Raw genomic sequence first — 144179 nt, forward strand, 5'->3', positions numbered from 1 at the left:
CTTAATGACGCTCTGGTAGCAAGATGGAGCGGTCCGTTGCGAGAGCTGTTGAAATGGGGTTGTAGGTGAGGAGAAAGGGAGAATACAAAGAACGGGCGAAGATCGCAAAGAATATGAAGCACGAGACGGGTTAAAACGAAACAGCAGTGCAGTTCATGGGGTGAGCATACGAAGATATCGTATACTTAGAGAAGAAGGAGAGGGAAAAAAGAGTCATTAAATAATGCCATAGGATAGAGAGAAACGGTACTACTTTAATTCTGAGATGAGGGATGGGTAAGACAAAAGCATGGGCATGTATTAAAAATTTCATCCCATTACACCACTCGCAGTTTTACTTTATTAAAAGTTTATTTCTTGCCAACAGCATTCAGATGAAATAAACCCAAGAAAAATCACGAACATTTGTAAGGGGCTTAATCCCAGGAGAGATAAGTAAGTGAACATTTAAAGTATATATTTATTTATTTATTTATATAAAAATATATAATATGCTTAGTCTTTAGATATGAATATTATCACTTCCTTTCCAAACATTCCGCGAAATTTTAAAGTTTATTTTTCTACCTCTCATTCTGAAATTAACAGGGAATACGAGGAGTAGGCGAGAAACACGGAATCAGCGCCATTTATGTACGCTATGGTGGCAAGCGAGTCACCAGCTAATTATATTGCTGAGCAGCGAGACTGGCGGGTCGAAATGAAAAGTGCGAAGCAAAAGAGATTAGCTATATGGGCGCATGTGATTCTGTTCCGGTTACCACACCTTTGACGACACACTCCCTCCCACACCCCAGCATTCGCCCGGTAACGGCGGTGAGTCCGAGGGTAACGACAGATGTGAACGGAGGGAGAGGTCGAAGGGTGGCGAGGGTTGATATATATATTTAGCACGCGTGTCCCGAGGCCAAATAGACGAGAAGAGAATGGAAATAAGCACTTCTTGCCAGAATGACCTCAAGTGGCTGATGATTAAAATGAATCATTAATCTGGCAAGGGTAATTAAGCAGTTAAGACTGCGAAAGGGACAGATGACCAATTGCAACGAGTGGAAAGGGGCTATGTCATCTATGTACATCTACGTCAATCCCTGTGAAACTTCACGAGGGCGAGGGAAGTCTTTAATATAAATCACGTGCTCGAGTGGCACAGAAGTGCTGCTCATTTTCTCAAAGAGCTGGAACGAGTAACTGTAAATAGACTTGTTAGCATTTCCAAAATAAAGACATGACTTTCCAGTGCAAAAGATGAAATTAGCTTCCAAATATTTCAATGTAACATATAGACGTCAGTAGTCTCTAGAAGGGAACATGATACTATGTCTCCATGAAACAAAAATGCTTTATGCAGAGGAGTCAGACAAAAATAATAGAAGCCCTTGCATACTTCTATTTCATCAATTCATCAATAAAATATCGCAATACGTAATCAATGACAAAACGACCCTACAATAGACGAAATGGCCACTATTCCTGCTGAATGGGGCACATGAGTTCGAGAGAATATGCCATTTTGTACGCTTGAATACGTATATTTCATGACTAAATAAGGTGCCATAAATAATTAATCAGTTACATGAATGCATTCATCATAAATTCAATAAAAACAATGCCATTCATGATGACTGCTTTTGTTTACATTGAGGAGAATTTACCATATTAAGAATGTCTCCGTGCCTGTCGACACGATGCCATCCAGTCGGCTTCGCATCTTTAATCCGAACGATCATCAAGAGGTGATTAATGCACGCATGACGTAATGGGTTGAAAGGAGAAAGAGAGCTTGGAGAGTTGAAATGCCTTGGGGACGTGCGTATAAAGCGACACTTTGATCAGCACATTTTAAAGGTGTACGGCGACACACAGCAAGGCCAACTTGCATGACTGCGACGGGAATGGGAGAAAAGATTTTGAGGATGGATAAACGAGGCACTTCGCAGGGGGGAAAACACGGGACGGGAATCAAAAGAATAGTGTGACGAAGGGAAACGCTCAAGCCAACGCCACCGTTATTTTTCGGAAGAGGAAAGGAGGACAGAGGAAACTAAGTATTTTTCATTACTTACATAAAACTATGATGCTTTTAATCATGCCATTCTGCTCAAAAGAAGGAGAACTTCTGAGTCAAATGAAAAAGGTTTTCACTAAGAAAATTGACTGAATTTATCAAGAAAGAGAGAGGAAGGTATAACTCGAAAACTATTTGAATGACCAGAAATTTCGTACATGGAGTTCCACTTTACCTACGACCTTTGACCCAATCTCATAACTCTGTGTATCTTATGTACATTCTTGACGCATTGAGGTTGCACACACTCGTATTGTTACCGTAGATTTAATTTAAGGAGATTTATTTCAAACCCTTGAACCAAACATATTGGTGTTCATAAGTGAGAAATAGTACCCTGAATTCGCTCAAATAACAAATTAGCTAGTTGGCTGAAAGTCAAAATTAAAATTAGCTCAGTCCACCGCAGACAACAGAATTATGAGTTCTCGTAAAATGAATAGTACCATTAAGATTTTTATATCAATTGTTTGGGGAATTCCCTTTGAATTCCAACCGATTACGATTTGCATTTAGGGAAAATTAATATTTATATCTTTCAATACGGTGTGGTTCTTTTACCCATGCGATCTATTCTGGTGACGAAGTGCAGGCTCCTAATAATGTTCATAGTATAAAAATTAAACACGAGAGCCGTGGTCTTAATTGTTTTCTTAGTGTTCGAAAGAACTCGCATAATAGTTTATTTATAAAGTCCAGAATTCTTTAATTAATTTTTTTTCCAGTGTACCCTAAAAGGGATGGATATTATATGTACACTAAATGTTACAACCAGTGTCAAACATTACTTCTTCTTTATTAAAGTGGACCGACATTTTTCGTTGAAGATAATTTTTAGAGCCAAGTCCCTAAATGTTGGATTCGCGGGATCTGAAAAGATATAAAATTTATTGTGTGAATCCTAAATAGCATCTATACAACACAGGGCATTAAAAGGTAAAGTGCTGAAAACAAATATACTAGAGTTCTCGAATGACTCTCTGAAAAGGTACGAGTAAATAAAGAAAGTAACGAACAATATGAGTGGCGCACTCTGTCTCTTGTTCCACCCCTTCCCTTCTATATCGAAAAAAAAATCATCCATGCCCTCAATACGGCCATAAAATTTCCCACCTTCTCTCAACCTAGGCCATATAAATAATGCCTGTCTTTTTGGAATTTCCTTTTTCCAAAGAATGGAATAGAACCGGTTGTTGGAAGAATAAGTTTAGCAGAGATCACAAAGTTGTATTTCTCACTTAGTCGAAAAGCAGTTACATCATTTTTTTCTGAAAGTACCTCACATAATAAGTAACACAGTTAATAAATTTAATTCACATTTTTCAAATATTTATCACGAAAATTCAGAGGAATATCATCAAGAATTTTTAGAGAAGCTGCATATTAATGAAATATTAATTTTACATTTTGGGACTCCTTGGAAATATTCTTGAGTCTCAGGAAGGCGAACGCCGAAGAAGAGTGCCACGTTATCCAATACACAATTTTAACATATAATCCCATTCATGATAGCTGGGTGATTTTGTTTATGTGATTATTATTCAGTAGTTCAAAATATACCGGAATTGACCACCTATATGGTTGGCGGTCAGCGGTAGAGGTAATTTATATAATTACCATTTTCAACTTCTAATTATTTATCTGCATGATATTCCATACGCGATAGGTTATTTAGCGTCTGTAATTTTATTGAATTAATGGGTTTTATACTAATTTTTCTCCATTTAAAAAGACGGATTTTGATTTATTCCATTTTTAGAAGCCTCTTGGTTCTCATCAGAAAACGATGATTTCCCATGGACCATCCTCGCAAGTAGAATGCATGCTTGAGTTTTGATTCTCGCATGCCATTAGACCTATCAAGTCTCCACTTACTCGTAACACTGAGCCAAGCTAGAAACAGAAGTGATATGCCTCTTTCTACTTCTTTCCTTCCCTAGAGAACGCGACAATATTCCACCATTCCGCAGTTCCAGAAACAGATGTCGAGGGAAGAAGGAGAGGCGGGTGTGTGTCTGCATTATGAGGGGAGGGAGAAGGAGGGTATGAGCAGGAGCGAGGAGGGATAGAGAGTGAACGGAGAAGGGCATGGGGGAACCACAGCACCCATTCCACCGCCTCGCCCCTCAGGACGTCACACCGCCTTCGCCACGCCCAGGAAAACCGACTCGAATGCGAAATGCGTGCGCCCACCACTGTGTTTCTCCCATTCAGCTCCCAGATGCCCATTGTGTCTCCCCAGACGGGCGAGAAATAACCTCCCCGACCCCACCCCATTCTCACATCCCCCGATTCCCGCCCCCCTCGAAGCAACATCCCCCGAAATTACCCATAAAGCCCCCTCCAGTGAATCGAGGGGACCGGGTCGACACTGGGGCTGAGTGGATGACAAAACGGTGGGGGGGGGAGGGGTGGGAGTTTGAAGGGATTGCGGGAGGGGTGGGAAGGGAGATTTCGACAGGAAGGAGGGCGAGGTGCGAAAAAGAGGACGGGGCTGAACGGGGCGGAAGGTGGGCGGGGGTCGTTGGTTCGAAGGGATGAAGCGGGAAGGGCTCTAGGCGAAGGGCGGGGGAAATAAGGTCGAGAAAGGAAGAGACCCAAAGATTTAAAAGAGAGTGGGCGGCGCTGGAATAAAGGGTGTAATTGGAGGGTGAAGGGGGTGAGCACAATATCGCATGGTGTAGAGCGGAATTTACAGTTAAGGCGCATCGAGTGTAAAAGGCCGGGGGCGTGAGGACGGACCTGAAAAGGTAAACAGATGAAGGAAATAGGATAAGGAGGGGAATAAAGGGAAATAGGCGAGCAGGTAACATCATGCTTTCACTCGGTGGTGAAGATGATCCTTATCTAAGCATTCAGTAGCATTCCAATTGAATGGACTCCCTTCAATGCACGGGAATCCACGGGAGGATAGGAAATGACTTTCAAAACGCTTGTCATATCGCATCTGTAATCCGTATTACCTAAGACTTTTCGTGTACGGTCTACTTTCAGCAATGGCGGTGGAAAAATCTGTAATAATTCAAGTTTTTATTGCAACATTTTAAAGGAGAATGCACATTGATGATAGGCTGTGAAGATGAACGGATTCTTTAATACTTAGCAGACTTATTCAATCTAGAAATATAATGTTCCATGCATGTATCTCCATTACAATGCTACGCAGAATAATAATTCCGAATGTTTATGTAAATGTTACCTAATCTGCTCACGTCGCCAAGAGAAAAGGATGCCTGATTGTGAGTGGAGCCTGAATTTCCCCAGAGATGAGAGCGACATTGTTCACTAGCACACATCCAACACGCGAGTAAAGGAAAGTCACAAGTACAAGAAACAGCCTATTTAGCCTAGAGGGGCTTCGCCCTTCATAACTCCTTCAGCTCTCACTGCAGACACTATCTTCTATTCCGGCAAGGGCACATTATATCAAAATAAAAATGTCAATGCCTGTTACGGAGTTTGAATCCTCAGCCTGCTGATGTGAATGCATTATGCTTCGATGGTGCATGTTAAATAGACATTACTGTTCTCCTTAAATTCCCTGCAACACGCCCTCGTGTAGAGTTGATCGTAGCTGTACATTACGCCAACTACATTCCATGAAATAGTCTAACTCCAGACTGACCACAATTTCAACGTTTGAAAAAAACGACGATCCCACGACAGAAGATTTAATGCTCAACATATGGAAATGCAACCACTCATTTGAGTACGTAGTAGATTTTTTGCATTTTTTATGCCGAGTAAATGAGGAAAATGATCCTCACCACACGCCAAGCTTATGCCTTTACGAGACGCCTCACTGGGTTTATGACGCCGTTGAATTCGTCACTCGTGCCTTGCTCGGCGATTCGACGTAAAAAAAGACACATTATGAAAATAATTCTTCTGGGGTGGGCCCGATTGGATAACTGCGTGGTCGAATGACTCCAAAAATATTTTGGCATTAAATATTTTATCTATGGAATAAAGATGAAAAATATAATATATCAGAAACCATTGCCATTGAAAAAGAGTTCAAGTGTGACAATTGACACTATCCCACCTTTTTCAATTGTTTTTTTTTTTCATTTTTCAGATTGCCTTTTTAAATAGCAACGACGGATAACTGTTAGATAAGTTGTAGGCCCGGAAGGACAAAGCCAGTTAATATGCTCAAAATTGTAGAAATGCTAATAATGAGAGAAGCCTGTTGAAATGGATGCTCATTTTTTTGCACTAATTTCATCAATAAAACTACATCCTCCATACAGTACGATTTATAGTACTATTTATACCTAGCCAATTAACAGAGGCATTGTTAAGGGCCATTCATACCTCTTAGTTCAGTGGAACGTTACAAGAGACTAAAATGGGTGTCATTATCACGCTCATCATCGTAAAGGCTATGGGTGAGAACGAATCTACCCTGACGTTTAAGAGTTAATGTACTCCAGCTTGATGCAACATTCGACGGAGCGTCTCCGAAGCGTGAAACGCATTAGCAATGGTGCCTATTGGCTACGAAAAAGGAAACGGTTCGTTTGACATTTGAAAATCTTTTGACAAGGAGCGTGACGAAACTGGTGAAATGGTAAAAATCGGACGCTAGAATCGCGCACATGCGCGCTTTGAGGCAGGCTTTATAGGACGAGAGAAGGGCAGGAGTGGGAGGACGAGGGAAATGCGTGGGAAGAGCCAGAGAGGGATTGAGACGAGAGAGTGAAATATCTCACCGGATGGCGGTAAGGGAACAGCAGCCTCGTGTAGGGTTGAGTGGGGACCCGGGCGTCTGTTTGAGGGCTGTGGGGAGTGAAAAGGCGGCGTGTGATCTGGGTAAAAGAGATGAGAGAATGATTGTCCCATAGGGAGGTCAAAGGTTGTTGGTTGAGGAGGTAAAGACCGATGGTTGGGAACACCAGTGTGAATGAGGGAAGGGGGTAGAAAGAGGGGGCCGGTGAATATGGGAGGGGAGGAGGGAAGTTGAAAGCATTGTGGACCGTGGACGTGGAGACACATGGTTACGTGTTGGTGGGAGGGGCTTAGGGAGGTATATGAGGACGCCCTAGCTTGACGTGGGGTAGGAGTGTCAATGGGAGGCGGGAAAGAAAGGGAGCGTTACCATGCCGAGATTTTTCTGTAGCAGGGAGGAGGCAGAGGAGCGCTTGCTACCGTCAGAGGATGGAGGAAGAACCAAAGTATTAGAGTAGGCGAGTGCGACCCCCTGAAGTAACGTCATTATAAATCGCGAAAGGTGTTTCAGAAAGGAGAGAGAAATCGCGAAAGGGAATTAAGGAATTTCCGGTAGCCACATGGACGTACAGAACTGAACAAAAACAGAATGCTGAAGTCGAATATACAACTGACATTTGTGTCACGATGGAAGATGCGTTGAATTTAATACTATCTTTGGTACTTCCACAGAGCCTTGATTTAAAATTATTTTACTCATTTATGAGTGGCCAACAATGTTGAAAAAATTTGTATTTGATATTGCATGCATGGTATTGAATCGCCCTGCTACAAACCCTAGCGGTGGACTGCAGGGTAATATGTACATGAAGAATATTGTTCCAAGGAAGAACACTCATGGAAGTATGAAAGAGATAATGCACAAATGATACATTCAGATAATGGTTCCTTTTTTGTTCCTGCAATTGTTATTTCGTACAGCCTCGTGGAATGTCGAGATAAGTATTAAGTTTACCCAACTCTTTGTCATTTTTCATATTGGTACGCCAGAAGCCAAAAACGCTATCCAATAAAAAATAATGGGATCCAATGTATCGAACAATTGCACAACTCACAAATTTTCCCAAGAGATAAATTTTCCCTAAAAATGAATTAATATACATTCCAAAGTTCACTAAGAAAATTAGACATTATTAATTCTTCGCATACCTTTAGTCATCATAGATTTGAAAATCATCTCCACTATATTTCCTGGACCAAGAAAAATTTGTAAGTTCAATGAATAATATGGCCACCTATATAAGGGTGGAAAAATTCCGAGTCCCTCATCTTCGACCTGAAGACGCCGAATGCAACTTCAGCGAAACTGTTGTCTGAATCAAACAACGACGCGGTGAAACCCGACAATGCAGAATAGTTCAATGAATAAGCTTGCAATTGGTTGTGAACGGAAAGGTTTGAGAAACTTAAAATAGACAAGATAAAAGCCTTGAAAAGAAAGGTTTTCTTCTAAACAAGAAAGCCACTATCTTTATTCAATACCTATAAAATATACGTATTAATTTCACGTGAAATAGACACACTTGAAAGTTTAGGGAATAGCTTCCGTGAGTCGTCCAGGAGCCCTACATTTTCCTTATTTTTTGAAGTTGGAAAATGACTTCAAATTTTACTCATGCATCTCATTCACCTTGAATTTCCAACATGAACTGATTTATTTTAATCTGTCTGATATAACAGATTAAAAAGGGTAAGAAAGAACTAAATCCTAATGCTATTTTTGAGGTGAAAATAGGAGCGTAAAAGTGGAGGAAGACTTCAAATAAATGAGAATATTTTTCGTAATAGCTGGGCTCACGACTTTCAGTAAAAAACTATTGACTCCTAAGAAAAAATTCCTACTCAGTTCCTCGTTCCCTCCCTTACCCGTATCCCCCCGAAATAATCTACTTCCCTCGCCGCCCAATTTTCTCCCCTCTCACTCTCCATCCCACAGACCAGACCAAAAAAATGCCTCCGTACAGCTAATATATAACTGGAACACTTTTCGCCTTAACGGATCCCCCGGATCCATGCCCGAGGCATTGGCAAAGCGCACGCATGGATTCATCGCCAGAAGGGATCTTTCTAAACACACGCCCACGTACGCGTAGAGCGCGGACAGAAAAGACTTGGGCATTATATATACCAACCCCCAGGGGCACACGCGAGGATAAGGGGGCATTGAAGTGGGGGATGATGCTGAGAGTGTGCTGTCCGATTAGGGCGCTCCTTCCTTGATTCGCTCATCCACTCCTTCCCAACCACCACCCCCTCCACCAGGCCCTTTATACCGGTCGGGGGAAGGAGAGGGTCGCTTTGTCGCGGGCATTGTGGCCGCATTAAGACCGGCCAATCGACAAGGGTGGAACCGGCGACGGGTGGGGGGCGGTGAGTATCGGAAATTCGAACGGATTGAGGACGAGAGGACCTCGAGAGCCATCCGACCGAACGAGCAGATGAGAGAGGGCGAATGAAAAGTCATTTTTTTCCCCGGAGAGCGAGAGAAAAATCATTCCAAAATGGGAACGGACATGAATGCTTACAATAGGTTGGTATATGGGGGCAGTGTAAGGGGTATTTATTTTGTAAATTCCCGCTGCTGGGGTCACTTCACACGGAATATAATAGGAATTCAAATCTAGATCGTAGAATAGTAGGACTAGGTGCCAGACGCCAAATACGGAAGCGCACATAATGCTTCCATTTAGCACAAAAAGCTGTTGTTGATGGTGAATGCATTTTAATTTCTGCTGTACTTGTTATAACACTTTGAAATTAAAACAAGTTTCCATTTTACAAATAAAAATTACAAACCTCTAAGCGATTATTGGATTTTAATTTAATGGTTTGAATAAATTGGCATTATAAAATGGTTGGAATGTAAAACTATCTTTAGAATAAGTTGTACTCCACTAGGGTGAAAATAAACATATGAACATAGATGCTAGACGATAGGCTTAAAATTCTAAATACTACGATTTTAGAAAAATATTACTATGTATCATGCTTTAATTACCTCGAGATGGGTGATTATGAACAAAACTATAGACACATTAACGACGATAGAATTTCCGATATTTCGTCGGTTGGCGTGAAAAAACTCAGTATATCCTTAAAACTGGTTTTACAGACGAAGAGCTTCTAAAATAAAATGTTAACTCCAGCTATTTTAAAACGTAACAATGTTATTTAAAAAACTATCATTACTTTTGGGAAAATTGCGGTTGTCTCAGAAGGGCACATATGCTATAAGGAGATGTCAAATGCTTTACTAGGATATCGTACATGGAGTATCTGTTTACCTGTAAATACAACAAAAGTAATTGGTCTTTAATATACAGATAAACATGCTATGGCATACTTGAAGATCATTTACCATATTGCAGTGAACGTTGTTGCAATATGGGTGATTTCCAAATTGCCTGAGCTACCAAAAAATATCAAGTGACCAATGCAAGCTACTCCGAAAAGTTAATGGCATTAAATAATATTTAAATTACCTCTCGATTATCCCAACCTATGCATCATGTATTAATAGGATTGAATACTGCCAAGTGAGAAAAGAAAGCAAATTGTTCGATCGATGATAGGGATATGATTCATAACTATATATCATATCGATCATAACTAAATATCATTTCCTTGTAAACTGATACTTTATTTTCAATTAATAAAATCTGTACGAAATACTTTTCAATGCAGAAAGACATTTTCAATTTCATTTGAATGAGGCAGGGATGCATTTACTCCGACGTTATACCAAATTATCAATATTCTCGTCAATATAATGGTTCGGTGATTTAAAATACTGCCAGAAAATATTACTTTTACTTAACTACCTCAAGAAAAAGTGAATAAAATTAAGAAATATAAATATATATTTAAATATCTACCGGTTTCTAAGAGCATAGAAATATTTATAAATGGTGTACTTACTTTTTAGAAGGGGAAGGTCATTCATAAATCCCGCGCTATCCTCGACGTTGGTATTCTGAAATGGAAAAGACATTATTTAGCATGCTATCAAGCGTGGATTTGGAGGAAAGGAAGGAGAAGATAGAAAGAGAGTTGGAAGTATCATGTGATCTAACCGTTCATTTTTGAAAAGAATGACCTGGAAGCGTGTCATGACATTTCGGATAAGTAACCTTACCAGTATCCTAACAGTCCCGGTATTACAACGCACGACCATACATCAAAATGCTTCTCACCAATACGCGAACACAGTGAGAACGACAACTTCGAAACACTCTGAACGTGCCCTATTCAAATTTAATTCTCTTTTTTTTAAAAGAAACAGAATAACTATGTTACGCTTTCCCCCCTTTTGACCAGAGCCGATTCTCTGACAGCAGCCACATCCACCAAAATGGCCACGACGGTAACAACAAACGGTCTCCTCGCCTTCACCACGGCTCCCTCCCCCCACCCCAGCCCAGCAACGTCACCTGATGGATTTTTTCCCACAACAAAGGAAAAAGGGGGCCAAATTCCAGATTTGAGCACACATACACACTCGAAACACGCACACAGCAATACTACGCCATGGAAAAAATGGCAACCGCAAAAATTCTACGCTTAAAAAAATGTAGGCGATCTCTTTGAAAGCGGTGTCGTTTGAAAATGTGAATGTAGCCGGGGCCACAGAAATGAAAATGAAAAGAATAGAGAGTTGGGAGAAATATGAGAAAGGGACGGAAAGGGACAGCAAGGGAATAGGAATAAGCACGGGAAAGAGAGCGCAGTAAATGCAACGATTTGGCGGTTTCTTAGGCGAACATGAAGTTATCGTAAGGAAGAAATAAACGATTAGCTATGGTGAACAAATGGCAATCGAAATTGAAATGATAGGAGGATTCGAATAAAGGAATAGATATGCTGCGGTCGGTACAGAAATATTTTAAAAAAACAGAGGAAAACTAACGATAAGATAAAATAAAATATATTCTGGTCTGAATAATCTATTTGATTCGACGCGGTATGGAGGTGAAAAAAGAGAGACGGAAACAACAAAAGAGAACAATTTAAATTCACAAAATTCTTATTAGAATAATTAAAAATCTGGTTGAGGAATTATTTTCTCAAATTAATCTGCAATTTGAATGTTCCAATGAGAATGTTTCACAATGGAGAGCCTTTTAAAAGATGAATTAGACCTTCCTCATCTCAAAGAGGCTAAATACCTTAAATGAATCACTCGAGGTACATACCACTTCGAGGAAAGATGAGGATTTTGTCTCAACATCATCTCTCGATTATTGAGGTAGCGATAATTAATTAAATCTAAATTTTCAGAAAAATACGCATGCTAGTCGTTACAGATTGCCGAAAGAGTTGCAAAACCATCGGATTAAATTTAGATGACATGAAAATGAAGACCCAATGACTATTTTTTAGACTCATTGAAAATTATATCCACTGCCAATGATCTTACAAAGGAGGGTCTATAATACGTCGTGGGCACTTCAAATCAGGGTACTATTAATAAACACTCGCTTATGCGTTCCCAAAGTAAGCAACAAAAAACGTTTCTGACGATGGAAGGGTATGGAGCGAATGCTAAAGATGCGAGAGCGAGGCAAACTGGAATGGGAAGTGTGAGAGAAGCGGCTTGGTTCGGGGGGTTGGCGGGGGTGAAGAAATCCCGGCGGGAAAAGTTGCCTCCTGGTTCCTCGCCGGAAAAAAAACGTGCGACCTCCCTTCCTTCCCTATTTCTCTTTGGCTCAGAGTACAAAAAAGTTGTGAGAGACATGACTGCGGTTCGTTTTTGCCCGTTGCGCTTGCATAAATTGCGAATAAAAGTCTCACCAGTAGAGAGAACAAAGTGCTGACTGCCCCCTTGACGTATAATTCAAAGCGTCGGTTAGCATTATATTGAATCATCTTTTAAAGATTACATAAGAACTACCCGTTCTCAGTTAAACGCGTGACTGCATTCAGGTGTCCCGCTGAAGCTTCCGCGAAGTAAAAACAAGCTAGTTTTTGAGGCACGCGCGAAAATCTACTAATGAGCGAGAAGGCATTAATAGCAGGACACGGGTGGCATAAGACGGATGTAACGCAACGATTTCACGAAATATTTTAGAAGAAGGACATTTCTTTTTTCGCAATGGTTAGATGTCACTCGTACGTTTATTTAAATTGTTGATCATACTGGAGCTGACTTAAAAAATACTTGATAGCAGTACAATTAACGGCATTCACTCAATGTATGGAGAGATATAATTGTATTAATGTTACAAATTGTGCATTGTATGAAAATATAGTCATGTAACAAATAAAAATTAATAACAACATCTGTGGTAGTAGTCGTAGAAAACTATGGAAAACGCTATTCAAATACTATAATGCGCTTTCCCAAGAAATTAGAAAACAACTGACTGTGTAGCAATGGAAAAATTAGCTGGGGTCGTCCGTACCACTTCTAAAAAGGTAGAACATATGCGTACATTGGATCATGCCGCTTTGATATGGGCAGAAACATTTTTACGCGAAAAATATATATAGTTATTATTACGTTCATGTATCATTATCACAGGATTTATCACGGCATGATTTCAATGGAATATTCATTAATAAGTCAGTTTGATGTTAAACTGTGAAATCCTTATTCACTCAGGTCATATTTTCTAGATATGAGTAGTTAGTCTTTCGCCCACGTTGGCCAAGGGCTTCTGGCAACGCAAAGCTTTCTCAAATTACAAATTTTCATTTAGCTAAGAAACTCCTTTAAAAAGCTGGAAGAGTTAAATTCAAATTCATTCATTCATAGCATAACATTCTATTTTATCATATGAAGGTTTCCATAGAAAGTGTTGCCCACGCAGTTGCTAAAAAAACAGATCACTATTATGTAATATGTACGGTCTTGTAAGGCGAAGAAAATCCCTTGCGCGCAACAATATAATGGGCTTAAGGACACATAATTATGAGGCATAGAGCAAAGGTAAAATTTTCTTACGAACTTTAATTTTCCGAGGATAAGTCTCACTCGCACTTTCACATCGTGATTAATGATCACTGATTTGCATGCGAATGAATGCGAAAGAGACGCTGCAGCGAAGGAACAGGGGTGCATGTTTAGAAGCGCAGAGGATGGAAGGTCAATTTTTGAGAGGCTCGGCAGTCACACGGCCCAACAGTCCGCTTCTCCAGCCAACGACGGGACTATAATTCCTCGAATTCTTATTTAAGGACGAGAATACGTCGCATTGATGCTGGACAAGAACACCAACGCGACCCTTAACGCAAGGATTGCTAGGGATTGAGGATGGCAATTCGTTTGCGTCTCCGTGGGAGTAAGAACACGGCAAACTCCAGAAGACGCATTTCGATTCTTTTTTTTAATCCTGAATAAAAGCTGAATCGCATCGTCCAGCCTGGCATGTTCCTCTCCGGCGATTTCAAATCTCCCAGCGTAAAAAAATGAACATTTATTCCTCTGGACATGAATGGGAATATTCTTCAAGCCACGCATCATCTGCCTCTGTATATCAAAACGTCTTGCGAAGCGGCCAATGAGTAATCGAGAGTTGTAGTGAATGTGTGGCCACGATGAGGACATCAATTACCAAGAAAATGGCATCCCTGCAGCTTGTATTAATTAATAGCAACTCAGACCTTTGCGTAATCTGAAGACAATAATCTCAGAGTTTCAATATTTTTCAATATTTAAAAGATTTAATACGCAATGTAATTTCTAAAATACATGACGTGACTTTAGAACCCATTTAACGATGAGGTATTTTTATGTACCTACAAATATAGGGGGAAAAATTGAGATGTCTTAGTTAAGTTGCATAAGTGTTTCTTCAAATTAGAAGGTTCAAAGAGTTTTTATATTTTAATGAGAGGAATAACGTATTAAAGGTCAAGTTTCTAAGATATTATTTTCAAACTCAATAGGATATTACAAACAACTATAAAACGATTTTTAAGCCCAAATCTGAGGTGACCATATGGTTCTTAGTTTTCCAGTATAATTTGTATGCTGCATACTTCTCCAATTGTTCTCTGAGTCAGAATAACTCAGTATTCAGAATCATGCCGACAATGGACGTTTGGACATTGAAGCGTGGGCAGTGAAAACTCGGATCCGTAGGGAAACCCCACGAAAATGTTTTCCTTTTCATTCATCAGCGCGTTATTAAGAAAATTTTCTACCATCAAGTACCGAGTGAAATAGCGTTCATTGTTGTCTAACTCCACCATGAATATTGATCTACTCCTCGAGCCCAAGGCGCAACACCGCCATTTCACTCAAAACTTGCTGTGGTCGAGATGTTCTGAAACAGACGCCAAAAAAAGACGTCGAATTCTTCTAAATCAGTCGTCATAATAGCATCCACATATGAAATGCATTATCTTCAACTTTGAAAAAAATGTTACCATTATTTCAGGTCTCATTGTCAGGAGAGAAGTCTGCTGACCGACATTTCCGACTTCTAGTATAAGCCAGTACTTCCATCGGCCCCGCGGCATCCCATCTCCCTTTCGCCCCCGTCGCCCATTTAGAACATTTTAGAGCTCTTTTCTGAGCTTCCTGCATGGGGTTTCCTAGCCTCCAGGCTATCCGCAGCCTTTGGAAAAAGACTGCTACCTTCCTCGCTGTAGAACACCACTTAAGTTTCCACTGCGTCCCAACCCCCACTCCTCAAATGACTTTCCGCTTGCCCTTCTCGCGTTCCCACCCCCTCTTATGACTCACTAACTCACTCTCGCGATGAGCTAATCTCTCCACCCCACTCCAATTTCTACCAGTCCGAGGAATCGGTTCAATTGGAAGAAGGGGACCGCCTTTTCGCGACGTTTTTGTTGATGACAACCCGCGGAGAAAGGCAATTTGATGGAAAGCCCCGGAACATCCTTCGGCTGGAAGGCACACCCGTTTGGGAGGGTGAAAGACTAGGCGGGAGTGGGGCTCTCCGGATTGGAAGACCACTCCAATTCATGCGTAAATTCACATTCCTTTAATGTGAGTTCAAGAAATGTCTTAGAAAAATTGTAGGCGTGCATTACAAGATATTTGTAACAGAAGAATTGGGGTCAATCTGCTTCCATCGAAGTATACGGAAAAAATGGATGTGGTGATATATTGGCATATTAGTTTTTACGAAAGAAGCAATCGGGTGCTATTGCATGAAACAATCTAGATGCTAATGTTTTTCACCTCCTGAACAACTAGGAAATCTTTCAAACCGTTCCAATCCTATTACTCGATAATTAGTCATAATTGAGGAAGCGTAAAGAGAAAATCCAAATCAACATAAAAAAACCACAACTCCATATTAACGAACCCTTGAATGAACAGCAAAGCAATCCAGGAGCAACCTCTCAGCGCTCTCTCCGTATAATATTAACAACCCATATGACAATAAATTTGAGAATTACTGCATACGCCTTTATCTGGAACGTATACCGCACGATCTCGATTTTATTAATGTTCCATCAAAGCCTCCGCTTCGTTACGCAACGGAGAGAGAGATAAAAAAAGGTTATGTATGTGGATGGGTTCACGCCTGCACGCTGCACACTCTGGAGTACCGCGGCAGAGGCGGCGAAAATCTCCCGCCCCGCTACATGGCGACGACTAATTTGCTCAGCACGTGCAGGGCCACAAGCTCACACACACATACACACACATAAACACACGCGCGCGAGCGCACACAACAGACAGTGAGAGGCGTATGTGCTTCGCGAGAGCGCAACTCGCGGGGAGAGAAAGTGCGGCTAACCCTCCCCCATTCGGCTCGAATCCGATCTCATTACCAGAGCTGAAATTGGCGGTGTGTCGACGCACGGGGTTGTTTTTAAAGTAAGTGGCGGGGCGCGCGCTCGTGTGCACGGAAGCGCTGACCGCACACCGCACGAAGCCTACCCTTTTTTTTAATCGATTCGAATCGTCTCGTGCGACGAAAGGGGGTGGGCGGGATGTCTTCCGAGGCGAGTAGTAAGTACGAGCGGCGCGGCGGGATAGGGGGGAGGGGAACCCGGGAGGTGCAGCGGACCGCGCCGACATCCCCGTGTCTCCGGGCCTCCCAGATCAGAAGCGACATCGTTTTTGTGTGGGGGTGTTTTCACGCGCCATGAGATTTACCAACACCTTAATGGCGAGAAAATTGTTTTCATTCAGGAATGTACGGGGTGGGTTTTTTCTTTGGGTCAGACAACAGATTAGTTTTTGCCTCTGATTTACCTAAAAATGGAAGTCTTTTATGCCCCACAGAAAAGTAAATACCTTAAAGTTGACGTTGGAATGCTTTCATTACAACTGATCAGGAGATTGAAAGTAAAGTTAGCAGACTAACAAATGTCAATAGCTTAAGATGAAATAAAAAATTCCACTTCCTATAATAAAGAGATATTGCTCTTATTGCTATGTACATTTCTATCGTATCTGCGTATGGAAATGTATTAAATCCGAGTCTTTTAGTCGTTTGACCTGTCTTTTCAGTTCTTTACTTTGCCGCTGTTTTTTATTCTCCCGGTGTAATACAGTCAAACCCGTAAAATTTGATAAATAATTGGCGATTCAAAGCTTGGGTGTTTAAATTTTGATCACTCGAATATGGAAGAGTTTTCCTCAGATTTAGTTGCTTTGATTAAAAAAAAATGACGGACTGCAGCTAATTTTGTGGTGAGTTTTCACTTATTTTCGGAAAATTTAACTCAACAATGTATACACATTTTGTTTCAATGAGGCTTTCACGCTATTTATCGTGAATATTTAAAATTTGGCGATAGATCAAGTATTTGATTTTGGATCACACTGCAAATTTTCAAATGAGAAGGAAGAGCAGGAATGAAAATATCATTAACACAATCAAAGAGAGGAGAGAGAGTGAGAGAGGTAGAAGGACAAGTCGATCCCACGAAAGTGCTAGATTTAGATTTAAAGTGGTAATGGTCGAAGTAAACGTTACCCTGAAGCGCCGTAGGTTAGCACCTCATTGCCCTATCCCTGTGCCCGAGGCGAGATCAGGGAGGAAGCTGCGCACACGAACCCAGAGTATGGCCCGAGGCGAGACCGAAGGAGTCCCTCCCTCCTCTCGCCCTCCGCAGGCCACGGCCTCCCGCCCCGCACACCTTCAAATTTCGGGGCGGTGGAGTTTCTTGAACTCGGAGCAATTTCGAATCGAATGATACGTTGTGCGCGCACACACACAAACACACCCCGTACCCGTAGCACGAGACGGAGATCTGTCATTTATGGGTAAGAGAGGGAGGGAAGCGTGGATGGGACCTGCGTGAAGGAGGGCGTAATTATGGAAATCAGGTGAGGAGGAGGTCGGAAGGGGGAAAAGAACGGGGAAAGGCCGAGGAGAGAAAGAGATAGAGATTGGGAGAAGGGGGGGGATTGGACGAGGAAGAAATTTTGACAGTTTGCAAAAACAAACGGCGGAAATACGAGCGAATCGGTCAAGGAGGCATGAACACGCAATCAAAACGGAGAGGGTCGCGACCCCGAGGAAGTCTTTCATCATTTACACTTTAGAGAGGGCGTAATTTAAGCAAAGATTGGGTTCCTAAAGGATTTTATTTCTTTTTTTATGTTTGGAAGGCTTATTTATCTGAGCTTTCAACGGTTCGTATCGAACTTTCCAAATGTCAGATGATTCAATTCACATGGAGGTACAGTGTCTCATGACGTAAACTAAAGTACACCGAAGGGTAATCATCCATTCATTTAAAGCATATATAATAGATAAGAATTCAGATATAAGATATAATGAATCCATTTTAAGAGATAAAGTTGGGTGATAGCAACGTAAATAATGTTCTTATTCCAAGGGAATAAAACAATTTATCTTGGATGAAGAACTGTTCACAAACAAAAGGTTCTTTTCAGTTTTTAGGTAAATCACTTGGACCTAGCACCTATTGGGCCAAGCACTCAGTTTGAGCTCATTTGCAATATTCACCACTGGCATTAAGAATACCTGTTTTTTGGTATTGCCTTGGATGTAACAGTATATCACTGGCATTAGTAATAAATATGCTGTGAATAATTTCACCTAATTTTACAACAAAGGCATACTTTTCTAACTTTAACAGAATGTGACCATTCAATTAAAGTACTGAACTCAAATACTTAATTAGCACATATTTTCAAAGGATGATATGGTTTTTACTGAAGAGTGGTATTCGAAAATGAGAGTTCCCGAGCCTAAATGCAAGATATTGGTCTTGGCCGCTTATATAACGATATTAATTCTCCTAAGTTGTCCATTCTATCTTGAAGCAATGTATCATATGTCGTCTTTAAGTGGGAGTAACCATTTGCAGCGCCCTTTTTTGAGCTGAGTACCATGAGCAAAAGGAACGAAAACTGCTCCTATTCCTCTTTCCTAAATTCTACACGTAATTCATCCATCTCCTCGCCCACTTAGCCCCCACCCCCCGCCCGAGCAGAGAGAGAGGGGAAGAGGAGGGGTGTAGCCGAAATCCCGCGCGGCACGTAACTAACGGTAATCTCCAGTGTGCGTCACTCTGAGGGAATCTGGGAAACAGCGATCCATCGCAGGAAAAGGAAATCAAAGACCGAGGTGGTAGGAGATTCAGATGGCAATATCGGTGAGGAAGCAATAGAAAGAAGATATCGAAATGGAGCAAGGGAGGGAAATTATGAGCCCCCTTAACACGACGGCAACGGTTACCAACTGATTTTTAATTTCGCCCATATAGTCCTTAATGGGCGGACTACCTCGAACGCAGTAGAATATCTGTATTCTACTGCGTTCGAGGCTACTTCTGTGGTACATTCTAGAATTCACCAACCAGTATCTTTAGGTTGCTGAATTTGTTGGCGGTAATTCCGTTGAATTCTTTAGATTCGACGGAACTGTGCATAGTGATTTACTGATAAAGGGCCAACCGCTTCTTCATGTGATTTCAAATTTTGAACCAATTGGCTTTTGTCTAAGGGGTTTCGGGTTTCTTTAGTCATACAAATCCAACTATGTTTGGTTTTAATAAAAAGGTCAAGCGGTGTTGTCTGGTCACAGGGGTATTTGTTTGGCCACCAAAGGCTTAGTAATACGCAAGAACTTAATTCCAAATGGACCGAGTCTGAGGAGGGGAGCCACGAAGCAACTGCAGATCCTGAATGCCTCTTCGGTTACAGTTTTCTCGATTTTTGCCCTTGCTATCCTTCCTTGAACGTACAGATATTCTTTATCACTTCCTGAAATCACTTTCTATGACTCGGTGGCTATATAACATTAAATTTTTATAAATAAGACGAACAAATGTAAAGTAGGTGTTAAATTTAAAAAAAGGATATAGTTCAAGCTGTGAATAAAATATATCTACACGTGCGTTACTTGGCAAGGTTTGCAAGTGCCTCAATAAATTAGCATAATTCATTTTTAGGCAAGAGCATGAGTATTAACTCTCTTCCTGCACCCAGACGAGAAATTAAGTCCGCAGATATATTTCAGAAGAATCGGAATAAGAACATGAAATTAGCTTGAAAAGATGAAAAAAATATATTTATTATCTTTGAAGCAGGACGGGATAGGGGGAACGATTGTGCAAGTGTTTAATACTGATATCTGAATCTATCGTGGATTCGCGTCAGAACTTTAATAATGGGTTTGTTTCCTTTACTCTTAGCAATAAAAATATAATTCGGGGCGGAATCTGTTGAAAGTTGCAATTTATTTCCCCTTATCGATGCTTCTAAATTTTATTTTAACGAGAGTATCAGCAAGGAGAATTGCCGTTCCATTTTCAAGCTAACTGTACAAGTAAAAGCTACGATGGTATCAATTTCACCAAGATATACGAGAGGGCGAAGAAATAAAAGCCTCCATCAGTCGATTGCAGTGTTTGCGGTGCCGAAATGACTGGTCGATTTTTAACCTCGTCAAATATATTTTTAAAGGGATTACAAGATGAAAAAAACTCCTGACTCTTAACCAGCTTTATTAGAAAGGTATGTTCCGGTTCAGGCCAAGCACGAAGAGTATCATAGAGGGTTCATAGTAGATTAGCGAAGACGTAAAGAACCTTCTTTTTGCGAAAGAATTGGGTAAAGGAGGTCGAAGACGAGAATGAAATGGCCACGAAATGGATGAAAATGATAAGAAAAGGGAGGATGCGTCGCAGTGGGAAAGAGCAAATTTTTTGTAGGAGAGAAATTTTTTTTTCACAGTTACCATTAAGTAATCGAGGAACCACGCAATTCAAAGCAGGAGGCTTTTGTGAGCAAATAATAGAGTCTTGCTGTAAGGAACGGAGGGCATAAGAAAGGTTGGAGAATTGCTGAGGATTTCAGTCTCTTCCAGTCAGCCAAACTCCAAAGTCTCCGAAAATGGGGAGCGATTTTAATTAGTTTGAAAGCTTGCTACTTCCGCGCTCAGAGGATAGCATTTTGAAGTACTTGAAAAACTGGTACGTTGTGTGGCATGATCCCCAACACTGCCGCCAACAACTGCCGGTGAGAAGGCGTGCTGAAGCTACTTGTGGCCGAAATAATCAGGGTCTAGGAGACCGCAATGGGGAAAATGTGATGAGCCAAAAAAAAAACTCCCGAGGAGCATAATGGATGTGAAGGGCTTTCAGCTTTTCACGCGACTGAGATAATGCTTTTGCGAATTAAGTGGTTGAAAGGAGGGAAAGATTGAAATGATTCCGAGGAGACAATTTGAAACACGTTATTCGTAGAAAGTGAGCATAAGCCATTAGTGGGAGTAATCGCACGAAACGTGGAGCTACTGGGAACCAAGAATTATTTCAAAAAGCCGCCTGGCACTCAGAGAAACAGAGAAAGAACTAGAGAGACATTATTACAACACTCATCTTTAATCTATAAGTGAATTAAATCAGCACCTCCTTGCACTGCTTTCAGGTTTTGTTGAAAAAGTTTTCCATCAAAAGAAAGAGAGGAGTTTTTCTCACAAATCAGCCACATTTCGGATGTTGGCTGGCATTGAATGTAGGATTACAAGGGCTGTGGATGTTTGTGTGTGTGTACATTTTTAACATATATATATATATATATATATATATATATATATATATATATATATATATATATATATATATATATATATATATATATATATATATGTATATATGAGCTTTGCGATCCTGCGATGTATTTTTAAATTCAGCGAAGCATGGCGCGGGCATTGATATAAACCGTCATCCAAGGCAAGAGATGACGCTGCAGTTTATTGACAAGCGAAGATAAGGCGACTCACAGCCTGTGTTAAAATATTTTGAAGCAATTCAATTTCGATGAGTCACGCAATTGACTGCCGCGCATATTCAATTCACTGGATTTCGCTCAAATTCGCGCCTTAATTAAATGTACTCCCTTTCGCTGGAGGGAGGAGGCGGTAGAGGTAAAAGGCATTACATTACTGTACTGACGGTGAACGATTGAGCAAGCAATATCACTACACCGATTGGTGTCAGTAGAAACGTCATTTAGGTGAATGTCCTTCGTTCGAAAATGCTTCGCAAAGTCATCAACCATTACAATTATATCAGCCGTCCCTCAAATTGTGGGAATCAAGTGAGAAGAAACGGGATTACGATACGAATGGTTCATTTCTATTTGTCTCCTATACCCGGAAGCGAGATTTAATGGTTTCCGAATTAAGCTGCGCGGAAAGATACCACTAACTGCGGCAATCTGGTTTAAAATTCATTCACAGAGGAAATTCCCGATGTCGAAATAATAGATGAGAGCCTGATCAAAGAGAGCTCCACTTTTTAGTTTCTTTGCAGTGTGGCTGCATCAGAAAGGTCTCTACTGAACAGATAACCAATTTTAAACACATATATTTTTATTGCCTAATTAATAAAGAAGGCTTTGTGAATTGAACATATCTGGAAAGAACGTATTCAATTTCAAATTAGCTGATTATAATTTTACCCTTACCCGTAGATTTTAAAATAATTTATAAACTAAAGTAAACTTGAAACTATAAATATTTTATAAAAATTTTACTTCTGTATTAGTTTTAGTATGTTTGAGCAAAGTTTCTCGATAAAATGTCAGCAGTCTAAACAAATTAAATAAGCTATTTTAAGGCGATGCTACATAACACTTTGCATATCCTGAAAAGTACGAAAGACCCCTGACAAAACTAGCATTATCATTTGCAAGAAGTGGAATAAATCGTCATAAACTAGTCCTTAACCTTCTTACAAGTTTAATACATAAACATTTCTTCCTTAACTTCGATAAACATGTATCTTAAGCTGACATAGATCACCACTATTACGTGAAAGCATTTTAAAAGCAAAATCTTTTCAGGATAACTGATTTAAAGACAATATTAATGCAATTGGCATTTAGAGAGCACGTAAGTAAATTAAAATGGGATAAGATGCAACTTATGGGCATATTGATTTACATTATGAGTTTGAAATAAGTAAAATAAAATTAGGATTAGCCAACCTCTTATTTCTTTAGATTGCAACTACTAACCGAGAGAAAAATGACATGGGATGGATATAGTTGAGTTAATGTTGCCTTAAGCTTAAGCTAACAATCATATTTTTCGTAAGCAACGCTGCCCTAAAACTGTATATGAAAAGGCAAGAAAAATACAGGGAGAAGGGCGTATGAATTTGACCTTTATTTTCTCTCTTACCACTTCTCCGTGGCTATTTTTTTCTTTTTGGCCTTTAACACATTCGTGGGCGAGTATATTGATGGCTTTCAAGGGTCGAAATGGTCAAAAAAACTGTTAGGTGAAGGAAAGAACAAGTTTGAATGCTGCATAGCCCGAGAATGATAAATCCATGAATGCAGGACCAAACATTTTGGGGGAAGGGCAGGGATAGAGGATGAAACTCGAAGAAGGAATGAAGTTTGGGTCAAGGGAGAGGGGATGAAAGAAGGTGAAATGGCAGAGAGGAGTGGAGTGAGAAGTGACATGAGAGGATGATGTCAGAATGGATGAGAGTAAAGAAGGTGATGAACAGACTGACAGGACACAAAGTGAAGGGTACGCATGGGAGGACGGCAAAGGAACCAAAGACGAGAGACGACGGCTGGTGGAGCCAAATAGCTAGAAAAGCAGCAGAGGCGCACGGCAGAGGGGTGAATTGGCATTGGAATAGATGTACATTGCTTAGTTTATCGATTTAAGCAACGCTCCGCAACGCAAAGTCCTGAGCGTTCCATAAATGTTTATAAACCCCTAAGACTTTTCAAGATGAAATATGGCAGGCAAGTATTTCTGCCGAATACACCATGACTAAGTAGCTACTGGGAGAAACTGTAATCTTAAGTGAATTCTTATTTGCAGGCATTTAGATTAGCTTTAAATTAGGTTAAATTTTTGTTAGTAATAATTTGGACGAATCGCCTATTCGTAATACAGCATTTTTTAAATTTTATTGGTGATAATATGGTTATCTTAAGTCACGATATATAGCGTTTCATATGACCTCAGTCCTGGTTCTCCTTTAGGTTTCTCGTTGAATTTATCTTTGGTATTGTCCTTTGCAAGTTATCAAAGCAAAACAACAAAATCCTAATTTACATTCGGGGGTAGGAGAGAAAAATATGAAGGAACCCTAATTAATAAATACTCAATGGTCATAATGTACACTGTAGGAGATGTATGACTTTTGTTTTGAAAGATAAGAGCTATGAGTTTTCAATACAAAATGAAAATTAATATTCAGACAAAAAACGAGATAAGAAATAAAATTCACATAAATGAAGACTGACCGCGAGTAAATGATTAATGAATATCAGATAATACCTGAGAGTCATTGAAAGGAGCCAGAATACCGCCTGTAAATAGGGAAAAATTCCATGGTTTCCGAAGGAAACCATAGAATCGATATATTGGAATCAGTTGATATCGGAAATAAAATAATAGTAACTTTATAATAGCAGGACGTTACGGAATAAATTTTCTGTGGAATCACGAATTTTCTATTTTTTCATTTCTAAGGGAAAATAGATTCAACGAATATACATTTATAATTACGGTTAATAGTACTGATTGAAAGCATGCCATTTTTGGTTTTACTTGTTAGTACAAGGTATATCTCCTTACCTATTATATCAGTGGGAGAAAGAATATGGGCGGGTCAATTCACTTCCTATTTATTTCAAGGTTTCGTCCAAGAGATTACAAGTTTATATTCAAAGTGGAAGAAGAGCCATGTACAGGGGATGTCAATCTTTAACTGTTTTCGCATAATATTCCCATTTTAGGTCCTGGATCAGAAAAGTCTATAAAATATCACTCCCCTGCTAAAGGACTCAGTGGTCAGCAGGCCTTTCACAACTAAAAAGCTATAGAACATATTTATAAACTAAAAATCACATTTGTAGTTTATTAACAATGCTAATGCAAAGCCTATGGCAGTAAGTGATAAAATTAATGTCACTCCACAATTCTGCTAGAGTTTCACTCCGCGATCCCAACATTCTTCTAAAGCTTCTTTTGAAATAGTTCTCAGTGATAATATAAATAACTCTTTCTCAACATGCGACCGAATCGCGGTGGTCGAGAGAAAATGTTTGTGGGAAAACAATCGCAAATTGAACTATTTTCTAAATTAGGAATTTTAAATGGAAATCATCAGACAAGAATTTAGGTACCTATATTTGGAACAATAAAGCGACCTCCTGTAAAACAATGTCGTCACAATCCATGGTATATCCAGTCTTTGTGTACAGAGAAAGTATCATTAGGAATAATATTTTGAGGAAATTGATCAATACGACCCCCTTGCACTCACATTCGAAAACAGAACTCTTGCAGAGGAGGTAGATATGTCTACTTCAATAATTCTGGAAATACTCTGCTTAGAAGGACAAAATACACAGTTATTACCCTGCAGCATAAACAACGAGTCCATTGTAACTAAAGCAATACATATTCTGTGGTATTGTACCCGTGAAATTCCTATTAAGATATACGAGTAAAAATCAGTCACATATGTATGTTGTATTTTAACAGACTTCGCGAGGTGAAATGCGCTGATATACGTATTTAGAAAGCAAGTTCTCCGCTGAATGGTTACTTGAGATGACAACTCCGCTACGTATGAAACATAAACATCGACAAGAGCTCCGTCCTTCTATGGATGTAGGATACGAAATATAATTAACTATTAGTCTACCTTTGGGTAAATTAATTTTTAAAGGCATTACCTGAGACAAACTTACTCTTTAGCTTTCATCAATATTTAGGCTATAGCAAAATGCAAAACCTCAATTATACTAGGGAAACCACATTCACACTAATCTTATAACTTTTTCCTACATCTCTTTCATCAGGAATTTGTAATGACATACTAGATTAAACGCCCTTTATCATTTCTGTTACCAACTATTTTCCCTCACATCCGTTCCCAACAAATATCCAAGGTAGCCATTACTCATGCCGTCCATTTATTATTCATGGAATTGTGGTATCCCGGAATGAATAACATTTGTAGTGCCTCTAAATTTGCAAACAGGTGTATAAGGATTTCTCAGCTCTAAAATATAGTCCATTTATCAGGTAGGAAGGTGTATGTAAAACAGATTGATTCTCATTGAGACGGACCGAAAGCTTTTTCAACACATTGCATTCCAGTCGGTGTGGGAATGTGTGGTTTTTAGAGAGGGTTGAACATAGATGAGGAGGACGTTAGGGGGGAAAGGGGAACGTTCAACCTCTGCTCCTCCACGGGTGCAGTAAAAATCCGACGCATTTACATCACATCACCGTGGTTTCGGGAACTTTTTTTTAAGGGAAGGAAAAAAAAACTGGCTGCATTCTAGAAGGGGATCTTTTTAAAGCGAACAGATTTACGACCAGGGTGGGCGCGAGGAATTCCCCTCCCCTCGCCTGACCCCTCCCACGTAACCTCCTCAACCTCCTCTCCTCCATTTGCCCTCCCTCCCCCTAAGCCAGTCAAAAAACTCCTTCCAACTGCTCAACCCCCGCCTCCCGCCCGTCACCCTCGCTTCTCACTTCTTATCATCCTCCCCCCTCTTCGCTCTTCATCCCTCCTCTCTGGAATCATTCCCCCATCTATCTCACCCCAAAGAGCCACCCCCGCAAACCTCATCTTTCATCGATAGCAATCGCTAACTCGCGAATCTTTTTTTTCTCAAATTACGTTCCATTCACCTTCGTCTCGCTATCTCCGTCCGCCCTCCTACACATTGCCCTCACGCTCTCCATCATCCCTGATAACGTACAGTGTAATGAATTATCCCATGACACTCAAATTTGCGAGAGTAATTAAAAATTACGGATATTCTTACAATATTTTCATAGGTAGCCAAACGATTTGAGATAGGCTTTGAATTATCACTGAAAACAATTATGCATCGTTTTGGGTTTCTTAAATAAAACATCCAACAACTGTATTGCGTTAAAAATATAATTTTTACGCAAATATACAATATGAGGATAATCACTCATCAAATCTTCCTCATGCGCATTCATTTGTTCATCTTTTCCTATACTTATTGTTTTTGAACGACTTATAATTATTTTCTAAGCTTATTCACCTCTCAAGTTCCTTAATCATTGAATCCAAGTACCATACTGCAGTTCAGGGCTTTCAAAGGGTAGTCACCTTCATATTTTAGCAAGGAATTTAATGGAGCGCCGCTAATTCAAATCATATTTTTAAGTTATATGTGCATACAAATTAAGGGCAGAGTTTTCATAAGAGATGACGTGGTGGGATTTAATTTAGTGCGGTGTATTGGGTAGACTCAAAACGGTTGAAAAGCTATTTCATATCCTTTTGGGTACAAGTTAATGCGTCAAGTGGGACAACTCGATTAATCCGTTGGATGACGCATTTTCCATAAAATCCGAAAAACGTGAGTTCGAATTCCGCCACGGGCACGGATGCAGTGCCAAAATGAAAGAGGATTTCGTTATACTAAAGAAACAAATTATACTAGATTACTAACAAAATTGTAAAACAAAAGGTTGTTAATCCTACTGGGAACTCGATTCTCTTGCACAATCCCCTCCTTTTCAACGAAACATTAAGAAACGTTAAGTATCTCTTCGAACAAAGCTGAAAGATTCGGCTGGCCATAACTACTCCGTAGGCCAATTATCCAATGCAATTCCCTTCCCATCATTTCAGAAGATACTCTTCTATCGTCCCTTTTCACACCTTAGGATTTATACTGATGATGTCAACTACCGTTTGACTTGTCGCCGAATTAAAATATTTAATGTCCTGCGGAATTCTCTGTCTGGTGACGTGAAGGACCTTAGAAACTGAAAATACCACCAACGATGCTCCCTTGTATCTTTCTCCCCTACGTGTCTAATGAGCCACAATTAGCTAAGACTTCACAGTAATTAAAGCTTACCTATCAGGCGACAAATTTCATCAAGAAATTGCAACACACAGCTCACTTAAACAGAGTATGCATCATACTCATAACGGGTGTCATAATCAAATTTGATGTGCATTATTTCGACACGAAAGGGAAACAGGTTTGATTTGAGATGGATCAAAAAGCGTACAAACAGAAAAAATTCTGACATAAGGGAAGGATCATCATAAATGTATATAGGCTCATAAACTCCCGACTTAGCATGCTGACAGAGAGGTTCTCTCTCTTTATCTTGCTCTCTTAGTAGATTTTAGACAAATGTCTCACAATTAATACCCGCAAACACTTTCTTAACTGTTATATTGCGAGGTAAACTATGAAAAAATAATTGTAAGCTCGCTGGCCTCACCCTCTACATGAATGGATCAAAAATGTATGGTTTTTACATGCATTTCGCTCCGTAACCAAATCTTCTGGAAATATCCTCAACATTTTCTATAGGAAACCGCGAGACAAATCGGATATTTTATGAAAGCACGGGTCACTGGACCAGGCCCTCTGTGGAACCAATCACATCACTTTCCCTACCCCGAGCAGACCTCCACGAATCATCTCCGACTCGAATTCACAGAAGATTGGTAGCGAGGCGGGATGGGAGGAACCAAGGTAGAGATTGCCGAAATAAATAAAAAGCAAATAAATGAACGCCGTTACAAATAAATTATGCGAAGGCATGAGCTACCGAAGAATGTAACCACGGTCCACCTTCCCTTCACCCGTCTCCTTCTCTCCCACCCCTACCCATAATTTTTTTGTGACCCCCCCCTCACACCTATTCCCCTCATCCTCCTCTTCTCTTCCCTACGCTTCTTCTCCCCCTCTTCCGCTCCATAGAAGTATATTTTTTTCCCTTTATCTACCCAACCCAAATGCCGCCCTACCCCTTCCTATCATCTTGAGACGGGGAAGCGAGGGCACGAAAACAAAAGCAGAAGGAAAATGGGGAGTAAAAATTGAAAAAAGGACGAGCGGAGATTATGTAGGAAGCTGGTTATTTCCCGCTGACCAATTAGAGCCGGAATATTCTGATGCACCCTTTTTTCCCGAGGTGACTCTTTTAATGGCAGAATCACCTCTCCCTCCGCGGCCATCAAACCTTCCCTCACCCTCTACCTCCCGAACCATCTCCTCCCGAAAGGAACCACCACTACGACCAATCTCATCGTCTTAACCCTCTCCCGCCCTCCCCTTCCCCCTCCGCTCATCCCTTCTTTCCTTCCCCATTCCACCATACCGATCCCCTCTCACCCTTCCTGCCCGCTACAACCTCATATTTTGGTCAGACCACGCACCCGAAATTCTTCTCACGGCGAAAATTAAAAGATGAGATAGGAAGAGGGGTGGGATGGGGAGATGAGATTGGGAAAAAAAACCTCACGGAAAATGTTTAGAAAAAACGCGCAATGAAATTCAAATGGACCGTATTTAAGCTGCTGCTTCCTTTTGATGGGTGAACGGCGCTCGACGGGAGGGGAGAAGGAAGGGAGGGGTATGGGAAGGGGAAAGGAGAAAAGACTCGGGATAAAAGCGGGAAAGGAGTAAGATGGATTTATTCCATGCTCTCGACCTTTAGTCCATTATCTTTTACGGTCACCGATGTCCCTTAAGTTGCTTGCTGAACCATATGCAAACGACCTGATATCGCCTGTATTATCAACGATGGAGACAATGCGCTGACCAAAATTGCTTAGTGTTTTGATTTCCACAGACGTAAAACAGCTTTGTTTTTACCTGCTCTCTTTGGTGCCTCCATTTTAGAGTTCCACTGCCCCCAAAAGCGCAAAATAATTCAGCACTAAATTGTTGATGCCCGACATAGATTTAGCTTCAATTTGCAAAATCACTCCAGACCCAGTAAATCTTAAGAAATGAGTAATCAATAAATGTATGCTTAACTATATTCTCAGATGCTAGCTTGTCACCATATAATTTTTTCCGCAGTCAAAGAGTGTTGATTAAATTTTGCCTGACTACTACATCCTGTGCAATGCACACACGCTAAATTTCGCTTTACTTTGTGTATCAATGAAATATTGTACACATATAATAATACATAATATTACGGAAAATATGAAAATATTTCAGCTAAAATGCATTAATTATTCGAAAAAAAGAAAAAAAATCCTTCGTAAGCATATGCAAGGACGAATGTGCCGATATATTACGGGAAATGGAAAGGCGAAAGTGAAAAGGAGAGGAAAGATGACCTTCGATCATGTTTAAGCTATTTTTGCCAGTAGTAATCTGTATTGATAGAGTAAAGTAACCGGCGAATTTCATAAGTAAATCAATATTAAATCTATCCATTTCTTACCCCATGATATAACTCGCATTTTCACAAGAAGGAAAACAAAGAAGTCCGAATGTTAGCAAATACGTGCGTCTCCACCGACAGGTTTTTCCCATGAGGAAACGAGAAGGACGTTTAGGGATGGGTGAATGGTGAAGAGATATCACTCACACATATTCCGCATGCTGAACACCTCTCGCAGTAAAATTCCGCCGAAGGCTTTTTTTTGCCGAAGCACTCCGTTCCGTAATAATTACGATCGGCAATAAATGAGAGATAGAAGACTTTTAGAGAGAGAAAGGTAGATTAGGAAAGACGTTGAGTCTCAGACTTGATTCAAGGAAATTTTAAAACTGGACACCTATAGAATTCCAATCATTAGAGGTCAAACAACAATTCTGTATGAAAGTTCAGTAGCACAAATCGAAAGTAACATAATCTGTGAATGTGACAACGGACTAAAAAAATGGAGAAAACACGAGGGCGGAAATTTTCAAAGACAAAAAAAATTAATACCCAAGAGAAAAAGTGTCAGTTACAATTTACTTTAAATGAGAGTTAATGGAGAAGTCTCCAATAAAACACACTATCCAGTGTTCAGCATAACCGTACAGGTTAACTTAAAACAACTTTCAATCATGCATTCTCTCCAATTCATACAAGACATGAAAAAATCAGAGCGGCCACTCAAGGTGATGCAAAGTTATCGTTTAACTTGTTAGAATAAATCTCTTTGGAAATAGAGTAATATAATCTATAACGGAAAGTTATATAAAATCTTTATCACGAAAGGATAACTCTTTGGTTTAACTACAAGAAAATTATATAATGCAGAAGAAAAATATTTATAAAAAATTTGACGGAGTTGTAGGGATGGAGCAAACGGAGTGTTCAAGGAATGATGACATTTCGAATAGCTTTCAGGTCAAGCAGATGAGATCAAGGGGCCGGCCATCATGCTATTAGTCCACGAGTCGTCATAATAAAATTTAAAAAAAATCTCATGGCAAAACATAAAAAATAAGAAATCACAATAATCAAGATGATAAACTTTCGAAAATTTTAAAAAGATGAATATTCCCCACACATAAGCAGAGTGAGACCAGGCGAGTGGGTGAGGTGGCAGGGTAGGGATAGATGGGAGAAACCTACCCCTAATCCCCAAGATTTTTTGAGAAAGCTAATATTCTTTCTGTAAACAATTAATACTTCTCTTTTCCCTACTCCAGTAGCCATTTGAGACCAAGAATTCAATCGACTACCGTCGTGAGATACCTGCCAAATCCGTACATGAGGCTGAATGGTTTCTGAACCTTACCTCTTGAGAAGTGTCGCGATCCGACTCTGTAGTGAAATGTGTTTCATAGAAACTCGAACGTATCTTCATTACAATTGAGTTGAGTTTTCAAAAAAAAGATTGGCGCAATAATTTAGACAGCAATCCCCATTTTTTGAAAGAAATTTCATCATGCTTCCAAAAATTCACAATAGAAAAGAAAGTCATAATACATTTTTAGGAAGCAGAAGTTAATTTCAAGTTAATTTCAGAACACGGCTCTCTGTAGCAAACACATCTGTCATAGTTTGGCATTCTTCGTCGGGAATGAAATCATTCATTAATCTTTCATAGATAATGCAAATTTAGTGGTATAGAAATGCCTCGATGTTCAACTGAACGAAACCTACTTACAAACCAGCGGTTTTCCAAAGGAAACATCCTACATCGCACTGTAACACAGCCATTAGTTCAATCGTGCTCAATTTAGATTATCAACATGCATTTCCAATATTTTATAGCTGCAGCTCTAATGATCACTTTCCAGGACAAGGATTATTGAATATGAAGTTCGACCAGGAGAGATCTGAGAAGCTGCAGTCATGGAACGGAATGATATGGAAGGGATACTGCAAGTGATAGATGAAGAGAAATTGAGAATAGGAAACTAGAAGGCTTTGGGGAAGAACGGAGGTGTGATGAAATGACCGGACGACGGGATTGAGAATACGGAACGGGGAGGACGAGGCCTCTATCTCTCCTTGCTTGCTCGGGATGGCAGATTGGGAAGCCAAGGGGCGTGTCTGGTATTCGGCGCCAGAAGCGGTTAACAGGACACGAAGTAATAAGTAGATAAACTGCCCCATCTCTCTCCTCCCCTATTCCCATTCCTACCTCCCCGCTAACCACAGCGCCCCTCCGTTTCCCCACTTGATGAATATTCAGCGCCGCCACGGTGAGGGCCGATCCAGCCGGTGTAGTCGACATCATCCCATTTCATCCCGGCTGCGGGAAATGGAGGGTTGCGAGGATTTTAATTTGGATCGAGAGAGAGAGGGAGGTGAAGTTGCTGCCGCCGCCTCCGTTAATAATTTTCGGACGAAGCAATCTCGTTTACTTAGGTTTTACGATAAGTTTTAACAACTTGGCTGACAAATAAACGAATGGAGTGGAGAGGCGGTGGCTGGAACGTTCTCGAGGGTAGTGGCGGGAGTGGGGCGAGGCGGCCTTTCAGGATACGAGGCCATGCACGTGCGGGAGCCGCGCCTCGGCGCGTGGTCTGGTAGCCAACTGCCCTCGGCGGCGAGGGGGAATCATCAGGTATCACCCCTATGCATTCATTTCCTTTGTTTGCTTCTCCTCCCCTTGACTTTGGTTTTTCACTGGTAAAACGATTACGGGGCCAATGGTGAGAACAGATATACAGCATTAGGCAAGAGTGCAGACAGCTCGGATTTCCATTAATTGCACGGCGGCTAAGCGTCTACTGAAGAAATGTGAAAGATGCCTAACCTTCAGTTTTCTAGCTGATAAAATTTTGGATGGGTAAGAGGAAGTCTCCGGAAAAATTCAAAGGTAGAAAAAGTAGGCATATGTATTAAATTTGAAGTGATATAGCGGAAGCTTATATATGTGTAATAATATGTATGCATGCAGGTAATAAGGGACATTTGTAGACGAAGCGTGAAGACGTTGAACAAGATCGGGTATTCTATCTGGCTTGAAAGGTAGTAGACATTATGGAGAGCTGATAAAAGATATATACTTAAACATAAAGGTCTATTTATTGAGGATGTGTGTCCAAAGTGCACAAAATTGTACAGCAGTTTTTAGACACCGTGTAGTAAAAAAAACGCAATAGATAGATGGCCCATAATAACAATTCTTAATGAGACAAATAATTTTTTTCATTCACTCTGTAGTATTTTTATATTTTCAGTCGTGGAGAGGGATCTAATTACGAACACCATTTACCGTAGAAATTCAATTGCACTGCTGAGAAAAATCGAAATGAATGCTGGCACAGAGGAGAATAAATATCCTTTCTCTAAAAAAAGCAAACATTATAAAATTCCTAATCTTCACGGAAACAGAAAGGCTCCTGACAAAGGAAAAACCTTGATTTAAGTGTCATTTCGCAGAATGTAAGATAAAATCCTGGCTTGAGACAAACCTGCCGCAAAATTATCCTAACGTCTTTCTTCTATGGTAATAGATAGAGATTCCAGGTTCCTAAAGACATTTCTTGATGAGAGAACTAAAAAGTGACCATAAAACACCCTTGAGAAGCAATGTTCACAATCTTTAGCTTAGAAACTATCGGGTAGCGGATGATTAGGCCGCTCATACGCTCCATGGCTCGTGGGAAACTAAATTCGATCATAAATGAACCCAAAGGAAGGAGGAGGAAGAGATGATGGATTAGGTTGATGGATGTTTCAAGTGCTGTAATCACAATGGCGATAGAGTCAGGGGAGTAATGCTAGGATACACAGAAGTTACTAAAGGATACATGAATTAGCCGAAGGAGAACCTGACGCTTCCTGGATTATTGAAGTAAATTGTAATATTTGCTACCTTGATTGAATGGAAATGGTGAGTATATTAAAAAACCATTCTTTTATTCGGCATATATCATGAAATGATAACTAACTCAGATTTAAATTGAAGGCGCTCAAACTAAATAAGCCTAGAGAGTATTCCTGAAGATTTTTTACTGCGGGACTTTTTCTCGGAAAGGACTGCAATTGCACTGAAACTCCATATCTAAATTGCTGATAAAATGGAATCATATCTAATTACTACTGGTGGAAATTGGTGGTAATAAAAACCGACAGCAGGTTAGCTAAATGGTGATACTCCACCAAGAATTTTTAAACATACCTAATTATTAACCAGATTTCTTCGAAAACATCATACGTTAACAAGATATCAATAAAAACTGAATGACAGTAACAAATTTTGACTCATAAACACTAATAATTCAGTAGATTGGTATTTATGAAAATTAACCTATGCACAAATTCACTTGAAAACAATCAAAGAGTAACTTTTAACCGAATACCATGTGAATTACGGAGTAGGCCCAACTTCTAAGCCTTAGAGTAGATTTTTGTGACTCGTAAAAAGTAGATTTTTGTGACCCGAATTATATAACTGTGAAATTAGTTTTCCAAAAAAACAAAACTATTTCGTTCAATATAACTACTGCGCCTTTGAAGCAAGGCAAGAAGATTATTCACCATTCACGACAGTTTCATATTTGGCGTGAAGCTTGCATAAATGGAAAACTAATGTATCGTTGCCGCCAAATTTACTTCGTTAATATTTAAAGCAATCCGCTTCGATGCATTTTCAGCTTCACGCTATTCAAATGCGGACATATTTGCGCAATGTTAAAGACTAAATCCGCTAGTTTTGCGCTCAAGTGTTAGCAGCCGAATCCACACGCTTAGGTGGCACACACCAGAGGGATTGCAAGTTTTTTCCAGCCAGTCCCCTTCCCTTTCGGGCCCCCAGAATGTTGCACTCCCCCCTTCCTCCCTCGTCCTCTCCCTCCAAGTCCCCTGGATCTCCGAGAACAACTTCCCGACCAGACACACACATACAAACACCGCCACCAACACATGCGCCCTTAATTCACGCTGGCAGCGATTGCGGAGGTCCACCTGGCCACCCCGCGGATGACGGATCGACCGAGTGTCTGTGGGGGTTGAGGTGGGCGGGGGGAGGAAGAAAGGTGGGACGGGGCGCCGTGGGAAGCTCAACGCGCGCGCATGTGTGGGAAGGGGAGAGGAGATGAAAGGGTGCGGGCAGCAAAACCTGGAAGGCCCCCGCGGGGGAAAGAAGCCGCGGATCTCGAAAAATCGAGGTCACTCCGCCGCCCGGGGGAAAGGTGGGGGAGAGCGAGAGAGGGGGAGGAAGAGGAGGGCATTTCTCGGAAGGAGGTGGAGGTGGGGAGGGGGCGAGATGGCCGGGACACATATCGAGGATGCCCGGAGTAAAAATCTCGTTTTAATGGTGAGCGACATCCAATCAGGGCGAAAATTGGGCCGTCGACCTACACCGTCATTTTTCCACTTGTCAACATTAAGTGTTTAAGTACCTTTCCAGGTTACCCTATCTTCTTACGCTGAAAAACTTGAACGCCAAACTACTGACCGAATTTGTCTTTTACGTATGGAAAAGGGAACTGTTATCGTCCTAATAAGTTCAGCAAATCTCATGCGGAACGATTGAAAGCTTATGTTAAAGGGAGAAAAAAGGTGATTCCACCTCATCTAAAATATACAATAGGGTAGGGGTGACTTCGACTAAAACGATTGGTTCGCAGATGAGAGTCATTATATGTGGTGCGAAAAAATTGATAAATTTCAGCAAAAAAGATAAATGAGCTGCTTTCCTCTTGATTAACGAGTTTCTTTTATATATCCTAGCTCTAATAATACTTAGAGTGAATGAAGGCATAGTGGAAGATAATTTTGTCAGTTAATTACCTCCATAAATATTTTCTACTAATTGCTCCGCATAAAAGAAAAACAGGGAGTTATGGAACTTTTTATAGCATATATTTTCTCAATCAGCAATGTTCTCGATCCGACGTGAAATTTAAAATAGAAGGTGTAACTTAAATCAGCTCCAACCCACAACTTTTTTGCACATTACCGGTTATGCAATTCTATAATCATGATCCCATTCATGATTTTAGTCAAAACGCCATCCGGAAGGGTAACATACCATCTTATATAATTTCAGAATAAGCAGTACAAGAAGAATTTAACTGAAGAATGGTATGATTAAGCTTAATCTGAGAATAATGGAAACAATAAGCTTATACCTGTACGTGCAAGTTATGATTTAAATGTGATGCTGACTTGTGAACTTCGTGAAACACAAGCATCCAGTAAGCAATAGCAAATCTATTCCACATACACATGGCATCGATGGTATAGAATGCTCAAACTGGTTCGCAACTTTCTTCATAATTTAGATCAAATAGCTGCCCCCATGATCTCTCCGGTCTGAGGTATTGATTTCGTTGCCTTTTCGGCCACAAATAAACGATGATCACTGCTTAGCAAACGGCTAATATCATCCAGTTACTTGGAGAGGCAATGAAGAAATTGTTAAGTACATGTGGAAGGGTGGCCTCAAGGTTTTGAGATATCTAGGTCCTGAAACACATTCCAGCGGCATACTAATGTGAATTTGATGCCTGAGTTGCACCCCACCATGCTGGAGCAATTGAGCGCAAGTAATGGCAGTGCGGGTTATAAACAGCGACCCCTAATTGAAAAGATACTTGAACCGTTAGGAGAACGCTAGCTGCTGACGAAAGGGGGGAGAAAAATATGCAACGGTGGGAGAGAAAATATGTACCTTCTTCGGCGCTTACGAAAAAACCGTATGCCTATAAGAAATAAACCCCACGTGCAGTGTGGACATAGTGCCAGCGCCTGATCGAAGGAAGCTACATCCGCGGCGAAAGGGAGCAAATTAAGGTGGTGGTCTCGTAAATCATTGACCATCTCCGGGGAAGTGCCACGGGAAGCGAGAAGGAACATATGTCTCGAAGATGCCAATATGCAAATTGATCCTGGCTGTGGCAACCTCCATCGGGGAGGGGATACCACGCGGGAATCGAAAGAGGGACTTTTAGCGAGGGAGAGAGCGTTATGTAGGTCCCCTTTCGTGGAGAAAAGAGTGAGGTAAGAGGAAATAAAATAGGACGAGGGCGGCTAGGTGAGGCGGGAAGGAGGGAGAGGGGATGGTCAACGACCCGACCTCTAGCGGCAGCATCTCTTAACGAGCTCGCTCTTCTAACACGCTCGGCGACGTTCGCTTGTTTTTGCCTCGCGGATGCTAATGTATAATACGATTCCGACACCGCAGCAAAGTGAGGTTGGGGAGACCAAAGATTGCTCGCCCTACGTGCCACCCTTAAAGGAATTGCACCGGCGAACGTATATGGGCAGGTGCACCGCCAGAGAAAACGCCGATTTCGATTTACAAAAGCTCTGTAATAGATAATGTATTACGCCTCATATTAACGCTTCCACGCATTTCTTGTGATATGACATAGAACTAGCACCCGAGAGAAAGCGGCTGGAAATTACTTATGAGTACAAATTATATGCTTAAGTTTCCAGCTGGTTTTATTACAAAGACATAGAATAATCCACCGATCGATGCAATTCCACTTATGTGTTAGGCTTAAGTGATTGAATAAAGAACAAGGCAACATAAACACGGGTAATATGTACGATGGCTACGCCGATATTCTCAGGAATATATTTTATATTCATTCCAGTGAACTCCAGGTGTTTCGGAAGGTCAAGAAAAAGATAAAAGAAATATATGAAGACAGGGTAATCGTGAAAAAATTACCGAACGAATTTTGGCGAAGGCTCGGGCCGTTTACTCATTATAAATAACATACTTACAAATGTTTTCTGGTAAACTCGGGTGACATACACCTCGAAATAGTAAAGCGGATGTTTACAGTAAACCTCAAATTATCATTGGTATTCCACTGTTTTGGACGGACACAGAAAAACGATACATTTCTTTCCTCTAACTTAATACAACCTGACATCTGACACCACAAAAAAAACCCTTTAATTCCGCGTACTTCCTTCCTACCTAAAAAATAATGGACAATACAATAATGACATAGATTGCTCAAATACTAAATCCAAAATAATGATTTTGCGATATTAAGTTGGCTAAAATGCGTGAATACAACCTCCGATTAATATCAAAGCTGTTAATAAGCCAGGGAGTAAGAAACATTAGGTACTCCATATTGCGGTAGCTCCAAAATAAAAACCATTCATATTCTCCAACTACTAATGATATGGAGGGTTCCATCAGTTGGGTAAGTCCTTCATGAAACGATAATCAACAATAAAAAGCAAAAGAATAGTGAAAAACAATAGCGAAATTTCCCAATCACGCTAATTAAATCCGCATTATCTCTGGCGAGGACTATAATGCCTCCGCTATTGGTCGATTAAAAATCTCTCACTTCGTCAGTATGAACGTGATCACACAGAAGATAAGAAAAAAAAGATTGATAGTCATTTAAAGATGGAGAGAAAGAGAAAATAATAAAAAATGAATAAGAACCTCTTGGCTCACCAGTGAGGCGGCATCCTCATCGCTTCGGTAGCTGTGGTCGCTGCTCACCTGGTGGGGATCGTCCGCTGACGACGATAGCGGACCCCCGCCGCCATGATGGTGGTGGTGCAGCACCAACGGGTCATTGGGGTCCAGGCCCCCGGCACCAGCGGAACCCGGGAGGAGGCGCAAACCGCCTCCGGCGCCAGCCCCTCCCCCGCCGCCCCCGAGGTAATCGGAGCGGCGGTGGTGGTGGTGGTTGGAGGATTCGTAAGGGAAAGCAGCAGCCGTGGCGGGGTGCATGTTTGCCTGAAAGGGAAGAGACACAGGTCAATGGACAGTTAAACAACAGCACTGGCAATGAAGGTACTCGTTTTTTAAGATGCTTTGGCAGCTGTAGTCTTGTTGCACTGCGATTTTAAGCCATGGATAAATCCATTATGCAACCACAAAAAATTCATGACCGAGGAGTGATTAGACTCCGCGGAATTCGGCCACGCTCGTTAATCACTTGGATAACAAGGCAGAAGGCAGTTAAAAATCTCTTCTTCTTCCGCACGATATGGGATTTGAAACACTAAGCAAACAAAAAACATTATTTTTCGTTTTTTTTTGGTTGAAATGAAATATTTTGATGCCTTCTTTCCAATGAGCTCAATAAACGCATTCATAAATGAAGGGGATTTGCCGTGGACTTTATCAATACTTAATTAAATAAGTAATCCCAGGCGATACTTTCAAAAGGGTTAATGCTCTTGGAGAGGAAGAAAGATTTTACAGGTGAGGAAAAGATACGATAAATATCTTTTATCTATGGTTGCTAATATTACATGAACAATTATTAGAACAAAAAGCATACAAAACTCCCAATGCATGTTGATTTCCGCAAATCCTCAGCAAAAATCACAATGAAACATTTTATTCAGCCTTCAGGACATTATAGAAGAAAACAGATAGAAGAAATATTTCTAATTGTATGACCCACTTATTTACATACAGGGAATCTTTAACGGAGATGTTAAATCTGTGGTGCATTACATTCAAAAAATCACAAAATATTTATCATACGGGGAGTCTTATTTTGCCTCCAACATTACAGGTATAACTCATCAAATATCGAGAATTTTGTTTGTGTGACGCAAAAAGTGGATCTCATTCAAATCTTTAAAAGCAACGATGTGCGCCCATGAGAATAAAAGAAAGTGAATTTATCCAAACCGGATGGCCATAAAACGAAGGAAATTCACGAGGTATCGGACGAAGGTAAATCCCAGCCGATATGTTGTTTTTTTAAAATATTTCTTGCAGCATTTCCCTCCGGCCGTCGCATCTCTGAACTCTTACATTAAGGGTTTTCCACCCATTCGAAAAGGGAGAAAAAAATATCCACGCGGGAAGGACGACACACACACATTCGTAAAGGGCGAGGCGATTGTGTAAGTTGGATGTGGGGCGGTAGTAGTCAAGGGAAGGGCTTGAAGAAGCGAAGGGGTGGTGGGAAGGCGTTTATGGGGGTGAGTATGATTGTAGTAGGGATGGAAGGGAATGGGGAGCGGCGCGGAAAACCTGGGTGGGATGGGTGAGGCATAGATACGTGGATGAGAGGGTGGAGTTTATTTTTTCCCTAAGAGCAGCTCAGAGATGGGAGCGTAGGTATTGTGGCTCGTGTGTGGAGTGGGGTTTGAGTAAATGGAAGGACGATGCAGGGGTATGTGCGGTGAAAAACCCAGAGATATGGGCGACTTCTTCCAAAGGAAAATAAGACATTCGCAATTTCGTCAGAAGGACCCCATCCCATGGCTCCGTGCCCTCACAATAACAATTTACTGCAACGAGAGCAAAACGGCTCTAATTCTTCAGTTTGGGGCTTTCGTAGGTTTTTAGTAGATATAAATCTACGATAATATCGCAAATTTCTCGATGACATCACGTTTCTTGAGATACGTTTTTTAAGCTCCCGAAGCAAAGTCGTTAGTTAGGTACAACCAATATATGTCAAATGTACTATATTTATGAAGTTTCTAGCTTATTTGTAATTTTTGCCTTTTCTTTTCCTAAAGTTTGCATTAGACTTCATTTAAATCATTATAACAAATCGTTTACCCGCAGAAATTGGCACTTGAGTACTTCATGTGCCATTGAAAAACTGCATTATTATTGGATGGCATTAGATCTTTTTTACCTTTCTTGGATGATACAAAGTAGTATAAAGACATGGTTGCCCCAGAGGGCCTTTGGAAGTTAATATTTCCGCCACCTCCTCCACAATACCTTTTTGAACGTCAGATGAACGCAAAAGGATTTAATGTTACGGGGGGGGGGAGGCTCAGAAAAGAGGTTTGTTTGTAGGAAAACCTAGAATGAGTCAGGGCACCTTTCCGCATCCCTTCTCTCCCCAGACTCCGTTCATCGCTCCTAGGGACGGGGTTGGAGTGGGGAGAAAGGGGGTGAGTGTGGAACACATCGCGCTGAGCGGGGCGTGCGGGAGGGTTGTGGGGCTCAAAAGCCAATAATGAAGCCGAGAAAGCATTGAAGATATGTTCGAACCCTCTTCCAACCTCTCATCTTCCCTCCCTACCCAGTCTGCTCACCCTCTCGAACTCCCGCCCCTTCCGACCGACTCTCATCTCTGCATTGAATTCACACACACTCAGAAGTACACATATTCCCCTTTCCCATATCCGGCACCCCAAACCTACGTCCTACCCCCTCCAGGGAACACCCCTCTTCTCTCACTTTTTGCTGCTCTTCTTTCCATCCATTCGCAAAGTAACTTGACCCCCTAATCCAAAATCCATCCCCGGCTACATCCCAAAAAATGTCTCCTCGAACACCGAACGCAAAATCTTGGGCCTCCCTATTTCAGTTTCATTGCGGACTTAATATTTAATCCCTTTGTCGCCTAACTTGATCTGAATCCCTATTGAAACTGCAGGGTATGACGGGAAGGAAGTGGCTAATAATATCTCTTCCTTTTTCTTCCGCGTAAAATGAATCATTTTACTACATAAGAAGCGTTTCATCCAAAGGATTAAAACGATTTCACTGTTGGAATAGCCTGTAAAGTGGGAGCCACGTTTTAAATAATATTCAAGCTTCGGGTTATTTTCTGTTTTTCCTTTTAAAAATTCATGAACCTCAGAATGAGTAGGAAAAATTCTAACGCTAAATGATTTTTTGACAGACATTGTTGGCATAAAAAGTATCGGGAAAAGTTTAGGAAAAATAGATTTATTTCAGATAATGCTAAAATTCTTCAAAATTTGTCTAAATAAACCCCTTGAGCGTCAACTAACTTTTACGAGCTGGTTTTCCCCGACTCGAAGGTACCCTGGTAGGCGGATTCTGGAAGGTCCTAAAGGATACGGGTGCCAGATTACTTGACGCCACTTGGTGGGTGCCATGGTGGTGTCCTTCGAGGAAGGATTTCACTTTTGGGATTAGGAAATAGTCTGCTGGTGTCGAGTCGGTATTGTGAGAGGGTTGGGGAATCGTCGCGTTACCATTTTTCGTCAGGTAGTCAGTTATCTTGGAGCCTTAAGCGCTCTAGACCTTCGGGACGAGTTGAGCGCATATCTTTCTCATCACCAAATTTTCAGTGATAATGGTGAGCACTGTCTTCTTATCAATGCCAATACGATCTGCGATCATGTTTATTCTTAACCGACGATCTCATTTCAGCACTTGTCAGGAAAAAATTGTTACCGATACTTTTTATACAAACCGTGTATAATATTAAATTGTAATAATGCTTTATTTTTGTCGAATATTTTATGTACCTTTCCATCCATGCACTAAATTATACAGACAAAATTACAGGCCCTTAATAATTAACTAATTCATCGTTATATTGTTCACTATTTTATAAAAAAATACCTGAAATTTATTTTTTAAATTGCATAGAATTCACCTAGAGACTATTTTCCCATTATAAGACGTGTCGCTATCATCGTAAGATGGATTGATGGAAGAAACATGATATCTCTTCTGTGCATCCTATCTTCAAGAAAACTTCGAAAGGAGAATTCCTTTTTTCAAAACATTACAGGCATTTCCGGAAGGCAGCATATACCCCTCTGCCCTCATATTTCGTTTCCGAATCACTTTCTCTTATCGCAACTCTTTCCAGCTCAGTCAACTGTTTCTCCATCTGCGTGAACAGAATTGAGAAAAATCGGTTTCCTGCCCGAGAGAGGAAAAGTGAATCAGGTATTTTACGAAAATAATGAGAATTTCTTGGATTTCAGGGCCAATAGAAAATGCCCCACGAAAATGGAAGGTAAGAAAAATGAACTCTATATGTAATATCTGACTTTAGAAAACGCTGATATTATTAGTAGCTCTCGACATGCAATAAAATTTATGGATAAAAGAACCTCTCCAAAAGGTACCAATGGTTAGGAAGAGAACCAGCGTAGAGGCTAAATGTGCTCGTGACGCATACATAGTCAGTTTGGTACCCTTCATTTAGAAGTTCACATTTAGTGTATATAGTTGAAAAAACATATTGTGCTAAAACCAAGTATATACTTAGTTTGATATAAGTGACGGAAAGATAGGTAAGATAGCAATACAGTAGGCAGCTAACTTATTATACCAAATTACTCAGAAAGCCGTAAAATAGCAGTTACTCATAACGAATATAAAAGTTAAGGGAAATTTTAACATTATAAAAATATCAGGCATTATCGCAATAGCGTTTACCTATCTATGTAAAAAAATGTTTAATATTCGAGAAAAAGGAACGGAAAGAATGTGCATAAAATGTGATATCAAACAAATATTAACTCATACATAATTGAGACAATACGAGATGAAAAATTCTAATCACATTTGAAAATAAAAAGATAAACATTTTAATCACAAACTAACTAATAATGATTGAATTAACACACATTTATAAAATTAAATTTCCATTAGTTCTGAGATTTGATTTGACAATTTTTCTTACCTATCGTGACCACTAAAATTGTTACTTTGACCTAATTTGGGGTAATTGACTTTGTTCTCTAGGACAAGTACTAAGCCAAAGGACTGGAGTTTGGATAGATATAATGTCAGCGTACTTTGTTTACGGTTGTGAATGAGTATGACGAGGGTGTAAACTTGACGAGGAAGAAGATAAAACAAAAGGCCGTAGGTATTTAGGAGAAAAGAAGTTTTGGTGAAAATTTCATGGGAGGTAGAATTAGAAAATTCCGACGTTTTGGACTGCTGAAGAATGGCATACAAAAAATAGAATGCGTTTCTCAACAGTTTTCATACTTGTCCAAAATCTAATCCTAATTGGTGCAATACCTATGCTAAGAATTTTCACGAGGACTAGAGATTCAATAAGAGAGAACCTAATATCCGGAGAAAATCTGCCGTTGAATGTATTGAGAAATGCAATTTATTTTATATACTAAATTTCATGGGTGAAAAGAAACAAAATGGATGACTGATGGTGGTACGTTTCGGTCAAAAAAAATTTTGTTGAAGCATTTTAAAATAAAATTGAACCGAGAAGGATTATCAAGGGTGCTAGAGTATTTTATGTACGATAAAACGTAAATTCCATCTACAGACAAACCTGTTGAAAATCAAACCCCTTTAATGCCTTCCAACATTGGTCAGAGCCAAAGATTTAAGATGCCAGAGAGGTTTCCCGGCGGCTGCATGCACGGGAGTTCAGTTGGTAGTGAGTTGGTTTGATAAGTAGGGTGGAAAAAGGAATGGGAGGTGAGAAGCTGTGTCAATGAGTAAGGTAAGGGGCAGATAGTGGGAGGCGAGAATGGGAGGGAGATGGGCATAAAGGAGTATGGACAGGGACGAGGGGAGGAATGCAACTGTTAGAGCATTTAACAGCCCCTCTTAACTAGGAGTAATTGATGTTTTCCCAGTGCTTGTTCCCAGCTGGGTAACTTGCCCCTCCCATCGGCTTAATTCAACCACATTTCCGCTCCGAGCGAGTCAGAACGTCTTGCACCTCGGCGGGCGGACTTTATGGGCAAGTTTTCGTAATTAAAGACGATGAGAATCACGGTATTTATGAAGGCCACGCTCATATGACGAGAGCATCTCTCCCCCGCTGCACTGGACACGACGTAAAGGCGCATCCTTTCGTCACTGTTTCGCTCGAGGGAAAGTATCTCAAAACAAGCTGCGAATACCCATTAAGCCGATTACGCTGAAAATTGGAATTTTCGCCATCTTCCGAGACGTAAGACTCTTGTACTTAGTTGAGCCATGGCCTTTGCTAATCACCTAATTAAGCAAATATGGTACAGGTTAATCAGGGTTATTTATATGGGCGCTTGTGGTGATGCATTCACGTTTGGTACCGACGCCACCGATTGGCGAAGGAAAACACAACACGCTGTAAAATGCCGCAACCAATGAATCTTCTATTACAACATCTTTAAACACATGAAGCTAATTAACGCTATAATTATTTTATAAAATACACCACTAGTGTTGAGTGAGTTTTCGCTTTATTCCAAGAAAGGATAGAGCTAACATTTCGAAGATGTTATCAACTCCAATGAGAGAAATACAAGAACCCACACAAGTAACCGACGTTGTGCAACTATTTTATTTTCAACGGCTATCAATTTTGCACTATTCGCTTAACAACTTGCAAAGAGTTCAACAGTTTCAAATGAAAATTGAAATAAGACACCCTTCAACAACTCACTGAATATTAAGTTTTAATTACAAAGCTCTCGTTGAGAAAATACATTTTTCATGAATCACGGACGAAATCTGACGATTTCATTTTCCCAACAACCAAAATTCTTGACGGGGAAGGAATAAAGCGGCCTCTGACACTAACAAAAAAGATCCTCCACTTTAAGTCGTTAGCTAATGAGGTAATCGATCCATTGGCATCGCAGCCGGTTCTTCAAAACAAATAGGCATAATTTGTCGATGATAAAAGAGTTGAAAGGAAGGAGGAAGTATCCGCCATAATGAGGATACTTTATATCGAGGGGGCGGTCGAGGAAGAAGAACGCAGCGCTCGTAGAAAACACTCATGAGGATACCCGTCTCACTCCCCGGCCACCCCTATGCCATCGCACCCATCTTGAGCGTCTCCTAGCGCCGCCACTCAAGCGCCACCTCGGCAGCCGGCCTCCCCCTACTCCATCTTCGCTTCCGTTACGCCCACGAACGACCGAAGAACAACCATGCCTTGAGCTCTTCCTTCGTATCTCACGTATCGCGGACACATCAACAGTTTCCGTGGAAGAACAATGCGGAAGATGTCACAAGCATGAGAATAGGGAGGCGGCGACAGAAGAGGATGAAAAAGTGAATAATTCCAAATACTACAACATACCATCGACTCAAAATTGGATGAAATGTCTACTACAGACTCCTAACTATTGTTAAGCCATTATTTTATTCCAAATTTCTAAGATGCGAAAAGAATAAGATAACTCGTTCAAATATAATTCAGTGGTCTTTAGAATAAAACACGTGGTATCATTTTCAACTCATAATCTGGGACAGAACACACCCCCTCTCTAAGTAGCCAGAATCATTTTCGGGGCACTCTATAATACTTATCCCCACACTAGGAAACTTTACAAAACTTACTGAATCGGTCAATATCTAAATTCATAAACCAAAATCCCAACATCCCGGGGTATTAAAATTAACAAAAACGAATAGTTATTGGCACCTTCTAGTATTGGTACTGGATATATTAATCGTCGGATTTCTTTATTACGTCTAGAAAAATCTGGAGTGAATGAGGAAACTGAAATAACTAACATTTCTCCGCAACGGGGAACTGACCTTAGCCCTTTACGATAGAAAATCTAGAGAGCTACCGTGCTAATCCTCTCTTACGTGTAGAGAGAGAAGAGAGAGATAAGGGGATTATAAGAACAAGATTTATCTCTAAGAGCGAACCAGCAACCTCCATTCGATGGGTGCTAGAGATGGAAGCGACCGAGAGAGAGGGCGGAGGAGGAAGATGGGGAGACGGCGGTAAGTGGGAGGGAGGAAAAGGGGGTGATGTACATGCGTCCAGGGGTTCATGCAACCGTCACCACCTACCCCCTACCCCCACGCCTCCTCCTATCTAAGAACAGAATCGGTAAGAAGACAAGCGGCCGGAGCATCCTCTCATCTTTTCCCTCACTTGCCCCGTCTCACTCTTTTTCCTTCGGCTCCTTACGCACCCACACCTGCCAAGCCGCTTCACAAAACCAAACGGTCAATGCATCAAGTGGTTCCCTCTTCAATCGCTGAAAAAACGCTCAAAGAAATATCGATACACAGGGATGTGAGTGGACTTATAAAGGAATAGGAAAACATCAGAGGCCGTAAAATACGTCTCACTCCAACAGTGCCTCACCAGATCCTTTCCTTCATTGTTTTCCCCCACTCTTTCTCTCTCTCTCTCTCTCTCTCTCAAGATCGTTATTTTCCGACTCCCGCTTACTTTTCCTTCGTTGCCCTTCGGTGAAACTTTCCATTCTATTCTGACTCCCATCATTCATGCTCTTCATTTCTTTTCCTGGACTGCTTCGATTTTCCTCCTCACTAAATTTATTTTAACGTTGACACCATTCATCCATTCGAGACATTAGGGTATTTAAAATGTATTTACAATTAGACTACGGTGCGCAGGTATTTTAAAATGATGAATGTTTCATTTCGAAATATTTCTTTCAACGCCATTAAATAGTGACTCAAAATCAACCAATGCCTCCATTGCGAGTCTTTCTTGCTGAATAACTGTCCTGTTTTTCTTTCCTTAAATGTTTCTCTATATTCTTCCTCGTCACCAGGCAGGCTATGGTAGAGCGAATACGTTTAAATACAGTAAACCCATTTCCGTTTCTTTTCAACATTCCCAGCCATTTCCTAAAAGCGATAAATCATTTTTAATCTCATACGCCCAATAGCCTGATGAAAAGAGTGCTTTATCTAAGCATTGGAAATGAAGCGATTTACATTTTAATCTTTCCTGTGCTTGTATCTTCTCTTGTTTCAATTCTCTCTCTTGGTCGGAGACTAAAGATCTTTGCCATAATTTCTTCATTTCCGCACACCTTGTTTCTCATTTGAACCACTTCCGACCCAGGGGTTTTCAGCCTTTTGCGACCCCTAAGGCGTACGCCAGATATTTCTTCTACAGTCTTTGGGCGCAATTTTCATTGCTTCTGAGGGATTGATGGGTTATATATGCATAAACACACCGGCGGCCAATTAGCGAGGTATCCGAGAGGAATTCTGCCACCCTTGTGAAGCAAAAATTACCAGCGTTGCTGCCTCCGGGTAATCGGAAAACCGGAAGACGCAAAGGGACAGCGTCACGCCTCGGCTTTGATTTCCGTGTCTTCATTTGTGCTCCTATCGCATCCACCCATATGGTGCTAGGCGATAAATGAAGGGGTATATTATAAACCTTTCATGCATATGTGGACAGGAAGATTTTTCGTTTCTAATGTGTATGGCGATTACTGAATCGAGATTAATAACTTGGCCAATCACGATTCTTTACGAAATGAATTACGAGGAAAACATATGAGAAAATATCAATATAAAAAAACAAGAAAACATATTTCCTAGATGCTTTCCCCAAAAACTAAATATGAGACTCCCAAATAATCAGGTACAATTAGAGCTTTGTAGTTAAGTTACGGGCATTTCATATTGATGGTATTAGAATAAAATTTTGATGGACAAATGATGAGGCACAAGGATGATGTTTTGTCTTTGACCTTCGGGTTGATTACAGTGTTTATGGTTTATATATATATATATATATATATATATATATATATATATATATATATATATATATATATATATATATATATATATATATACACACACACACATATATATATATATATATATATATATATATATATATATATATATACGTACATACACACATATATACAATGACACATTCATTGTGACAAATATGGAGGATAACTTTTAATTTTAATATCAAGAAAAATATTGAAAATAAAAATATCTGAGAGTTATGGTCGAATGGAAACGAATACGGACGGCTTTTGAGTGGGGATCTAACTTTAGATAAGGTGATGACAGAGAATTTGGAGAGGAGTGTTAAAGATATTGGTGAACGTATTTTTATTTCGATTACTGCGTGGGATTGAAGTGATAACGGCAAATAAGGTGTCGGGTAAAGGATGAAGAGGAGCAGTCAGAGAAGGGCGTGGTCACGGGTGCTGCGAAATAACGGTCGGGTGTGACATGGGGTGGTGAGGTACGGAGGGTGTTTTGGTGCGTGGGGCTGATACTGAGGGCTTGGAGGCGTGGCAAAAAAAGAATAGTATGAGCTGAAAAAAATTCGAAGTCTCGTACCTCTTTTCAAAACGCAGTTCACCAAAACATATCAGGCATAGTTTAATCGAAAAATATATGGTATGAATAACGACTTTGAGAGATTTCGGATCAAGCTTACTTAAACTTTGTCCCAATAGTTGTTATTACGAACGAATGAAAAAACCAGTGCACGCTCTTCACTTCCTTCAAAGCATTCCTTAACTGAAATACAATCCAATAGTATACAATTCCTTTCTGCTTCTACGTATAAGTCATATTTCCTTATGAATGTCCGTTGATAATTTTTGCTACGTGGTCTTGAACGTCTAAAGACCGAAGGATTCCATTCCAAATTTTCAAAACATTTCACCTAAGCATGCACAGGAAAAACCACAGGAGAAAGGGCTACTGTAATAAAACCCCTTTGCACAACAACTAGTCCTAAATGGCATGCCTTGTCACAGAATCTTATCAATTCCCTCCTACAAGATTTTTTTTTAAGAGTTGAACTCTTAGACGCCGAGATAGCTCCTCGACCAAAGCATTTTTATTTTTATAATTGATAATTCCTAAATATTATGGTGAACATAGTCCTATTTTTTACCTATAGTTATTATAACCGCCCAATATTTTGTTAATAGGAAGTGCTCTACAATGTAACATGATGGCAAGGGCTATGCAATATATCATTAAAAACATTTTATCAAAACGATCTTTTAATAAATAAAACTTGGTGGAACCGAATCACCAGTTGAGCTTCATGTCCCAGTTTGAAGGTTTATTTTGTAATATTAAACTTGGGCCATCCTTAAAAATATAAACCAAACTTAAATATACCTCTCGTGTTTCACATAAAACTGTGACATTGACTTTACCTTCAAATGGAAGGCGAAAACCACGGTACATCCAGAAACAATTACCCATTAAGAAAAATGAAGCCAACCAAGATGCTGGATTTGAATCACATACTCGCACCTATCAACTAATGGATCGTGGGAAGGAAGCATGAAGGAATGATATTATAAAATATATGTGTGGTCTGGATTTGGGTGCGCAGTAATGCGGAAAGGCAATGAGGCTGGGAGGTCGGGACTTTTTTTTCGACAGGACGGCGTGAGAAATAGAGCAGCCGCGGAATTCCGAAAAGGTCTATTTCCTTACTCGCTCCACGCTTCTGCACCTGAAGACTCATCGCGATCCTAATTTTTCTTTCCCTTCAGCACTACCCACAACAATAATAGCTCGAGGGCACTGCAATATTCTATATTTCAACACTTGTTTACGATTCATTCCTCGTCCTTTACAGTCACCTTCACGCCAGGAGTACTCTCACAAATCCATAAGGCCTATATTAAATCCCAGCGAAAAGGATACATATACGTATTTTGAATTCATTTCAACGGAAATCCAATATTCCGAATTTCAAATGTTTAAGCAGTCACAATACAAGGTTAACCCAGCTCTTATAGAATTAAGTATTTTTCAATTTAAAAATTCGTAATTTTTAACGCTCATTTAACTTAGTATATCAATTCATGCGGAGGTAAGTATATTTCATGAGTAACATTTGGACGAATATTATGAACATCAATATTTTTATAGACCAGTCTTTGATAGAAGAAAAGCGGCTCTTGTCCGACTCGAACTTGGCCGACCTCTTATTGGCGAGGTTTTGGTAAAGATTAAATTTTTTGCACATGAAACATACGAGGGTCATCCGGAAAGTAGTACCCGTTCGTGAAATAAAGACACAAAAGTATATATTAACAAACATAAAAAATTTTATTTGAAAGAGGATACTTTAAACTACTTCTCAACATAATCTCCAAGCAAATTAAGGCATTTGTCATAACGTGTGACAAGTTTCTGTATTCCTGCTGCATAGTCCTTCGCCGCCAGCTCATTGAGATACGCGAGGGACCCATCTTGCACAAATTTTTGCATAATGCAGATGGTGTTTAACAATTTCATGAACAATTGTTCGAGAAACATTGGGAAAATGCTCACAGATGTCATCAATTGTGACGCGCCGATCGTTCCTCACGAATTCGTCAACTGAGCTCACCAGTTGGTCTGTAATGACAGACGGTCTCTCCGAACGCTCATCGTCGTGTGTGTTCCCCCTCCCCATGTTGAAGTTGCGACACCACCGCCGAACAGACGACTCGTCCATTACATTGTCTCCATACACCTCCTTTAATTGGCGATGAATATCACATGGGCGAACGTTTCTTGCATTGAGGAATTTAATCACTGCCCTCACTTCACAACTGGCGGCGTTCTCAATTTTTTTAAACATTGTAAACAATCACAGAAACAACACAGGCAATGCTAGCGTCACGCAACTTGGCTCAGAGAAGGCAGACAAGCCACTGAAGCTATCTGACCTCGTCCAGCGGCTACTCGCGTCGTCAGCACTTCATGCGGCACGAACGGGTACTACTTTCCGGATGACCCTCGTATTTGCACATAAGATGCCCACCAGCGCAACAAATGTAAAAGGATTTTATTATGAAAGTAATACTCACATGATCAATTGGTTTTTTAGATCCAAAACATCTAATGAACCCTTTTGGATAATAGTTGGGGACTATGTAGTCCTATTCAACACTAAAACGGCAAGAACGGTGGCTGGCATTAAAAAGAAGGAATGCATAATTACTATTTCTTCAGAGTTATTAGGTGTCAACTAACATTTAAATTAAATCTGCATAATTTAAATATACCTGACTCAAATCAAAGTAATCAGGAAATGAAATTATATTTTACACATGCACTTTTTTCGATATCTCGTTAAATCAATATCTGGAACAATACACTGTGGTGGAACAATATTTATTAACTTTAGTACCTCATATAGTAGACATGATAACACTTTATGAGAAACCCTTGCTAATTATATATTATTTTCTGAGTAAAGTTTGACGTTCGTACATGGACCTTAGCTATCAATACCCATCGCAACTAGATCATCTCCATGTATAAACATTAGGCTGTAGTTTAACGCTCTTGATGCAATTATCCTAGGTACGGTATGTACTACCGAATACCAATCTTATGTAAAAAAATAATGTAATGTATTATAATTAAATTTGTGATTTGCGTAGTTTATAATTTGTAAGGCAAAATAAATTGTTGGAACTTCTATTAAATATATCCGCTCATCAAACACCAATCAGAGTAAGTGGTCGTGGGGAAAGCTGAAGATATATTTTCACCTACGTTTGTGAAGTCTCAATATCTCCCACTAGATTCAAGTAAAATATCTTTGAATAGATTCATATTTGCATTACTCCCCTTAAAACTTCAAATTTAATTAGAAGTAAAATTGGGATTTCCATTCCCTCATTTTGTTTCTTCTTTACACCAAATAATTCGTACCTCTTCGCCGCCTATTGCCAAACTGTCGCACGGTTTTCGTTTTTAAAGTAGTATGCATGCTTAAAATAGTTCCTTTCTAATCTCATCTGGAAGAACTCGTCAATCTTTGCGAGTTATGCCCATTGACAGTGTGAGTGTATTCACAACCCTTTTTTCTCCTGAGTAAGTATTTACACCGATGCTAGAGTTAAAATAGCCATCTGTTTGGGGGTAAACCGAATTCCAGGAGTTCAAAAGTGCTCTGTCAAATACATCAAGGGTTATTGATATAAAATGAAGCATATAACATACAATATTTGAGCAAAATAACGAAAAAGGTGATCTTTATTTTTTCGAGTTTCTTCGAGCTTAATAAGAGTACGGTCAAAACATTTTTCATACTTTAACTTTCGGGATCTAATTAAATATTCATAGTGAGTAGTTCCTAATTAAAGAAGTGCCTACCCTTGCAGATTGAATGCGCAATTGTTTTAATCTTCCATTCCGCGAACCTTTACAGCCCCCATCATCATCACCTTACCCCAAGGCGTCTTGGCGTGGTCACCGCGGATGCTCTCTCTCTCCCCCCCCCCCACCGTCCCTTGCTCCGTCTTGGCCCCCATTAAACGACATCCCGTCCTCCGCCCAACACACGCATACCCATCCCCCGCCCTCCCGCGGAGCGGGGTCGCTCCACACCCATCACCTCCCCACAGCATCCAGATCCTCACTAAACGGACTAAAGAGGCAGCCGTGTATCCCAGTCCGGGGCGCCTTCTTTTGCATTCCGCCAGAGCCGCCCATCTTCTCCCTCCCGGGAAACCTCCCCGACCCCGCCCACGAATGTTTCACTCCCCCTTACACCTCTCATTCGACCCACCCCCTCCCCACCTCTCCTCAGCCAACCAGGCATTTTATGACCACCTTATAGAACTAGCTCGCCGGAGCGCCTTCCTTCTACTTGGACGTCTTTCCCATCATTCCCTGCTTGCATCCCCGAGTTTCTCCGCGGACATACACCCCGATTCCCGCAGTTACCGACTCCGCGAACGCTTTTTCCTCTATCCTCAACCATCCCGTGACTCTTTCACATCTTTCGCCGGTTTTATGAACAGCTCGACTCACACGAAATAATTTTTATTCCCAAAGGTGAGACATTATTTCTGAATTCAATCAGCTTCTGTAAACTGTAAAATTAACGAGAATCGATCGTGACTTCAGAAAAAGGAATAAATAATGAATGAATGGGCTCTTATGAGATTTTTTCAAGACAGAATACTGCGTTATTGCGGAATATGTACGTTATAACCAATACGTAATAAAATAATATATTTTTAATAGACTAACTGAAATGATTAAAAATGCGTTTATACTAAACTAAGTACAACAACTGATAGAAACGCTGTCAAAAATATCTACCATGTAAATATTTTTTATTACCTCTATCGAACTCGATGATTACGCCAACACATAAATGGTATTGACCAAATATTATAATAACTAGAATCTTTAGTTTTGTGTGTAAAAATCAATATTTAATAAGGATATTGTTCTGCATTAACTCGTTGATTTTTGATGCCAAAAAATTACCCGAGGAATAACTTCATTTCGGAACTTTCAATCTTACAATTATATCACTTCCTCATTAAAATACACTATTACGAATCTCTTGTGTGTATAATAAAGGTCAAGTATCGAAGATACACAAAAGTATATTAAGTAAAGTCAAATTAAAACAAATGGGAAAACTTAATATAGAGCACACATAAGATTAGATATTGTATTTACACAAATTTATGGATATCACCTTTGAAATTGCTATACATCCCTGAAAAATTTTCACATGGCAGCAACTCACTTTTATTTCCGAAAAATAAACTCATGATTAACTTGGAAACTAAGAACGTGAGCGCCAGGTGTAGGAAGACGTTTTTATACTCATTCAGGTTAACACTCGGGTTAACATTTAGTCAAATGAGACAAGAGTCTCACTTGAATAAAATTCATTTCCCGGCACAATGTTTAAGTGCTTTTGAGTATATACATGTGTCTCCTTTTAGGATTCCTATCGTATATTTACGCAAAGCATAATGGGGAATTTATTAATTTTTGCCAATTTTAGAAGACCATGATGGGTCAATGTTACTGCAAGCTGTTTAAGTCTGATTATCAGTATCGGCTAAAAGTCACCAATGAAAAAAGCTAACAGAAAAAGCAATTTCTACCCTCCCTTTCACAAAAGCTAACTACAGACAGATTGTATGTTTTTACACCAAATTCCATTCGGTATTTAATAAAGCTAATAATTATAAGCAAGCAACAAGCATCAAGCCTTTCCCATCATACACTTCCCACTGACACAAATCACACCGGGTTGTCAACTGCTAGCCTCACTGTTAATAAATGCTTGGCGAGTGTTTTAGCTCTCGGTTGCTCTAAGACAGTCTAGAGCTAAAACCTCCCACTCCATTTTACTTCATGGGTTCGCGAGACCGCTTCCTTATAATTGGCTGTTAGGCCTAACATAATCTTTCTGTCGAAATAAAGATTAGCGGGAGAAGTGAAGTGTCCTTCTGTTAAATGAAAAATAATATAAAAATTAAAGCAGCATATCATTCTTCCCAAATTAATGTTTTAAATATATTGATTTTTTATGAATTTAAATGGTTAATTTAATACGATGAAAATATAAGAAATCATGTAGAATAACATTGAAAGCTACAGAATAAGAGAAAATATATCTTGCCACGGTGGAGAAGCTTATTTATATGGAAATGTTTTTTGACCTGACACATAGGCACACTGTTTCAGATAAACCCTTGATTACTTCCCGAGAGATCACTTTCTTATAATAAACTATGTTAATACCCTGTCAACATCTTCAAAAAATTCATAAAATATTTAAATATACGAGCATTCATTCGTAACTCGTAACATTGGTAATACATGGCATCATTTCAAGCCTCCAGCCGAAAAATGTCTTCTAGCGTTTTGCCTCCAAATGCATGGCGCTAAAGCACGCAGCAACAAATAAATGTGGACTCTATTCGTTGGAAACACGTTTTAATGGATTAAGATTAGATTAATTGGTAATTCAGAGAGCTAGTTGGACGAAATGGTGGCAACGAACGACTATTTATTCCTAGTTATTAGTGAGGAAATATTTACTCTTAAATCATTCACTTTAAAAACTCTCTCCCCCAACTTCAAAAGGGGAACGTTTGAGGTGATTTCCAAAAGAATTTGCGAATAGCTAGCTACTGATTAAATTTCAGTACGATTGACATCAAATGATACGGTACGGGTTAAGTGTCGAATCCAGAGCTTATCAGGGATGCATGATTCCCATGATTCATCTTTGATTACAAATCATTAACACGCAGAAAATTTGTTCTCCACAAATGGCAATTATTTAACTGAAACCTTATATGGATATTAAGTACCATTTGTAGGACCTAAAAGATTTATACTATCGCGAATATTAATGAACAGATATTCGCCTATTTCGGCATAGCCTAATAAAATGAAGGCTGATTCAAACTTTAGCGAAATAATTACCGATGGTTGACCATTATAATAACGGCGAAAAAGAATGTGATTAAAATGAGAAACATTCTTCATTCTTTAAATTGCTATAGACTTTATTTGAAAGACACAACCTGGATCTATCATTATATCCAGATTGGAAGATAGAAGTTTTTGATGGTCAATGACTCAACATAGCGATCATTTTATTAGCTTATTACCGTAATAAATGCTATATGTATTATTACATAGTTACTGTTTAGAGTTCAACGAGAAGATGGGAGTGTATAATAATGAACTGGAAAATTTCGTATTACCAAGCGACAAGCTTTGAAGTAATAATACTCATGTGCCTTACTTCAACTGTGACCCATTACCCGAGTACATGTACATAAAAGTAGACATAAAATATAAATTTCATATTGTAAATAAACTATTCATTACCGAAGTAAAAATATCAATCACATGAAATAATTGGAAAAGTGCCCTTGTGATTTTTAAAATGAGTAGCTCGTAGTGATTGCGAGTCCCGTTTCTTTCAATAATTATTATTTTAATTAGTTATGAATGAGATGAGGTGCTTTAATGGTATGGGTTGTTATTTAGGCGTGGGAGCAGTTTCAAAGAGGTCTAAAAAATACCGTAAAAAATTAGCTCTTAAAACATTTAAGTTATGTCTCGAGATTCTTTGAAAGTAAACATTTCGGCTATCTATCAAAGGGGAAACTACATAAAACTTTTAGAATCAGTTCTCATTTTGCGATGAGAAGGAAATGGAAACGAGATGTTTCGAAATAAATGTCAGCAGGTATAGGTCGTTTTATAAGGCAAAGAATCTTGAAATTTATGGACGCTGGTGAAGTTAAGAGATAAAACTGAATAAGAATGCCGCTGATAAAATATATCCCAGACCTTTGGTATCTAGAGATTTCCTCGTGAAAACTCTCTAGAGAAGACTTATTTGAGCATATAGAAACTTTACATTCTTATTTTTAATCCATTGGGCGTATTAAAGGAATAGACAACTGTTATTAGTAATACCGAAAGCTTAATCGAAGATAATCTCATCTAGAAATGTTCGTTCACAGTCAAATCACCATTTACAATCGATGTGACAGATTTTATTCACAGTGACTTTGAACAAATTAAGATCATTAAATTTTGACTTTTTACTAGTATTTATAGAGAAACCTCTAATCTACTTAGAGTAATGCGCAATAAAGGCATTTTTATGTGATTTGCGAAAATTATTTGAATAAAATAAATAATAAGATGATAATTATAATAAAAACACAAAACACTAAGTTGAAATTGAGGCAAATTTTTTATCAGATATGTACTAATTAACTCAACAATACTGGTTAACTGACACATTTTTAAGTTTATTGATATGAAGAATATTTTACAATGAATTGTAGTCTGCTGTATTTACGGCAGAATGATTTGGAAAGAGAGGTCAGAATAAAAGAACTTATATCGGGGATTTAACAAATATTAAATATGAATATGAAAAATTATACTCTTCATTAGGAGACTAACATGCCATTGAAGATTTATTAGGCCAGAATGTTGCCCTCAGATGTATATAACAACTTCCTTATGTGTAATGAAACATCCGGAAATGGAAAACTTGAACATATTGTAATCATTGATCTGTGACACTATATTGAAGAGGAGGACAAATTTAAAAGGACCGAAAAAGAATTTGATTACATCAAATTAGAGGAGAAGAACCTAACAAGAACATTCATATCAATAACCTTTATCGAGCCCACATTTGAGTGCAAGAGTCATCCATAGCAGCTGGGACACGAAGATTACCGAAACAAAATCCAATTTGGCTCTAGAAAAAGCACTGGCACGTAAGCATTAATTTTATTCAGCACAGTTCCCAAAGATGGGGTGAAGTGAGTTGATTATTTATGCATACATTAAGCTAAAGAAGTACCATATAATAAGTTAAACAGAATTTACCGACAGAACTTACTAAAGAAAATAAGAATAATAAAGAGAGAAGAATTATTTCAGAATATTTAAAGCAAGATTTTATAGTAAATTTATGGCCATACAATCAAAAAGTACGAAAATATTGAGCTTTTTTATCCATACTATTCAAGACCTCTCATGGAAGTTCAAAAGCTAAAGTTCAAGAAAATGGATTATCAGGGATTTAATGTACACGAAAATTTAGCGTGTATATTTCAGCTGGCTCATTTAGAAGATTTAATGAAGGTTTTCAACTCTATGATACATATACTACACCGTGCTTTGTACGGAATATAATAAAAAAGGTCATCTGGAGTGGATAAAACAATAAAAGTGTTGTCAGAAGAATAGGCAGAAAAGGCTGCTCTCTAAACGCAGACTTGGAAGTGAAGACATCATCCATCAAAATATATTCGTGAGACATTATTTTCTCTCGTATCAAGCACTAAGAAAACAGCAGAAAAGAGATGATTGGACTATATTTGGAAAAGCTATTATGTTCCATAAAATTGAATAAAAAACAAGAAGTTTGTTGAAAACGGTAATAGGGATGAACATAATTCTACGTACTCTTTAAGGACGCAACAACTGCCAGAAGATAATCATGGAAGGATAGATAAGAGGAAAGAATTATTGGGATTGGTTAATTACGGATACATTATTTACAAGACGATAGATGAGAAGGGAGACGAGCGAACAAGCTACAAAAAACTAATATTCGGGATGAACAATAATGATGAATGATTATTTTTTAACAACTTAGCTTTAATCACGAACAATCGATTTGAAAGTTAAATTTTCTAAGGCAACAATCCCATCATGACACTCTCTGGTTTGTGTAGTGGATATTTTATCCATCAACTAACCCAAAGGTCGTTGGTCTCGTGGGTGCTCGTGTAAAAGCCTACTTTTAGTTACATTATGGGAAACCAAAAGTTGCTTACCGTGATCCTAGGCATACCAGAGCGATCCGTAGCGTCCAATGGAAAATAATGGAGTGAAAGAACACCAGAAGTAAAGGGACGGAAAGTTGTCAACTTTGTCCAACGTGTTTTTTTATTTCTATAATCCAGGGATAGCATAATATCAAAGCCTACACTGAAAAAATCTATCAGGATTTGAAACTTATAATATTTACTAAACAACAAATAAATTTATCAGGTTCCCAAAATATAACATCATATAATTTAAAAGGTATGTTTTCGTACGATGCTATGTGGTTTCCCGAGCATCATAATAAATTCCTTGGATGAATAAAAAATCTGCCTTGAAATTAGATTAAGTTTTTGTTAAGAGGGCATATATTAAAGTACTTTGTATTCTGTCCGACTAGACAAAATAGTGTTCCTTTGTCATTTATTGATTTCCAGTAGTAGTTGGTGAATGTATGAAGGTTTAAAAGGTCTTTCAGTAAGCAACAAAATCGCTTGTAGAATAATTGTTTCAATATATAATTTATTGCATACTAACGTTAATCGGAACTCCACAAGACCTCTTCCGATGCAATAACACATAAATTCTGCAATTGAATGCCAGGTCACGCATGACTTAGCTTCGCTTTACTTGTTTGTATCATTCCGAGCTGTAGGGAAGAGAGGGGAATTGCGAAACTAATAATTCCCATCCATAATTGCTCCGTCACATTTTAAGATACGAATGGGAAGCGATGAAATCATCAAAAATATTTGAATACTAATCAAGTAAACCCGAATACGAAAGCGTTACTACCTCATGGGATGATAATCGCGGAGGTAATGAAAACAATCTGTCGCACTCACCACGTGCAGGGGGTCTCCATCCGCCCTCCGCAGCACGTCATGCGCCGCCGCTGCCGCGGCCGCCGCCGCCGCCGCCCTGCCTCCCAACTGGTGGTGCGTCGTCGCCGGATAGTGCGGCTGGTGGGCTGCAGCCGCCGCGGCGGCCACCGCGTGGTGCGCATGATGTGCGTGGGCGTGGTGGGCCGCGGCATGGTGAGCGTGGGCATGGTGCGCCGCGGCCGCCGCGACATGGTGGTGCGCCGCATGGGCCGCGGCGTGGTGCGCGTGGTGCAGGGAGTTAAGGCCGGCATACGGATCCGCAGCCGACGCGACGGCGGCAGCGTTCAGATGGACGGCGGCCGCAGCCGCCGCCGCGGCCGCGTGGTGGAAGTCCAGGTGCTGCGATTGATTCTGCTGCCCCTGACCCTGCTGGCCCTGACCGCCCTGCGGCCCACCCTGCTGCTGCTGCCCTTGCTGCTGCTGTTGGCCCTGCTGCTGCTGGGGTTGCTGGTTCTGGGGAGGGGGTGGGGGAGGAGGTGGGGGTGGAGGAGGTGGAAACGGTGGCGGGAAGTAAGGGGGCTGGAAGTCGGAGGCGGTGGGCGTCATCCTGGGTGCCGTGGTGAAGGAAGCCGTGCCCCCGGCGCCGGATCCGATGGAAGCGAGGGAGCCAAGGCCGCCGGAATGGCCCGTGACCCGGTCCTGCAGGAGAGCCGCAAAATAAATGGAAGAAAGTGATTAATACCATGGGAACCGTGAACACATGCATGAATTATGTTTGGTACATACAATGAGAATCACAGGGTATGACTAATGCTGAGAAATTGGTCACTGTAATAACATGGCAAGCCTTCCCGATGACTTTAAATGTGACTTACGCAGCTCATTCAGCATACATACATATATCATCTCTGCCCATCCTAATGCATGCTAGTCAAAGCAAAACTAATTGACTTCAACGGTTTTATTAGTTTACTTAAATCATGGGAAAGAATAAGAATGATAATATCACTATCATGAATTATCGTTTGTTTTACAATTGGCCACGGAGATCCATCGAATCACGAACTTGAACGAAAAACCTCTTTTATATTGAGAATTCCACCTTAGTGTCAATATTAATTATTTTTTTAATATTTAAGGTGGGATAACCAATAATAAGACTATGAAAATGACATACCTGGTAACACACAGAAAGCACGCACGTTCTCTATAAAAGCAAAGTTCTTGCTTGAGTCTATGTTGTTCGCTATAGATTTATATTCCTGCCCATAATTATAAGTAAAACCCTGTATACTTATTTCAAATGCAATAAAATTTAATTACCTACCCATAACCGTCATCATCCGTTATGTATAGACACAAAAAGGGAGGAGTAGACATAAGAGTCAAAATTGACAAACACCTCCAAACAGCTGATACCTCTCACCCTCGTATGAAAAAAATAAGAAGTGAGTTGTTTTGTTTTGATCCAAAAAGCGTGAAACTCGTGAAACTATATGTTTGCGAGAACTCAGTTATTCCTAAAAAAAGATTGCACGCCCGATTAGGGATTTTGCCGTTTTTCGAAGCGGGCAGCACCCCACCCTCCGGACTCCTTCCCGTCCGTGAACCCAATTGATGGAAATTCTCTCCTCTATCGTGGGAAGATCTAAATTGAATGGGAACGGGTTCGAACCGTAGCACTGGGGAAATAAACACCCAGCAGAGAACACCGGGAGAGTGGAGGAAAGACAGAGAGGAGAGCCGACCAAGGGATGCCGTGAGGGATGCCTTTTGAGGGAAGAGTGGAGCGAAGTCCGGACCACCGCCCACTTCTGAGGACGCAACTACAGCAGAACTGCAAGGTTAATTGCAAGCGGCTGTGTAAGTCACGTATCCCCTCTAACGCTCCCCAAGAGAGTCCATCCACTTGGGTCCCCTCGGTTCGCTTCCCTACGCCTCCCGCATTACTATCCCGCGTTGAAATCTCCACTTGGCTTGCCTGTGTGTGGAGCACAAGAAACGGCGCTGAGCGGGAGCGTGCGACGCCGACTATCGCCATCCGGGATCTCCGGCGCCGTTTCCCGCGCTCCGTCCCCGACCCGCCCACGCCGAAGAGAAACGAACGAATTGCTAATCTCGGCGGATTTAATGGACGCGGTAGTAAATTGAAGCGCGGAATGAATTCAGGAGGTTTGTAAACGGGAGGATCACGTGGACAGATCGGGGTGCAGGGAGAGAGGCATTAATTAACGACTCTGTCCCTCCCTCCTTCCCTCTCTCTCTCTCCACTCGCTCCTCGTTCTTTCTCCCTCGTGCCGGGATTAGATTGAGAGAGGAAATGCTTTCGATTGGAAGGGAATGTGAGGACGGATTGCGGCGACTGGCGACCGATGATGGCACGACGAAAGACACGGAAATTGGGATCGATCCCTAAAGGTGCTCTACCAAGGAAGAAAAGCTAAAGCCGGCGCTCACCAGACCTCTGACATTTGTATGGATTCTTTAAGTTAATGTATGCTGTAGCTGGATGGCAGTCAGATGCTGTGATATCTTTCAAAAGCTAAGCAGGAGAAGTGAGGGTGAGCTGAAACTTATATGATTTACAATATGAGGTTCGGTCACTACTGATTTATTTGCTAACAGAACCATTGATTTAAAATAATATTATTATATTTTGGTCAAAATTCAGAGGTTTATCATAAATCAATTGGATATATTTCCCTAAAACTCAATGATGGAATGCAAAAGAGTCCATATATTTTCGAAGAGATTGTGCAAAGATATTGCCTAAAAAAATGCAAAAGGATATTATCACTGCTTAGGCTATCAATTATTTTTAATTCAACCACAAATCAAGAAAGTTCCAGGAAATGCGTACTTGCATAAAAGTTTAGTAAAATGTAAAATGGATTACAGATTTCTGTCTAACAAGAAGTGAGTTACTTACTTCATCGTTTGGATAAGATTATGGAACCTTCTAAAGCCTAAGGGAATTTTAAAAAATATTATATTCCTCAATAAATTATTTTTAATGAGTTATATTCGAATAAAAAAAAATGCTTGAGGTCTATTTCAACACCAACTAGTACAACACAAATAAGGACCTCTGTTCCAAAGCCGCCCATACTGAATAAACATGACATTCTCAATACTCGTACCTCCATGATCGCGGACATGCTGATCCCAAAGCACGGAGATGCCAGTGTTGAGCAATTCCTTCAGTAAAACCGAAGGCCAAACATCACAAATAAAAAGAAGTAATCCACTGCTAGCACCGAACAACACACAGTCGCCCCTTCAGTGGGCGCTCTCACAATTCCCCTCGCGGAGTCCCCGGAAGACTTCGTAAATCCGGAGACCACACACGTCCCTCAGAATTCAACGCTGCCTCCCGGCGGAATGACCTTTCGCCTTTCGCCCACGCCCCACGCGGCCTCCCCCCCATCGGAGACACATCACTCGCGAAACCCCACCCGAGCTTCCCTCCCGCCCTCTCCGCTCCTCCACCCGGAGCCACTTCCGCGGGCAGGGTTGTTCCTTACTCCCTTCTGAGGGGCTGACGGCCCCGGTTCGTCCTTCGCCACGGAAGGAAGGAACAGGTCGCGGGCAAAATAATAATACAACGTGCTCACAACTCACACTTTCGCACCGGTGCACACGGGATTGCACGAAGGTACTCGGAAGAAAGGACGGTTTTGGGATATTTGCGACGGGCGAGGCCGGCGCCTATGGACCAGAGAGGTGCTAATGGCACCTTAAAAACACGTCTTTCTCTCTTCGCGGAGTCACGCGGTTCCGCTGAGAGCTCGGCACGTCTCCGTGTGCCGTGGTCCTCTCCCGGTGGCAACGCGGTGAACTGCCGAAGACGAGGGGGCCGCCGAGCTTCCGAGAGAGCGGAGGCACCTCTTCATTTGCATGTTGGCACTGGGGAGAGGTTTTAGAGGGGGCGGGACGAAAGGGAGCGTTGTTTTCACTCCGCCACCCGGTGACTGTACTTCGGTTGTGGTGCTTAACGTACGCGAGCTTATCGGTCGAGTGAGGTGCGTGGGAAAAATCGTGAAAAGGAGTAAAAAATGAAGAGGAGGAGGGAAGGAGCCTTTGGAGCTGGGATGAGGGGAGAAGGAGACGACGTAGAGTTGACGTAGAGACGAGGGGGAGGGATTGGGAAAGAGGTGGTGGGGAATGGGCCTGATTCGGGAGGGGCAGGGGGGTGGCACTCGACGTCGAACTACGTATCACTTCACGGTCGTCCATAGAGGCGTCATCTCCGCGGTCACGTGCTATCTGACGTCACGAGGAGAGGGATCATCAGCCAATGGGCTCGAGGAGAGCTGTCAATCCCCTTAAAATCAGACATTCGCATTTCGGATGCAGCATAACATGAAAATGTGTCGAAATGATCGTCAAATTTTAATTCCGGAAGTACATTATATATTGGGTTTGAACTTCGGCCTGTCCTCTTACAGCTCTATTCACTCTTTTGATATGTGCTAGTTGATTCCGGGTAAAGATGTTTGCTTTATGAAGATATATTATTATCAGTCACGGGACGTGATAAAAGGGAATGGGATTTCTCACGGGAAAAGAAGAATTTTAAATGTCACACGAATGAATAATTTCTGTCACTTCACTCAAGCCGTTCAGCGATTAAAAACGAGTTGATCTTGTTTCGCATCCTTCGCAGGAAATTCACGCGAAACCTGAAGAATGACAAGTCACAACACTGGAAAATCCCAGCGGCACTCATACCACCGGCAATCACGTTTGCCAACACGATCTGGGGACGATAAGCAGTCCACGATGAGTACGTCAACACAAGCGGCACCTGACACTGGGTGAGAATTCAGGAATATTTGTTTTGATTTCTTTAAAGTAGGTCATCGGGCAGCTTTGGGACATCTAATATCCGGCAGGTTTCCGGACAAGCACTATAGTTGGCCTAAATGACAGATTGTTACAAACGGTTTTAGGATGACATCAGAGTTCAAGATTTTAAAATGCACACTTCAAAACAATATATCTGCCATATTAAGTCAATCGGCAGGAAGTAAGTATTTTATTGTCAATAGAAAAGCCTCATGTACGATGGTATCCTGTGAGTAAACCGATGAAAATCTTAACTGGCTTATTCACAGAGGTGTCGGCTTTTTGGTTGCCTGATTTTCCGCCTCTTTATGAATGCAACATTGCTATAGAACGAGTCCACCAGCATCCAACGGTGAAGCCAAATTTTCTTTCTCACACGGGATAACCCGCCGCTCGGGTTCCATAAATTCTATCTTCCTTATAATAGGCGTTAAAAACGAAAGAGATGCTGAGTGCAATAAAGAGATTTTGGGAATCCACCCGACCGGCACGCGATTCTGAGGATGTAGAGGGGAAGAGATAGAGAGAGTGTGTGTGAGAGGGAACGGGAGGGAGACCGCGGGGGATAAGTTCAGTCAAGTCGGTCCTCATCCAAGAGAGACCGAGTCGTCCATCCTCTCCGGCAGCACCGCAAGACCACACCATCCACCCGACAGATCCAAACTGACGGCGTGCGAGAGAGAGAAAGAGAGAGAGAAGGAGAGGAGGAGAGGGTGGGGAGTGGGAGAGGGAGGAAGAGAAGGGGATCCGAGCAAACTTCCCCTCTCCTCTTCCCCTTCACAGGATCTCACTCCAAACACCCCTCCCACAAAAGTCCCCGACCCACCCACCCCATCAACCCACCCCTACCCCTTGTAGTAACCCACCCCTCGCGCATCCCCCCTCCTCCCCCAGACAACACCGCCACCCAAACCCACACGCGCACTCAACACCCGTCCCCGCCCTCATCCCACGGACCCGAAGCGAAAAGCCAGTGGCCCCTTCTACCTCCACCGCCTCCGTCTACGCAACGAGGCTCCCCCCACCGCCCCTTCCATTCCCCCGTTCGCCCAGCAAAGTCGTCCCATCCCCTACGTCCTCCTCTCAGGGGTACCCTCCCCACACTCCTCCGCCCCTTCCCAAAGCCTCCATCCCCCACGCCTTCCTTTCCCTTCCCTTTCTCCCCCCCCGTGCCCGCCCCCTCCCTCTATTACATCCATCCGGCGGCCTTCCTGTTGCCTCGGGCAATCGCCAGAGGAGCACATACGGAGGGAGGATGGGGCGAGGGGGAGTGGCGGAGTGGGGGAGAATAGAGGGGAGGAGAGAGATGAATGAGGGAGCAAGAGATGGGTGGGGGAAGAGGGATGACATATTTCGGAGGAGAGGGAGCCGAGGTGCGGTGCAGGGCAAGGAGTGGGAGGGAAGTAGGAGAGGAAGGGGGTGGGAGCAACGAGTTGAGAAGAGGCGGGGTGGAGGGGGGTGAATTAAAAGGTTTTTCGGGTGAATAGGTGAGTCGGGTGACCATAGGATTAGTGAAAAGAGAGAAGACGTGGAAGTAGTATGGGGTAAAGGGGGGCCAAAGGGGGGAGGACCTTGGGCAGCCCGGGAGCAGGACGGTTGCGGTGGGTGGGATTGAGTAATTGATTGGCCAAAATTTGAGGGGGAAAAGATAATAAAATTGACGAGGAAACCGAGCAGGGAAAGGACATTGTTTTTTCCTTTCACTGTCCACCGGTGTACTTCCTACGTTCGCGAGAAGATTAAATGTTAATCGGCCGGTGGATTCGACGCTTACGGAACATTTAAAAACGATTTTACAGAGAAATCATTCTACTATAGATAGCCATTCACATTACTACACATTCGAAATTCTTTGATAGACCTAACCTCATGATACGGTGTAGTAATCCGAGCTGACTCTACGACGCAATTAATTGCATCCTTTAATCAAATTCTATCAAAATTTGTTGTCTCAGGCGTAACTTTGTGGAATTTGCATAACATATTGAAATGTAATAAAATAACTGACTTTGTAATTCCACACACTTTAAAGTGTGTGGAATTACAAAGTCAATTATTTCATTACATTTCAACAAATTCTATCAGTTGTCACTGTTTGAAAAATTATTTGGTTTAGTTGAAAATGAACCTTCTCTGGAATTTGATCCACAATTTCATTTATAGAATTGAAATAGAACAAATGATTGGGTAAATCAACAAAATTACTCACATATCGGTGAAAAACAACAATGATTGCGCTGCCTACCGTCTCGGAGTCAACCCGATTTTTTTCCTGTCGGTTATGGTTTCGCTCATTTCGGAGCAAAAGAAAACATAATTTACGGTGATGGATACCCTTAAGGATAAACGATAAATTGACGTGGTAACGTCTTAAAAATTAGCCTGTCCACCTCAACTCATTACCCGCGCAAATGCGGAGAAGTGCCTTCAATAGTGCCGATGTGTTATCAGATGTTTCATTGCAATTTCTCAGCGGTTTAATCGAAGTGGATTTTGCCCTACGTTCTTGTCGGGCGGAAAATGGGTTTCGGAGCGAAGGAGGCACGTAGGGAGTTGAGGAAATGGCTGCGATTTAGATGAACGGGGAGGTTCTGATGCTTGATAGGAGTGGAGTGGGATACCGGATGGGGTAAGGTAGAAGCGGGGATGGGGTGGCGAAGTTTACTTTGGATGAGTGAAAAAAATGGAGTTTGGGATAGCACTGAGACGCTTTGAGTGAGGTTAGAAATGGTCATGCAGAGGGTGAACATGTAAGCAGGAAAGGGAGGAGGTTAAGATATCAAGGTGGTGGGCTAAAAGAAAGAGAAGATAAATAATAACTTGGAAGACTGACAAGGACGAATGCTAACAGCTTCATTCAGGTATTAATGCTAGACAAATTTTCAAGACATGCCAATTTCCAAGACCTAGATATTGAAATACTAATCTAAGATATAACCTTGAGGGTCATGAGTTTCGATAACAATGTCTACAAAATTGATCGCCCATCGTGGACACTACACGAAATAGATTTTTTGGAGTTCTAATCGCATAGGTGGCCTCACATCCTATGGCAGTTCACTGGCATGATTTCTTCATAACAACGCTTCATTGATTTCAAATAATAGACTCGGTCCCATTACGCACAAACGAGTAAGATATAGCAGGATATATCAGGTATGCAATGGTTCGTTTGAAGACAATGGAAGGCTTAAACAGTGTGACGATTAATTGCAATATATTGTATCTATCATCGAGACAATGGTAAGTTAATTTTGAAAATAGTTGCTGTGAACAGAGTTGTTTGTTCTTCCATCGTGAATATTAGGAATTTTAATAAAGTGACGCTATGCATAGTAATTTACTGAATTCTCTTTGAATCCACGTGCTCTAATTCCAAATACTCTTCTTTCCTTCCGTAAAAGCCCTAATCAATTTATCCTCCATAAAATTACTTCACAATAATTAAAATCATAAATAAGATAGTCTCGTGCATATTTTTGTGATCCACATAGGACACGGAAATAATTTAGAAATTGAGGTGTCGTCCACTTAAATTTCAAAAAGAAATTCTTGTGGCACACTATTAATAAAAAAATTGGAATTTTATGAAAATCTTCTTCCTCCTTCCCCAAACATCATGTTGCCAGCTAGATATTTGGCAAAAATATTAAACGAGGTTCGTATAGGCGGGGGCAGATTAAAGGGATCGTGAGAGGCCAAAAGGATGAGATTCGGGCAGAGGAGGAAGGGAGAAACCATTACTGCGATAAAGGGAGGCTTCGAGGGGAAGATATGGAATAGGGTCGCTCTCTTGCGGGCTGTCGGACAGATTAAGGGGGGGGCAAAGGAAGGGAGAAAGAGGGCCCTGTGGAACCCTTGCCGAGGGAGGGGGAAGGTTGCAGGCGTCAGAGTTTTTGGTGGGGTGGAGAACGGGGGAAGAACATGGAAAGTTGAGCGGGACATCTAGTTATTGGGCGAAGTGGTAACGACAGATTGCACGATGGAGAATCGAAATCAAGGGTAAAAAAGGAGTTGATAGGGAAGGGTTGGGTGGGATCGAGATGGCGGATGAACTGGGGGGAAGAATGAAAATCCGGGAATGTAAAGGGGAGGAGAGAAGGGGTGGAAAGAAGGAATTTAATTTACGTTGGACCAGATCTCTGCACGGCGGAATGTCCACGAATACAATGGGATGAGATATTAAAGCATTAACCCGCATGAATCACAAACAGTCTGGCAAGGAGGCCCGTGCGCTTCATGAACATCTTTACTCCCCTTAACGGTCAGGACTCGAAATTTTTAGTGCATTGACAAATTGAGTCTTTGCGCACTTAAAGAGGAGTCACCAATTTACGAGGTATAAGGTACGAGAATGACGAATTAATATCGACTGCGAAAACAGGCCAAAAATCAAAGGAAGCGCTAGAAGCGGAATTACTCTAAGTATTTAATGAGAAGTTAACTGATATTATATCTCAAAAATTTTCAAATAAAAGAGTAATTTAATTCAAGGCATAATATTATCATGGTATTCGTTTCCTCAGACACATGTACAAATGAACGCACTGAAGTCGTGAACAATTAACACCTGGTTAAAGTCCATTAATTCGAATAGGATGATTAACTCCCTTTAGTTCAATAGCTGTATTATAGCTTCCCGATTGGCAATAATTCTAAACTGGACTGCAGTCGAGCTACTATTGTAGAAACTCCATTTATATCGCGTTAAGTGAGATGATGTCGGTGACGGTATGTTTTCCCTTGAGCATGTGAATTGTATGTTTTATGGGTGACGTGACTTAGGGTTTAAGGTATTTGAAGTGAATACTTTTACGACTTCGTTAAATTATTTTATTTTAGACCGATTTATATTTCACCTCTGCCAGAGAGCTGTAACATTCCGTCCAACAGAAATTTTCCTTTAACGAGCTACACTACCCAGAAATCAGTGCATGACATACAAAAGCTTCCACAGGCGAAGCGGAAAATGAATGCAGATGCTAAAACAGAGTTGGAAAATTGTTAAGGATTCCGTGCCATGGCTGTGCTGTTATAATTATTCGAATAACCATTCTGCTCATTTCCTTGCCTTATGCTTTCTCAAGGGGATCATTGCTGGCTTAAACTGCGAGTATATCCTAAATACGAAAACATTTATATTTCCTACCAAATGCATACATTTTCACAATTTTATGTCCTTAAAATTCAAATAAATTCGGGTACGCCTTGAGTGCATTTTTAAATACATCGAAAAGTTGAATGGCAGGAGAGACCAGTAGCCTTGTGGCATAGATCACAATAAAGAGGAAACAGGCAATTTTTATTGCAATTATTTTTAACTGACCGAAAAATTCTTAGACAGAGAGATGAACCAAAACAACTTGACTATTCACAAAAATCTGCAATAGACGAACTAGAGTAAAACCTGAGGTTATATATTCATTCGTATTTCGAAGGAGTGAAAAAGGCAGGAATCAAGTTCCCAGACTCAACGTAGTTTAATTATATAATATGATGAGATAAACGAGAAAATGTCTCAGCAAGCTTACATCTTACGGGGCAACAGTGATACCTGACCACCATGAAGTCTTCAAGAAGAGTATGAGAAAATATGTCCAATAATGTTTCCTGGTTACTGTTTCACTTCCACACTGGACTTTGAGATATATAAATGTCTCAAAACCATTTACCAGCGTAAAATATTGTTTGAAACCCTCTCTAGGTTAGATAGGGATATTTTATCTAACTAAAAAAATGCTCACGTGACGCGTAAGAAAAGATAATGAAATTAGCTATAACTGATTGGAAGTACTTTGTATGATAACGGGACCATTGTTTGGATACAGATAAGAGATAATTAAAATGAATTAATTACAGGTACGCAATGAAACTTCTGTTGAGCTATAAATTTATGCTCTTGAACTATGTGTGAATTAACTTAGATTTAAATAATAAATAAGAGTTATGTATCTAAATATTAAAATAATGCTTAAAAAATATTTTGTTAAAAATTTAACCGGAGTGAACGACCCAATAGTTACACTCTGGTGAGATCTTTTCCCATGCATAGTCTTATTAGGCCCCTTTTGCAATCTTAGATCTGAGATTATTATTTGTGAGGAGATGTAACGTACTGGAAAGTAAACCTATTTACCCCTAGGCAAATTTTCCTTTAGAGGGAAGACAACAAGCAGCCCGAGATGGCTTTGTTATTGCGGCTATTGCGTTCCTAATGACGGGATGAAGAAACGAAGCGGACTTTAGAGGCGAGAAATGGGAACAAGGTGCAAAGGAACGCTTGAGTAGAGGAGGGGAGGAGTAGCGGGGATAATGAGGGGGATCGAGGTGCAGAGAGAGGGGGGAGGGGCAGTAACAAAGAATAAGGAATGGCAACGGGGGAATCGGGGCCGAGAGGATTTTCTTCTTCGCGAACCAACGGTTAGGACCTCCAGAGGTCATCCTCCATCTCACGTGAGGGAATTCAGCCAAGCCATATCAACATTGCCGCGTAACATGATGCTTGATGAAGGATGGGGAACATAAGGAAAGGAAATCGAGAATATCACGATCCCGCACTGGTTCATAACTTTTTGTATCCGCTTCATTTCCCTTGTGACGTGACCTAATAAACATTCAAAGTAAGAATCGAAGAAATAAGAAACCTTCGTAAAAGAGATGAACTATAGTAATTAACCCGAACATTGGCAAGATAACTAGGCTAAACAACAAAATGCGATCGAGTAATCCCAAATGACTAAACACGCCATGCATTTTTCCCAAATAACTTATTCTTCTCGTCCAAAGTCTCAACACTTACGCATTGTTAGCACGACGTAAACACCTTCATGTTCAGTCACAATTTGTTACGAACTAGTTAATAAGTAATTTGTTCCAAAATGCCACGAGCAAAACGTGTGAATATATTAGCACGACAAGATGAAAGAGCAACTAACTCGCAAAAATTCGTTTCATGAATATTTTTAAGTTTCCCAATATTAAGGTATTAGACTGCATTCGGGCGTTAAGCATGGCCACTTGGAACTGAAAGCGAATTAATTAAAGCAAGTCCATTTCAACAAAATATTGTGATTATTCTTACGGTGATTTAAATGACAAAGCATCATTTCTAAGGCGACGAGGTAAGTATGGGCTGTGCAGTGCCAAATGCTAAACACAGATCCAAATTAAGAATATTATGATTGTTACTAACTTATGTAAAGAAAATTTGATTGAAAGTCGCAGACGGGAGAGGAAAACTAGATGTACCTATTCTGCAGTGCCATTTATCATAAGCTGCTCAGTGACGACGGAGTGCTATGTATTAATGGCAAAAATAGTCCTTATTACTTAAACGTTGCATGCTTCCTTATACTGGTAGAAAACTGCGTTTTACCTTTTCCTTATTTATTTATCAGAACGAATACATTAGAGAAGTAATCTCTCTTTCTACGCTCGTAATTGGCTTCTTATGCATATTAAGTGAAAGTCATGGGTACGCCATTCCGTGACGCGATTCTCAGCAGAAGCACGCTGAAAGTTCCTCCTGCCACACAGAATCTCACATTTTATCGTGGAAGTGTTACAGCTGTAAGTATATTCATCGGTTGGCGATCTAAGCACCCTTTTACTTTTCCATCTATCGTCGAGTTTCAGATGAGAGACGTACGCATTTCATTTACATTGAGAATATTACTAAAGAATGTGACAGGTACCAACCAGCCACGCGTGCAGTCCATGAAAGAATGTTGAGAATGAACTATTATGTCCGCTGAGTGGGGTACATGTTTGGATAATTAAAAGCCTCAATCCACGCCAAAAAGAAATAGTGGAAAGGAAGCGCTGATAATATTTCATTCGCACTGAATGGAAAAATGATAGCACATATTGCAAGTTAGCGATACCAGTTTATCTAAACCTGCAGAAAAGAGTGGGTTTTATCGCGGATTTGACTGAGATGAAAGGGAACTACATGAACAGTGGGATTGACTAAAAACTAATTGGTAAATAAAGAATATTTTTCTGTGTAAATGATACGGCGCCATATCAGTTAGATAAGTACATATATACACATATCATTGTTGGATATAGGTAACCCTCAGTAACCACTGGATCAATGAAATTCCATTGTACTTTTTATTTGGTAATGCACATTATGGCAGTTCAAGGAAAATTGAAATATTAATCTTTCATCGTTATTTCTCGGGTATAGGTACACAAAAAGACACGGTGTGGGTCCATTGGGTGGTGAATTATGAACCATTCTCTACATAATACAGGGTATCAGCGAATTAAGCTGATGTACACGACGAATAAGAAGTTTAAGAGAGTAATCAATGGTACTGGGAGAGAGCAGGGCATACGGGGTTCGTCCGGAAAATAAGTGTATTGAGCTCAGGAAAAAAAATGTATTACACTTTTACATATCTTAAGCTAATATTCCTCAAAATAGGACCCTTGTGAGTCGATACACTTGTTCCAGCGGCGTTCCCATTCCTGGAACGCTCCCGCGAAGGCATCATCGGGAACCTCTCGAAGACTCGTCGTCGACCTCTTCTCTGCCCTCCACGAACATCTTGTGCCACCGAGAGATCATGTTTCTGGACATGGCTGACTCCCCGTAAGCCTGGTTAATCATACCGACAGTTTCGGTAGACGATTTCCCAAGCTTTACCGCAAATTTGATGGAATAACGCTGCTCCAAAAACTTCGGCATCGCGTTCCGTGACGTGGGTCGAGCGTGGAGGTTCGCGTTAACAGAGCTCCTCACTACACCACAGCTCAGAGCCGACTGCCTTTTTCAGCGTCGCTTGCCAACATACCCCCCTTTAATCGCAGCCCGTCAGAGCGGTGCTGGGCGCGCCTGGAGCGGCGGGAAAAAATCAGTAGTCAGTACACTTATTTTCCGGACGAACCCTGTACACCGTAGGGGTAAAATGGTAAAAAATTCCAATTAAATCCTATTAATCGTTATTTGGCGAGTGGCTTTTGTCAAAATAAAACGGACTGCCAATAACCCGGGGGTTGAGCTATTGTACGGGGAAGGTGGCCACAGTGGAAAGTGCAATAACATTTATTTTGCTGCAGCTGCGGTAATAGCGTAAAGCCTTTCACGGCGTTAGTTTTGCGTTGAGAATAGAATCAATACCCACCACATTATTATTTCTAGGGGCAGCATTTTACTATCTATACTTATTGACTACGTTGATTTTTACTCACAGATGCCTAGAACAGTAAGAGTAATGACATGAGTGAAAAAGAAGGTGAAAAGAAAATAAAACTCGTAATTGTAGGAGACAGAAATACGGCCGCCAGGGAGAACCAAGAAGATGATACGACGAGTCAAAATTAATTAACTTAGTCAAGTTTTAAAGCGGAGAAAGAATTCGTCACAGTTAAATACTTTTTTAGGACCTAAAATGTTTTTGGAAACCGAAATCAAAGAATATACTCGTGGGATATGGCATATGAGAGCAGAATACTTAAAATTAAAAGTATTTTAGTGACTAATAAACATAAAAAACAACGTAAATAGCAATTAATTCGCAAGTTCGGAGTTTCAAAATTATCACAATTTACACACGCCTAGATTTTACCCTGAAAATGGGCACGAGTGTATACGGTAGTAATGGATGTAAGTCTTAATGGTAATGATTAAAATGAAACTTCAATTCCACAAATTGAAGTGAAAAGTAAAAAAGCATTTCCACAGGAAAACTCAGGGTAATAGAATATACCTAAACTTTCATAATGCAATTATAGTGTATGATTTTATAGATCATAAGTGATAACCAGTAAAATAAAAAACGTTTTCCAATACTACAGAGGATGAAATTGGAAAAGAAAAGCTTATTAACTTGTTACCCTGGTTCAAAAAGGTTATTGTGGATCTGAATGGTGGCTCAGAGAAAAGAAGAAAAGTACATAGGAAGCCTCGTAGGAGAACTGTAATGTTAAGACGTGTCAAAGGTTTGATAGCTGTAAATCAAAAAATATCCGATAAAAATGGATAATTACTTTTCCGTACGCATTAAATACCGAAAAGAAATTATAAAGGAGCTTACACAACTGTAAGAAGTCATTTATTAGTTCAAATCATCATACAAATGCAGAAGTAATGGAAATACATTCGGCAAAGTTACCATAGAAGGGGAAAGAAAAGTGGAGAGATTCAAAGAAACTGCGGAAGATGCCGCGACAGTAACCTTTAAATGAGTCATCCGTTAAATGCGCGTAACAATGCAACAAAGTCAAAGGGTGAAAATCATGCACCTTGACCGGGAACGGGATAGGGTATAGAACTGTAACAATAATAATAATAATACGTGTAAGTTAAAAATAAGATCCGATATTATGCCAGAAAGTAAGCCAAGTAGCAACAGATAGGGTAGGTGCAGTCAACCAATCTTAGGATTGAACGACCAATTATGATTCTGATCAGAAATATATACTGCAGTTAAGGTATCGCTAATGAGGAAGGACAAAAAATTGGTGGAATTCTCTTTTATTTACTAAAATATACTAAAATGAACACCGAGAAAATAAGTTACTAATTAATATGATCCGTATGAAACTGGAAAAGTATGAATAAATTCTATAAAGTACTTGATGCCTGTATACTGTATGAGAGTACGAGAACCATGAATGAAAATTTTTGAAAGGTTAGTCCTACAACTCAGGCATGAAAAATATGTACAAGAATTATATCATGGAATGAAATAATTCTTGGAAGAAGACAAAACTGAAACTATGAAAAGAAATATGTTAAAAATGCAACCAATTAAAAGAATTTACATAGAGAGAAAATTATAAATTTTATTTTAATTTTAGCGATATCTTCTAATAAGATTGATTGAAACTGCGCGTTTAATATACCAATGAAAGTAAGGGTTTATAAGGGAAGAATAGATTTCTAGCTGTTTGAGGCAGAGATGTTGGTGATAAAACGAGATTCCAGCATTGAAGAAGTAAATGAGAAGAAGTGCACCAAGCATGGCCTCTTTTGCCCTCTTCGAGATTTCTAATGATGACGCAGTAAATTGAAGAAAAGGAAATTTTCAATTGGAAATGATACTCATGAATCTGCATCTTAATCTTTACTCATGGCATTTTTCACCGAGAAGAAATGCCCAAGTAATTTGTAAAATGCAATAAATTTTACTTTTGGATATTAAATTTGATATAAAAAATAAGGGTTATATAAAACATATAGGAATCAGGGTCCAGCACCAAAGGGCATTAAAATTAAAAGAAAGGAATGAATTTTGCTACCTACAGAATAATCATGACCATCAGTAATGGAAGAGACAAAAAAGGTAGTCACCAAAAGCGTCCACGCAAATATGGAATTCTTCCAGAAGAAATAACTACTAAGACATAGCAAGACAATGCAAACGAAGACCAAAGGAAATAATCATAAAATATGCTCATCAAACCTAAACCCTGAGAACAACATTACGGAGAGTGCAAGGGTATGGTAGGACAAGTCTTTATTATTATGTGGGGTATGTTATTGAACCGTAGCGAGGGATGGGCATTATATTTGCATAATAGATACGGTTAAAATAATATCAACTTGTTGAAGAATGAGAGTATTAATTGAAATTTGGTACGTAAACATTTTGAAAGCCTTACTAATGAATAAAACCAAAGAGGAATAAAGAAGTTCGCAGCGAACAGGGCAATGTGTATAAAATTGTTGGGCCATATACAAAAGGCGTAATATTTTTCTGAAGGTAATCGTGGAAAGAAAACAGATGGTAAGACAACAACGTAAGAAAAAAGGAATATCTCAGTCAAAAATTAGTCAAGAGAATGGAAAAGGTAATAAAAAATGAATAAATTAGTCTGAAAGAGAGCAGAGCTACACGGAACTTATATTCGTTTTGATAACTACTGTATTAAATTGGAAATGATAAGAAGGTATCTCGTAGATATTTTATTATTCCAGGTCACATTGAAGAAGTGTGCAATGGACGTCAGCATATTACATTATTTGATTATTAAAATATCCTGAAAAAAACTATATGGAGATTTTAATGCCTCTTTGATGCCTACAAAAATCCTGATTATTACAAAATGAAAATATTAAATGCTCTCTTCGTATGAATTATGAAGACTTGTAAGAAGTTGTATGCTTCCTTTATTGAAATCTCCTCATAATTATGGTCGAGAATATATTTTATTTACCCAGACTGTTGTGATCATTTTCAACCATTAATTCCATTTGATAAAAACACATATACACAACCCGACCCAACATCCATGCCCAGAGGACCACTGGAATTCGTGATCTTTGGTTTAGCCGCTATCCACCTAACCAAGTGATTAATGGAGCGTTCGTTTCCAAATACAATTATGGAAAAAGATATATAAGCTCTAACGTCGTTATTAACTTTCTTGACTGCTAAACGCTTTACTAACACTCGTTTGAAAGGTTCTCCGTGCTACTTTCCTCGATGGCTAAAAAACTCTTCCAGATGATTAGTTTTAAAAGTAGCGTGCGGTGAGTACGAATCGATAATTCTAATTCTTCCAATAATATATATTCATGTCTCAAGATAGAATTCCCAAAAAAATAAATCCTCCATTCCGTAAATTCTCGGCCAGATTTATAGTTGCACACTCGAACTGCCCTATTCCCCTTCTCTTCGACTTATACATGCGACTGAATCATGCTCACCAACGTAAACCGGCCGATCGCGCCTGCAGAGAACATAGGAATGCAGACGAAATATCCGAGAACGGAGGTGGTAGGATGGGTCGGGTGCTGGGTCTCGACGAAGCGATTGGGATCAACTGGCTACATACGTAGCGCCACCGATCGCGGTAGGATCTCGAACTAATCGTCTTCTCTCTCTGTGATCTGACGTGCGATGACGCCACTGTGCTCGATGCTCGCCTCCTGAAGCCGTATGCCCGGACGCAAATATCGTCTTCCCTTGTACCATAACCGAGTCGCTCCATGGGCTCCCCCAATTCATAGTACGTAATTCCATCGAGTGGGAAAAAGTCACATAAAAATGATGGGATGCATCGCGGGAAATAGCCTGAAAGATGACGCTGTCCCCATTGCTATCAACCTCATCGACCAAAGGCGTGAAACATTAAGGTAATTTCTCTTTGAATTTTATTCTCGAAGACGAAGGACTTAATTATTAATTCCTGGTAAGAACAAAGAGGAGGATTCAAACACTAAAACTTATTCGAATGATTTTACAAGGCACTGAAGATGATAATAGACTCTGCAGCTAATTAATATATTCGCAAGGACTTCCGTAGCCAATCGCCAAACTTCAAAGGAATAAAGGAAATACTCAGATTTTCGCTTTCGATTATTCAATAGCGACATGTTGTGGCTAAAATAGCTTGTTTTTAATACCGACACTAATTTAAAAAAGCTGTGTCTGAATCCAAACCAAACCAAAGGTAATTAAGTAAAAACTATTGTAAAGGGTTATTTCGTGCACATTAGAAAATGTACAGGGATAAACATGAATTAATCTCATCTAGGGTGACTTGAATGCTTATAATAAGTTAAAAGTAAGGTTTCAAAATTAGAAAATAAATTAATAGTCAGCGCCAGATATCTCTATACCTGAACATTTAATTTTCTTGACTTACTCAAAATTTAGCTTTGAAACGAGAAGAAGCTTATAAACATCGAGTTTCCATGAATTCCCAACCACTAAATCGTGTCACTATACATGAATGAACGAGGGAGACTTGGAATCTTATAAACGTAACCTTTTAGCTTCTGTGGATTAAAAACCGGATAAGGAATACTACCTGTGCGGCAGAATCACAATACGCATCGCCTTTCACCCTCATTCCGTATCATTCTCTTCGTCACTACGCATGCGAAATGAATCGACACACACTGAAGCCATCTTAGGAGCGATCGGATTCGACTTTTCTTGGCGAGAGTGTGATAAATGGTCTCTTAGGAGCCTTTCGAGTCGTGTTATATGCCCGAGGCGCGACTAGTCGATGTTTTAATTACATGTATCCGGAATAAAATCGGGGACTAACGGGGCAGAGTGGGACGGCGAAGTCTATCGCCTGGTAATTAATCCCCTGAATAAGAACTCACGCCCTTTTGCGGCAGAGGCAAGCTACCGCAAAATGTTTGAGACAGTCGAGGCAAAAGGAAAAGCACTATCCCTTAGGCTTTCTCCCTAAAATACGCGAGCAGGTAGTTTTATCGCACCTGGATCTTTACTCGCACGACACGCTCATTTCGAAAGAAAAGGAACATCAGGCTGTCTTTAAGATACGCAACGCAACTTCTAAGACATAAATGCACGGAGAATGGGAATGAGAACAAAATTTTCGAATGAGGTTACTCTGATCCCCTGGACAGCCGCGGAATCCAATGTTTCCAAGTGTGGATTTTTCAACCGCCATCACAGGCTGTGGTAACGAACAAACGGAAATAACCAAATTGCTTATTTAAATATGGACTTTAGTCAATAAGAGGAAGAAGGTATTAAACTTAAAGAGTATTGAAACCCACTGGCTATTTGAAGTAATTTTTCATCAGAAGTTTTTTTCAGAAGAGTCACAGAAAAGGTATTCTTTTTGAAGACATTGAATAGCCTTGATTCGCTTATTCCCTTTATTCGCTAATGTTTTCTCAACATTTGCACATTACAATTTGTAACGTGAATTCATGTGCCTTGTCCATTAAGTTAAATATAAAAATATATCCTTCAGGTAGCATATAATATATGCAATTTTGGAAAAGGGAAATACTAAAACGTTTCAAGAGCAAGCGGAAGCACACTTGGATTCATCATCACTGTAGATAAAATAGGTCCAAATGCATTAAACGGAAGACGAAGATGGATCTTATATTAAAGTCAGAAGTGCTTTTTACATGTTAGCTTATATCAGACTGAGATTGATTCTTCTTCGATATGCCACATAATATTTTCAAATGTTAAAACAATTTGACTACTTATCATTCGCCTAAAATTTTATGAATGAATAAATTAAAAAAATAGGAGGGTATCACAGTTAGATTCGTCCATGTCAATAGATATTATATTATAATTAAATTCAATTGATGAGGAATACAAACTGGAATCATCTCAGCAAAAATCCCTTTTGAATTCAACTCAGAAGTCAAACCAAGTGTATAGCTAAGAGCAAGGTCACATATGTGACGACAAGAGGTAATTTCTATGGCATTAATATCACACCTACTCTCGAACAATGAACAATAAGGTCATTGGATAGAGTACGTAATGGATACTGAGTATTTGGATTATTCCTGGAAGGCGTATGAAATAACAACCCGGTGAAATCACAAAAATATACAGGATAGGTGGAATGAAAAGAGGGAGGACGAGGGCAAGAGTGCACAGAACAGCGATCAATCACCGGCAGGCTACCCGGTCACAAATACCGACAGCATATATAATCCATCGACGGAGATCCTTTCACTATCCATCGAGTCCAGGGTGGTCGGGGGGGATTGGAGAGGCACAAGGAAGGAAGGAGTTGGCCTCCCGGGCACTCATCATAGAAAGCGCGAGAGTGAAGTTACCAGTAAAAGGGCACGTGCCCAAATGACAAACGAGAAAAGAAGTTCGAGTGGAAAAGGAAGCGGTCAGAGTCGGTATGGCCCCTTAAGGCGTTTTCAAACGGTATATTGAATTGTGGCGAATGGGGGAGGAAGAGAATGACTGGGGTGGCGAAAGACTGGAGGGTGTTTTGATGTAGGTATGGCTTTTGCAACACGGGTATTGTTTAGAGACCGTTCAGCGGTTCGAGTCATTAGCACTCGAGAGAAAGGACGATAAACAGATATAGGTGCGTTTTTATTTGGCCGTTGTCGTGACCTCAAGATCAGTGATTATCGACTTATGGGCAATGCTCCTTTTGAGGCTAAATTTGGATTTTATGAATGGTTGATAGATCACGGTTTTGGACGACCATTCGACTGGGACGGAGGGAAAATCCCGTTCGTACTAGTTAATTTAATTTGCGGTCGAAGTATATTTCTCCATAAAACCAATTTATCTAAGGGTGAAAGATGAGCGTTTGAGTATTAGTACGTTTCAGAATATGGAAGAAAAAGTACGGAAACAAAACAGATGTAGATGATAGAATATATTGTGGTTGTATTTATCCGTGCTTAAAGTTGAAGAAATTTGAAATTGTTATATTGTTATCAAGGTCATCGGCCACTTACACTAACCACGGGTTCTCTGTCTCCAGTTCTTTCATAGGGGCAATTTGAGATCAAAATGATTTGACGAATTAGGCCATTAAAAGGGGGAATATTACAACACATAGAGGTACAGACTGCTAGGTTGAGCTTCAGACGATAGGCGAGTGAGAAAAAACAAGGAAGGTAAACAAGGCCCTTCAAGAAGACAACAACTTAGATAGTGAATTCCTACTTCTCACGAGAAATCAATGTGAATGGGAACGAAGATCATCTGAAATGTTGTTCGCTTCGACAAGTCCGAAAATCTCTCTCGGTACTGATGACTGCCTCTTACGTATGAATAAGAAATCCAGTTCCTCAATCTGATTAACAAAGATGAAGCAAAAATAAAAAAGAGATCTTTACTGGCTCCATGGATTAATATATGTTCCCAATAATTGTCGAAATCATATCTTGTGTGATTCTGGCAGAGAAACACGATTAATATCATAGTGTCTGCACCCTTCCTGAATAGACTACGAATCGACTTCACCGGAACTGGCAATGTATGGTCCTCAAATTCAAACTTTTTCACATCTCTAAGTGTGCACTGTGATTCTGGACTTGAGAGATCTCTTAAATGCATCCCCCATTAAGTAATCAGTTGACTATAAAAAATATCAACCCCTAAAATAATTTAAATATAATAGAGAAATAACTAGACTCAAAAACCTATAATAATTGAATAAAGCCATACGAAAGAGCTAAAATTTGAAGATATTTCATGTCAAAATTAAATTTTTTATCATATTTAATGAATTGGAATTTAATAAATATGTTCCCTACAAGACTAACCACATGACACCGCATCTCTTGGTTAATTTTATGCAATAAATAATACACGAGAAAAATGCACCACGATTTAATTTAAATTGGAAAAGGCTCCCTTACTTTTCCAAGATCACACGCTCAGAAAGTAATTATTTCCAAATTGCTAACAGCTGAATTATTGATTATTTTCGCAGTTTAATTTTGATATATCTTTTCACTATAGGAAACATTAGAAAAATTAAATTTTGTTTACCTAATCATATGGACATTTGAACAATTCTATAGGATGTTTCATGCATATATGCCTCGGAATTTTGGCCCAGAAAATAATAAAAAACCTACACCAATGCGAACAGACGCTTCACAGGGTCGGACCCCTGTCACCACCACCTACTATATGGTTAATAATTTTACATTAACGGTAGACAAAGGATTGGCTCGGGAAATTTCGGAAGACTTGGGATTGCTTTGGGCTCGTGGCCGATTTAAATGGAGATGAAGGAGGCGACAAGGGGGGAGCAAACTGCAGAGGGTAAAAAAGTGTTGTGTAGTGAGTGATCGAGAAGGGTCGGAGGGGAGGAGTGGAGCAGGAAGCGATGACCGCGGTCGAACATCCTCCGATGGAGAGATGAAAAAAGAGATGCGGAGTGAGGGGGACTGGTTTTGGAGGAAGGGAAGGGTGCTGGGGAGGGGAGAGGGAAGCCCTGCCCCTCGCCCGTCCGTGCCCTCCTCCCTTGCAAAGGGCGGACACCCAAGCCGACTCTTTCGCTTACCAATATGTAACTCACTCCACTCCGCTCTTCAATATTATCCTTCTCGCAACCACCGCTCTTGCCTCTTCCTCTCTCTCTCTCTCACACACACATACACACAGATCTAAAATATTGCACGCACAGAAATATCAATAGTTACGTATCCAGGAGTTTGCACAAAAAAATATCTACTCCTCTCGCAAACCAAGTCCGCTACTACCCCGATTCCAGTGTGTTCCACCTCTTCCTGCGCCGAACCCGCCCCCTAGTCCTCTTTAAATCTCGTTTGCGAAGTCCACTCTCATTCCCTCCCCCACTCCACCCACGTCAATAACCGCATGTTTTTTTTATCTTGCCTATCCCACGGTGGGAAAAGAAGGAAGAGCAAAGTCCGGGGTCTCTGTGTAGGAGCGGAAAGGGGTGAACGGGATGATGCTAGGGATGAAGGTTGAAAGCGAAAAGGGGATGATATGCCATGATGGGTAAAGCGTGGTTTATAGTTCAAGGGAGTAAGAGAAGATAGTTTTTTAAATGCTGCTAAGGCGGGGAGGGGACAGGGAAGATCAAGAGGGCGGAGAATTTTATGAACATCTTTTGACGGTGAACATTGGTAGATATGCGGAGGGCGGAAAGGTAGGAAGGGGAGTCAGGCGAGGGGCTACTGCAACCGGTGTACGCGCGCTATGAAGTCTTCAGACCACCTCTCATGAGCGCATGATAAACCCGTCTTGCGGGGACACTGGGTGTGCTGTCCAAGATTATCTCTGTGCGGCGCAAACGTCATTATTTATTACAATGGGGACAATAACAAAATGAAATCCCGATCTGTGCTGCGCGGGATTGATGTTTCTTTTTCTAGTGGGTTTATTTACCATAGATATCCAGCTCCGATGATAACTTCAGCAAACCTATGCTTATAAATTTTCGCGCATTACCCAAATGTTCGATTTTTCAAAAGGGTAACTATGGAAAGTGAGATCGTTTCCTATGGCTGATATTTTTCGGAGAGTCAAGTCAAAGACTCATATGGAAAAATGAATTGAATCCCCAAATGACTGCCATTGACACTACTGTTTTCTCACGAAATCTTTTCGATTTAACATTCGATGTCATGTACACCACCATTTCTCACTTTTACTTGAAACATGTCTTGTTCGATTTCTACCAAGCAGTTCTAACTTTGGAAGGTAAGACAAGTGGGCACGTTTATATGGTAAGTGTATAATAAACACATTTAGGATGAAAAGTATAATTTTCTTCATTATTATTTATGATTTTTAAACTGCGAATACATTTATTTTTAACTGGGCTTTGTTTCGAGTAAAATGGAACAACAGAAGCTTATGAATACGGCAATTGGCTGGTAAGCCTTTAATAAATGTATTTTATAGCCTCTAAAATCTCCTCTTTATGGTATTTCAATGACATTCTCCGGGGCTTTTGAAATCCATTAATTTATTAATCAAATAAATTTGATTGTGAAAAACAAGCACTATCCCGTGTATCTCTCTACATTAAGGGAAAACATTAGCGTTCGTTCCATTCCCAGCGGCTCTCAAATTCCTTGCAAAACCCACAATAAGCAACCTTAAATGGATTCACTAATAGTGAGAAAATCCTCTGGTTGATGGGCACCAGATTACAGTTACTCTACCATAACTTTCATACGCTTTCCTATTCAAGTAGGCCGGGCCGTTACAATCCCATACAAATATTTATGGGTGATTGTTTCGGAATATACATTAAAGGTGCTGTTTATATATACGTATATTTATCTTCTTGGGATCGTTTTCACGTCTCAGAATACTTCCCATGGACACAGGAGAAATCAAAGGTGGAAAAATTCTAATGACATACATTGAATTTATTTTAACTCAGGCTCACATAAAAGCTAGTTTGATCCAGATATAACTACCAGATATTTTAATGATGGCCGATTTAACTATTCGAATTCTCAAATAGAAATACGAATTATTTATCCACTGACACATTTATTTTTCAAATATGACTGTTAAATGTCGGCTTCGAGAAATATGTTGTTACATCTACTTAAATTTGCAGAGCCGTAGTTCTGCGCACGGAAGGAAGTGCACCACAAAAGCAGGGAGACACGACTACTGGCGTTTGGCGATATCGGGAATTTTATCTAAATGGAGTTGTAATGTAAAATATAATATTAAGACATTGGTTAGAATACAAAAATCAACTTTGTAGAGTTTCTACATGTGTCATTATCATTTTTAAGCTATGAACTGAGACTAAAAGTTCTTAATCCTTAAATTAAGAATGCTTAAATGTAATACGGGATTGGGTTTGACTACCAGGTGTAAAAGATGACAATAAACAAGTGATTTTTTTCTCTACAGTTCGTAAAAAACTTTTATTGAAGGATGGCATTATGATAATTCTATATGAAGGTATTCGGTTCTTCTTTATAGCCTTCCAAATTTTATATTTTCTTATTCTAATCGTTATCCTTGCGAAGGAAGAGAGTGGATCGTGAAATGCAAGATACTAACAACGCATACAGGGTCAAATTCAGGCGATATAAAACCCTTCAGAATTGGAATCGACCGGTTTTCTGCGATATTGAATATATAAACAAAGCTTTACCTATAGTATTTTAGGGATATAATGGCAAATACAAGGTATAATCGCAAAGCTATTCACACAGGGAACAAGAGCAATAAAGCAATGCCTTGGCTCTGGCTCGGGATGTTAGTGGACAGCTTGATGCATTCGCCTGTCCTTGGTTAGCGAGGGAGGAATGAGGGTGGCAGAAAGGACCCTAAAGACACGAAACACATGAGGTTTCAGGTACTTGTGGCATCGTTAATTTTAGCATCATAATTACTTAACCTGATGTTATGCAATGCAAACAATGAAGGTCTGGAGTCTGTTGGCCTAGGGAGACCAAAGAGCGAAGGATGGGCCTTAGAAAGGCCGGAAGTGAGGTTGCCGTCGCGACCCTGGTTGCGCCATTAGTGGTAAGGGATAAGACGTTGGGGCCACGCAGGAGGATCCTGGCTTTCGCCATACGTCTAGTCTGCGTTTGGAGGGTCACTGGAGAGGGGAGAGCCCTTGCTTTGCCTAACCTCATGCATACTTCTACCTGGTCCTCGGCGTCTGAGGCTAATAGGTAGCGAAACGAGAGATCTTTCACGGCGGGCGGAGAAACTCTTCCAAGCCATCCTCCACATCGAAGGGGGAGGATGAGAGTGCTTGGAGGTGTCCGTGGGGGCTATTTTAATATCCGGTTAATATCCCTAGGTTTCGGGCACTCCTCTTTGGTGCGTGGGCGCATATTAGTTTATGAGTCTCTTGTTCAGATTATGTTTTCAGCTTTATTTTGGATAGCCCATTCTCACTTTGTTTGTTTTGGGTAATTTCAATAAAATTATCAAATGAATTTTAACTTAAAATTTCATAGAAAAGTTTGGGCCTACCTATATTCCGTCAAAAATTATAGTTAAGTCCCGTCACGTAGGGATAAATGTAGCTGGTAGCATAAAAAATGCTGCAATGTGCATTTCTAGGGAGATTGGTTTTAAAGTGGAACCTATACTACCTCAGGAAAAGGCAATCCGTTAATTAAAATTCTCAAATATAAATCAGGGAATACGGTCAAGTTAAAATTATTTCAAGCATGAAGGTGTGCTATTACTTCGGGATGCTTAAAATTCTATGGATTTACTTCAGAAGATTATTGGAAAAATTAGTTCATTATCTCCTTAAATTAACGCATAAGTAAGCTGATCAAAGTAAGGGGGGAGTAAATTGATATATACTTTTATTTTGAAGTAGTAAAAATAAAATTATTCAAAAGAGACTGCAATTATTTATCCTACGCGCGGCTAAAATTTTCAATTTAAAGAAATAATGTCGTCATCTAGATTGGGATTCATATCCTTGGAAGGAACAATACCCGTAATCTCCCTCTTCACAATCGTGAACCCATGGGTAATCTTTGATAGGTGAGGGTAGAAGAATATCTCAACCTAAGGTGTGTGAAAAATCACACCTTCCAAGGCATGCGAGCCATTTCCTTTCCTTTTGGCCGCCTTCATTTTCCCAGAATATGTTGTTACCCAGAAAATCACTCACGACTTGAGTTGAGTTTGCAGGAGGCATCCACATTTGAACCTGAGAGTACAGTCACCCTTCAATCTCTACGTCTCGGAACGATAAAAAAAATTTGCATGGTGCTACCTGAAAGGATAGGAACGAAATGTGTCGCAACGTTCACACCGGCGATTCACGTCAGAACAGGACGGCCCGTCAACTAGAATGATAGGATCGACGGGAAGACTCATTCTCTGCGCTAGGCGCATGAGAGAGTGGAACGAAGGGAGAATGCGCTTTAGGAGAAGAGGCGGCTTGCGCTCTGGAGGAAAAAAAAATCGCGTGGGTGAGAGAGATGGTATGAGCCAGCGGGGTGGCGCTCCATCAGGAGAGCGCGGGCATATTAAGTCGGGGGGGGGGGGGATGGAAAAAGGATTTTGTTTGTGTGGGAAGGTTGGAAGAGAGTCGCGAGATAAGGAGGAGGGAGGGCGAGAGGGAGGGGCAGGCGGAATTGAGGGAAGAAATGAGGAAGGCCTTAGGATATGCTGACTCATATGTGTATACAGTTTCCTCAGGAACGTGATCTCGCGCCGGTACCTACACACTCCAGGCTACCCGTGCACATGAGCCACCATCACTTACCTCCCACATCCCATCTCCGCCCGTTATTCTCATTTCTTTCCCGTGTGTCCTTTTTTTCGTACATCTAACTCTACGTCCTCCTGAAAATATAGTTTCAGCTATAAGCAATCTTTCAGCCTTTTTCTAAACCTGCTGGGAGAATCAAGAGGGATAGGCTATACCTTAAATTCCCCTTTCCTCTAAAATGGTGGAATATTTTGATTTATGACTTATGAATAAGACAATGATGGCAACATTAACCGCTTTTAGGTTTCGCGGAAGGTAATTTTTTAAATCGATAGCAGAGATCAAGAATTCTCGGGAAGCGTAATATGAAGTGCCACGTGTGCATAGTAACTTAAAATTCCAGCAATTCAATCAGCTACAAAAAAACTTAAAACTCACCCAAAGATTAATTCATTTAATGATGTTTCAATGCCGTTTCTTATAACTATTCGTCACAAAACTAATATTTGCCTGACCCATTACAATTCCGGAAATTCTCAAATTAAAATAGAAACTTTTTAACTCCAACTCTTCTCATCTTATTCCTCATATTATGACTGCATTCATTTCTCATTCTCACAACACCTTCCCATCGTAAAATCAATCCTTTTTCTGCTACCCATCATCTTAGTGGAACTCATTTTTGGGAATTTGACATTTCTCAGTGAATGAAACAACTGTATCGCCATTAACGAAATTTAGCTGCACGCGGTTAAATGAGACAAATGGAAGAATTTACACTAAATATCTCACGCTCAATGTAAAGGGCGCAAATGATGCGAATCATTGATCGCGAGATTCCCTTGGGCACAGCCTCCTATTCATCTGTTTTTCTCCCCTCATTGCCCGCAGCCAACTTTTTGTTCCTCGAATTTCCTCCACCCTACATCCCACCCCGACGTCACCCATTGCCACCCGCTTCTCCCTTTCCCCTCGTCGGCCTTCCCTTCCCCTCTGCTGTCAGGAACGCCCACGCGAGAAAGTCGCAGTTTTTCGCCCTTTTTTTTCTCCCCCTCTTATCCCCCAGCGCCACAAACAGGCTTATCCCTCGGGCTCCCCGGAGGAGGAGGACGAATCGCCTTGGCGAGTTCGTAAAAGAAGGGAAATTGGCGAAAGAAACACAAAAGGACGGCTCCGTCTTTCTATCCCCCCTCCCCTCACATACTTCCCCCTTATCTCAGTCCTCATTGTCCTCTGCCTTTTTCTCGTACGGCCGCTGATGTCTCTCCACCACCCTCGAATGCGGAACTTCTTCGTGGAGGCGTCCGAAAAATAAAACTCCGTTGTCCCGTCGTTTTTCACCACTCCGTAATTACCGTTTGGTTTTCATCATATTCCAAAGTTGGGACGTGAGAATTTACATGGATATGTGCGGAAGAATATTCACGTAGGTAGGTTTAAACCGTACTTGACATGCTTGAATTTAGCTGTGAAACTCATTTCATCGAGTGCTCTTCATATTTTTAAGACATTATCGATATCGAGGCATTGAACGACTTATGCACTAGATAATGATATCGCCAGCTCAACAAAGAAAGATATGAATGAATTCCTCCATAGACTAAAATATTGATGCCAAGAGGTGCTGTTATCGTTTACACATGAAATTTATATTTCATTTTACGCATCTTTAACTACTCCATGCTGGTAGAATATAATGCAAAGTTATGCTTGGTTAAGTATACTTTCAATGCAATGTATGAATTCTTGTAGGGATTAGAAGAAAAGGGGTTTGCTCCAAAAAGAATTTTGTAGAGATAGATAAAAGTAGAAGTCTATGGAAAGAGGCTAAACCAACATTAATTTTTTTAACCTTATCTGGGGAAAATCAAAAGCATGTAAGAGCATTTTTTATGAATATATAGTTTGATTAATTATAATGTTGGAAATATACATAATATCCTGATATATTTATTACAAATAATACTGGATCGATCTTCTAAATCTCAAGAGAAGCATAGCAAATTCGTGATTTGAAATTAAACGGTAATATACGGCTAAGGTTCCCCATAGATGTTACACTTAATGGCTAACTACATATTTAAATGGAATTTTCCTCCTTGCTTGGATTCGGAGAGGGTGGTTGGAAAATACATCGGACTCCGAAAGGCAGCCGACAGTGGAACAATGGAAAACAGAGGGAAGCCGTCGGCCAAATAGGGAATGCAGGAAAATTTGTTCAGTGATTCAACCGATGTAAGAGAAGCAATAATCAATTCGGCGCCACTGAGGCTTCGTCCTTAGAGAGATCAAATGAGACTCAGAGTACACTCGATTGAATAGAATTGTAGGAATAGATTGGCCAAAGAAGATGATTGTTATTGCCATCTATCATATTTCGGAAACATATTTTATCTCCATTTTTTCAGCAGCAACATTATAAAAACAATATAAATATTTCCATTTATATAAGCCTTTAGATGGTATGCTAACCCCAAGTACGTAGATACAAAAAAGTAGTTGACTAATTAAGGGCAGAAAACAACTGTGTCAAATCTATTACAAAAATGTGAAATTATTTTTTAAGAGTCATTAGAATTTTGCATATCAGATAACCTCCTTCTGTTAAAAAAAATCAGAATGTTTCCCATACAAGCAAACGCAAAAAAAATAAAAAATGTTATCTCAAAATTTTACCTCGACAGGAAGCAACGTGAATACTATATACTCATTTCTGCCCAAAAACCACCCTCCCAAATTCGTTAAAATATTCAATGCAGGGATTCTCGAGACAGGATCTCGCTACCGGAGTGAATGCTTCCGCGTAGGTAGGGTAAAGGACGTCACCGCGTATAGAGGGAGACTACGGAGAGAAAGAGGGAGGAAGGCAAAAATCGAAAGATTATAAAAAACGCTATAAGGAAGTGGAGAGAAGAAAGGGAGTTCCATCTGTAGGAAAAACAGGGAAGATGCGAGCCAGCGTAAGGAATACTAAGGAGGCGAGGATGGAGGATGAGGCAGGTGCATATATATCTCTGCAGGTACCGCCTGTCGTCATTAGTTTAGTCAGCAGACACGGAAAGAATAGGCTTTTTCTGGGGAAGAGGACGGCGGGCGGTGAGGCGAGGGTTGGAATAAGGAAGCCACAGGGTTTCGGGAGAGGAGGTTGGGTGGAGGGAGCGGAGGGTGGGAATACTTGAAATGCTTGTGGCTGGACCGTAGCCACAAGAAAGTGGACGCAGCTAGGAGAGAGATTCGCTCTCAGACCCCAAATCTTCGGGCCTGGTCGAGTTTCCTGTAGTCTACGGATAGCCATTCAGGTACTGTATTACGGTGAGAAGAGAATTAGTTGTCGCTGGTAGACTGCTTTTTACGATTAAATATGTCACAAAACGTGGCAATATTTAATTAATTTCATAATATTAGGAAAAATCATCAAGCATTTCAAAATATATTCTTATTTTTCAAGCTGTGCATCTGCATTTTTCTCATTATAATGAAAAATTCCAAGTATCACACATTTCCAAAAAACTGCTGTGAATGTAATTATATAAAAAATATAATATCTTTTCTAAGTGATCAAACCTCATTATGTTATGCATTGAATAATTTTTCAATATCATCGTTTCAGCGAAGAAAACAAAAGAAAAAAATTCTACTGAACAGAGATTTTCGTAAAATATGAATATATTATTTCATCTACGACTAAAAAAGTACAAATTGGTGCTATCTAAAAAGCTTCCATTCTTAGTTGTACAACTATCCGTTTAGAAGGTGACGACGACCAATAAGAAGTACAAATCCGCAAGCCCAAGTATTTTCGAAAAGTCCGAGAAAGAAAAAAAATTCCTTTCAATAAAATAAAACAGTAAATCGCACACTAAAAGCAAAAACCGGGGTCCTATTTGAAGCATTTAAAATAAATACTCGTAAAAAAATGCATTATGCCATATAACTCACGCAGCAAGAAGACCGACGGCATTAACTTGTGAGGTCCGATCCCTTGTTTCCGCATCTCATGTTTTGAAATGTTGCCGGGTCTTTCGTGAGACAACCATAAAACCCCAAATCAGTTTTTCGCAACGAAGTTAAACTTGCCGAGGGCTGTCCTCATTAACCTCTAGATGACATCATTTCTTAAATATGTATAGTTCACAGACAAAGAAAACCCTATAAGCTTTGACGTCTTAATCATCCAGAGATCAGATTGGCTGAAAAAAATAAACATTTCCCGTAGGACCTCTTAGGTCCTTCGATTGACATATTGTAGCACTGGATGATACTTACATCTCACTTCCGCTTGTCGCCTCCGGTCAAACTTCCTGTTTTCCGTGGCCGCTTTGTGATTCCAATGCTCGTTCCCCCGATTATGCCACCCTAGCAGACCCCGCGGAAGCCCGTGTCCCACCACCCCCCTAAATCCCTGCCCAGAGACCCGAATCCTCACCAGATGAAGAGGGGAGTCCCGTGGATTGGGGGGTGGGAGGGAAGGTACCGGGAGTGGCGGGGAGTGACGAAGGGCGAACGCACACCTGCTGCCGTGACCCAAGTTGAGGGAGGGACGCGCCGGCGAGGGCTCTTTCTCCCTCTTCCCACCTCCTCCTCGAAGGTCAACGAACTCCCAACACAATCCCATAAAAATCTCGATTCCCTCTTTCCTTCCCTCCCCCACACATACACGCACACTTTGCACTGACTTCAACCCCTTCCTGCTCCTCCCCTCTTATGCTATTTCCCCTCGCTCACTGGTGGTCGCCTCTCGGAACGAAAATAAAAACCCTCCCAACTGCACCTTTAGCGCCTTACCCTCGGCTCTTGGAACAAAACAAATACGTGACAGGGAAGGATTGGATGAAAGGAGACCACAAGGAGCACGCCTTGCCCTCGAAGGTCCTCCCGAAAACGGCTCTCGACGGAGATGAGTTGGGGTTGGGGAAATAAATACAGAAGAAAGTGGAAAGAGCTTGTGAGTTTTGAGCCTCGGTCCTCTCGTCTCCAGTCCAAACATCTCCACGTTCACGGTCTGGACTGCACCCACACCCGTCTTTTCCACTCGCCTCCGCCACTTCCACCCCACTCACTCTCCGGTCTTCGCTCGCGAGAATTCGCGCCATCTGCAATCGACGGGGTACTTCAAGAGGTTTGTGCGATAAGATGAGTTTGTGTCCTCGGACGAGATTAAAATTCCCCGGGAAACGGACAAACGGAACGGTCCAAAATAGAATTTAAGATCGAGTTTCGGACCGTGACTAAGTTGTTTTTCTTAGCTGGCGTCCAAAGCACTGAGGAAAATATGACGCAGCCTCGTCGGATACCGTTAAGTTCGCTTTCGCATACTATTTAAAATGATAATTGATAAATGCTGTCTCATTCCTCATAGCTTAATGCGAAAATATTTATCAAATACGTTCGTCTAGAACTAAAAGATGAAGCTTGGAGACGTACCGTCAAAACGACGGAGCGTATACATAGATCCATTGGCCATGATTCGTCGAGACATCCGACCCATGTGGGGCCAACACACAAAATACCCGTTTTGACAAAACAATTCTCCTCCATTTATAGATTTGCGATAGTGAAGTAAACTTACTTCTACTTTTCATTAGTCCAAATACAGGCTTAATTAGGCGAACCACTCAGATGCTGTCAACTGGGACGCATAAATATTCCCAATCAACAAATATAAAATGAAAGTAATTACTGAAGCAATCAAACATGAATAATTCAACGAAAGAAGCCGTATTTATTTACTGAGACCGAATAAAAAACATTTCATTCGTATGAGACAATTATCCCATTAAAAATTATTTTAAAAATATTATTTAGGTTATTTTCAACTTTTTAAGAACGGAAAGTAATTACAACAATGCGCACAAACAAACCGACTGACAGTAATTCCCGAGAAATTAGCTTTTCCGAAACAATTACATTTGCAATTGTCTTGAATTCTTGTCGCGTGCTGATGAAAAAGCTTAATAATCATCTTTTGCTCTATTACGCAGCAGCGCATACGGAATAACTCCACAGGCTTAGTGCGTGAACATTGCGGATGCCGGCCTTGAATGAACACATCACGTGTACAAGAAATACTTTCCCCGAGAGCAAAGATCACGTATTGATCACGAACAGTTCGTTAGGAATTGGGTACACCATCATATATACACAATATTAAAAATGTCATTCGTATTTTTTTCCGTTATATATTTACGCTACATTTTCTCGGGGAAAATAATCAAATTATAGACGAAAGTCTTTACATAATAGTAGCCCACACGTTTCATAAATAATCGTACATTTTAGTTTTATGGGCAACTGCGTTCCTAATACATCTTTTTCAGCATTAATTCAAAATCCGTGCCACGTAAAAATAATATCACGGTATTTGGTAATTATTAGATATTATTCTCATTGTTAGAAGTTTTCCATTATACTGAATATGAACTCATACGAACGAGTTAACGTAAATATATCGTTTCAAACTTAATTCTCAAATAACATGAAAGTTACAACCAAACAGCACTGTATTGCTGACTGGTAAAGAAATAATTTCCTTCCTTGAAGCTAAAACTCTACTTTCAAAGAAACTCTTTATTTCTCTATGCCTCCAAAAAGAACAGGCAGAATAAATCGACTCCGAATGTAGGTATGATGCCACGCGCCGTGCACTGCGAAAAAAGGAATCAAGCTACATTGTGCTGGTTTATTTAGAGCATTCTGTAACTTTTCTTCCGAAAATAACCAAACTAGAACCACAATTTTGATTCGCCACATGTAGTATGATACAACATGTAAAATGAATGACACATTGATGGCACACATTGTTGACTGAATAATACAGCAAGTTTACGTAGTTCAGATTGACTGATATATATTCAGGCAATTCGTGGCCACTACAAGGGAGATGCTGAAAGAGATACACCGTGAAACGTTCATCGAATACGTGCAATGACAGAGGTATTGAAGATAACTCTTCCTGGGGAAATATTCGAACCCTTTTCACCTTGTCCCCAGCACGCTCCATCACAATCTCATCCATATAATCGATTATTCTAGGGATCATCATTATCGGATTGACTTCAATGAACTCAGCGACTCCACGGTTTGCATAAAAAACGCGAAGGAATGCAAGCTGCAATCTGATCCATGGATCGCAGTGCGGCACCTTACCCTTCCTATGGTACCAAATATATATATATATATATATATATATATATATATATATATATATATATATATACACATATAAAATGCATATATATATATATATATATATATATATATATATATATATATATATATATATATATATATACACATATAAAATATATATATATACACACACATATAAAATACATATATATATATATACACACACATATAAAATACATATATATATGTATATGTAATATATATATATATATATATATCCATATATATTTGACTTTACACATCTGCTATGCTTGAACCCACCAAGGTCCAAAGGGGAATGAGGATGGAGTTGAAGAAAGGTGAAGTTCGCACAGAAAAATAAGGAAAATAAGTTAGCATGGGAACGACATGAGTTTCATAAAAATATGAACGAACTTCACCACATAAATTCCAGAACCTAAAATCTCTTCCGAAATATTTTAAATGGTTGCATTCAGTCAATATGCAATAAAATTAAGTCGCGTCCACATACTCGAGAACAGAAGTACGTAGTTAATAGATTATTATATATGACCATTAATGCGGCCTTTTGCCTAATTACATATTAAGTAGATTCGTTGCATCATTAAAACACCGACAACTGATAAGTAATAAAGATTAAAAATCATATGCTATTTCTCATCCCTCTTAATATGGATATTGAGGGATTAATAAAACATGGGACGCATAGATGAATTTTTACAATATGGGAGAACGTTATCCGGTTGTAAAAGTAACCAGAGAAAAATCGAGTAACGCCTAGGTGAAGTATCGCCCACTTGCAATTTAACACGCATTGGGTTAAATATTATGAAATAGTAATTTTTCTGCTGAAAAATGGGTTATTATATCAGTTCACAAAGTGATACCGTGCTTTTAGGGCATAATGAAAACCCAATTTTCTTTTCATTAATATAACGCAACACTTCTGAAGGAGTTTAATGTAGAAATTAATATCAATATTCCCTAAATTACCATTGTAAAACCAAATAATATAATATAATAATAGGGGACAAACAAAAGTAATATGTAACTTGACTACCACCTATAACTTCTATAATTCGTTACGGAATTAAATGAACACAGGGGTGGGTCGACACCACCGCACAATTACGATTACTACCTATTTAAAATTTTAATCATCAATGAACGGTCATAATTTTGCAAAATAGAATTAATTTTAGTTGCTCGAGTAGTTTCACCAGACAAAGAAACGTCCGTAGCGTAACAGCTGAGATGAATTTTGCGCTGCATGGCAAAGACATCCCGATATTGAAAATGCCTTCAACAGACATTCAATCTGCCTTTTTACAGGTAATGTTGAAGCATAAGATTCTGCCGAAGTGCGAAACACAAGGACGGCGGTAAAAGTGAACTCTTTGCTTATTGGTACTGAAAATGTAACCTCCCGAAGGCAACAACCAGTCTCTACATCTTATATTGACTGCCTGTCAAGTGGGAGAAAATGTTTTCGCGTGGCAACCATTGGCCTCCCGCGGGTAATTCAAAGTCCCCACCAAGGGAGGTGAGTGCGCGCGGAATTAACAGTCACGGACATTCGATTTCTCGGCCGACTTCTCGATAGTACGCCACCGCTTCGTCGAGAACCCGCATTCCCCAACATCCCTCACCCCATTAACCTCTCGGCCCTCGACTTCTCTCCCGCTCTCCACATTCGTCTCGCAACTAAATCTCGCCTCCTTTCCCTCCTTCCCTCTTTTTGCACCCTCAGGCTAACTGGGGAATACCTTCCTCTCTCTCTCTATCTCTCCCTTCTCCTCGTCCATGTATATATATTTTATCTTCCGGGGCCAAAAGGCCTGCTCCGTCTTCACCTCGTACCTCGCCTACCCTCGGGCGTCCATCCTACCGCCGAGATGTTGTGACGGCTCCCTACGAAGTGAGAGCGGTGCGTGCCCCCTTGGGCTATGGTCTCTCTCTCTCTCTATGCCTTTTCTCTGTTTCTCCGTTCCTTCTCCTCCTTGGGGGCTGCCTGCCTCTGTGCTCTTTTTGACTTCTTCAAAGGAGGCCGCGAGGGTTTGAGGACGGGGAGACGGAGAAAGGGGAGGATTGTTTGGAAGGGGACTCAAGAAAAAAACAGAACTAGGCGGTCCCTGACACATTCGCCATCGTCTTATCATTGGCACCGCCATTCACTCGATCGTCCCTTGTTTCTGTTTCCATACTCTTTCGCTTTAACGTCTCTCCAGAGATTTGGAATTGCTCCTCTTCCTACACCTCGGACCACGCTCCACGTTTCGACGTCGATGGGAGGGCGTTTAACGGGAACTCTGTGAAGACATGTATTTGCAATATTGGGGCCTTGCGTAAGGGCCAAAGGAAATGAGGGATGGATCAATTAAGATCTGCCAGCTGCTCTTTCTGCCAGCTCATGCAACAAGCCTCGCAAAGTAGCTCAAGTGTTGGGTATCTATCTAGCCAGTGATAGATATCGATTCCACGTGTTCCGGTTACTAACGTTATACTACACTATCTAGCAATCCTAGAACAAACGGAATATTGGTTCTCTGAGGTGTGGGCCAAGCCAATGACATTTCAATTACCAGGTCGGCATTAAAATACCCGCGTGTCGCAATCGGGGGATGATTTTAGCACCTATTATACATGGTTAAAACTTTTATTTTGGGTTGTTGGTTAGATAACTATTTTCATATAATTATTTGCCAAACGTTAATTGAAAGTTTGCAAGAATGAATGTTTTGTGAGATAGGCAGGAGGAATCAATATTCCTAATGTTACATGGCGATTGAAAAGTGCTATGCTCTCTATATTTAGGGGTATAAATAATTTTACAAATGCATTTATAGTAATTTGGAGAGAACCATTCGTGTTCACCATTAACATCACTGTTTACGATGACATAATTATCAAGTTCTTCCATGCACTGATTAGGATCCATTGGTATCTAATGAGGAAATGTGCTGAAACTTCCGAATTCAAGCAAGTGTTTCTTGTAATTCCATCTGATCTTCCAACGGAAACGGTTAATTCAGAAAATAATGGGATTCTGTTCCAAAACATTATGCAATCTCCCATATTCTTCATGTAATGGCTCTTTTTGTGAGTTTTACTTTGATAGCATGCGAAATGGAAAAAATATTAACGGAAGAAGACGTAAATAATGTGATTGACAGCGAATTTTTTATTTTATCTTTTATATTGCCTGAGATTAAATTTTAAAGTGATGACCCGACCGAGTAATGTTCAATGTAGATGTAAATGCACAGATCTATTCACGAGGGATTTACAAATTTCGTGAATCTTCTCAAAATTCTCTTCTAGATAAAGATACTGAGGGTATTTTCGTTGGTATGTCTTTAATAGCTCACGTGAAGAGTGGTTCTAATAGCGTCGCGTATATTAGGAAATAGGAAAAACTACTGAAGGGTGGTCCATAAAAAAACCTACCAGGACAGCATAGTACTGATTTCTTGTAGGAGCTGATTTGCGACACTGATCGATAAGGTGGAGGTATTATGAAGACACATCATTTTCCACTGTGAGCACAGCAAGTGCCCCTAAATACTCCTTACTAACAGTAATATCATATTAATGGGTTTTTTTAATGAAATATTGGATTTGAACGGCAATCACTATTTGAAAATAATAATCGATTAACAACTAACAGTACCAAATATTGATGGACATTATAATTCAATAATCAGGAACCAAAACACTTATCAATTATTTTTTTCATTGATCTAATATCCAAATTCTCTAAAATTGGATTGAATTATGATGACCCCTCAAAGCTTCACCAATATCGTTTTTTCCGTCAAATTCAGTTTCTATGATTCGTAATTACATTCCATCATATTCCATATGAATGGAGAACAATATTTTATTATTCTTTACAAGCTTCAAAAAAGTAATAATTTTTTTGGGAGAAAATCACGAGGCGTGCCTTCATTTATACCAATACAATACTATCAAAAGTGTGAACCGAATTTAGTCAGCCAAAAATATTTCTTCCGTTAACATTAGATATCGTAATGGCAATATGAAACAGCACTTTCCAGATTTTATTACAAAAAACATAAAAATTTGAGTAATTCAATATAGGCGAAGATTTGTCGAACGCCATGCACATACATTACATATCTCCACTACCCAAGCTATGTCAGAAAATCTTTCAACTTAATGGTCCAAAATCACTGGAGATGTGGACGATGTGCCCTCCTTACAATCCTTGGTCAAATGGAAAGGATACGCGGGTAACTACAGAAAATTGTGGAATGTAAAAAATAACGACTATACTCTACATGTAATTTCGACGAGCAAATCGAGACGATAGCGGGATAAAAAAGTCTCCCATAAGTCACCGCAAAATGCTTTGTATCCCCCGTCCATTCCTCCCGAGGGATTATTCTTTCCCTATTGTTACCGGAGAGAGGAATTTGGCATTACTGTAGGCTGAAAATATTATAGAGACCTAACGGGAGAGTAGCAAGAGGGAAGGCGGGCGGCTGGAGGAGAGGAGGAAGCCCTTCGATGGCAGTCTGCGGCGATGAAACGCCGTTATAGCGCAAACCTCAAGCTTGCACGGCGAGTCGGCGAGTTCCTTTCATCTTCTCCCACGGTTCGCAGAGCGCTTGCCGTCTCTCTCCCTGGAGCGCAGGTCAATTTGCAGACGCCTCCGGAGACGCATATGGATATCAATCCACCAATATATTAGACAAAATCCGGATCAATACTCTATTTATAGGGCCCCATACTATCCTCCATCTTTAACTCCCAAGTTGCCATCACAGGATCGCTACAATACTTTTTAATTGATTCTTAAAGCAACAGGTGTGACTTGAACTTCGTGCGAAACAAGAGGCATGTACATGACAATGCCGTTGAGTCGGTAATGTTGATGTAACATTTGGCACCACCATTCCATGCATTCAAATTCCAGTGTGATAAAAGTTACCGTGCATTGCTATCTAGGGCCACATTTAAATTAAAGTTCTGCCAATTCGACCAGAGTTTTACTCCACGATACTTCATGAATCGTTTCTAATGGTGGTTAGGTTAAAAGTGACTGAAAGTGGAATTCATACTCTACATATTAATTAACCAGAAGGATAGATAGGTGAGGGTGGAATTCAACCGGAACCAAGTCTTATGAAATACTCAAATTTAGTGTAAAAGATCATTCACATAACTTGAGAAATAATTCGCACACCGACGAAGTTTTAATGACCAGGATATTGCACATGTTGGATCTTTAAATGAGGGTACCTAAAGGTATCACCGGTGATCTAAACGCTCTACCTACTAAGGTAACTCACCCCCATGTAATTCCTTGTTTATTTATAATTAACCGAGAAGCAAAATAGCTAACAACTGTGGGATATTATAGAAACACTAACGCAATCTTTACGTATTATTTATTTATATATATATATATATATATATATATATATATATATATATATATATATATATATATATATATATACATATATTATTAAACATCGTTACAGGAGATTGTTGCAAATATTTGCAGAAAAAATATGCATAGGCGAAAGAAAATCATACCGGTAGCATCGTGAAAGGATTTAAAAAACAAAATCATTCCTTTCATGGGCAAGCTACTTACACATGTCCATGAAATTCCCGAACCTTACGAAATAGCTTATGTAGGGGAGTTGATTTCTTAATCATTAAAAAAAACTAGCTCACATATAATTTGTGCGCTGGATATTCGACAGCATCCCAATGCCTATAAAATTCAAAAGCCCGATTGGCATAAAAACATACATGAAAGTAAATGTAAAAAATTTGGAATTCAAAAGTTTTTGGACCGAGCCCTTGTCCAAAAATAAATCTTTGATGATTGCCACAAACAGTAGGTACATTTTATGTTCAACAATCATGGGGTAGTCGGCAAAGTATTTCTTATTAATACAATGTAATATGATATCATTTGGTCATTAATATGGCAACCACGTTATTACCCATTACAAAAAGTAGAAAGCAATGCGACATCACGAAACAATCATACGCTTGAGTATTACCAGGTATTGTCTCGTGGAACAAATCTTGAACGTGAGCCGCGTAACAATCTCAATTTTTCGGTTCTTTCCGTTCTTCCTCCAACGGCCTACGTCCACGGCAGAGGGCTTCGCGTCCACCATCGCGGCTCCTTCGGTGCAACGGGCGCCTCTACCGGCCACCCATCATTCAACCCCCAGTGCTCCGTCCTCCCTTGGACATCGGCAGAATTTTCTCCGAGGGATGAGGCGGCGACGTAGGGGAAGGGTGCGGGAAGAAGAAAAAGAGAGGGAAAGGAAGGCTTAAGAGAGGGAGGGATAAAGAGGAGGAGGGAGGGAGTACTGGGAGGGAGGGTGGACCGGGCGCCCTTGAGACTCACGGCAGGAGCGAAATTCTTTCGTATTTTTTTATTTTAATTTTTTGAGTCGCAGCCTCCGCCCCGGACGTTTATGATCCGTCTTTCCTATTGGCTACTGTTTATCGCCCGTGTTTCTCATGCAAATGCAAGGGGGGACTGGGAGAAAAATGCGGCACAGTAAACAGAATTTTCTCGTTAAACCGTTCCTTGATAGTTGAAGCTGCGAATTCAAAAGAGTGGAAAATACTTGACGCACGAGGCGGCAAACATTTAATTGATGACTTACACGACGGCAGGAACCAGTGTCGCTATGAGACCGATTCGGAGAAGGATACGAGGTGGAGGAGGGTCATAATGGTTTCTTGATAAAATGCATTAATACCCAGAATAATATAATGTAATAGGTGGACATTTTTGGACAATAACAAAAGGTCGGGTAGTTTTCAATTGCATGGAGTAAGATCGAGTAAACGAATTAGTGAAAATTAAGAAACATAAATTCATTTTAGTGCTGCAAAAAAATTTTATATCAAACTCTATCATTCTTTGCAGTCATAACATAAATTAATTGTCAATATCCCAAGTTTTATTGATTTTATCGATCATATAGCCAATATAGCACCTTCAAATTACTCTATTACGAGCATCGCTATTACTCTAATAAGGAATGGAATTGGTGCACACGAGAACACTGGATTTTATCACCGAGGTTTCTGCTCACTAATTTCATATAACATTGAACTAATAAGTTGACTTTCTCCTCTCAAACAGCTGGAATTTGAAGTTAAGCCTGATGTGCTCTAGAGTTAACTTCAGGATTTCAGCGATAACATCTTCGATATTTTAAATTAAATAAAGACTCATCGTTCGTAATAGCCGGCATTAGCGCAAAAAAAAACAATTTAGAAGTGCGCGCCAAACAAAGTCATCGCAGGGGTTAACGGTGAATCAGACACAACTTCGTCACATAGATTCTCCTTAAGAGAATTAAAGCTTTCGCGTGCACCATCCGATGGGTAAACGCCGCGAAGCGAGGAAATGGCTCATTCAAGAGGAATGGAGGTGGTGTAGGAACATGGGAAGGGGAGAGGATGAGTGAGAGCAGGAGATAGATACGTGCGGACGTGATCGTTCCGTACGTCCCACGGAAGGAGACAAAGTGACGACCGCCGCCTTCGCTGCACTCGCTCCAGCCATTCTTCCTACTGCCGCGCGCGAGGCCAGTCGCATCGGAATGTCAGGCACGAATCACTCGTCCTTACTCCAGATATCCCCGGGGGCCCATAAGGCACGTGGAAATTTTATCTCCCCTTCCCTCCTCTTCTCTCGGAAGGCGCGCCCACAGCAATCAGGGAAAACGCGGCGAGGGATTGACTCCGGTAAACTCGCGGATTTGTTATGACATCGGAAGTGTGTGTCGAGTGAGCGGAGGAGAGCATTCTAGGAGAAAGAAGTTGGAGAGAGAGACAGAGAAAAGGGAAAAAAAAGACGCGAATGCAACGCTCCATCGAGAAAGACAGATCTACCAAGTTTCTGCGAAGGTGATCAGCATTTTAAACGCGTGACGCGGAGGACGTATGGGAAGATGCCATTAGCAGTGTTACGCACAGAGCACGTAGGCAACTTGGTGCTCTGGATCTTGAATAATTTCCTTATGTCGTATGTGTCCGTTGGCGGATTCTAAAAATTAGTCAAAAGGGTGTTTACCCTGTTTGCTCTTTTAATTCTTTCTTCATGCGAAGAGAATGGTAATTAAATATTGCTAAACGAGCTTAAGGATATCATAAAAAAATCCGATACAAAGGTGTTTGACAGACTTGTTCACAAATAAGTAGCAGGATATTTTATCTGAAAGGTATCAAAAAATCATGGAAAAAAGTAGTTAATATTTTATCAGGCGCATGTGCAACTATTCAACGGGTAGTTCTATAATATTTTAGACAAGATAAGAACAAGAATTAGCATTAAGATCACAAAATATGGAAAAGTGATTAGTTTTCGTGTAAGTCCTTTTATTAGGTGACAGTGATAATAAAGTGACCATAGTTGAACAGTTACTGGGAAAAGTTAAGGCTGACTGATAATCAGCAATCTCTTAACTCTTTTCTTAGAATAAGAAATGAAGAAACATTTCAAATCGTCAGAGGTCTTTAAGTTTCAGTTATTATACTGCAACTTTCACTTCGTATATTACTTCAATTCTGTCCATACCATTCACCTTACATAACGGTGAGTCACAAAAACGGTTGAATATTAGGGAAAAGGGACCGTCAGGAAAATTATACCGACACTAACTCGAACAGCCAAACAGGGGACATCCACACAGAAGTGCAACACTTTAACCACATATATGCTGTATTTGCAGCATAAGGTGATGGTGGAGACATTCTGAAGTGACAGGAGTGATGGGAAAGAAACTACGCACGACATGAGAGGAGTAGTCGTCGCTTGAAGATTCCTTTTGAGACAGCGAAGTCCAAAGGCGGCGACCGTTACAGTTCGTTGGAATGTGATACACTCAAGAAAATCTCTGTTTACACTAAAATGAATCCGCGATCGGATCTCGGAATCGTAGTAAGTGTGAGACTGACGGTTGTTAAAAATTACCTATTATCAATCTACGAAAGAAGATCGGTACACGGGGTTCAGGACAAAACGATTACTCATCAAGTAACCCTCTAATCATTACTGTGCACAAAATGGAGTGAGATACCTTCCTGTTGTTATTATAAATCCCATTATTATTGAAAAATGTTCACAATAAATGAATTTTCACCTTAAATAGCGCACCCTTGATATAAAATATCAAGAATGTGAAAAAGAGATCAATTTACATAACAGACAATTACTTAGTAATTATTTATTATCATTAATTACATTATATCTTGTGGCTGATGAGCCCATTTAGAACAGTTAACAGAATTAAGTATATTTTTCAAAGGAAAAGTCCGACTCAGCCTTACCCAAGGATGTCATTATCTAAGTCCAGGGCAAACAGAATCGGAAGCAAATTCCAAAGAAACTGCGGGAGATGCCGCAACAGTAACTTTTAACGGAGTCATCCGCTAATGTGCATTTCAATGCAACAATTTCAGAGCGTAAAAATCATTCGCCTTGACTGGGACTCGAACCCAGATATCCGATCCGATCCCAGTCAAGGCGAATGATTTTTACGCTCTGAAATTGTTGCATTGAAATGCACATTAGCGGATGACTCCGTTAAAAGTTACTGTTGCGGCATCTCCCGCAGTTTCTTTGGAATTTGTCAAAGGGAAAACACCATACGTGTTTAAAGTTGGCTTTAACCTCGTGGACAGTGGCGCCTCGCGCACGACTACGAATGCATGTGACATTGTATGTACGGTATTTCGTCATAACATCTAGTTCCTTTAATAGCCCCAAAATTTCAGAGTTTAAGAGGACGCCTCGGTAGCTTAAGTGGCTAAAGCACTCGACCGGATATTGAGGGATCTGGGTTCGAGTCCCAGTCAAGGCGAATGATTTTTACGCTCTGAAATTGTTGCATTAGAATCGGAAGCTATATTTTATCCTATTCCATGGCTGTGTAATACGATTACACTGCACCTAATTCCAATTTTTAAGCTATTCATCATTTTAGAAATATCAATCCCCAAATTCACTGGAAAAGTAGAGTCAATGGATAGTGGATACAGTAACTGCCCCTGTTCATAGTACTAACACTTCTCAACACAGCGAAACTTGACTCCTGGTAATACGTGTATTGACCTATATTTGACTCCTTCACGAAAGCAACGTGGCATTTTTTGCGCGACTCACTTTTCTCATTCTCTGCATTCCCTTCCATGTTGCTTCAACAATTCTCAGGGAGAATTAACTCCAATTCCCTCTCGTCAAATCGGCACATAACCTTCATTAAAACATCCGACCGAGACTACAACTCAGCTAGTATTTACTCTTTCCTTGTACGTACGGATTCCCTCTGAAAACAGCTAGAAAAAAGTAGGCTAAGTCCATGATTTTGTACAAGACTTTGTCTTGGTATGATCATCTATCAGGAGTTTTCGATCAATTCGAAGCAGCGTAGAAGAGGCAGACTGGTCCTTCTAAGGACGGCTCTACTGGGCCGTTGTACTCGAGGTGCGCTCGACCAGTTTATTATTCAGTAAATGCTCTGGCGGCTAAAAACGGGGACATTGAGGAAAACTGTCACGTCCGAAGGAAGACACGCGCACTCTAGCCCCGGCTACTGGTTGAAGAGTTCTGCCAAGACATTTGGAGACCTAAAAAGGGGAATTATACGCACCGATGATTTCAACAAGTGAGCAATACCAAATTGGCAAATTCTGTAATTTCTCAAACCTATTGGTATATATTTTCCTACATATGTATACCTATAGATGGTTTTCATACTCTATTCCGCAGATTAAGCATCAGTAAGAATATGCACCTTTCATCTGAGGACAGATAACTAAAATAAATGAAAAAGAAATTAGTTATTTACGAAAGTTCACCGCATTTACATGAGAAATATATCGAGATTGTGCATTTTATGAAATTCACGATAATAAAGCTAAAGGCCATTAATTAATCAGCAAAAGAGTAAAAACAGGTACGACCATTTAGTGCAAAACAAGTTTAAACAAGAAAAATAACGAAGTTGCAACTGTGAAAATATGAAATTTGCTCTAAGAATTCAAATAGTTAAATAATATACAATTATACTAATTATAATATACATAATTATATTAAAAACTATATATATATATATATATATATATATATATATATATATATATATATATATATATATATATATGCGTGTGTGTGTATAACAGTAAAATATAAGTATTAGTACTACGAGTATGCAGGTATTTAAGAAACAAGTTAGACAGATAGATCTAATATTTATAATGGCAATTATTCTAAAACAATTTTTACTTAAATAGGTTTAAGTACTGTAATACGCCGTAAGAATGAGACTTATTGTATGTAATAGTCGAGAGCTACAACATTTTTCAAGTGGCAAAGATCAAAAGAAATAATGCGTCATAGGAGATCACTGCAACTTTCACTTTGCATCCGGATTTCCTCCATTAATTCTTGAATGTCACTTGACCTCGGTTTTCCGTTATAAAACGACAATCGGCAATAACATTTACCAAGGACAGAAAATTAAGGTTCAAAGCCGCGCTCTCCTCATTTCATAGATAGAGTTGCTTTTCTCCCATAAAGCTTTTTCAAAGAATATTTCATATTTATAGTTCCATTTAATACGGTTTTAAGAGTTCGTAATTCACAATCCTTTGCAGAGGAACTTCGGATTTAAATAAACCTGCACTAGTAATAGATTCATCAAGTAATGCATGTTCCACATCTACATATATAGATAATTGGGGATCATGTAACAAATAAAATGAAGAACTTAACTGTGAACGATGTCCCATTTCAAAGGAACATATCACTTACGGTGTTCAGGAAAAACATTCCAACCCCTCTAATCCCCAACGGCGCCGAGACAACACCCATTATCCACTGGCTCCCCCCAATTAAATGGAATCATTTATAAGCGCGAGGTTGGTATCACCGGTGCATCAGTGATACCAACTGTGTCCCCTTGATTTCCTGGGAACAAGTGGTTGCCAGGGGAAAATGGAGGGACAATGCTGTGACGACCATCTTCGACCGCAGCACCAGAGGTCGCTCGGCCATAAAAGTGACTCGGAAATTACATGGTCCAGCCAGTCATCGGGGTCAGACGACAGACAGGCGTCGTCCTGCAGGCGAAGGGGGAATACGGGTAATTGTTAAGGAGAAGCAAGAGTAATTACTCTCTTGAGAACTGGAAGCTACCATATCAGTGACAAAAACAATCACTGAATCCTCTCAGTTTCACATGTCGAATCGTTAGTTGCTACAGGATTAAGCTTACTACCACTGCTTAAAATCATTTTCCTATCTGATGCCGGAGGAGGAGGAGTCTGACAAAAACCAATAAGGTATTTACCTGTTTTAAATGAGGTATTCAGAACAACGGTCATTCATGTGTCTATATACCAATAATACATGCCATCCGCGTTGCTCTCTTACTTAATAAATATCATTAAAAACATGAAAAGAAACGGAATTAGATAGTTATCCGCTTACTATGGCGAAGCAGACACTTATTCACAGAGTTGATTTCTAAGGATACTAATTTAGGTTTTGTAAATCCTTAACGACCATATGACGCTCATTTTGAAGGGGTGCTACGACAGATATCTCATTTCGCAACAGTTAATTTTAAATTTAAAAATTGAAATAATTATGTTCTCCCAGATGGCGCAATATTTTGCACCATATCAATGGCCACTGTTTTTGGGTCATCGTGCGGAAGACTGAATTGGTAAAAAATTAAACTACTACCAACCTTATGGCATGATTACAGTGCCTATGGATAGATACGTTTTATTCTGTTGTGTCATGATCTGCTCATTCCCTTATTAAACCTCATGACATCGTTTGCAACAGGGAACCAGCTAAGATATAGTTCATCCATCGGTATATGAACGTGTGAACAATGTTCGCCAGATCCCATATATCCTTTAATTTGACTCATGAAATATTCCAAGTACAATTTATAGCTAAATTAATTGAACAAATTTACATATTAATATATTTAAAAGACGATGATTTAGTGTAAGAGTTCAGAATGGTCTTTATTGACCAAAACTTCACAGATTTACAGAACGGAAACGGGGTTTCTAAATAAAGTCCATTTTGTTTTTTATGGAATAAATTGTATCAAATAAAAACTGCACATTTAGTTCTGTGATTTAAAAATCATCGTTCAGAAATCATTCACTACATAGAGATTAACCAAAAAGCACGTATATGTATATAATAACACGATTTGGCTTCATTAAAAGTTTGACAGAAAAGAAATATTTTTATGCAACTCAACACTCGTTCCACTGACCACATACGATATTTACTAGCAATCGTGTATTTGAAGAGAACCATTAGCTGCATGTGTTCTGCGTACCGAGGTTTACTTGGATACAACAATATTGAAAAAAGTTTAATCCCTTAAGAATCACAAAATAAGAATCATTTCAGCAATTCCAAAATTTCTACCGCATCCGAAGGAAACATTTTCCTTAATTCAACACGTGAAGAAATTCATCCAATTTCCAATTGACATAATGAAATAGGCATTTTCAGGAATCTTTTTATGTCTACCAGAGACAATGCGATCAACTAAACGTTTCCTTGTAACCTCTTTTAACCATTGTTTATCATTTGAAAAAGCACTGTATTTTACGCATAAATACCTAAAAGATATAAACTAAATGAAATAATAAATTGAATAAAATGTATGGTAAAATATTGTAAACACTTTCACTGAAAAATGTTTACACTTTTTTAGTTATTTAACGCCCAAAAAATTATTCAAAAAGACTACGCCGGGATCTTTGAAGGCTACTAAAATTTATTGAAATTGAAGAACGGGTTTTAATTCCGTTTTTCAATTTTCCGTTTAACACTGTTCAATGAATCTACCGAGAATTCATATTCACACGCAAAGATTAATTTCATTCTGACACTGTTGAAATGGAATCGAGTAACTTTGCGGTTTTATGATATATCTGCTATGATGAGCATACCGCAATCCGAAACAGAAGCGCTGGTCATTGAACCAAGAAAACCGCAGCTGACGTAGAAGACGTGTAGATCGTACCTGCTATACGCACGAATGTAACACACCTATATATATATATATATATATATATATATATATATATATATATATATATATATTATATATACACTCAAACGCACACGTAAGTACACATATAGTTTGCGTGGAAAATAATGGTAAGTCCGTATTTTTGGCGAAATTCTTTTATATCTCTGGGTAGGAGATGCGTAATGTAATATATATACCCTCCCAGGCCAAGCTAAGCACATGTAAGATTCAATAAACCAAAATCCTATATACAGTACTCAACCCAAAGGTCGGTTTGGTAGGTGATGGTAGAGTTCACCCAGTACTAAGCCCGAGGGCGTGTGAAATTCACACATCAGGGAAGGGGGGTCAGTTCATATACCTGTGCCAATTAGAGTTTCCCATGAAGATCTGGTACTCGAAAAATCACATAGCTTGGATGGATCTGCAGGCGCCCAGAGAGGCTTGCCCGGCAATCGAACCCGGGGCCCTCCGGTCAGTAGTCGAACCCCTTGACTACCGCGGCCCACAAGATTCAATAATTATGAGTAAACAGTAAGATTTTCACAAGTGATCTGCAATATATTTCAAATGGCTCAGTCGTTCATCATGTATAAAATCACCCTAAACCATATATAAAGCAGTAATAAAAACTAAACTAAAAGCATTATGTCACTAAAATGCACGTTTGTGTTGTGTCTAACCCTAACGCTGAAATTTATACCCTAAGCGCCAACAAAATATGCAAGTAAAGACATTATTTCACTTAACTAAGTGTTTAATTCCACAGTAACGGCAGTAAGAATATTTACACAAACTTTTATGAAACGCTTTCGATTGATGTAATAAAATATAAAGATAAAAATAAAGAAAATCTCACATTTTAGAATCCGAAATGATTTTCACTGAGAGACAATATGTTGGGCCGGAAAAGTATAAACGATGGTAGCGCTTTTCTAAATGTGAATAATAATCCAGAAGACCATTTGAACCTGACGGGTAAAATCTAGCGCCTCGAATGCCTGTAAACAAACGGTGCTGAATGACTCTTAGTGATTTCTTCGACTTGATTTTGTGTAGGACGGCTCTAACGTGAGTATGAATACATTTCGTGAGATTCATGAACTATAAAACACGTCACGAGCCGCAGTTAATTTAGTTGTGGCTGTATCTCGTGCTGTGAGCTGGGAGATAGGCCGAAAATTTTGGGGAAAGGTGGCTTAGAGATGGAAGGGATTAGATAAGGGCAACTGACAAAGTGGCGTCCAACGGCTCCTACGCAATGGGAAGGAGGAGGTTACCGGAGTCGGAGGAAAGGAAACGAGGATGGCGACACCTAAGAGTGTCAATGACATTAGGTCATTTACATTGCAAGCCTTGAAATTTGGAAATTCATTTGCGCAAAAGGGCATATGGCCAATCGCACATTTCCGGAGGGCACATAATTAGTATCGAGCCGTCCTGATGAGCTAAGACCTTTTCGTTGTATTTTCATTGCCAGAGTTATTCCTAGTGCGAGGAAGAAGCATTAAGTATGCTAAACATTCTAATGGAACATTGACATTATGGAAGAGTTCTTATTAGAGTTCCTATTTTTCAATCGTAGGTACACAGGAATGTTTGCCTTGAAAACCTTTATGATCTACCTACATCCCCTCCAATAGTGAAAGACACAAATATTACTGTAAGAAATTTACTGGCTCAGAAATGAATTTGGTTATATAATTATACTTCTACAATAATTACTTTAGCAAAAGATGGTTTCAAAAATGACAAAATAAAATGTGTACATAACCAGGAAGAGTAAACGTGAAACGAATGGGAATACATTCGACATTTCATGAAATACGATAAGTTAGTTTTCAATTCCACCTGGACTAAAGACAAATTGAAATTTATATTTCACTCTAATATCATTTACTTAATATTTTAAAAATTTGCACAAAAACCATGAAATATATCCCATCCATCTTTGCATTTTAAAGATATTACCTGCTATTATTAGGCCTCAAACTAAAGACGAGTGCTCAAAGGATAGTAAAAGGGCGAAAGAATTGTCTAGCAAAATTATTAAGGCGCCATATTTAAACTTACAGATATAGTTATCAGAGCTATATTATTTCTTGATTAAGCAAACTAAAACTGAAGCAAATACATGTTCAGTTATAAATTTACTTTATTTTTAACTCAATAACATCAGCATGGGCTTAGGCCGTGTATCCTTTTAGTACTAACTGAGCGTATCGAATTGAATTCTAAATAACTACCACTTGACAATGTGGTAATGTTTACAACTCATGTTAAAAATGTCAATGATATGATTCCTTTTCATATGCAATTCCATAAAATATATCCTCATTGTTTAAAAACTTTGAATTCTTAAATATCATCGATTTAATAATACCTATCTCAATTATAGTTGAAACTAAAATAAAAATACGCGTACGGAATGAAGACCAAAATGAAATCACATGCCAGCATCTTCAGCTTTGGTTGAAGCTTGGCTCTAAAATTATACTTGTAATGCATCTGGATTGACCTATGGAGTGTTTTCTTTCCTTAACCAGCAAGCTGCTGTCAGTCACATTTCCAAATAATGCGTTAACTAAAGACGGCTCACAAGGGATAAAGTAGATTGAATAGTACTAATTGCATAAATATTAACAACTAATAGTAACTAAAAAATGTGGTGAACAGGTGCATGAAAAAACAAAGCACAACCTGCATTCAAGTCCACAATTCAAAAATACCGAGCGCGGGTTTAGTAATATACACCTAAATTTAATATTGAAGAAAATAAAAAAGTAATTTAAATTGCCAATTCGCATAAACGCAATAAAATAGTGCAAATTTTCCAGACTTTGAATGAGAAGGTAACCTAAAGCCATCATTCGTGCACATTCGTCGACCAGTTAGAAGCCAAACAGACAGACTCACAACAGGTGGTCAGGTGAGACGACGAAACTTACGAAGCAGGCGAAAAACTCCCGAGCTCTCTTTCCTATCTCGCCAGGGGTCCTACCAAGAACCGGCCGATAGGACATCCCAATTGGACTCAGAATGCGAGACATGAACCTTTTACGTCGAAGACACGTACCTCGTCCACATCCTCCTCATCCCCGTCTCCCATGAGAACGAAATCGACTTCGTTGTTATTGTCGTGGCCGTCGGTGGCCCCGGAGTCGTCGTGCGGACCTCCTCCCACTCCCACCATTGATCCGGAGTCCATTTCCTCCAACTCGTCGTCCACCAGGTCGTCGTCGTCTTCGACCGCCTCCATCTTTCTCGGGAGCAAACCATCCACGTCGGACATCAACTTCCTCTTGTGTCCGTTGCCCAAGGAGGACAAGGAGTCGCCGGGGGCCACGGACGAGGAGGCAAGCGAGGAGACGCTCGAGGCTGACGAGGAGGCGGGGCTGTCTGCACGGACGCCCCGTCCGCCCCCGCCGCCGTCACCTCGCGACGGACTCACGTGGGTCATGCCCGAGGGAAAGAGCGCTTTGCCGCCGCGACTCCTCCTGCGACCGCCCCCTCCTCCTCCTCCACGCCTCCGCGCGGCCTCGTGCATCCAAGCGGAGGACCACAGCCCCAGGCGGTGCACGGAAGGATCCAGCGGAGGACGCCGCGAGGGAAGGCGGGTGACGCGGCCGAGACCGGAGGTGCCGGCGCCGGCGAGTTTCGCGATCCGTCACCGCGCAACGTCGGAAACAAAACACAGGCGATTATCCCTCGCGATGAGGGGGGGGCGCGCGAGGAGGTGGCGATGGGGGGGGGGAGCGAATTCACCCTCAATGGACGGCGCGTGGGTCACTCACGGACGCTTCTCGTTTTGAGGTAGTTCGGGTCATTTCCGGTGGGATTTTCTCGCCGAACGTCCCTCACGTAGAGCAATCAGGGGCGGTAAGGGAGCACACTGATTCGTGGAAAACGTCGGGGGCTTCGAATGTGGCGGCTAAAATCCGGGGAATCCACGCGGGAGACGTGAACGCGCGAACGGGCGGGCGAAGATACAACACAGCTGATGGGTGCCCTCGGGCTGTGACACGAGGAAAGCTCAGTTCACAATGAAGGGAAAGAGAAGCGAGTAGGAGGGCGGGAGGGCGGTGGGGAGCGGAGTGGAGAAAGGAGGGGGCGAAGAGGGAGGGCAGAAGAGAGAGAGGTAGGCGGTGAAAGGAGGATGAGGTCGAGGGGGAAGGAGAAGACTCCTCGCGGTGGAGGCGATCAGTTGGAGCACTCAGCCTCCACAGGCGGCGTCAAATCGAGTCTCCCTTGGATAGCCGTCACGTGACCCTCGAGCGTGCTCGCGCACGGACCAACACACACACACACACCCGAACACAAACAAAAACACATGCACCCTTTTCAAGCGACAATCAACAGGTGTGGACGGAGAGTCCAATCAGAAAGAAGTGCAACGAGACTAGTTGAATACGGTGACTACAATGGGATATTCTTGGGAGAAAGTGTTTTCGGAGCTGGTCCACTAATGTATATCGGATCCCCTTCGACGTCGGGTGCGCTGCGAAAGCGTTCCTCACCACCGTCGGACAATCGCACTAACCTTCATGGTCGGTGCTTGAGGTTTAACCTCGCATCCCCACTGCCTTCACCATAACCCCAGTGTTTACGTCTCAGGCCTCTTGGGCACGCGCAAAACACACCGAAAGGCGACTGTTCGCCCTGCCTCGCGGCTCGTGTTTGAAGGCGGGCGCGAGGAGGAAAGTTCTCCTTCGTATCTTTCACCCTGAGCGGCGGCGGTCGACGGCGGGGTCCCTGGGGCCCACCGGACGACTTGTGTATAGAAGCGAACAAAAAGAGCGAAGGAAGCACAAAAAGGAACAGAAGAGGCGGGGAAGAGGAAGAGAGAGAGAAGGAGAGGAAGAGGAGGAGCTGCTTAAAGAAGGCGATCGAGCTAGTAGTGCTTCAGGGCTCGAGTGAGTGGGAGAGAGGGAGAGAGAGGTGGAGGGGCAGTTGGTAGGCATGGAGACGAAGGAGGAGAGACGCATGCTGCGTGCCCATCCCCACCTCAGGGTGGAGATACATCCCAGTCCCATCCCCCTCCCGAGCTCTCTTGACTACACTAAAAGGCCCACTCCACTCACACCCTCCCAACGTCGACCCACACGCCTCCCGCTCTCCTCCGCTCCCCCAACCGCCCTCCCGGCCATCCCCAGTCCACCGCCGCATGGTCAGAAACCTATAACCCCACCCACCTTCTCTCTTCATCTCCTCAACCCACCCCTACCACCTCCGCCCGCCATCCTTTCCTCCATTCCACGGTAGTTCTACCCCTTCCCCCTCGCCGTCGCTCCCACCTCCCCAAATCGCCTCCTCCCCTCCCATTCCGATCCCTCCATTACCTGTTCCTCCGCCTCTACGTCGTCAGTGGTCTCGGTGTGCGGAGAAGGGGGAGCGCGGGCTGAGAGGAGGGAGGAGGAGGAAGTGGAGGGTAGAGGAGGAAGAATGATGGAAGGAGATAGTGTGGACTCTGGTGTGTGTCTGTCTCCTTCTTTCCCTTCTCGTTCTCTCCCTTCTCTCTCTCCATCAGGTAGAGGAGGAGGTATACGAGGATAGTGTGAGTGAGTCTGGAATGGGCGAGGATGACCGGGGAATTTCGTGAAGAGTGGGGGGAGGGTGGTTTGAGGTTGCGGCCAAAGGAGAACGTTGAGGAGCGGAGAGAGGAGCGGAGGGCAACATTAACCTGAGAGCGAAGGGGGCGTGTGTCTTGAAGGGGGTGGAGGGCAGAAGGACGGGTGAAAGAAAAGAGGGAGGTAGGGGGGTAAGACGGAAAGGGCGGCTAGCGGCGTGTCTGTGGGACCTTCGGATGGTGGTGATAAAAGGGCGACTTTTCCACCTTTCCCCCTTCCCAGTCCCGGCGGGACGGAGGCAATGCGCCGGCCAGCGTCCCTGCCCCCGCCGCTGGCGACGGAATCGCTCGTTCCCTTTCATCCCACCCACGGAAGGAGAATCCTCCGACCCGCGGAACGTCGCGTGTGTATGTATAAAGAGGTGTTTCGAGGAACTGAGGGAAGGGGTTCGAGATGGACTGGAAAACTGCGCTTACCCGGAGTACTCGACTACTCGACTACTACATTGGCGCGGGATTGGTTTGAGAGGCCAGGGAGAAACGGGACAGCGGGAAGCAACAGGCCTTCTCAACCCCTTCCGAGAAAAAAATATGTATATATATATATATATATATATATATATACATATATATACACACATATATAAATATATATATATATATATATATATATATATATATATATATATATATATATATATATATATATATATATATATATATGTGTGTGTGTGTGTGTGTGTGTGTGTGTGTGTGTTTATGTGTGTGTATTTAGAGATATATATCCTCTTTCAACTCTTTCAATTTCACGATCAATGTTTTTTTCCCCTTTACGCCGGGAAAACGATTCTTATCTGTTCTTTCTTCAATTTCAACACTGATGTTTCCTCATTTCCCCATTAGATCTCCTCTTTCTTTCTATAAACAGCGTAAAGAGCAAAGCAGTACACGATTGGATTATTTCAAGCGTTTTTTGCGGAAAAAATATGTAACATTCGTTTAGTGAGGCACTTATTCTATTCTGTCCAAATGTGTTTCTTGCGCCCGATCTCATAATTATTTCCTTTCCCAATTCCATTCAATATTCGCCAGCTATTTTCTCGTTCTTCCTTCACTCATGCCTCGTTCTGGTTTCACAGCCCGCTTAGTTCTCTCTCTCTCGAACCTCACACCATTACCTTAACCAAGAGAGGTTGAAAGACCGAACGAATTATTAAATATCTCTCACCTTCTCACGCAAGACATTAAGAAGAAGCGGGACGGCCTTTTGAGGGTGGCAGCGATATTTGGTAAAGGAGAAGAGATAGAGGAAAGGAGAGTGAACACGGAGACTTGTGGGCGATGGATTGGGAGTGGCGAGGTCCGGAGAGAGGGAGAAAGAAAGAGAGACACGAATCGAAGAGAGGAAATGACGGAGAGGGAGGGGGACAACCTTGAAATCTCCCGCGTGCTTCCATCCAGTTCCATTCCTTATTCCTTTCTCTGTCCTCACAACATTTCTCTCCCTCCTCTTTGGCCCTTCCCTTCTTCCAATCCCTTTCACCATCTTCCCCTCTTGGACCCCTCCTGTCCTACCCTATGACCTTTAACCGTTTTTGAGACTAATTTTAAAAATTTTATTCCCGACTTTCCTCGTCCTTATTATATTCGTTGATTTAGCCCTGACGCCGTGTCCGGTATAATGTGGGACGCAGTGGTCTCAATTTCATCCGATAAATGTTGCTTTTCCTTCGGTATTTTTATTTCCCCCCTTCGTTTTGCAACGCCTTTCACTCCATGCATCTTGCTACATACTCCTTTCTTCATTCTTTCCGTCTGCAACATTTTACAAGTTTTTTCAACGCACACTTCTATTTTTTCTCTTTTAATTTGGACGAGCAAGTGATTATTTTTCGGAGGAACCGGTAATATCTGTTGCTTCCTAAAACAACGGGCTTCGAGCTCATCTCCCATTGAGGATAACTTTTCACTGGCTTTTCAACCGAAATACCAAATGGGCAGTTTGAGGACATTCTAATTTCATTGCTTCATTACAAAAGCCGGGAAGAGTGTTTCAGGAGAATAACGAGTCAGGTTGGGTGAATGCCGGCAGCAGGCGTCATTCTGGGAATTTATTCTCATATGATCTCTTACACTCCTATTTATGCTAATGGAGTTCTCCTTCTTGACACAGTTAACCTATATGAATGTCCACATTCGTTTTACTCTGCTAGTCGTATATATCGCGCAATTATGCCACCTAATTGTTTGTCCTCTCATCGAGTTCAGATTTTTCCTTTTTTTATTCACACCCTTACCGTTCCCATTATGAAAATTAACATAAATAATTTTATTCACACTTTGATGCCCATAATTACATCAATTAAATCCATCATACATGACAAAATCCTCTCAGTCACCTTTCCTCTTTATTAATTGTTTTGAATGACACTCATTCATTGTTTCTTATTTCATTCATTAACCGCGCACAGTTAATTTCGAATGGCATGTGAAATTCAAATTTTCACGCTCTTCAGCAAGATCCGTCCCATTTTTTTCAATGAATCAATTCAATAAATCATAAACCTTTGCACATTATTCATTAACATTAGAATGTTTTCAGAACTGAGTTTAACGTTTGTCATCGTATTAGACAAATAGGAGGCAATAGTTTAGCTTTTGAAGATACTTAAATGCACGTAAGTTACTTCACTGGCGGTGTGCAATGAATATTAAAAATACTTTTCAGAACTGATTTTTAGATATCATTGGAAAACATAACGTGCAAGGATTATATTTATTCGTTTATTCAATGTGAACTTCACCTCCATGAATACGGAGAAAGATTCAAAATTTTCGTGACACCATTTCCGCATTCCTACCGGAGATAGGCCAAACATCTGCAATTGTAAATCAATGCTATTTAAATAATTAAATTGTGAAATTTGAATTATTTGATCAAGCCAGGAGCTACGGTAAAGCAGAAGGTACACACATATTAGCTGAATCAGGATTACTTCATGAAGTTACACTCTTCGACAATACCTTAAACTACCAGACTACTGGTTGAGGTTCAACGATGTGCAACCCTCCTTTGCCTCTCCTTTCCACTACCAAGTATGAATTTGAATGGATATTGGTCTGGAATAACCACGAAAGAACAAACATAAAATGCAGCGTTCCAAATGGGATCAGCGCTATAAGCGTGTCTCTCTCGGCGGTACCAATGACTTGGCCTACGTACCAGAGGAAAAAAGAAGCGAATTTCTCTAAGGTGCAAAAAGTGACCTTACGAGATTAAAGCGATGACCCAGAGGAGCTTTCTAATGAAGCATAAAGAGTTAAACTCACACGCTTTCAAACACTCTGTGAAAGAAACGCTTACTACCGGCAAATGGCCAAGTGAGTTCATTACTAAAGTAATTACTTTGCAGGGACTTGTTCTTCCCTTTTCCCAAGTTGTTTTGTTTACTCTTATGTTGAAAAGGAAATGAAAATTTATGTGTCGTCTTTTTCTTCTGCATGTTCGTTAGATCTTAAATTTTTTTTCATCTCGTGTTAATCGGAACCTCGCTTAATGACAATAAACCTGATTTAAATTGCACCTAACACATTCAATAATGTCTATTTAATAGCTGTACAACATTTTTAATGCTCTTTCAATCGACAAGCTAACCGAGTAACAAACCTCTCCCATTCATCAACTAAAGCCTTATATTTATAGCCTACACAATAATATTATAAGCGATTAAATTTTGATACAATGATTGCGATTAAACTCATCTTTATGGACCTCATTCGGCTTATGCGGTCTCCGAATTAAAGAACAGATTATTCCCTAATTAATTGGAAAAAGAAGGTAGTAAAAGTAGGGAAACTTTTCGTGCAAGAAATTTAATTCAACGAAGACATTATGAAAAAAAGTATATTCTCAAGAGGAATCTTTCTAGCTCATTCTTAGAAACAATATAATGCCCAAAACAAATCACAACCTAAACTTTTATATCTATAACAAAACTTAAAAGAATACTCATACTGGATAATAAGGGGTACAGAGAATTTATTCATTTGTTGGCGGATATAAGATCCTATCTACATGGTTAGAATACACAACGAAAAATATTGGCAAAATGACAATTATTGATTATTGTACTGAATATGTAGCTTATCACGGATGCTTTAAAAAAATAGTAAGATGCCGTTTGAATTTGGGAAATGAAACTTAAACATGGTCGCGATGTTCCACAGGGGCCAAGACCCCGGGTTGAGTTCGCCAGATTCCCTAAACTCTATCTGGCGGAAAAAAAATGACCTATAAATCCTCAGCGCCAAATCCACCATCAGGAACGTTCACACTTGTGCTAAGGACGGAGAGACAAACATCACCAATAATCATTGCGTGGGAGGACCAAGTTTTGAAGAACCTCCAAGTGCGAGAACGGTGCGGAGATGACCAAAGGGCTGCAGACAGCGTGGGTAGGGGAGAGACGAGTCTGGGAGGTTCTCCGAGGGGACCAAGACGAGTGGGAGGGGCGAGGAGGGGGGGAAAGGGGAGAGCGAGGAGTAGGAGAAAGACGGCCACAGGGCTGCGCCGGGCGGGAGGGCTCCTCAACTGGTGGGAGGGGGGGACGCGGGGCAGGAGTGTGGACTGTGGCAAAACGACATAAAGGCGAGGGCGGTCGAGGGGGGAAGTGTGCGGTGGGGGAGGAGAGAGAGCGGGAGGATCAGCACCGAAGGAGGGTAGGGTCAGGCGAGCGGTAAGAGTCGAAAGAGATTCGAATGAGCCCCTCCCCTCCACGCCACTCCCACCCTTCCCCCTCCCTCCCTTGCTCGCTCGCGCGCCCCTCCCCCGCATACCGCTTCTATAAGATTTCAGGTCGTTCACTCCTTCCCCGTTTCCCAGCACTCACACACGCATTCACCTTAGCTGGATGCTGGAGCTGCGAGAGCAGATGGCCCCCACTGCCTCTCCACCACCTTCCTCTCACTCCTGACTCCCTCTCCGTCCTCTATCTCTTTCCCTTCATTCTTCCATCCCATGACGCGGGGAGGGCGGGACGCAGACGACGATTCAGTGAGTTCCTTCTCTTCAGTGTCCCTTTCAGCTTCTTCCGGGTTGATTCCCACGGCCGGCACCGTGTCCCGAGGCTGTCGAGCATGCGCGGCCCGGGACGCAGTTCTCTTTGGACATTTATTTTTTATTTTTCGGAACCTCATGCCGAGAGGGTGCCGTTCTCGAGGAAAATTAATTAAGCGCCCTGCGCGGGCAACGTGAAATTTCCCTCCGCGTCACTTCGAGAAGGTTCTGCCGCGAGAGAAAGACCACGGGCGATACGACGCTCATGAATTCAAGAGTCGGTGGGTCATTAAGTGGTCACAAATATTACGCGTATGAGAGAGAGAGAGAGGAAAATCAAATACGCGGTGGTGAAACAATGATATTCTCTCATTTGCGAACCATCTTTTTTTAATTTACGTATTAAAGTTTACTTAATTGAGCGGATTGAAAAGAAAGGAAATTTTACATAAATCTAAGTTTAAGATCTTCTAAAATATATTTTTATCCATTTATAGAGAAAAATTTGGCAGTGTTTGCCAATTATTCAAAATTTTTTACAATTATATGATTAGGAAATTACATCTATAATATGCTCCACCATAATATACGAATATTATTTATTCCAATTTTCACTACTGCATGGACTTCAAACAGAAAGATATTGTGACGTCTCGATTCCCCTATTCTTTCTCCATTCTGGCATATGTGGCCATGATTCCCGTAATTAGGTATTACCTTCATTGGTATTAGAGGCATTTTCCCATAGTGATATGAATTACACGTAAAAGCACGCGGAATAGTTAGTGACTGCAGTTAGTATTTGCTGCATGCGCTTACTTTAATGGAATACAGTATTTTTTCTTGTGTGCTTTACGAAGAATATCATCAAAGCATTAGTTCTCATATTAAATTTATCTGAATTTATACCTTCACGGAAAGTAAATTGAAAAACAAGTAATTAAACTAGTAATGAAACTGAAAATTATTAGATAGAAAAACAAAACTACTGATAGAAAATTTAATATTGGTAATCAGTGTGCCCTTCCAGGTTTCATTTTCCAGTATTACATGTGATTCGCTTTCAGGGGTTTCAATGCTCAGAAAAATTCACAAACGATCCAATTTGTGCCTTTAATTGACGACCGAACTTATCTTTCCGGGCCTAAAATATCCAAATGACAGAGAAAAGGATGTGAAAGTCGAATTGCTTTGCGGGTTTTACTTTCTTTGGATGGTCACTGTTTAGGTGTTCGTATACACTTACACTCATAGCCCTCAAAAAATACAAATATCGGATGCCTTCGGCGGAGTTATAAGAATATACTGGTTTACTATTTCTACTCATATTTTGCAGATGGATGCATAGGCACCCAAATGTAGGTTATATCTCAAATCCCACGTAATGGAATTATGAAATTAGGTATAGTTTCAGCCACGCGATGCTTTTTAAAACTCTTTTTCGAATCAAGATAAGGGGAACACGTCTTCCCATATTGTTGCTTTTAGGTTTCCTAAGGCTTTTAACGTTAATTCAACGTTAGTATTATTGAAATTACATAGGAACACCCTCGGCAGTGTATGGACGCAAGTTAAGGAATTAAGAAAGTGTTATTTTTCAAATATCCGCTGTTTTTCTCGGGTTACATTCAAGGCAGATGTGAACCTCTATTTTTCCTACAAAAGCTAATGCTTTTCATTTGGGTTCGCGCTATTGAACATTTCCATTTCTTAATGATTATGGAGTATTAAATCATATGTCACCCAATTAATTCTGCATATGTCATTCGAATTGTTAACATTGATTTCACTCACCTTCAGTTTCTCATGGCCCCTAGTTTTTCATGAAAAAGAAGTGTGCCCATTACAATCCTGTTTCTTGGGTCTCAGCGGAATCATACGCAAAATGATTTTATGTTTCAATGTTCCACTAAATAAGAAAATGGTAGAAGAGCCAAAGAAGATCGAGAAGGCTATTTTCCGGGTTGCGTCCAAAAATGTGTAACAAATTAATTCCACAGCTATAACTGTTCATATGCTGTACGCTGAAATCTACTCATTGTGAAGTAAGGCGCTGCCCTATACAATTTAAGTTGGTGCATAGTGCTGATAATAATAATCAACTAAATTGTAATTGCGTTATTCGATATTAGTTTTAGGGGTTGCTAAATTTGGCTTCAATGTGATCGTCACTTTTGCCACGGAAGAAAAGGTATTGGTCTACGTAAATCACTTCTATTTTTTCATCCAAGCGGTCAGGGCTGCCTGGAGCCTGCGTGGAACCAAACTGATTCCTTTACTTTCAAAAATAAAATAAATTATCCGGCAACCATCTAGCAGTCTTTCGTCTCGATTTGGATAAATTAATATCTTAGTTTTTCTGATAACATTTTCACATTTTTTCGTGTTTTTTTCAGCCAAGCAAGCCTATCTGCTTTAAATTTTCAATGCAATATTGCAATCAACACTTTATTTTATGGCAACTTATTACTTTTCATGTATTTTAAATTATCAAAAATATAAAATCATGCTTCTCATTTACATCCTATTAGAATTACTCCCAGTTCATCTGGCGAATCCTAGTTCCTTCAAGGCAGGCTAAAATTTTCTTTAAATACATGCGATCGTGATAGCACGTAGGTTGGGGGCTACAGTGGAAACACATACATAATAAATATGCTCACTTGAAAATAAACCGCAAACACATGAATACTCAGCAAGAGATGTGTAGAGTGAAAGTGTTGAAGATATCTGTTTGGAAAATAAAACCTCAATTTATGAAGTTTTTCGCGTAAATCGCTATGGGCAGATTATTCCGTCACAAGGTTTTGAATTTCCCATCTTTCCTCCGTATCATTCATCTCAAAACAGATGCACTTTCTTGAACGGACAGGAAAGTTAGAAAGACAGAAATCCATATGGACTTGAATAAATATCTGGCACTGAAAGCGGCGAAATAAATGAAAGGGAATATATGATGAGTACGTAAATCAATAAAATGCCAGTTATTCTTCGCTTTGAAAATAACGCAAGGATAAAAAAAAGAATAGGTAATGCTAGCATCACTGCGGAACGCACTAACTATTTATTCCCTCATTCTTTTAGAGTAAATATCCAATTTTAATCCTATTATGGGATCCTTCCATCGTCAAGTGAAAATGTAGTTCTTTGTAGATCTAATTGGAAACCCTGGAGAGGATATATCAGCACCTTGAGAAGGAGATCGGTGGGTCCAGGTGAGATTGTTGTGGGTGGATTGGTGCTAGGCCCATGCGCGTGGTGGGTGGGGGCGAAAGGGGTGAGGGAGGAGGCCATGGATGCTGGGAAGTTAGAGGGTGGAAAGGATTGCCGCCATAAAATTCAAATGAGGAGGAGGACTGACCGACTCCCACTCTCGACCTCCGTACCCCCTCCCACGCTCATCCTTTTCGTGGGTCGAGCGACGAGTCTTACTTACTCGGCGTGTTCTGGGGAGACGCGAGTGGAGCAATCATCACACTCGTGGGAGCGGTTTGCTTAGTGTCTCAGTGCTTGCTTGCACGTCGGACATGCGAGCGAGCAGGCGTGCGAGCGTGCTTGCGCTTGCCGAAGAATGCCAGGCATTCGAAGCAGCATACGACATGACTTTTTGTTGAGAGAAGGAGAGAGAGAGAGAGGGAGGGAGATTTCCGCGTCATGAGCGAAAAAAGGGTCCGTGTGCTCCATGAATGTCTAAATTAAAAACGTAGGAAATGTGCGACGGCCATGGGGCAAAGGAGACGTGGTGGGGTTGTCAGTGGGAGAGGAAACGACATGGAATTTGATAATGGGAAATGCAAGGAAGGTTATTCCGGAAAGGGAGACGAGAGAGGTTAGGGAGAAAACGCATTAAGGCGGAAGCAAGGGCGAAAGAGACGAGAGTGGAAGGTAAAAATGAGGTTGGTGGAGTCGAGAAAAGAAGGATTTTTTTTTGGTACAGAAATGGGACATGATATCTTCACCCTTATTTCAGAACGAACACGGCATCTGAAACGATGTGGCGGTGGGAACGATTACGACAAGAAAAAATATAATCAAAATAGAAAAGTCTAGTGCAGGAAATTTCTAGAACAATAATCCAATTTTAATGAGCAAAAGCTTGAATGAAGTGGGTGCAGCAATTTGGACGAATACGAAAAGAGTGGCTATGGAGGGCAGACGAGAAACAAGAAAAGATCTTTAAAGAGATTGCAGCCCAACGAAATCATTAATTGAAATGTGGGTGAGCGAAAAATTTGAACATTACTTATTGTAAAAATACTCACATAGTCTTCCTTTTCAATTAGTACACAAATAGGGAGTGAATGTAGGAAGAAGCGTTGAAAGTCTTACCATGGGGAGATTTGATTGATGGGGGACGAGATTTGAAGATGTCTAAATTAACCAATTACGAGGCTAGCGTTACCTTCCAAGGGCACATGGCATAGCAAAGGATTTTTTGAATCAGTTCAGTTAGCATTGGCAGATAACTTTACACACCCACCTTCATAATCACAGAAAGGAGCATCGGGTGTATTTTTTTTCAGCGCCACTCCTGGCACCCGCAATTTCTTTATTCCACCTTTTCCTATTTGATGTTTCACCCCCAACGAGGGTATTATAGAACTAAGACAAGTTTTGGAATTCTGATGAAATATAGGAAACAAAACCTTCAAAAGAATTGACTTCTTTATACTCGTAAATTTTGTTGATAATGATGCAAATCGAATTGCAATAAAATTATCAACCTTATGGTAGAGCTCCCCAATACCAAGTCCGACAGGGTGTGAAATTCACAAATCAGGGTGGAGTCATAAGGGTAGGGGGAGCAGTTTCTTTCCCGGTTCGTCTAATGTTTCCCATCATGTTCTGGTACCCGAAAAATCACACAGCACGGATGAAGCTGAGGGTGCTCAGAGGTGTAGTCAGGAATCGAACCAGGGCCCTACGGTCAGTGGTCAAATAATCCATCCCTGGACTACCACATTTCACTATAAATTGTTCAGAGAATAAACCTAGCTGAAAAAAGAACCCTGTGACTAGAATTCATTAAGAGTAGCGACCGAAAGTTGTTTCAACAGCACATTATACGAGTATATCCTAAGGTTTGACAAACCCTGAAAAATACTATATCGGCTACTGAATGCTTCAATCTCGCTAGTTAGTGAAGATACAAAGGAAATAAGTTAAAGCTAATGAAAAGCGAAAATTGAAAATTATCGTTTAAATTTGGACTAGGAAGGACAGAACCTGCGAAATAAGGAGACACAATTTTTAATTGGCCGCATATATGGATGGAAAATATGAAATGAATAAATGTAGAAGATAGTTATTCAAGAAAAAATTAATATGAAATGGAAGATTATCAACACTATATAGATCAAAATTACATGTTGTAGCATTATTTGCTGACTTGAGAAATAACTGAAGAAAAAATATGGACATCTCCTGCACATGATAACGAAAAAAATTTCAAATAACGGCTAGAGCAAAAGGAATGAAAGGTGTTAATAAGGAAGAAGATAAATATGGAATAAAAGAATACTAAAATGGGCAGTGAGGGACATAAAACAGGGTTGGAAAGGGATTTTTTCGGACCAGGAGGGGTTGCGGTTTTGAAGAACAGAGTGGAAGAGATAGGGAGTAGGGGGGAATGGACGATGGATGGAATGGGAGTTTCCCCAGGTAGGGTTAGGTTGGGCCTTTGGAGGGAAACGTGGGGGGAGGAGCGGAAATAATGGTGGAATGAGATTTTACGGACCGAGGGAAAGGAAAGGGGTGAGAGTACAAAAATTACCCATTCCTTCGGGGTAAAAAACTAATTCGTGGCTGGTTTGGAATAGGATAAGGAACGATAACAAAAAAAAGACACCAAAGCAAACGTTTCAATTTACAATTAGCCGATGCGAGGTAAGAGAGGAAAAGGGGGACGGAAGAATAGAGGAGAGATGGGGGACGTAATGGGAGGAAGGCCGTGGAGGGGATATCACGTGGGGCCCATAGGAGCTGCGCCGCGGCAGGGTTGGGCAGAAGCCCCAGAATGGAAGGCCGGAATCTTCCCTTTTAATGGACACATCTGAACTATTTTTATGTAGCCAAGAATGAGAATGAGAAGCGCTCTAATATTGGATTGAGAGAGATGAAAAAGTTTATGGGGCCTGCCACACGGATTTCTAACACGTGTTCAACATTTAGACTCAGGTAATATTAGAAAGAGATTCATCGTTAAAAAATTCCCGCCTGCTAAAGTGATAGTTGTATCTCAATTATTCATTGATGTTAGGCGATCGGAATAAAATGTAATAGTTACGGCCCAATAAGATGAGGTTAAAAAATAATTCAAAGAAAGCGACGCCTAAAAGTATTGCCACGAAAGAATTGCGCTCTGAAATATGAACGAAAAAAGACGACGTATCGAGGAAAATGTGAAAATAATAACAGAACTGTGCTCATTTACAAGCAAGGTAGGGAAAAACAGTTCGAAAGTATCAGGCTTCCAGGAGTCAATAAATTTTCAGCCGGAGATGAATCTATAATATATATAGTATGATCGTAAAATATTAGGAAAATTATCATTGGTTGAAGACATTTGAAAATGCATCAGAAACTTTCCTTTGGTTGAACATTTCACTTAATTCATTATCGACAGATGATGAGGAGCAATTTTTTTGCTACGTATAGAAAGCTTTTAAGCTAATTAGGCAAGTAATAAAATGCGCGAAATACTGTCCAACTTTTTCGATTTAAGGGCAGTGGTAAGACTAAAGACCTGATGGATTTACATGGTTTTGTCAGGTTTTATCTCAACGTTCTGCTGAAAATGCATTGGTGAGACAAATAATATATTTTTAAAGTTAGCGGTACACTTAAACCATGGCCAAGAAGTCCACGCATTTCTACATGTTTGCGGAATTGAATGAAGGCTTAAAAGGCTAATTCTATTCGCACTCTTTTTTTAAAGGTCAACTTTATAGGAGGCTTACGGATGCATAAATTTCGGTGGCTCCGTGAATGATACAAAACAATAATAAAATAAAAAGAACACAGTCACACCTAAACCAAAGAGGTCAGGGAGGGAGGAAAGCGATGACTAGATAGGTTGGACAGGTAGAGTTTACAAAGGCGGTGGTGGGGAAAAAAAGAGGAGTTACTGGAAGAGGATGAAGAAAGCTGGAGGAAAGGAGAGAGTAGGGAGTGGGAACCGTATGGAGAGGTAGAGGAAAGAAGGGTGAGGGCTGAGAACAAGGACGCAGCGGATGCCGGGGGGAAGGGAAGGGGGAAGTCGGAGGAGTGGGAAAGGGTTATTCTGTTTGATGTCCTGTTCCCCTGTGCTCGGAAGGGGTCGCTCTTTTTTGGGAGGGGGAGGGAAGAGACATGCGACGCAAGGACCAAAAGGGATATGTAATCCGGTTTTTCAACCCTCCCCACTCCCCCGCAACCACCATTCCCGCCGCCGCATCGCCCCTCCCCCCCGTCCCTCTCTCCTCTCGGCCAGACCAAAACCACTCCCCCGTAAATGTTTCTTTTATTTTCGGGCATCCTACTCTTAAACTTTCCTGAAGAGCCGGCCATCTCCGCCCCGCTGACCAACCCACCCCATCGGCTCCTCTTTCCAGCTCTTTCTCTACCTCTCCCCCAACCATCACTCCCTTGTTCTGGCTACGTCCCCCTCTTGCTGTGACACCTCCCTCCTCTAGCTACCCCCCTCACCCCCATCAACCTCGGCCTGCTCCCGCTGTCTCGCGTTGGATCCTTATCCAAGCGGACGATGTCCTAGACCCACCGTTATTTCGAATCCGTGTACGAAAGCAGCACACGCGAGGAATCTTTTCCAACACAAAACTTCCGCGGATCCTCCACCCGTTTCCTTCCTCGGCTTAAGCCACAGAAAGTAAGAATTCGGATACTTGGTTTTGTGTTGTTATGTTGGCTAAACTGTCCGTCCCATTTCATTTCGATCGCTTTTTTTATTCCAACTAGTTTTTGAGACACTGGTATTCCCAATAAATCTTAAGGTTTCCGCGGCACAAGCATTCCATTTAGTAACTTTCCTTTGTAACCTCCGCTCTTCTCTTCCCCTTCTCTTCTCTTCCAGAATCCGGAAACGGAAACGAAGTTATTTTTCGAAGGATTTCTCAGAACACGTTTGCGTGATTCGCGGAAGGATATTCGTGGGAAAAACGTTCAAATTAGTCATATTGAAGGAAACAACAGCAATGAAGCCGATGGTTGATTTGATCGGTGAATATGGACCAGACAATAATTCTCAAGGCGTCTGATTTCATACGCAAGGTAGGTAAGTCTTTTTCTCTGTTGAATGCGGTTTCCCCGAAAAATCTAGCGCTTGAAAAATCACAAAACTGGGTTAATATGGAGGTGTCCAGGTGCGTCATACGGAATTGAACCTGGGACCCTCAGGTACGAGCCGCTGAGCTAATAGTCTGCCTTCATCATGCTCTAGGAGCCCTAAACCTATCCAATACTTATAGCAACGAATGATTGTTTGCAACGATCAGATGCTAATAATTAATTTTTTAATGGTACAGATGATGTGTGATTCATTGTGCACGAAACGGCATAACACTTTTAGCGCCATTGGATCAGCCGTATAGGCAGGCATGCACGTGTGCAAGTATACATGTGTGTGTGCATATAAAATATATATTTAGACATACATTTATATGTACGTATATATTAAAGGCTGGTCAACCCCTGCCACACGCTTTTGCGTAGGACTGCAGGGTATTGTGTAGATGTAGATCATGGCGTAACAGACCATTAAATTAAAATCTGCGAGGCGAACGATTTACGTGAAAGTGACCACTGTGGCTCACACTATATTATGTCTTCATGCATGTTAATAATTTTAAGTATTCATCTATGTCGTATCCTGACCGTCGTCAAGCGGATGCCATGTTAAGGGAATAAGGTACATTGGTAGATTAGTTCAACTTGACTAAAATTAGATTACGTTAAAGTGCTTTTAGCTTTTATATGCCTTCAAGTTTATTGAAATTAGCCTCCCATTTTCCTATCTATATCTGAAATGATTCTTTTTACAAGTTTGTACTACACTAGGGGACGTGGTAGTTGAAGAGGGCATATCTGGGCCGTTGACCAGAGAGTCAGGGCTCGAATCCGGGTGTTCTATCCCTCGCACTATCAGCGATCACAACAAAACGTCACTAAAGCTGCTCAAAAGCAACAATAATCGGAAAAAGTAATAATAATATTTTATTTCCATCACGAACACATTACCTTAACCAACAATCTCACGATAAAAGCAGTCGTCAGTCGCCATGACCACGTGGCGCAGCGTATGGATGTAGGTATTATGTAGCCATAGATGTAGATAATTCAGGCAAACAATTTGGTAGGCACATCGATCGCTCTCTCCGCCGATTCTGACAGCTAGAGAGTTCACGTGCGAATGAGGTGGTGTGGGTGATAAAAAGTTGGGATGAAAGGTAGGTAGAGGGAGGGCACAGGTGAACTGCAAGGATGAGGTGAGGGTGATTAGGAGGGAGGGGGGGCAAAGGAGAATGGGGAGAGAGGGTCCATGTGAAGAGAGTAGAACAGAAATGAAGAGAAAGGAAATGACGTACGGGCATAAAAAGGAATCGGCGATAAGGGGGCAGCATGCGTGTAGGGGAGGAAGAAGTTAGAATTCCCCTTTATGTGAACGGAGGAATATAAAGAATGATTTATTGGGGGAACGAAGAGTGGAGGCGCAAAAAATCGGACCCCACCATTTTGGTTCTGAGAGGATCAATAAAAACCTGCGGATAATAATTAAGGACCATCCTTCCGAATATGTTTATCTCTCCCTGTATTTCACTCTCTACTCCACGAAGCAGGGAAGCATTGTTCAGTAACGTTTTTATGATAGCATCTAGGACGTCGCTTACAGCCGAATATTTATCACTTTCAAGAAATTAAGATTCTGGCATTAGAAATTATCTCAATTTAAGAGCGATCATCTTGGACCATGGCCGCTGAGCGCTAGTATTACTTTATGTAAAATAGATCCAGCGAGCGTTGATTTTTCTCGTCGCTAGTTCTAAGCTTCATAACACAAGAAGAAGTAGTTCAATGAAAAGTGCACTAAGGGAATAGGAAATATTCTATTATATGCCATACTACAATTGTTACAGCTAAAATTATTTCGCTGCGACTCAGAAAAAAGGGTATTTAAAAAATAAAAATATAAATGCAGTGGTTTTTCAATGCTTGAGCATGAGAAAACCATCACTCATATGCAAGTTCATTGAAAACTCAAGAGCAACGTGCTCAAAAGTAAAATAGAAAAACCATTTCTGTTTAATTAAATGAAATATTTTTCCAAATCAATGAAATCGACATAGAATGTCATAGGTCTGATAACTCATTTAGTCTTATCCATAATGCTTACAGAAACCTATCTCTAACTAAAATTACTGTACTGGGAGGAATAGTTCTTGCCCAATTAATTCGAAAAATTATTTTACATTTTTCAAGCGAGGGAAAATCATTTCCGGCGTCGAAAAAACCGCAAGTAAGACTGATACCTGGAACATATTCATAGCAAAAAATTAAATTTGCTCTTTCATTGAATTCTACATTCAAGAAAATTGCACTTTCTGACTAAAAGAAAAATTACACAAAAAACATTAAATCATTTATGTACGACTCAATCCTGCGAAGTAAAGAAATTATCTCGAGAGTACGATAAAAAGTGCAAAATTTTTTAACTACGCTTGATCTTTTCTTTTCTATTTAATTTTCTCTCAGGGAGTAAATGAGTTAATTGCGGCATTTCTTTACAGTCTCTTTTTTATGGTCTTGGGATGAATCGCAGTTTTTGAGAAAGCGAAAGGAAGAGTAAGGGAAAGAATACATAGCTCCACAAGAGTAGGAAGAAAATAGGATCTCGGATGGAGAACGGAATAAGAAAAGAATCGACACGGACAATGCAATGAGGACATGTAATTATAGGTTAAAGATATTTCCGTATCCTATTAAATATATGTACTCCTAGTTGAAAATGTCCAATTGCGTTTTGATAGTTAATTTGTAGTATTAATGAATGAACAACAAAATACATTTTCGGGACACCCATTTCAAGTAAGGCGATAAAAGGTGAATATTATTCAGCTATTATGTCAGCAATATCAGTCCATCCTATTATGTCAGTCTCTCTCTTAGTCTGGTAAATTAAAAATCTTTTGGTAGATGTATTCCTGCTCTTATGATAGTTCCTTCAATTCATTTCCCTAACGAAACAGGCTATAAATAAGTAAATTTAACCAGAAACATTACGAAATACAAGGTTGTTTATTCGAAAGAAGGAATGATATTCTTTCATACTGAGAACATCAAAAAACCTGCGATTATGATCATGTCGTAATCATTAGTCCTGGTCCCACTTCCAAGTAAAAGACACGAAAACATCACCGGGTCAAGTCCTTCAAGCCAACAATTGATGGGAAAAAAATAAATCCCTTCGCTCCCATATTAAACACGTCATAAGCAGATTTTTTTTCTTTTTCTACCCAAATCAATGACGTCGTGAGGAATGTATTTTTGGGTGGGGAGTGACTCGAGGACGGAAGGTTAAAATGGGATCTTTGGTTGAGGAGAGGAACATCAGATACCTATATCATTTGGAGTGTTACTTCAATTCAGCACGTGAAAAGGTATGGCAGATGTTTATCATTTCGGATGTGACTTTAATTGCCGTGGCAACACATTTGCATTTAATAACACACCTCCACTTTCCTCGTCATCTCCGCCTGTGGACACCACCTCTCACTCTCGCCCCTTCATTCTTGAGGCAAGGGCGCTCGGGGTTGCCCGATCGCGCTGGATTCGAAGGCATAAAAAAAATTTCTCCGCGCTGTAGAAACGTAATGTGTCAACGGATAAATGTCTCATAGAGACACATATACACACCAAAGAAGTGGACAGTATTTGACTTTCCCATAAGCTTTGAAGTAATTTGCATTCCGCAAACATTAGAGAGCACTTCATGTTACATTTCCATGGGCGCACGATTCACATGGGAACGAAGATGAAAAGGAAATATTTTTGACTCCACTAAAACCTCAGCGCTATTAATAAACGTCAGAAAATTCGAATATTTACCGCTGGGTGAACCCCTCCGGTGGACATTAATTATCCGTGTTTTTCGAAAAAAATATATAATATATAACTATAAAATACAGAACGAATTTTATGTCAATAGACCCTTTTCTGTCAAAGTAATAAAAATATAATATGGAAACCGTTGAAGTTTTGCACCAAAAAATAAAACCGACCTACGGAAAATGTAGCATAACTTGCTGATTTGCATAGTATTTGTCATTCAAATCAGCAAATTATGCTGCCGCACCCTGCATTTGCCATGAGAAACAAATCTGTTTCACGTAGGAAATGAAAAAATAGAAACTTTGTGATTCCAAAAAAATTATTACGATACCAGTATCGTAATAAATTTCTGTGGCATCACGAAGTTACTAATTTTTCAATTCCAATTTGGATCGATTCCATAAACTTACGCCGGAAACTATCAATTGTTTCAAGTAAATTTGTCTCATAATATCATTTAACAAGAAATACCATAAAATTTTTTTTATTTGATTAACACAAAACCTGCTTTCATTTAACGCTATTTACAAAAGATTGTTTCTCAGACTTAAGTGTTACTCTGACGAGTACTGAGCCCTCCTGGGATACTCGGCTTGTGTAGCGCTCATATTCGCGGCGGTGGAAAAGGAAACCAATTTGCGTGTAAGAAATTTTCATCGAGTCTGGTGATTCTATTTGCGTGACTGCCCTCTATACCGCAGCCCGTGGTTCCGACTACAGCGTGGAATATAATGCCCGCTCCATAGTGTCGTTTTGATACTATTTGTCGTCATTAATTAATGTCAGATCAGATCACGCAGTAACCAAATCAGTTGCCCTCCTATGAGAACCCCGAGATAAAAACACGCTGTGGCATTCCTATTACTATAGGACACACGTCGCTCATGAATTTAAACATATAGACCAATGCTTAAGGAAAGTAACTCATCGATTGAAACTTTAATTTCATTATGAAATGTAATATGAAACAGAGATACGTAAAGATACCGTTGAGGGAGGGATGTTAAACTTACTAGTAATGTCCATGAAAGGTGAGACCATAAGTTGCGGTCATGATTCCAGCTGGGGAAAGAGATAATTTTATAGCGTTCCCCACGCTCCGAACTACAAAATCTGGAGGACTGGTTTAAGAAGTGTGAGAAACGTGAAATGTATCGCATGCAAAAAGGGGTCATTTCATTATGGCTGTCTTTCGAGGAAGAAGAAAAGATCAATACGGAGAGATTCAAGGAAAAGTTAGCATTTACAATTGAATAGAAGCAACTCCTTATTACACATATTTCAGTGGTATTGTGTCATCATGACTTCTGTCAGACTTTTCTACTGTTAATTAAAAAATAGGTTTTTAATAATAGCAGTAATCTGATGGCGGGTATTAATTATTAAACGTTCATTGATGCTTGGTCGTTTCCCACAAGTAAATGGAGAGCAATCCACTACTCTAAACATATCGTTAGAGCAAAATTTATTTTAAAACACTTTGTAAGTTAAGGTAAATCAACTGTTTGAGTGAATAAAGACACATTTTACAAATACAATAAAAGGCTTACCAGTTGAATATGTTAGCTTGGTTAAATTCAGTGTGAACTTGACCTACCCTTTGTTAAATCCCAATCAAAGATCGGTAATGATTCTTTGGAATTAAATAAGTTACTCATTTATTGCATTTATTCTCAGCGCGCAAGTGAAGATAATTTTTATGAGTATATCAGTAATAAATATCTTAAACATTTTTTTGTGGCGTTACTGGTGAGTCTCGTTGGTAGAATACAACTAGTGGCCCACATAATAATTATATTGTCTTTGCTGCTGTTATAGAAACAACCGTTCAAATACTGACAATTATGTCGAAAATTACTTGGAAAATAGTATCATTGACTGATCGCTTCCAAATGACGAAAACAACAACAGATGATGGATAATCATTCTCCCTTCCCTCGAAATAATCCGACAAATGACCTTCACATTTCTTCCAGGCAGGGGACTAGGTACATGGGAATACGGCGCATGTACTCGAGGCCAAGTTTGGATTTCCTGGGATGAGCACCATCTTCGACGAGGAAAAGAGAACACAACAGCAGAGTAAGGGGAGCGGCAGGAGTAAGATGAGAGGGGGAAATAACCGGGGGGCGGAGGGAGAGTCTGCGGGACGGATCGGGGCAGAAGGACGAACAGGAAGAAATGGACACCTATCATTAAGCAGCAGTAATGCACTTTTACAGCTTCGGGTTTAGGCCACAGCACGTAATGGGAGAGGGGAGAGAAAAAGAGCAGGGAACGAATTAAAAACGCTTCCTCCCCCCTACGTATTTCGCCTTTTCCGCCATTACCCCATCCGCTCTTCCCCGTGCTCCCCAAAATTCTTTTTCATCCTCATTCTCCTCTGCGGTAACTTACATTGTATTTTCCGTCGTTTTACTTCGCAACCCAACAAGATCCTCTTTGTCTCCTTTACCGCATCCAAAATCGATCAAAAATTTTACTTTGAGGTGAGGAAAAAATTGATATTGTTCCTTTGAGACTGTAAACTACATGAGTCAGTTTCCAAAGTTTAGTATTTTCACCCAGTCTAATCGCTTTGCTCACTTATATTAATGTTTTAAGATTAATTTAAAAAGACTCCGTCCTTCATAATGCCACTAATCTAGTTTTATGGAACTAATGCACAAGAAAGAATCAAATAAATTTAGGTTTCCACAAAATCGAATTGTTACTGCGAACTAGTTCCCATACTCTGTAACACCACCTGAACTGCCCGGAATATCACTATAGAGAGACAAAACGGGTTGGCGGTAAAAATTCCATTCTGTGGAAACGGAAAGTTAACTGAAATGTCCTCGTGCATTACAATTGAACCCCAGAAAGTATCGACTTCAACTATCTCGAACATTTTCGGAACTAGATTTTCAGGAATCAAAAGATAACATTTTTTGTCATCAGCTTATGTTTTGCTCATAAGGGACCTTGGTCTGGAGTCTCGCTAAACGATTTGAACTTGCTACTATATATATATAAATATATATATATATATATATATATATATATATATTTATTTATTTATTTATTTATAATACAAAAGGGTTTTATGCATATGCATCTACATAAAGCCTATATACATACAAATATGTGCATATATATTTATACATGATGGGATTCTCTTTTTTTGCCACTATTTTAGGCAGGCAGAAAGTAAACACGTAATCAAATTTTCAAAAAGTATTTTCACATTTTCTGTCTTGAATTTCATTCCATGAGTCGAGTATTACACAGCAATGAAGAAACATATACATGGCTATTGAAATTCCATAATAAATATTTTGAATTCAAACAAATCAATCTCTCTCCCTCAATACAATATTTACTGACCACTCTCTGGTCAGAGTGCTAGTCTCTCCAGGTGCTCATTGAAATGACTCATGACTCTTGTTTTTCCTCTCTCTCGCGGCGACAGTAAAGGTTACGTGCTTCATATTGCAATTATATTGGAACTTGTGGAAATAAATCATAATGAAATCATCCCTCATGAAGCCTTGAATATTTTATATTTGTTTTTAGGCGGTTATGGACAATCAAAAACCAAATGTATTACTTTCAACTGTTGACGGTTTAGATGACATAGGTTAGTAAAAACAGACAGATTACAAAAATGTCACTTAAGATCGTATTTCATGATTCTATATTTTACTACACACTGCAATAAGTATTTGACATTTTTTCATACAGAATGTTTTCCTCGCCAGAGAAAACTTACCCATATATTATCCTATACATGATTGTTTTCCTCTCCACATTCAATAAGCATACCAACTTCATACATGTGAACAATACGATACGCTATTTTACCACAGGGAGGCAAACTTTTCTAGAATGGCATTTTTCACGAACGTCAGAGCATGGCGAATCGGTGGTTTTTTTCTCATCTAGCCAAGGTTTTTTCTTTCGCCTTTCACACCACTCTACGCTCTCCGCTTTCGCGCCATCCATCATCTTCCACCAGCCTATCTACCACACATTCTACCCACCCACTACTGTCCTAAATTACTCGTCCTTCCAGTCCCGTCTTCACCAACCCAACCGCCGTCTTTTGAGGTCCATTTTCTCGCAATCCACCGCCTATAACCTCCCCTCCTTCAAATTATCGATGGGACTCTGGTTATCTTTCTCCACTTCGCGAACGTACCTCTCAACCACTCCTATCTTAATTCATCTTAGTTTCTCATATGGAAGTACAAATTCTCATAGGCAAACGGGCATTCCCAGAACCTTGTTTATATTCTTGACGTGAACGTCAGATGCCAAAGAACCTCTGAATACTTTACGAAGAACTTACCCTCAATAACGCTAATGGCAGGCGCATTTATATTTATGAAATTTGCCGTTGTATAATGCATTTTTTAGCGGGAAACGACGAAAATCATCCTACTCCAAAGACAAGCAATCCGGTGGGCTATATAAAACTTTCGTTTTACGTTTAGCACCAAGTTCAATTTGTGACATCAGGTATTTACTTCTCATGACCAATTTCTCAAGCATTTCTCTATCAGGGGATTCAAAAGTAACAGGTTGAGATGCATTAAGTGTCTCGTAAAATTGTTAAAATAATCGAATGCTTAGAAAAAATGAGTAGTTAAATGAATATCCAAAATGGTATACAAGTGCAATTACAATACTTATGATGCATAGAATCGTAAACTGCGTTAGTTGCAAATCATTTTAGGTTTATGTTTGCTGCTGTTTTAGAAAGAAAAAACTAAAACGCAGATAGAGTATAGGAGTATAGCATAGAAAAAATGATATATTTTCTTACCTTGACCGCAAAGCTGAGCCAGGACCCCGCTTCCAGGTCGCGGACGCCAGAATCACCCAAGCTTACCTAAAAAGAGAGAAGAAAGAGAGAGAAGAAAAGGAGAGAAGAGAAAGATGGAAATTAGATGAAGACCGAATTTGAACAGTATTTGGAAAGGTAACGCATTATATTGAAAATGATGGCCGTAAATGGGCATATGTTATGATATCGTGGACGATCACTTGGGAATATATGATCTTGGAATATCATGTTTTAAACTTAAAGGCACATTAATTCCACACGTAAAATGTGCAAACAGAAATCTTATTCAGATGTATCATCAATCTAAAAATACCGAGTTTTGAAATTTTAATTGCTACATCTAAATTTAGTTAAAGAATTTAGTAGATGATTCCTCCAAAATTGGAAAAGTAAGGTTTGAAATATAATCAATAATTATGGAAGTAAACATAAATTCTCTAAATTGAAACAGTGTGTGCTGAATTAGCATTGAATCTGTACAAATGTGAATGTGGGACAAATGATGTTTTCCACATGGTGGAGAAGTAGTTTTTTAAATATAAAAAGAAAATAGTTTTTGCTTCATGTGTAAAAACAATTACAAAATTTCCGTTAAAATCATTTTTTATCAAACAATGAACTACCTATACATTTATGGTCAATAAATTTGGAGAATAAGTTATTGGAAATTATTTAAAAAAATAAAAAGGCAACCATTAACCGTCAGTAATTGAAATTTTACTTTAGGTTTTCAATAAATATGGATTGAAAAAAAATGCCTCATACAAAAATGACACCAAACTTTAGCACAGCATCCACGACACTGGACATACGGAGGCTAAAAAAATCCCTCCAATATGAACCCATCCAAAATACACGAAATGAAAATCGATTTCTCAACGATTCCAAGGATTATCTAATTAAAGTAGCGGCACGAAAACAATGAATTTTAAAATTCCTACTATTACAACTGTTGCATAGAAGTGGAGCCTAAGGTAGCATCCTAAATCCTTCCAACAGTAAGCGCTCATGCCATAGCGTCATGGGTGCCCATAACGAGGCGGATCAGTTAAGTGCGGTACATACATCTGTTAACTAGCGCTGAGTCCGACCGCGACTATCAATGCTTTGTAACTCGTAAAGCCCATACATAGGGGCGGTCTCCTGTAGCAACCGGTTCCGTCGCCACAAAAGCATTCAATCCTCACGGAAAAGGGACTTTTTTGCTCTTCCTCGCACCCCCCTCACCATCCCTCCACCACTCCTACCACGGATTCTCCTCTCCCACCCCTTCCGCGTCGCGAAATCAACAAAGTTTGTTATGCATGTAGCGGTGCCGTAGCTTACACGGAACATCGCCGTTAACGATGTTCACCATGCATCCCATGAGATAATTCATTCATTTTTTCCAACTTCCATTGGGGGTGGGGGGGAAGAGGGACAACGGTTATATCGACGTGTACCGGGCTCACTGCCTTCCCTCCCTGCCCTTTAAGTTAGGCCCGACGTCGTCGGATGGGGGGCGATCACGACTCGAATAAAAGGCGGGCTTTGAGATCGGTGCGCACGGGTCATTCACTGGAAGCATTCCCGTGACCCCAGTGGTCGCGCGGATTAATGACGAAGCACGCGGTCACGGGACCGCGGGGCTGGACTGTCTGAAGAAAGAATGAGTGAGGGATACCTAGCGTAAGGGAGGGAGGATGAATGCAACGGGAGAGAGAATTCGGATTTGTAACCTATCTTACAGCTCCGCATTTTCCGGCTTAAGAGCCTCCTTGGAATTCAAGCTCTGGGAACGTTCTGCGTCAACCGATGAAAGGGAATATGCCTGACAAATTACTGAAACAATTAACTCAATGTTCTCAGGGTCGACGGTGAGTAAATTTGTACGATTTCATAATAAGTTGTATGTTTTCATTTTAATAGAACACCGTAACAGGGGCTTGCCGGGTATTATATAATAATAATAATGGAAAAAATGAATTTATTTCAGTATAACCAATTTTGAGGCGACAGTACTACAATAGGCGACATGATCAGCTTACCGTAGCGACCGCCACGGTAAGCTGATCATGTCAATAAGCAATAGAATGTTTTTCCTCATTGGCAACATCATCAGATGTCGCTTATACGTCGAAACTATTGCAGCCGAAATAAATTAACGGAGAAAATATTAAAATTTACTCACTCAGTAGTACTAAAATGATTTTCCGATAGTTTGTATCATCTCGAGATTGGCTGCGGTCTCTTCATGAAACATGTTAATGTTTCATAAATGAACCACGATCTAAAGTAGGTGCTAACAACTTATATATTTGTCTTTAAATGCATGCAATGTCTATTTAGAAGAAATACGCATCTCACATATAACTTCCTCGTGATTAGCACATGTGAATAGATTAAGACCAGGTGTATATTTATGTTACTAGTTTCTATTGCTGACGATATCAAGCGACAGTGTTAATCTTAAAAATAAGAAAATCCTGAGACCAAAAGATCTCTGCCATTTTCCCCTATCTTAGAAAGAAAAGCGTCGACAATTTCTAACTTTGCTTTCTCCCAGTTCATCTAAATGTTCCCAAAATTGATTAATTAAAGCCTAATTAATTTTCATTTGATTTTAAAAAGTCTTAAGCATTATTCCCCTCTCAGGCTCCATCTCCGTTACATGCATGTGCGGTGAATGGTACAGATGGTGAAAACTATGGAATAGGAAAACAAAACGCAGAAATCATATATTCAACGCACGATCAAGAATGGTATTTCTCCTACACTTGAGAACTCAGTAAGATTCATGGGTTCGTTTAACTTTTCCGGTTCCACATAAGGTATGCATGACCAAACTGCATTCATCTCTTTTAAAAACTGGGAGTGACATAATCAAGTTGTTAGATCAAGTGCGGTGTTTAAGGGAAAGCCTTTTCTTTTGGTCTGTGAGCTTCTTACCATAAGTATTTTATCGTGCACAATCGGAAATAGAATGTTTTTCCTCATAAGCACGAAAACAATATTGTAGCTAATACTTGGGTATTAGAAACGAAAGAAAACGGTGGATAGCGTGCTCGTAGGTAAACATGGATGTTGGGATAGCCTTATACGTAATGAATTATTCAATAATCAATTTATGGTTGGATATTACATAAGACTTTGAAAAATGTGAAAAATGCATTTATTATAGCTACTTAAAAGAACAAGGAAATGATGCGTGAAGGCATGGGCGATAAGTGCGTATATATCTAGAAAAACGTTTCATTTAAAGAGTTTTTACGTCATAATTCACAATAGCAAAGTTTCAAATCCATCATGATATTGTGGTTGTGAGCCAAAAATTAAAAACAGAAAACATAATGTCTTTCACGTGACGCTATTTTCCAAGTAAACCACAACATCGACGTTGTAAAGGGAATGGGTGAAGCACATTCTGTTTTTGAATTGAAATGAAGCACCTGCTCCTGAAAATATTCAGGAAAACCTAACTACATGCTCAAAAGCCCTGATCTCATGCAAGCACTGATCTAATTTAGTAAAACCATTCTTGACAGAATAATAGATTCTTGAATTGGAAATATCTTTCATCAAATGAGTAAGATTAATCATATATGCGTAAATATTTAATATATGACCAAGAAGCTGAAATGGTATGGGTTCACGCATTCATAAATTTGAAAATGATATCCACTCGTAATATACTCGTATAATAGAAAAAGCACTTCACGGAGGAAACACTGAAGCAAAGTTGCTAATAGTGTCACTTTATGTGAAATGCTTTTAATTACATTAATAATCGAGTACTTCCATCAAGTTACATAGTAAAATACAAAGGTTTTTGACACTGAACCACACGTTGTCAGCGGAATACAGCACAAATATTATCTTTTAACTTTGTAACGAAAATTATAGTTTTATCATAGGGTAGGATATAAGATGTCTTATAGTTGAGCTCTTGCAAGGCAGCAAACTAAGATTATATCATACCTCAAAATGGGTGAATTGCGGAATCTTGTGTGGGAATTCAAAACATTGTACCTAGGCAAGAAGAAAAATCAGGATTCTGGAAGAAAAATCATCATTTGAAAAAAAAGAAACAGAATGAATGAAGGAAAAGCTAAGAAAAATAGAGAAGGAGAGAATGAAGATGAAATAGAAAGTGGAAGAATGAAAAAAATGTAGTCACGACAGATTCTCCCGTCACGGTTCGTGACGACGAAAACGGTTTCTCACTGCACAGTCACGTGCTCGCACAGGACACGCCCATCCCACCAACACCACCACAATGTCCCCTCTCGTTCCTCCTAACCCCCCCTTCCGCCGCCCACCACATCATACCCAACCTTTCGTCTCCGCTCTCCCTGATTTCCCGTGACGTAAAGCGGCATGTGCGGCCCTGGCGTACAATATGAGTCGAAGATCCATGGGCGGGGAGTGAGGCGGAGTGGGCGAGGGTCGGAGAGGGCGGTGGAGTGGGCCCCAGATCCTCCCGCGTAATCATTTATCCTCCCTTCTTCTGTTTTTCACTGCCAGCGCCGCCCTTGCGGCACGTCTCCGCCTCGAGCCGGAGGTCCGCTTGGATAACTCCCTTTTGTATATGTGCACGTCTATCCTATACCACTCACCCAGCGCGTCCCTTCTGTACCGTATGGAGCACCCTGTCCCAACGATGTATAATTCATTCTACGTGTGGTCATAAACACGCGTCTTAGATCTCGCGAGCCCCCCCTCCCTCATCCACGTGTAATATACGAACTTCACTATAGCATTCCTAATCATTGGGGACATACTCTGAATGCGTCCAATACATCGACTGAAGGATTCCGCATCTTTAGTTGAACAAAACATCTATGAGGACGCATTTGACCTACAGGAATAAAAGATAACTAATCATCTTAGCTGAGCATTACTATCGGAACTTCACCTTACTTTCATACCTAGACAGCATTCATATCCTAAATAGTATAAAATAAAATTCTCCACAAAAATAAACGTAGAACCCAGGTTTTCTCATTAATGCATATTTGCTTCAATACAAACTATTCCGAAGAGAATTAAATTAATGCTTTTCGTTATTTACAATATATTAATATGTTTTCCACGGAAGTGGCTACGTTAATAGAGACGTATATCGAAACCTAAGTTGACAAAAAATTGTCGAGTCGTCAACCTATCATGCACCGTCAGCGTTGAATTTGCGCGTCTAGGGAATTTGATACCTATCGCACGTAAAACCACACCGTGTGACTCTACAACTAAACTCTAAAACGTAATTCATTACTTTAGAATAATTATAGAGTGGAAAATTTTAAAAGTTTTTTTTTCACTTTTTCATCTTCATTCTGAACCTGTGTATATTTGGCAATGTCATTTATTTATTAAATCAAACATAAAAGACTGCATTGATACCGCGTTGCTTTAATCGCTTTTTCTTTGATTTATAAATGCTATAGAAGCTAAAGAAGTATATAAGGCCAGTGCAGCAAAGGATGAAATAGCGAAAGTGAATAAGGTTAGTAAAATAATATGGCCTTAATGAACATGAGTTAATTTAATTATGCGTACACAGAGTTCCTGAAACAACGGAGAAGTTTCAGGCATTCGATTTTTTCTTAATTGTCCAAAATCATCTAGCACCAAAACCTGTTAAATGAAAAATCATTTTCTCCTTTCTGCTCCAAATTCATTAATTATATCATGATAGTCGTATCATTTTCATACCAGGATTGAAGACTACGGAAGAAACCATTGAACTTTGTTGAGAAAGCTCATCAAACTGAGTTGCTATTTTTGTATAGTAACCATTTCAACATATTTCATCGAAGTTCGATAATATTTAAAGAATTTATTCTTCTAAATTTATTCTTTAAGTTCATTCTTCTAAAGAACCAATTTTACTCGGTTTAGAATTCTCAGCATTAAGTAATAATTTGAATACTTTAAAAAACTTAATAAGGTACAGTATCAGATGAATTGGTAAAAGAAATCAAAAGCTAAGGCTTCAACTTTCTATGAAGTGACGTTGTTTTGTTCACCTTCAACACAGAAAGAATAAATCACAGAATTCACATTTCTCCGCGAGCCCCACTCATTATTCTACCTCTACCTTTAAATCAAAACACATCTTCCGACTAATTCCGAGTGATTTTTACCTACTCCTTCACATTTTCCAAAGAAGTTAAGGAACGGGTTGCTAAATGTGACGGCAGGGAGGAATGGAGTGGAAAACGGGAGAGCGGGAGCGAAATAATGGCCCGAGAGTAAGGCACGAAACAATTGGAAGAATACTCTATTCTACGGGATTCCGTGACCCGTCTTGGGAAGTGGAAAACGGTCCGCAAGAAGAGGAGATATGAAGCTTGAGTTGCTCTTTTTTCAAGAAAATTTCCGACCGCTTCCACCTCCGAACTCATCGGAGATCTCCACTTTTGAAATCACACGACCTGTGTCTACCACGGCACATGAAACACAAAGTAGTTGTAACTTTCCGGCGCTAATATTCAAGTATAAAGCTAAAATAAATTTCCTTTATCATTTCCTCCTTATACCTAGTTTATGGATGCAATAACTCTTTCAAGCACTTATATATTATACTTTCGGTCAATTTAGTTCCATAAATGATTACTCGTTCATTAATCAACCAAAATTTCTTCATAAGAAAAATGATGCAAAAAGAGAAGACAATAAATAAGCATTTTTAAATTGAAACACCAAAGAAAAACTCCTTCAGCTAGTCCATTTTTAATAAAGCGCGTAGAAAATTAAAGTCAATGAATAAAAGGCACAGTTTGTGCAAAAGGGTAAGTTGATTATGGTTAATATTAATAGGTACTCATTTCCTCAAGCCACTTACAAGTCCTTTAAAGAATTCGCACAATAGGTATGCTCCCGAGTCTCCAAATTTCAAAAATTAAATATTCGCTAGAAGCTGAAATTACGTTTCATTTGCTTGGTCAAACTTTCGTATTAGCATTAAATTACTTCATGCAAATGCATTGTCCTATGCTCAATTTCACAGCCAACAGAGTTCTTTCATAAACCCTTTAAACGATATTTCATATTGGAAATATTTAATTCCGTTCTATTCTCATATTACTAAGAATGCAGAAGACAGAATTCAATGCAGGGTTTGATAATTACCAAAAACAAAAATATGATGAAACCATAAACATGCTAATGGCCTAACTGGACAACTCAAAATCAACTAGTACAACATGTAAGCAAGCTAAGTACCATTCCAATTCTACGAAGCCAACCTCTGCTACTGAATAGCACCGGAGAAGTGCCTGGAAAGTACCTGAATAATACTTCTTACTCCAAAGAACTCTTAAGGGGAATTTCTTCATTAAACAACCGCATCCGTCCGGTGCGGGGCGGAATGAAAAGCTAAGACGGCGACACACGCAGGGAATGTGATTTCATTACCTAGTGGGCAAACCAATTATTTTGTATCAAATTGATCACCCCAACTGCGATATTCTTTTGTTTCGCGGCGTAGAGAGAAAGGAAAAGGTTATTTCAATTCTAAAGGAGGGTGGGATGTCGGAGAGAGGAGCGATAGATAGACAAGCGAGCCCACGCCAGAAGGGGGTCTCGGCCGCGAGCTTTATAACAAATGAATCCGGCGAGACGAAGAGAGGGCAAAAGGAAGAGAGAGATGGAAGAGAAATAGAGGGAGGACGGTATTCTTAAGAAGCCAAGAGGGAGAAGACGGCGCAGGAGTGAGATGAGGGTGGGAGGAATTGGACGAGAGGATTATACACGGTTCGTGCGGAGGAATGACTCTCCGAATTGGCAGAACCAGATGAGCGTGCGCCTGATTGTAAAGGCCGACGGCTTGAACCCTTTGCCTCTTCGTCCCTGAGCAGAAAACATTTCCTTCATCATTTCAACCACTCTTATATTCAAATTTAAAAGGAGGCTACATCATCAATGGACCCTAATTATTATGTAGGCCAGTGCTTTAATAGGAAACATAACAACCAAACAATGCAAATATGGAGATGTCCTTTTATAAAACGTTTTTGGCAGAGTTTTAATGTTAAATGTGGGACCTTCTTCCTTAATTATAAATAGATTCGAAATGAATACTACCTTATTGGTAAGTTGGAATGGAAAATTGCGATACTCATATTCGTACAAAAATTTCACGTTGAGTTAGAGCATGAATTATTGCATCATATTAGAAATAAATAGTAAAAACGGAAATTTTAAGAAAAAACTTCCAAGTCAAATAGCGTGCTCCAGTCATAAACGATACTGGAACCGTTTTATTGTACTCGTTTCCTAGTCTTAACTGCTCGTAACTAACAAGGGTTTGCTAGCCATGAGACTCTTCAGCCATTAAACTGTCTTATACAAGAAAAGAGACCCTCTGGAGTCGTACTTAAATTATACAACATCGATGATCGAGAATTGCCAATAGTATGCGATAGCATATACTAAATTAAGAGCAGCGGATGGAAATTT

The 144179-nt window shown here is 40.3% G+C and overlaps 1 protein-coding gene across 1 annotated transcript; it reads right to left on the bottom strand.

The window, feature by feature from the left end:
- Positions 1 to 38450: 38450 nt before the first annotated feature.
- LOC139693658 (protein hairless-like) lies at positions 38451 to 111735 on the bottom strand. The gene is made up of 4 exons (XM_071591897.1): positions 111265 to 111735; positions 59758 to 60435; positions 38834 to 39121; positions 38451 to 38456 (listed from the first exon to the last, which is right to left on the bottom strand). The coding sequence occupies exons 1-4, from the start codon at positions 111733 to 111735 to the stop codon at positions 38451 to 38453; spliced, it is 1443 nt and encodes a 480-aa protein (XP_071447998.1).
- Between the last annotated feature and the right edge of the window lie 32444 nt (positions 111736 to 144179).

The sequence above is a fragment of the Hetaerina americana genome, unplaced genomic scaffold (genome assembly GCF_022747635.1).
Source record: "Hetaerina americana unplaced genomic scaffold, ioHetAmer1.1.p SCAF_5, whole genome shotgun sequence".
In the NCBI taxonomy this organism is placed as follows: domain Eukaryota; kingdom Metazoa; phylum Arthropoda; class Insecta; order Odonata; family Calopterygidae; genus Hetaerina; species Hetaerina americana.

Bases quoted from the DNA above. Each gene is read 5' to 3' on its own strand.
- LOC139693658 (XM_071591897.1), bottom strand. From the start codon at position 111,735: ATGCACGAGGCCGCGCGGAGGCGTGGAGGAGGAGGAGGGGGCGGTCGC. The intron at 60,436-111,264 runs GTACGTGTCTTC...GCTCTCCTGCAG, and splicing joins ATGAGGAGGATGTGGACGAG to GACCGGGTCACGGGCCATTC. The intron at 39,122-59,757 runs GTGAGTGCGACA...CTTCCCTTTCAG, and splicing joins ATGGAGACCCCCTGCACGTG to GCAAACATGCACCCCGCCAC.